General features: G+C 45.6%; 2 protein-coding genes across 3 annotated transcripts; one reads left to right on the top strand and one right to left on the bottom strand.

Moving 5' to 3' along the window:
- The first annotated feature begins 240 nt into the window (after nucleotides 1-240).
- On the top strand, nucleotides 241-37,587 carry C8B (complement C8 beta chain). 2 transcript variants are annotated; one of them, XM_081146096.1, is made up of 12 exons: nucleotides 246-406; nucleotides 8,396-8,552; nucleotides 11,831-11,972; nucleotides 14,024-14,165; nucleotides 15,533-15,665; nucleotides 18,143-18,340; nucleotides 21,583-21,823; nucleotides 24,292-24,420; nucleotides 27,007-27,170; nucleotides 32,488-32,641; nucleotides 34,948-35,016; nucleotides 37,250-37,587. In XM_081146096.1, exons 1-12 carry the CDS (start codon nucleotides 315-317, stop codon nucleotides 37,399-37,401), a joined length of 1,773 nt encoding a protein of 590 aa, XP_081002222.1. In that variant the 5' UTR covers nucleotides 246-314; the 3' UTR covers nucleotides 37,402-37,587. The 2 variants fall into 2 exon arrangements, with proteins under 2 accessions (XP_081002223.1, XP_081002222.1); XM_081146097.1 differs by lacking the exon at nucleotides 8,396-8,552 and having other exon boundaries at nucleotides 241-406.
- Nucleotides 37,588-46,469: 8,882 nt separating this feature from the next.
- On the bottom strand, nucleotides 46,470-101,849 carry C8A (complement C8 alpha chain). Its single transcript, XM_081146107.1, has 11 exons — nucleotides 101,654-101,849; nucleotides 91,968-92,070; nucleotides 86,725-86,869; nucleotides 85,609-85,756; nucleotides 80,293-80,482; nucleotides 77,797-77,997; nucleotides 75,591-75,831; nucleotides 55,511-55,642; nucleotides 54,190-54,347; nucleotides 49,945-50,167; nucleotides 46,470-46,998 (listed from the first exon to the last, which is right to left on the bottom strand). Exons 1-11 carry the CDS (start codon nucleotides 101,728-101,730, stop codon nucleotides 46,847-46,849), a joined length of 1,770 nt encoding a protein of 589 aa, XP_081002233.1. The 5' UTR covers nucleotides 101,731-101,849; the 3' UTR covers nucleotides 46,470-46,846.
- Between the last annotated feature and the right edge of the window lie 20,047 nt (nucleotides 101,850-121,896).

Raw genomic sequence — 121,896 nt, 5'->3', positions numbered from 1 at the left:
ACCCAGGCAGCCTGGACTTAGAGCCCACAGTCCTCACTGCCCCACTAACAGCCTGTCCTCTCGGCTGCTCACATAAAAGTCTGTTATATATGAATAAAAACCAAGCTGCTGCAGAGTTTTTTATCATTGCCATTGCTTTCCAGAGTTAAGGGGAAATGTTCTGTCTGTGCAAAGTCTAAGGGGTTTCCTGTCACTGGTTGTGTTTACTTTGCTGAACTGTTTGCTCTGTGGGGACAGAAGCTGACGGTGGCACTCTCTGGGCAGGCTTTTCATGGATCTAGGTGCCTCAGCCAGACCCCCGTCACAGAGAGAAAATGAAGACATCCTGGGCATGGGCTTGGAGGGCGCCGGCAGAGCTCTTTCTTCTCTGTGCTGCCCTGGGTTGTCTCAGTTTGCCTGGCTCCAGGTAAGTGACAGTTACAAATGATTCCCTGATCGTTAATGTGACAGGGAATGTAAAGCCACATAATGCTGACCGTCTTTGTCGCATACCTATTGAATGAGGAACATCTCTTGGAGCAATTTGCATGCAACTGATAAAATAGTATCAACAACTGTCTTCAAATTATTGTGAAAGCAAGCGGCTGACTTCAACAAAAGTTCCCGTAAGAAACTGACATGTTTAAATGTACTTTGTCATGCTAAGAAGAATAGGGTACTTGTTTTGTATTCTGAACAAAGCCTTGGTGTGATTTGTTATGCAAAAGAAGGTTTGTTATGTATGGGAAAAAAAGAGCCATTTCCTACCAATGACGTTACTGTATGAGAGTGACCTACTCTACCAGCTCATCAACTCAAATTTGGGGTTTTTTCACTCTATTGCTTGCTCCCTCTTTCTTACACGCACATACACACACATTCCAGATGTTCTCAGCAATTAAGTGCTAAATGATTTATTTCATCCCTTTTGTTTCCATTAGTAAGATGCAAAACAGGCTAAAGGAAATATCTGAGAACAAGCTCAAACTTAACCTCAGTCAAAGCTCAAACTTGGGCTCCAGTGAAAAAGTGCCAGTGACTTGGCAGTTTGAGGTCCTCCTGGCGCATTCTGTAAATGCTCTCTGAGCACAGCCTCTCACTTACTGTGAGGAGCCCCTAGGACACATTGAACCCACGCTTGGCCTCGGCTCTGCTGAGCACTCAGCCCCCTTGGGCACCACCCCGAGACCACCATGATGAGTATTTACTACCTGTTGGGCCCTCAGTAGATAGTAGCTCTTGTGATTATCAAGAATTTCAACTTGGCCCTAAGGAAAAAATCAAGCTGCCAAGGCCTGCCTTGTGTGTCCCATGTGTACACAAAGAAGTATCTGGAATCCAAGGAAATGTGTCATAGAATGGAGGGTTTGAGGGGATCACGGCAACCCCACCCACAGCACCAACCCCTGTGCAAGGCCCCCTGTCCGCTCTGAGGACACAGGGACAAATAGGACACAAAGAGCTCGTGCTCTGGCGGGGAAAGCCCACACATGGGTGCACACTGTGTACTGTTGCAAGAGATGGTGCCGTGGCAGGTGGGAAATGAGAGAGGGAGTGATCAGCTCTACGGCGCAAGGGATCTGGAAAAGCTTCTAGAAGGGGGGATGCTGGAGCTGAATCTTTACCTCTGAAAAGGTGTTTGCTGAATGGCCAAGGGAAATAAGGGTGTTCCAGGCACAGGGAGCAGCCCAGATAAAGGCATGGAAATGAGATAGCCTGGCTTGTTCCTGAAGCTGCAAGTGTACCGCAGTAGCCTTGAGCACAGGCCTAGGCGGGGAGTGACCAGAAATGAGATGGAGCGGGAGTCGGGTCGTGGGCGGAGGTGAGGGGGCACGAGAGTGACAGTTAAGAAGCTTGCACCTAATAGAAGAGGGTGTAGGGGCATAAATGGTGACGGAAGGAGACTTGACTTGGGGTGAACACACAATACAATATACAGATGATGTGTTATAGCACTGTACACCTGAAATCTATATAATTTATTAACCAGTGTCACCCCAATAAATTCAATAAATAAAAGAAGCTTGCAACGTATCCTCTAGGCGAGGTGTGGGGGAAAATCCTGCCCGGGGTCCATATACAGCCCACAAAATCATTTGGTCTGGCCCTACTAAGGCAACCACAGGTAGGACTCAAAATTCAATAAATCTAGGAGCTTTTCTCATAGCTAATTTTTAAGTTGATAATTTTGTATGCCCCCTGAATGGTGTTATAAATATCCAAAAGGCCCTTGGCAGAAAAAAGGTTCCCCACCCTGCAAGGTGCTGGGAAACCATTGAAGGGTTGTAAGCAAAGGAGAGGCCCGATCATATTGACATATCTTGGGGCGCTCACTCTGTTCACTCTGCCGTGGGAAGTGGAGGTGCAGGTGGGTGGAGAGAGGGCAGGTCGGGCCACCTTGTCTGGTCTTTGTCGTGAGCTGGGGCTCTCTCCCACTCGCCCTGCCGAAGAGTGGCCTGGGGGTGACAAAGGAGAGAGTCACTCAGGTTTCGTGAGTGTCCAACCCTCACCTGAGTCCAGGTGTAGTGAGTCCAGGTGTAGTGCTCTGGCCGCTACCCCGGTTCCCACGGGCGGCACTGAACACGGCCTGTGTGTATTGGATTTCCACACATGAGGTGGAGGAGTAACCTTCCGTCTGGAGCTGAAAATGCAGCAGAGAGAAAAACCTGAGCCTTGGAGAGAGGCTGTAACTGTCCCCAGGCTACTCACTTACTACTGAGGGAACACAGACTGAAGCAGGTGTTTCCTGGCCCCAGAGCCCGGGCGCAGGCCCGCGTCTCATGCGTGCATTGCCCCTCTCCCACGAGCGTGCGTATCCGACTGGCTGGACTCCTGTGCCAGTTCTCTTTCTCTGGGCCACACGTTTGTGGCCTTGAGATGTTGCTTTAAATTTCATGTCTACAACAGCAAACGACAAAGGGAAGAGAAATTGAAAATCTGCCGCCTCGAAGCTGCCCCTCCCAGCAAAGAGGAGCGATACTATTTGCAAAGAGGGAATGCAGCTGCCTAACCAATTGGGTGTGACAAGTGAGTTGTTGTGTCAGGACATTTCTACAGAATGCCCAAGCACGTCGATGCGCGTCATCTATGTACGCCGATGGCGCGCAATTTACTGCTGAGCTAATCCCGCTGTACCTGGTGGATCCACCTTTGTTTTGATCAGAGACTCCCGATAGAAAGAGTGTAGGAGACGGGGACCCAGTGACATATGTCCTAATGCTGCCACAGCAGTCCACGCACCTCGAGGAGAGGCACATCCACGCCAGTGTTTATGTGGACGGATATGTCCCAAGGACGTGTAGATGGTGTTACTGGAGCATTACTTGCAATTGCAAAACATTGGAAAAATGTAAATGTCCTTATGTATGTCCTCTGATGGAGCATCTAGGTAAGAGGAAGGAACTAGGTTTCTATGAATGAATGTGGATAGGCCTCAGAAACACAATGTTGACCGACCACAGCAAGATGCAGAATAATACGTACAGTATGAATAAAGTACACAAAAGCAAAACTACAGATTGTGTACATATATAAATATGTGTGTGTACATGTATATAAATAATATTTAAAAGACTGGAAAGATACATACCAAGTTCATGACAGTATTTTCCTCTTCAGAGAAGAAGGGGAAATGGAACTGGAGCAGGTGTAAAACCCAGATGTCAGAGTTATAAGGTTATTTTTTATTTTTCAAAAACTTGAAGTATACGCAAATGTTAGCAATGGCTAGTCCTGGCGTGTGAGTACATGAGTGTCTATTACTTTGTTTTCTGTGCTTCTCCGAGCATGTCTAATTTCTCAGCATTAAAAACACCGAGGATTTTGATGGCAGAAGTCAGGGCGGTTGGTCTGAACGTCCATGCGGTTTGTTTCTGTAGAAATGCAGAGGCGTGACAGCCTGTGCTGTAACCATATGCTGAGCCCTCGATTGGCCCTGCCCTTTCTTGGACTCCACGCTATTCCCGGGAATTAAAGATGCCATTTAATGCTAGCCTTTCTTTCCGATTTGCATTCTGTAGCACTCATAAACCGCACACATCTCACCCAGGGTAATTTACAAACTTGCTATCTATTCAGCTGATTACTTCTTAGATTGCCACCTCCATAATGAAAATTGGGTGCAAAAATGAGAGATCTGCTGGCTATAACTACTTTTTACCAAGTTCCTTCTATAAGCGATCATCTTGCCCATTAACAGGCTTTCAAATCTCAGAGGAGGAAATAATTGTGACTCTTAATAGCGTGTGTGCACATTACTTAGCAACTCAGTCTCAACTGTGGTCTGAAATTGGGTTGATGGTTGCTAAAAACACCATGTAACTGTTTCTTAGTTGAAACAGGAAGAGGAGACCCTGCTGCGCTGTCAAATACATGCTTGGGAGCAGCCAAATCACAGACAATATTGTTTTGTCAAACCTGCAAATTAGTAGAAAGAGCACATCGGAAGTGCCCGCCCGCCCCCTCTGGTGTGCAGCATCCCGCTCCAAGTTGCCGTTTTAAAGCACCCACCTGTGGTTTCCAGGAGAGTCTTTGACCTTTCCTTAAAGATCCAACTTTACTAGGCAATTGATTTTTGCTGGTCTCCGGGGTGGTCCTGGAGATGGATTTCGCTGTAGTTAATATTATCCTCTCTTTAGGACTTTTGCCAAGTGAGGATGTATTGGTTAATGACCTTGTCTGGAGTGATATACTGTGTATCTGAGACGGTGGAAACGATGTGAGTCTCTTCCTAATGACTCAATCTTGGACACGGAGGAGAGGCATGGAGACAGGAGGGGCTGGTGGCGTGGAGGCTGGCCCGCTCCCTTCTAGGCCGCGGGGTAATGCGCACGGCGCAGGCTCCAGAGTCAGCAAACCTGGGTGCAGAGCCCACGGCCGCCGCGGACCAGCTGCAGGGCTCTAGGCCGTCTCCTCCCGGCCCCGTGGGCAGTGCCCACAGCTGCCTCATGGCACTGCTGTCAGAACCCAGTGCGACCACATGCCCCGAACACCTCTCACACGCTTTGATGCGCTCTGAGCGCTCATCTTAGTACTCTCCCGCTTCTCTTCACCTTTTTTTTCTTTTTTGCCTTGAAAAGGAACATCGATTAGAAAGAATTTAACAGTGCTATACGCTCTTTCAGATGGAAGAGAAATAAAATTCGTACTATACCCATCATATTACATGGGGAAACGGGAGGCCTCGTCAGATCAAGTCCCATGATCACTCATTCACTCTTCAACTGAATGTCCCACCTTGTGTCAGGAACGTAGCAAAAAGCGTGGCCTTATCTTCTAGGCATATTTCAGGCCTCACACTGCTTGACTGCTCTGTAGATGTGTCTGTCTGTCCCCCTTCACCCCCCAGGCTGCCCCCATCCGCATCAGCTCTGCACACTCTCCACACCTGGACTGGCCGGGCACAGTCGCTTCTGGCCTCCTGGTGGTGCGGACGCTCCCCAAGAGCTTACCCTTGACCGGATCCTCCTCGCAAGGACAGTCACAGCCTCTCTCACAGCTCTCCATGGGCAGATCTGCGCTGTGTCTGCAGCACGTATCTCTCTCCTGAGTTTGAAAACCACGTAGGAGGCATGTGCTGAATGAGTCCACACAGGCGTCCCGTGGGCACCTGGGCCTCAGCGTGCTCCAACATCATCTTCCCCGATCAGCTCCTTTGCTCTGTGTTCCCCACCCACCCGCACACTCAGGTGGAAAACCAGCATCGACCTAAACCCCCTCCTCTCTCCAACCCACAGCCCGTCCGATTACCCAGCACCGCCTGTCCATTCCACCGCGACGTGTCTCACACGCCTGCCCTCCCCTGCTCTCTGCCCTGACGCTCCCATACTTCAGGCTCACGTCACTCCCTGGGTCGACGGCACCAGCCACCCGCCTGCCTTTCCTGCCTCCAGGCTCTCCCCAGCCCTGTGCAGCCTCCACCCTGCGGCACAGTGACGTCCCCAAGCACAGCTCTGGCCGTGGAGCCCGTATGCTTAGAAACCTTGCCTGCTGGGTGAATTCTGGAGGAGCTATGACATAAGACGCATTTCTCTTCCTATCCTAAGACAAGCCATGAGTTCCAGAAGGCAGAACCTGGCGGTAGAGTTCTCTGTATCCCCTATGGCTTTTTCTCAGCAAATTTCATAGACTTTTTTTTTTTTTTTTTTAAATATATCTTTATTGATTTCCGAGAGAGGAAGGGAACAGGAGAGAGAGAGAGAAACATCAATGATGAGAGAGAGTCATTGATCGGCTGCCTCCTGCTCACCCACTGCTGGCTATCGAGCCCGAAACTTGGGCATGTGCCGTGACCAAGGATCGAACCACGACCTCCTGGATCATAGGTTGATGCTCAGCCACTGAGCCACACCAGCCAGGATCATAGACCTTTAAAGTGAGAGGCACCCTAAAGACTATCCAATCTAAGTCTCTCACTTTCTGGTGGTAAAAAACAGATGCTCAGATGTGGGAAAGAATTGCTTAAGATCATATACATCCAGCCATGGTTATACATAGCACTTTGGAGTTGAGACAGTGCTTTCACATACATTTTATTTGAACCTAGAAATAGCCTTGTGAGCTGGGCATGATTATCTCATTACATATGTGAGAAAGGTGAAGCTTACACAGGTTGTAAAACCAGACTAAGATGACCCAGCTGCTGATGAACTCTCTTCTTTCTTTTTTTTTAAGTAGGAACTAGTGAATACTTGAAATTTGTTTTAAATAGACATGGCTTCAGAACTGGAAAAGAGAAAGAGAAGTATTTCATGCATAACTGGCAAACACCTAGTTCCTTAAATCCTACAGTTACTTAGAATGTTTCATCGTAAGGTGATGAGCAAAGCAGCTAAGTTAGCTGAAGCCACTAGTTGTGGAAATGTTTCAAATTTATAGAACTGCCCATAGGTGTTTACTGGTCTGCACTGGAGAGTTCTATTCCATGTACTGACAAAAGCAATGGAAAGCAAATTATTTTGTCCATTGAGCTCTGAGAGAAGTCGTGAGCTTAAACTAAAGTTATCATATGGAAGCTTATATAGCCTAGCAATCTTAAAAAGGTTATTTTTTTTTCTATTTCATACTATAAATGTGTCTTTTTAAAACATTAAGAAGTATATGGTTGTGGTGATACATTAAGAAGGATGAGGGCAGGTTGAAGGAGATAAAATGTTCCTGAAAGTTTAATTCCTAGTATTCCCCTTTTGCCTAAGAAACGGATCTGTAACAGGTTTCTCTGCTTCCTTTATTCGAGAACAATTTCTTCTGAATGGAAAATTAAAAGACAGGATTTTGTCCCTGTCTCAAATGGCTTATCTCACATTTAGTTATACATATTTTATTATGTATTTATTTGACTAAACTTACATTAAATATAAAATAACCTATTTTGATGGAAATACAGGGTGGGGCAAAAGTAGGTTTCCAGTTGTGAGTATGCAAAACAGAGTTTATTCTTGTATTATTATTAATGATTGTATTATTTTCCACAAGAACAACTGGAAACCTACTTTTGCCATACCTTGTATATAAGATCCTAGGTGTTCTTGATGATTAAGGTTAGTTTTTTTAATCATTTTTTTATTTTTAATTACAGTTGGCATACATTATTATATTAGTTTCAGGTGTACACCCCAGTGATAAGACATTATGTAACTTACTGATTGGTCATCCTGAAAAATCTCTCGCCCATCTGACACCATACATAGTTATTAGAATATTATTGACTATATTCCCTGTGCTGTACTTCACATCCCCATGACGATTCTGTAACAACTAATTTGTGCTTCTCAATCCCTTCACCTTTTTTACCCATCCCCCATCCCCATCTGGCAACCAGCAAAATGTTTTCTGAATCTATGGCTCTGTTTCTGCTCTCCTTGTTTATTTATTTTGGGGGTTTTTAGATGCAATTGTTGATAGATATGCATTTATTGCCATTTTATTGTTCATATATTTTTTTTATTGTTCATATTTTTAATCTTTCTTTTTCTTCTTAAAGAAGACCCCTTAACATTTTAATTAATACTGGTCTGGTGGTGATGAACTTCTTTAGCTTTTTCTTATCTGTGAAGCTCTTTATCTGTCCTTTGATTCTAAATGATAGCTTTGCTGGGTAGAGTCATCTTGGTTGTAGGTCCTTGCTTTTTGCATCACTTTGAATATTTCTTGCCAATCCCTTCTGGCCTGCAGTGTTTCTGTTGAGAAATCTGATGGACTGTCTTCTGATCCAAATTCAATACACTTTCAACCACAGCTAGCCATAATGTCAGGCACTCACTGGGCGTTCAATAAATATTAACCTATACTAAATGATAAACCAATAGCTTTGCACAGGGGAGCAAATATGTATTTATTTAACGGGTGGATAGGCAATTGCATATGTACTTAATTCCCTTCTGATACTTGACTTTCTTCTCTCATGACGACCTTTTAGAGGTGAAAAGCCACCCTATCTTGAGTCAAACGCAGTCAATGGGAGCCTGGCCAAGAGTAGGCAGACGAGGAGTGTGGATGTCACTTTGACGCCTATTGACTGTGAACTGTCCAGCTGGTCCTCCTGGACCAGGTGTGATTCCTGTCGGAAGAAAAGGGTAAGTACCTAGGCCTTGAGAGAGCTCTAAGCTTCCAGGAACCCTAATCCTCAGCAAGACTGGCTGAGGCACTACCAGTAGTGCCTGGCACATAGTAGGACCTCGGTAAATGTTGGCTGATTTCACTAATGAATTCCATCCTGTGCTTCTCGGCAGCAATTACACCTTTTCTTCGATCCTTCAGTTTTCCTCTACACATGTGTCCTTCCTTGTTCATATACACCTTTCTAACTGGCTGTTTCGAGCCAGAACTCTCCCATGCAGCCAGCTACTTCCATCGTGACCAATCAGCAAGGTGTTAACAGCTTCCTAATTAGGCTTCCTGCCTCCAACCTTGCCCTTTTAGTCCATCTTTCCTTGTGCAACCAGAGGGAGGCATCAAAAATGCAAGTCTGGCCTGTCTTTCCCTAGCCTGAAATCTTTCAAAGTCTACTTGTGGCCCTTAGGATCAAGTCCATACTTAATGGCATTAAAGGCTCCCCATGACCTAGACCTGGCCTACATCTCCATAAGACATCCCCCGCTCAGCACACTGACCACCTGTATTTCTCTGACCATTTCACCCTCTCTCTGTGCCTTTATTCATGCAGCTTTCTCAGGCAGGATTGACCTTTCCCAATTCCTTTACTGGCTAACACCTACTCATAATTTAAAACTCTCCTTAGGGACCATTTCTTCTGAGGAGCCTTCCCTGATTTCTCAGCCCCACTTACAGTGAGATAGGCACCTTTTTATAAACTGTAATAGCCCCCTCTTCCTTGGGTATCCTTGCATTTATCATTCACTTTTATTATTTAGCTTTCCATTAAACTGTGAGCTGTTAAAGACTTACTCAATTCTTTATCTTCAGTGTGTAGGCCAATTTCCGACACATGATAGGTGTTCCAAAAATATATGTTGTTTGCTCTCATTATATGTTCTGATATCTCTGTAAAGAAGCGAGAATAGTGGTTACACTGTTAGGCAGGTAGGTAAACAGAGATTCAGCGGGTAAGTGCGGCCTTGGGTTCACCTAGTAGCAAACACACGCAGGCATTGAACTCTGGCCAGTGGCCTTTTGTCTAGTGTTCTACCAATCAAAATACACAGTCTCTGCAGTATTTGTCCTTCAGGCTCCCTTATCATAGGAGGGCTGGCCTGTCACTCCAGCTCTGAGAGCAGCTGATGTGTCAGAGAATGGTTGCCATTTACCCAGCTCCTTGGCAAACCAAACCAGCCATGGGCTAGGACCCCAAAGAGGCTGTGAAAGTAGGCCCAGGACAATTACACACCTAATTGGATCAATGTGGAGAGCCAAGCAGGATCATTTGGTTCTCAAAGTAGGCTTTATTGCTGACGTTTTCCACATTGATCAGATTGTATGGATAATTACTTCATCCACACCATAAACCAGGGAGACTCAGCAGGAATCACCCACTCATCCAGCCATCCAGAGCTCTTTACTCGGGTTTGGTGCATACTTCCCTCAGCTGGGCATCATTGTTGTCAGCAGGCTCATTGGCTGGGACTTCAGCCAAACCTTCAAACTGGAATTGGGAGATGTCTTTCCTCCATCATTTCCACACTCCTCAAACCAATTTTGTCTTCCGTGGTTGGGACAACGTGCTAACAGTCTTCTTTGCTGACCTTTTCCCTGTCTTGCCAGCCTCTGCCTTCTAGGAAGGAAGACCCTCCAGAAATGCAAAGGAGCGTGGGTGGATGGTTGTCTACATATATTTTGGATTTACAGATGGTATACAAGTAATAATTATGGCTGGTTAACGTGTCATTCTGCAAAGGGGCTACTAGCCTGGTTTGCCCCCTTTTTAAAAAATGTGGTTTTTTAATTGATTTCAGAGAAAGAGGAAAGGGGAGAGAGAGAGGGAGAGAGAGAGAAACATCAATGTGAGAGAGAAAAGTCAATTGGTTGCCTGCTGCACACACCCCCTACCAGGGATCGAGCCCGCAACCTGAGCATGTGTATTGACCAGGAATCGAACCTGTGACCTCTTGGTGCACCAGACGACGCTCAACCAACTGAACAACGCTGGCCAGGGCTGGTTTGCCCCCTTTTGTTGCACCAAAATCTTGACTGCAACTAGCATTTGGAAGCCACCCACATCTGATCACTTCCTTCCTCTTCAGTGTTTTTTTGTTGCTCCGGAATAAAATACTAAATGCAACCTTACTGAGGCCTGGAAGGCCCTGCGTTACCTTTGGTGGCCCTGTCACCCTCTACCTCTTGCCTCCTCCCTCCTGCACTCTTCACTCCAGCCAGGGTGAATTTTGTTCCCAGGAACAAGGCACATTCTCTCTCATCTCTCAGCTCTGGCACAGCAATCCCCCCCCCCCCCCCGGACTGCTCTTCTCTCCCCTCCTCACACCGGTTCTCCATGCTTGCCCGACATTTCTGTTCTTCCCCTGGGTCTCAGTTTAGATGTCGCGTTCCCATCTCCTGAGTTTGCACCGGGGATGCCCCTGCGAGGTTACAGAGCACTCTGCACTCCCTCGATCTTAGCACAGCCGTCACTGCCTGCTGCCTACCATCACCGCCGCCACCACCTGTGACCTCCGCGAGGGCAGCCCAGAGGGCACGATTAGGGTTAACAACAAACAAAAAAAGCAAGCATAAATAACACCTACTTTTTTTTTTTAACCATTGGGTGGCCGAATCAGTATTTTAGAAATCCAAGCAATATTCCTGGAACAAACAAATTGGAAGGTAGAGACAGAGAAATATTGACTTCTAAAAAGTATTAATAATAAAAAAGAAAAAGAATTTCCAGAAATTGAGTGTCTACTATGTATCATACAACACAATGAGAATTCATATATACATACATGTAATTGAAACTCTATAACTAGACCTTTAGATAATTCATTATCTCCATTGTAAAGATCGGTAAACTGAGATCATAGAGGTTGAGTAACTTGCCCAATATTACATAACTAGAAAGTATCAGAGTCTGTTGTGGCTGCCAAGTGCATGCTTTTGCATGTATAAGATACTGAGTAAATGAGAATACTTGAGTCAGCCCACTCGAGTAATCAAGCTGAGAGACTGGTTTCATGTTATTGAACTGGCCACATCCATCTACTTGCCACCTTTGGATCCAGAGTCCGTGCTTTTCCCACATTCAGCACATACAGAGATCAGACAAGATCCCTGCCCTCAAATTGCTCACAGTATGGTTGGAATAGGCAAGTTACCAATCGCAACATAGATCCTCCAGGTATCCCTGAGCTCCCGAGGTCCCTGAGGCTCTGCCCTGGGCTCACCCTGAATCTCTCCCCTCCAGTACAGACACGCCACCTTGCTCCGACCCTCTCAGTTCCACGGGGATCCGTGCAGATTCTCTGACAAGGAAGCCGAGGACTGTGTCACCAACGCACCCTGCCGAAGTCAAGTGCGATGCGAAGGCTTCGTGTGTGCACAGACAGGTAGAAAGGGGCACTGGAGTGGGAAGCAAGAGCTGGCAAGTCAGGCCATGGCATGGGATGCTGGTGGCACTGGCCATTGCCTCGTGCTCAAGCTCAGGGTCATGTGTCAGGCCAGGAGGCTTCCTTGTCTTCAAATCTCTGCCTCCTTTTACATGTATCACTTCATAAAAACAATCCTATAAAGCGGGTGTTGTTATTACTCTCCCCATTGTACGCATTAAGAAACTGAGACTTGCAGAAGTTCCCTGCCGAAGGTCACGCAGCAGGTAAGTGGAAAAGCCGCAGTTAGAAATTTGGGAATTCAAATCACATTCTCTGACATTATGGACACCAAAAGGATGTGTGCTGGAACCGGAAACCCTGAGTCAAGTCTCACTTTGACTTTGTGACCCAGGAGAAGTCACTTCATGTTGGTGTGCTCAACAAAAAATCAAAAGCGATGTTAACACCTTACAAGTTTTTATAAGGATCACATGGCAGGATGGGTATGAAAGCTCTTTCAGAGGGTGAGCTCTGCTGGCTCTCTCAGAGGCAACATCTGAAATGGCTAAATAAGGCTGCTTAGCACCACTGATCTCTGAAAAACCTTTGGAAAGATAGCTCTTGCCTCTGCATTTCTGTATCACCAAGTCCAGCATGGCCCCTAAAATGCATGATACAGTCAGTAAAACATTCTTGACTAAAGGGAAAGAAGGAAGGGAGGGAGGGAGGGAGGGGGGGAGGGAGGGAGGGAGGGAGGGAGAGGAGGAAGGAAGGAAGGAAGGAAGGAAGGAAGGAAGGAAGGAAGGAAGGAAGGAAGGAAGGAAGGACAAATGGATGGGCGGACAGAAGGATGGAAGAAAAGAGCACACAAATGAATGATCAGCAGCTGTAGGACTAAGTAAACACTTTTCAACACATTTATCTGGCTCATTCAAGCAAACATGTGCCCCTATATTTCTCCAAGTGTCCAGCGAAAATAAGAGAGTTTTGACCCAAATTATCTAGGTAGGAGCTACAACTCTCTACAACTACTGTACCTATGTGGACTGCACTTTGGGATCTTCCAAGAAAGAGTTAGAGATTCGTAGGACAATTCCTAGGGCTTATTGCAAATGCAAAATCCCATCCAATGAATCTGAGTTTTCTACAATGTGTCCATGGCCTCATTGCACCAGTGTTCCACGATTCTGACCAAAGCTTTAATGGTTCTTCAGGAAAGCTTTAATTTAAATGCCTTGTAAGAAACAAGCTGAGGACCAAATTGTCATTCTTCTGCCTTTAACACCCCAAGAGCATTGGTTAAAATGGATCAGACACATCTAAGGAAACAGGGTCACCTATATTATGGGCTTTATGCCCCAAGAATATACAAATAATAAAGGAAGTCAGGTTTGTCAAATGCTGTAAGTAATTTCAAACATATAGTCCAAATATTTTTATAGTAGAAAAATAGTCCAAATAGCTATAGTGTTAAAGGAAGTGTGGTTTAGTGGATAGAACTGTGATTAGACAGTTACAGGTTCTACTCCTGCAAATATTTACTGGCAATGGGCACGTGGCCCACAAAAGCACTAATTATAGTAATAACAACACTTATTGGGCATGTACAGGAGTCAGTACTCTTCCATTTACTCATTCAATTAACCAGCAACCCTAGGGGGTAGGTGCAATGGCTTCCCTATTTTATAGATGGGTAAGTTGAGGCAGGATGTTAAGTAACATATGGAAGGTCCGACAGCTGGTCTGACTTGCAGGGCCCACCAAGCTCACCTCTCTCCCAGCCTCAAGGAGAGAAGTCCAGGCTCCCCTCCTGCCTGGCCACTCAGCCTCCTCCTATCAGGCACTTTCCTTTCCCTCCCTTAATAATCTCCTCTCAAAGTGCTTTCAGGAATATGGTGCTGGTCTCCTCTGGGGAGTAAGATGCAGATGTCATTGCCAACCTACCGGGATACATGTCAAAACAGAGTATTAAAGGCCTGGAAAATGCCTGGTGCACAGTAGGTGCTCTTAGCGTGGCAGTTCCCTTCTGACAGCCACATAACTGCAGGTAACCTCCTCTTTCCACCCAGGGAGGTGTGTAAACCGCAGACTCCTTTGCAATGGGGACAATGACTGTGGCGACGGGTCAGATGAGGCCAACTGTAGGAAGATCTTTAAAAAGTGTCTGCATGAAATGGAGCAGTACTGGGCAATTGGCCATCTGGCCAGTGGGTAAGTTACTGAGTTTCTATTGTATAGATGGGAAGGTGCAGAATTAAATGTAATTCTAGAGAAGAAGCTGATAGGAAAACAGTTGCTTCTTTCCTTCCTGGAAAAAGGCTGCAATGTAAGTGGGTGCCGGTGGCCGCTTTCTGAGGACAGTTCTGAGGGGCTCCGGGAACACTTCCCAGGGACGCACACGGGCCACAAGGAGGGCTAAGTCAGAATCCCCAGGGACAGAGTAGTGAGTGGAGACCACAGAGACCCCAGTGAGGCCTGGGGATACCTGCCACTGAACTCCTGCTGCGTGGCCGTGTGAGGTGCTTTCGAAGCCTTACCCTGGAACCCCATTGCCAAGTTGTGAAGGAGGTTTTATCTGTTCTATAACCCCGGGCCAGCACAGGGGCTGGCCCAGAGGAGAGGCCCTAAGTAGTTAGTGAGGGAATGGATTTTCCGGGTATGTCTGCAATCAATCCGTTTCAAGCTGCTGGGGATCTCTGAGCTGGTTGAATCCTCCAGCGAGGCCAGAGGAGCAAGGTCAGAAGGGACCAAAGTGGCCTGGTGTTTGCCCTACTTGCCTGCCAGGTTCTGCAGCTCCTCAGCCTGCAGGAGGGAAAGTGAAGGCCTCCCCTCATGTGCATTAAAAACTGCCATGTGTGACACAGTGTGGGGACAAGAGCAGTGACCTTGAATGGAATTCACCTTCCTAAACATAAATCAAAGCCCCATCTTTTGATACATGGGCTCCTCCCAATAACCCCATGAGGCAAGTGTTCTCCTTGTTCCCATTTTATAGTTGAGAGACTGAGGCGTAGAGAGGTTAGCAGCTGTGCCCGAGGTCACATAACTTGTAAATGGCAGAACAAGGATTTGACCCCAGGCTTCTGACTCCAGAGTTTGTATTTTGACTTATTACGCTAGATGGTCCTTCTAAGGCAACTGTAATAGTACAGAACAGTAAATGCATGAATGGGCCAAGTGCAAGGTCATATACAGGCCTCTTACCCAGCTTGGTGCAAGTGTCAGTGAGGGCTTCCCACAATAGGCAACGATAGAGCTCAATATCAAAAGATAAGAAAAAACAACAGTGAGTGGCTGGAAGGGCATTCTAGGCATAAGGAACAGCACTTACACCTAAGAGGAGTAAAGCAGATGGGAGGAAGAGGAGGCCTCCCCAAGTGGCTGGGACTAGGGTATGTGGTTGTGGTTGGGAGTGGCCAGAAATGAAGCTGGGAAGCAGCTTTCTACCAGATATCAAGGGCCTTGAATGCCGTGCCAAGGAACTCTGCAGGCCCACCTATGGTTTAGTAGGTCTACCAGTTGAAATTGCACAACCTGCTGCTTACCCCTCCCTCCTCTTCTCCTTGCCTTCCCTGCAGGATTAATTTGTTCACAAACAGTTTCCAGGGCCCAGTTCTCGATCACAGGTATTACGACGGTGGGTGCTCCCCACATTACATACTGAACACGAGGTTTAGGAAGCCATACAACGTGGAAAGCTACACCCCACAGGTATGTGACAGCCAGGAAGCCCCTGCAGGGCAGTGAGCACTCCGGGAGGAGCCCGCTGGCATGGCTTCACCGCCAGGCCTGCAGCTGCTGGGCTAGTTCATCTCTTTGAACGTCAGTTCTTCATGTGTAAAATGGGTGGCTCCTTCCTCGGGACATGTGTTGAGGCTGATATGCTGCATATAGTAACAGCAATAGTTGCAGTAGCAGTAATTGTACTAACAATAATATCCAAAGCTACCATGAAGACAGAAGTATAGCTTAGGATTTGGAGTCTCAAAAACTTGGTGGCTCTGCAGTTTGTCATCTGTGGAATCCTAAATGCTCCCAGCCTCCCTTTTCCTGTCTTTGTTGCTGTTAATCCTCAAAAAAGGATATTTTTTCCATTGGTTTTTGGAGACAGTGAAAGGGAGGGAGGGGAAGAGAGAGAGACAACACATTGATTGGTTGCCTCCTGCACGTGCCCTGGCCGGTGCCAGGGATTAAACCTGCAGCCCAGGTCCGTGCCCTGGAATGGGAAGCGAGCCCGCCACCCTCTGGTGCTCGGGCCGAGGCTCTAACCACAGAGCCACACTGGACAGGGCCCTTTTCCTGTCTTTAAATTGGGAGTTATAAAGGTTCTGCCCTGCAGGGAGAGGACTACTGAGATAACAAGTATAAATGCTCAGCAAACACAGTGTCTGGTTGGACGGCGCGTCCTCGGGAAATGCTAACTCAGGAAATGGGGTGACCAAGTCCTTCCTCGCTTGTTAGAAGCGAGCATCGCGCTAAGCATCTGAAGCTATAAAATGCTCTGCCAAGAGAAGCCGGTTATGATTAACATACAGACCGAGAAGCAATCTCACAGGGAGCGGGTTTAGAACAGACTGGTACTGCGAGTCACGTACACTCAAGACCCAAGGCTGCACTGGGGTTCGCAGCCTGGCTCTGCCACCGGTCCCAGTTTTACTTCAGCCTCAGTTCCTTTTTCACTCCGGGCCTCCATTTCCTCATTTGTAAAGTGAGGGGGCTGGACGAGATAACCTCAATGGTGGCTTCAGCTCCTAAAGATGCAGTCCTGGCGGTCAGGCCACTAAGCCCCTCCTCCTCTCCCCTTCCTTCCCCTTTTGTCCCTGCACATACTTTATTGGCAAAAAAAATGAGCCTGGGACAAACACTCTCTCCTCCATGAGGCCAGTGCCCTCCCCACAGCCTCTACGTTCAAGGGAAGATCTTAGAACAGCCATTTATCATCCAGGCTAAAGTAACTCCTCACCCTGGCAGGATATACAGGGCTCTGAGGCAAAAGTAGGTTTACATTTGTTCATGCAGAAAACAATACAATAATTAAGAAATAACAATACAAGAATAAACTCTGTTTCACATACACCTGTAAGCCTACTTTGGCCCCACCCTGTATATCTCAGCCTCCTCTCTTCAGAGCCAGCCCTTCTGGAGCACGGCACCAGGTGCTATACTGTGTTTTACCCTATAAACTCAACCCTTGGAACGAGCCCAGTGGGAGGAATAAGTATTGTCTCCACTTTACACATGAAAACACTGACGCATGGAGAGGTGAAGTCGTCGGATGCCCAGGGTTACCCTACTTGAAAATGACAGCGGCACATTTCACCTCCGGCAGCCTCATTCAAGGCCACACTCGGGGTCACTTCTGCTTTTCTTTAGTGGCAGCTGAGGTGCTGTGGGGCCACAAGCATCTAGAAGCTGATGGGCTGGGGATGGAAATGATTTGGGACTGGTCACTCCAGGGCCACCAAGGCAGTAACCTTGGCAGTTCCCCTGTGCATGGGATGAGCAGCCCTGGTTTTCAAGCAAATAGCTCTTCTGGGTTCAATCAAAGGCATTTTCCTGCCCCTGTCACTCCATCCCCACTGCATCACCTCTAATCAGACCCTTATTACCTGTCCTGCCATTCCTCTTACAGCCTCCTCATTGGCCTATCTCTCTGACCCTAAATTTGTCCCTACCACTCCAGCCACTATGTTGTCCTATAGTGATCTTCCTGAGGCCCGGCAACTTCTTCTGTTGGCTCCTCTTTGGATTAAGTCCAACTTCAGAGCCAGTCATCTCAGAAGCCCAAGCATTTTTATGCCAGCACATTCTCTCACAACACCTCTCTCTTCTCAGTCTCGTATCTTATGATACAAACACACCAGAACCCCTTGCAGTTTTTAAATACATCCTGCCCTTCCCCACCTTCATGCCTTTGCCTTTGCCAAGTCCACAGCCCAAAATGTTCTCCTGCCTTTCTTCCATTGAAACCCAAACCAAGCACGTGCTTCTGAATATTACCCCACAGCACTGAACACCTCTGTCGGGAGCCCTGTGGGTAGGGACAGAGTTGGCCCTGAGTTTCCCGTAACCAGAGCACCTAGTCCAGTGCCTGGCACATAGTAAGAGTACCGTGGGTGTTTGCTGACTTGTACTGAACTAATGGGAATCAGATGAAATAAGGATCATTTTCTTTTTACTTCCTTTAGACCCAAAGCAAATATGAATTTGCACTGACAGAATATGAATCATACTCAGATTTTGAACATAATGTCACAAAGGCAGAAGCCAGCCAGTTTAGTTTCAGCTTTGGTTTCACGCTACCTGGAATATTTGAACTTGGCCGTGACATGGCAAGTGATAACAACCGACGTTTTGTCAGCAAAACCAAACGATTCTCTCATACTGTAAGTACCCTTTCATTGCTCTTCAATTTCTATATATTCACCGGTGTGTCTATAGTTCACATGACTTACTAGTCCTAGCACCCAATTACATTTCTATTTTCTTGACAATCTTTTCACGCACACACGCACACACAATAACATGGTCTTACGTTAACTTACTTTTTAGAAGGCCAAGCAGCGGTAGCCTTCTCAAACTAATTACTCCAATTTTCTAATAAGCTTTTTCCCTTGGTTTTCATTCATTTAAGATTGTAGCTTTGCCAGACCAGGTCATCTCTGGAGACTTTGAAACCCAGCAGTTTGACTTCCATCTCAAACATTCAGCTGACATTCCTCTCCAGAAAGTCACCCAAGACCTCTTCGCTAACTTCTTGGGGGCAATCTGGTGGTGTTGACCTCACAGCATGCACCTGTTTCTCCTATAGTCTTTCTGCTCCTTGTCAGTTCCCTTCCTGGGTTCTAACATCCCCACCTGTTCTTTATTTAATTAGTCACAGCTTCCCTTCTTACTCTACAGCCAGCCTAGGTGACCCCTTCTACTCAGGTCCCTCCTCTAAAGGACAAGCCATGAGCCTTCATCAACTGCTTCCAGCCTTCCTGTTAAGCTCTGAGCAGTACCACCCACTCTTTGTTGCGTCAGGACCTTGCTGACACTCCAACACAAGTTCTCCCTCCTAAACTTTGTGTGTGACATAGCATTCTTCTTCTACTACTGTTCCAGCCTAAGAATTTCAGAATCATATTTGGTTCTCTCTTCCCTTCATTTCCACAGTTGTTGCCCACCAAATCCTTCCGTATCACTCTTCAATATTTTTAAGTCTCTGATTCTACCTGACCTAGCCCAGGCCCTTTCATCTCTTGCTCTGCCCTCCTGCAGGCTCTCCTGTCTTCCAACTTGCCCTTTCAAATGCCTGGGCTGCCAGAAAAATGTTTCTATGATGCTAACCTAACCATATCATCTGCTCCCTGTCACCCGTAAGGTGAAGGTCAAAGTCCATGACTTGATGGAAGAAGAGTAATCGGAGTGGGAAGTAAGGGGATGTGATGTTGGAGAGCAGATAACAGGCAGATTTGAGGAACCTTGGGTTCCAGAGTGAGAGACACGCATTTTCTTCTCGGAATCTTTTCATCATGGGTGTGACGTGATAGAAAATTAATCTGAGAGGTACTTGGCAGAGAACCAAGACTAAAAGTCAATGACAATTTATACGAGAAGAAAGAAATGGTGAGGGCTCAGAAAGGCCTCTGCTGCTAAAATGCCAACCAGGAGAGAAAGAGTAGTAAACATGAATTGGACTGTAATTGTCTTTGTTTACTGTTCCTCACCTTCTAGGCTGTGAGCTGCTCAGCAGCAGAGGCTAGTTTTAAAAAATTTTTAGATTCAGGATGGCAGGTGCTCAAGACTGAAATATGGTGATGAAGGAGAGAACCAATTAAAAGGAACTTACCTTGTTAAGAGAGAAAACTAAGGGTACCATCCATCTACTCCCTCCCTTTCTTCTCTCCCTCCCTCCCCACCGCTCTGATTCAAGCAGCCACTTCTAGCGTGCTTACATTGTGCTAGGCACTGAACTAGAGACCTGGGACCTAAAGACAAATATAGCATGATTCTTGCCTTCAAACTCAGGGCCTAGTAGGAGAGATAAATGTGAATGTAGGTAACTTATTCTTAATTTTTTAATATCAGTTATAATACAGAATGGTATAAGCTATGAAGGACATATAAGCAAAGTGCAATGCAACCCTGGAAAATAGAGCATTTGTGTAGGAAATTCAGAGTTGGTATCAAATAGGCGGCAACAGCTAAGCAAACATTTAAAATGGAAGTAGGTGTGTGTCAGGCAGAAAACGGAGGGAAGAGCATTTCTGGCAGAAGGAACAGAATGTGCAAAATCATATTATGAAATAGAATGGCAGGTCTGGGGAATCATGAGAAATTAGATGATGCGTGATGTATGGCGTGGGTGATGGAAAATAGTAAGGCAGGGGGAGGAATACTTGAAGGTTGTAGAAGCTGAAGCCAGAGAGGCTCTCCAGGGACAGATTGTGAAGTTCTGGTATTCAAAGCAAGGGAGGTGATTTTATTCTGGAGGCAACAGCCAACCAATGCATGGGTTTGTTTTAAGCCCAGAGGGACATTATAATAGTACTGTCAGAATGTAAGGATGTTGGTTCTAACTGGAGCGTTGAAGGCAGGCTAGAAAAAGAAGAGACACCAGTGGAGAAGCTTTTATAATAACCCAAGCAAGAGATGAAGCCTAAACTAGTTAGAAAAATCATGAGCAAGGCACCTAGTGACTGCTTGGGTTGGAAGGGTAGGGAGAAAGGAAGGGAGTCATGAGTCACTGGGGTAGGACTAGAATGGGTGGGAGCCAGGCAGGCAGCAGGTGAGGGGTCTGGGTGGTGGGCACACCCGGAGCTGGCATGGCTTTATAGAGCTGATCGGTCAAGCTGGCTGAAGTTTTAAGATTTGGGCAGAATGTACTTCACAGACACTTGCCACCTTTTCACCTTTTCCTCTGTGTCCACCACAGGGTAAGAACTGTCACCTTGGGTTGTATCAACACCTCCTGGATGTTCGCACTCCATGTAGCATTGCCGCCTTTCAGACAATCCCCCGCACCCAGCTTTTTCTGTAAAGGGCCAGATAGTAAATATTGTACGTTTTGTGGGGCCCTACGGGCCCTGTGGCCACTGCTCTATTCGGCCACTGCATGTGGCAGCAGCTTTGGACATAAACGCCCGGACATGGCTGCACTCCAATAACCCTTTATTCCCAAAGTCAGGCACGGAGTTGGTGTGCAGGCCGCGGCTTGTCGTCTCTGGCCACACACGACAACGTCTGGCCTTCTTACAGCACTGCTTTTACTCTTTCTTGAGCAGCTTTTCTGCAGAACAACATAAAGAACGTGCGTCCCCAGGTCAGCAAACCCTGCGTCCCATCAGAACTGCCTCCTGTGCCCGGCCGCCCTCTGCCCGGTCATGCCCGGCTACCTCCCCTTCTCATTCCTCATTCGCTCCTTGAAGGAGCTGAGCCAAGAGCCAGCTCTCCCAAGCTGAAAAGGACATCGGAATGTTGAGGAGACACCAGGCCTTGTAGGAGAGGCCGTCACCCCTCCAGTACCCTAAAGGGGTCATAAGAGCGATGGCCTTGGCCCGAGAACATGGGATGGTATTTGTCAGGTCCACCTTCTCGCCCGGATGCCTGACGTCCCAGGTCTGCTTTCCCATGTTTCACGTAGAGCAGCCGGTTTCTGCACGCGCGCGCCGACCTGGAGGTGGCGCGCTACCGGCTGCGCTCCCGAAGGCTCATGATCCACCCCGAGTTCCTGCGGCGCGCCCGGGGGCTGCCCCTGGAGTACGCCTACGGCGAGTACCGGGACCTCTTCCGCGACTTCGGGACCCACTACATCACCGAGGCCGTGCTGGGGGGCGTCTACGAATACACGCTTGTCCTGAACCAGGAGGCCATGGAGAAAGCAGGTGCACGGCCCAGGGGACCAGGGCTTCCCCGGGGGCGCACGTGAGCTCTGCGCGGTGATGGGGGGAGCGGCCGTTAGCTGCCAGGACATGAGCTCTAAGCTGTGCTCCTTGTTCCCCTCCCTGGCTGTACTGTCACAGTTTCATTTGCAGATTCCTCCTCTGTATTTTAACTTGTTAATGTTGGTCCTCCGCCCAGCCCTCTGTCCCTGGCAGTCCAGTTTTCTTTTAAATCTATCTTTATTGATTTCAGAGAAAGGAAGGGAAAGGGAGAGAGAGAAACATCAATGATGAGAGAGTCATTGATCCGCTGCCTCCTGCATGCCCCGGACTGGGGATCGAGCCCGCAACCCAGGCATCTGCCCTGACCGGGAATGGAACTGCCATCTCCTGGATCATAGGTCATGCTCAACCGCTGAGCCACGCCAGCAGGGCAGTCCTCTTTTCTACTACTATTCTCTCTAGACAATAGCATCTAATCTTATGGCTTTAAATGCCTTCAACATGCAGGTAATTCCCAATTTATATATCCATCCTGCATCTCTTCTTTGCAACCAAGAGCTTATATCAAAATGCCTCCTTGAGCCCTCGCCGGTTTGGCTGAGTGGTTAGGGCGTTGGTCTGCAGACTGAAGGGTCCTGGGTTGAATTCTGGCCAAGGGCGCATACGTTGGTTGCAGGCTAGATCCCCAGCCCCAGTCAGGGCACATGCGGGAGGCAACCAATAGATGTGTCTCTCTCACATCAATGTTTCTCTCTCTCTCCCTCCCTCCCTCCCTTCCACTATCTCTGAAAAACAATGGAAAAAATACCCTCGGGTGAGGATTTAAAAAAAAAAATGCCTCCTTGATATCTCCAATGTCTAACAACCATCACAACTTTAACACGCCCCCAAAGAGAACATTTGCTTTCCATAGACATGCACATCTCAGACTGGTTCCATCGTCCAACCCGTGGCTCCAACTAAAGACCTAGGAGTTAACCTCGGTTATTTTACCTTCCTTTCAACCTATTAGCAAGTCCCATCAGCTCTAGCTCCAAATCACATTTTCTCTATCTTTATTGTTACCATCTTATGCTCGCCCCAGGACCAGTACTTCTCAAAATGTGAATGTGAGTTATTTGAGAATCTCGTAAGAGGCACGTTCAGAATGGGTCAGTTTCAGGTGAGACCCAGGGTTCCGCACTTCTGGCAAGCTTTGACGTGATGGCAGTGCTGCTCACCCATAAACCACACTTTAAACATCAAGGTTGCAGATCATCACCACAGCCTCCAAACTAACGTTCAACTCCCGTTCCTGCTCTGCAGCCCATTGTCACACAGATAGTACAGGTCTTTCCAAGTGTAATCAACTGCAAGTCTAAGATGTGATTCCTGCCTCCCAATCTGGTATTGATTCAAACAATGTGGCACTTGTCAGGTTAGGTGACCTGCCCCAGGTCACACAGCTGACAGTGGCAGAGCCAGGTCTTGGTTGTACGTCCAGTGTACTTGCTAGAGGCCACAGGGTACCTAATGTATGTTGTGGAGGCCTCAGTCTTGCCACGATAGAGGGTCCCTTTCTCCAGACCAGCAGTTTCAAAAGTGCTTTTCATACCTCCTCAAATGGACTCTGATCAAATAAGTTGGGGAAGCATAATCGATCCCACTTTAGGAGTTTCTCGAGCATGCCACCATGCGATGACCTCTCCACCTCCTCTGATGCAACACAGGGCCACAGGAGCCCTTTTGCTTGTAAAACTCACCAGCACAAGAATTATAAGAGATATTGTCAAGGGATTCATGTTTCAAGGACCATGCTTGGGGGGATACTGATCTGCACCCACATTACTAGGCAACTCGAGCAGTCAAAATTCCTATTCTTGCTACTGGCCTCAAAGTGCTACAGAAAGGTGCTTACAGGTCACACCTGAGGCTTCAGCAAGCCCGGGGGGGGAGGAGGTCTTGGGAAGAATCAGAGCGGGATGAGTGGGAGATGATCCAAAAATTAAGAAGGAATAAGGAATGGGCCCCTTTGCCAGGTATAGTACCCGGCACTCTAGATGCATTGCCTCAGTCAATTGATGAGCTCTTTCTACTGCCTGGAAGATTAGAGAAGGGAGGGTCAGGGGAAGGGAGGCGTTGCTGCAGCCTGTATTCACTGGGTCAGTCCCTGGATACCTGATAAGGAACCTCGTTTTTAGAAAAGGATTCTGAGCACATCCCCTCTCGGGCTGGCGGCAAACACCCTCAGGGGCCATCAGGAGGCTGAAGGGGCAGCTGACTCTGGTCTCTTATGAGGCCTATATCCTGGCCCAGGAGCTATTTGCATTTCTTGTCATCAGGCTGGCCACCCATTTATTTGAACCCAAGTCCCTGTGTGACAAGTCCCCATGACACCCAGCAAGGGCTGGGCCTCTGGAATCATCCACAGGAAGAGGGACCGGGTGAATTACCTCTCGGTCATGAGCCTCTTTTCTTGCTTCTTTCAGATTATTCTCTGAAGGATGTCCATGCCTGTGCGAAAGCAGGCTTCAGAATCGGCGCTGCCTTCACAGCAGTCTACCTCAAGCTTGGTGTGTCGATGGCCCTGTGCGAGGGAGTCCTGAGGGATATAAAAGGTGAGTGGCAGGGGCACGTGACTTCTATGCCTATCTTCTTTCCCTCTCTAGCTCCTCCAGGGCCTCGTCTTTCTTTAAGTTAAATACTGGCTATTCCAAGGTATTTCAATGAAAATAATAGCGATTCAGCTTGGTTGGTTGGAGTGGCGGTGCCCCGCATACCAAAAGGTTTCGAGTTGGATTCTGATCGACGTTTCTCTCTCTCCTCTCCCTCTCTCTCTCTCTCAAAATCAATAAAACATATCCTTGGGTGAGGATTTAAAATAATAATTCATTCAATTAAAATTTACCTAGCCCCTACTCTGTGCTGGGCATAAAGAATGAATAAGATCGTATGTCTATCCTCATGGTGCCCACATGAAGTAGGCAAACAAAGAACCAATGACAAGACAGCGATAGGCACCAAACCCAATTGGGGGCCTCCGGGCAGCCTTCCTAAGGGAGGGGTCATTTGAATTGCCCCTGGAGGAGTAAAGTATCAAGGTTGTGTTGTAAGCGGGGGGGGGGGGGGGGGGGGGGGGGACGGACTGGATGGGAGTTGACCCCCCACCCCACCCCCCGGGTTGAGCCGGGTTGAGGTAGGATGTTGGGGTTGGGGGAGGCAGCTGAGGGGGCTAGTCCTGCCCTGAGACGATGGACTTTACTGAGACTAGCCAAGCAGGCAAAGCCACAAATCCTGTAGCAGAGCCCACATGGCAGGCAGGAGGTGCATATTGAAGCCAGGATGTAGAGCCAGGTGTCTCAGGAGCAGGCATCTCGAAGGCCGTACAAAGGAGCTGGGGACTCGGCACAGCGAGGGGAGGAGACAGAGAGGCTGATGGGCAGGGCTCCGGTCCCCAGCGCCTTCTGCCCCTCGAGCAGCTCTCCTGTGTCTGCTCTGCTTACTGAGCTCATGTGAAGAAAGACTTCCCCAGCCCAAACAAAATAAAACAACAACAAAAATTAACTGCTGGCCCAGAACAATGTCTCACACTGTGACTGAAGTGTGGTTGATATTGTTGTTTATTTGCCCACTTTGGTGCGGCTGGGTTGGAAGGTGCGTCCTACGGGGGGGGGGGGGCATACATAAAACACAGGTGCTCTTTAGAGACCACCTGTGAAGTGGCCCCATCCAGGTCACTAGACAGAACATCGCTCAGCACCCAGAAACCCTTGCCGGTCACAGCTCCTCCCTTCCTTTTGGAGAGGACACTATCCTGACTTCTGTGCTAAACATGTTCTTCCTTTCTTAACAGTTTCACCACCCACATGTACCGCTGACCGGTATGGCTCAGTGTTGCTTGGTTTTGAGCTGTATGTGGATGGAATGGAATCTTTTCAGTTCTGTGGGTGTTTTCTGTTCATCCAATAGCATGTTTTTGTGTATAACTACAGTTAGTTCATTGCCATTGCTGCATAGTATTTTACTGTGTGTATACAACAGTTAGTCCATTCTGCTGTTGAGTCTGGGTCATTTGCTATTTCATACAGTTAGAATCAATGCTGCTCTGAGCATTCTCACAAGTCATCTGGTCCCCATGTGCAAGTGCCCTTCTAAGGACTACACCTAGGAGTGGGATTTTTGGGTTGTCGAGCATGTACTTTTTCGGGACTAGATTGTGCCAAGCTGTCTTCTAAAATGGTTGTACCAGTTTGCACTCCTACCCACAGTAGCGAGACTGCCTAAGTATGACAAACAGGTGTCACAGGCTCAGAACTGAGCAGTCATCACTTTACACCAGCTCTTTTGGCCTTGGGCACATAAATAAATTAGAATGGGAATGACTCACTGATATGATTGAGAGCTTTCTGGGAAATGCCATGAAAAATCAAAATAATAATTGCTTTACAGTGGATATTCTTTCATAGGTATGTATCCTGTACAGAGCCCAGCCTTTAAAATTTCCCCAGCTTTGCCATCCCACACAAAGAAGCCATATAGCTTAGAACTTGGGCAGGACTATATGCATAAATTCCTTCACACCAGTGCCTGAGATTTTTTATCTGCAAAGTAAGGATTATGTAGTTTCTCTATTGTAGTGAAAATTGAATGACTATATGTACAACATTTGGATTAGTGACTGACACATAATGATCAATAACCTATCTATCTACCAATCTATTTACCTATCTATGATCTATGAATCTATCCCTATGTATGTATGGATTTATGTATCTATCATCTACCAATTTATTTACCTATTCATGATCTATCAACCTACCCATATGAATGTATGTGTGTATATAGGTATGTATCTATCAGCTATCTACTAACCTATTTACATAGCCATGATTTATTAATTTATCCATAACCATCTATCGGATATCTATCTTCCATTGATTCACTTAGTGACTGGCATTTATAGATGCTCAAAATAAATGTCCCTCTTGTTCTGCCCCCAGCTTGCATCCTATATGACGGGGTGAGCTGCCTTTTGCCCCTTGCAATGTGACTCTCTTGCTGGCAGGGATATGCGTCTTGTCTGCCCACTTCTCCTGGGCGAGCTCGGGGGATATCATGGTAACCAGGTTGTTGGTTGGTTTACAGTAAACTCTAAGCTACAAAAGTAGATTGCCTGACATTCCAGGTCTCTGTGTCCATATCAGACAGAAACAAGAGACAAAGCGTAATAGAGGACTTGGTGGTCCGCGTGCGAGGAGGCGCAAGTGAGTATGTCACCGCCCTGGCGTACAAGGACCTGCCGACAGCGGAGCTGATGCAGGAGTGGGGGGACGCAGTGCAGTACAACCCCGACATCATCAAAATTCAGGTACGGCTGGGCAGCGCTCCACCCACCCTTCCCTCTACTACGGGCCCATGAGAGACTCGGGCCCTAACCCTGAGGCGCATACGCTATAGTGGAAAATAATCTGGAGTGAACTGATCACAATATACTGCTGAGCACCAGCTAGACGTCCCTGACTCCCTCTCACTTGGGCCCCACGGAGCTAAAGAAAATTAACCACCAGCTTCTAATTCCAGCCCTCTTACATTAACGTGGTTCCTATTTCATCGGAGAATTACTCATTCAGTTATTTGCTCATTTAAATATTCATTTAGGCAACCAACAAACAGTTGCTGTGTTCCTGAAATGTGATAGGAACTGAGGCACTGGAGGAAAATAGAGGGAGGTGAAAGGAAGAAAACGACAGTCTATGCGGGACAGTAAGACACAGGACAGGATAATACATCGTAGTAATCACTGACATCTTTTGGGCACCTACTGTATCCATGACACTCCGCCAGGGGCTTTAATAGGGTTATTTCATTTAATCCCCACAAGTCTGCAAGTTAATACGCTTATCTTTATTTTGTGGCTGATCAAAATCAAGGTCACAGAGGTTGCACCCACCTGCGGCTGCTTGGAAGTCTCTATCAAGTTCAGACCCGAGACTTGCACCTTTCCTCTCACCTCCAGACTTTCCTGAGGGTGTAGTGAATAAAAAATAATAATCCCAACCACCTGTCACCCAAACAAGAGCAGTTTCGCAAACTTAAACTAAAAAGACGTTTGCTAGAACAGGACTGTCATACACATCAGCAGCGGTAGGTCCTTGCCTGTGGGGCCTTCAGGACGGTGTCCGTGTCACATCTCGCACGCCCTCTTCTTGCCATCACCTGTATAGCCACTGATGGTCCAGCGTCCAGCCCCTGGGGATTTACTGTTGCAGCGGAGGGGAGCTGGGGGGCTGGAGCTTCGACGGGAGGCTCTTGCAATTTCCCACAAGGTCTTTATTTGTATGTCAAATGCATAGTTTCTGCAGAACAAGGAGGCTGCCATTGAAATCCTCTATTCAGTGGTGACAATTAGGCAAGCATCGAGGAGGATAATGGTGCGGGCAGCTCTGGAGAAATCTGGGATTGGCTGACGGCGTGGTGACACTGGTTGGTGTCACATATAGGCATGCGAGGGAACAGAGTTCAGGGAAAACAGACCCGTGGTATTTACATTTTTCTTATCTCTTACCTGAATCTTTTATTTAAAACTTAGAATTAATCGATTCCCCTGATAACCCACCTAAATAGGTTGGGTGCCAGCCTGGGCATTGGGAATCTCAAGTGCCAGGCATAAGAAGGGCTGTTTGGGCTGGAAGAGGGGAAGGCATTAGAGAATCAGAGATGTTTTCAGGAGAAGGGGAGGCAGGATTGTTGGAGGTTTTTACACACTTCCTCTGTGTGTCGCTAACCTGAGTGGGAAACATACATTCTAGGCATCCCACTCCTTCCTGCAGTTTCTGGAAAGAGAATACTGCAGATGGCATTCCATGACCCCTGACTAATTCTTCTCTGCAGAGTCAGACGACCAGGTAGCTGGAGCAGTGGTTGCTTCCAGGAGAGCAGAGCCCACCATGTAAGTGATTCCTAGACCCAAGTGTTGGCCGAGGCTTGTGTACATAACCCGGCGTCGAAGATCACAGTCTGAAACGTGATTTCTGGAGGAGCCAGGTGGGCAGGGCAGCAGCCGCGGGGGGCCCGTCCACACTGTCACCCGGGAGCTTCAGACACAGAGAGACGGCTCTCTGCTCAGAGGAGGGTTAAAAGAAGGCGACAGGTGTAGGAAGGGAATTCTAAACACAGAAGACTGACGTGGCATTCAAGATGCAGAAGACAAGCATATGTCTGAAATATAAAAAAATAGATAAAACACAGAAAAACAGAAGTAAGTTGGGAATGCACCTGCTTTGTGATTATAACAAAATTTAAGAAAATGAGGAACTGGTGAACTTAAAAATAGAGGCTGGGATGTTTAGACACTAATCAGGTGAAAAGGGAAGGAGCTGAATATAGGAAACCAAAGGCACGGTAGCAGAATTAAATCCTACAGTGGAAACTATAAAGAATGGAATCGGCACTGCAGAAAATTGAGGCAGTGATGGGGAAGGTGCTATAAAAATGTTTGTAGAATGTAGGAGCAAAAGATGAGATTAAAACAATGACATAAATATGATGGGCAGAGACTACAGAGTGGAAATCTAAAACTCAGGGACTTCCTCCTGAGTAAGAGACAAAATTACATTAGAAGATGCATTAATCAAACACATAACGAGAGAGATTTCCCTGAGCTGACAGTGCGAAATGAGCCACTCATTGAAAAGTAGGCAAAAGTACTGAACAAAAAGAAAAAGAAGAAGAAGAAAAAACTGTACTGAAACACACCCTGGTGATCTTTTTCTTTATACTTTTAGAAACAAATAGCCTATAAATATAAAAGTCATACTGGTCTTAGAATTCTTTGCAACACTAAATGCCTGAAGATACTGGAGTGACAGCCACGAGTTCTGGAAGGAAAAAGCTGTGGCCCATTGAAATGATCCTTAATGGATAAAACATCCCAAAGACATGTTGAGATAATAGAGGAAGTACGTACAGGGTGGCCAGGTTTATATATATATAGTTAAATTATTTTCCTAAAGGATTGTATGGACACACACACACACACACACACACACACCACTAAAAATGCTTATGGCTTTTGATTCAATAACCCTAAATGCAGAATCAGCTAAACAAATAATTTTAAAAGTTAGTAAAGATGTGCGTATAAAAACATGCTTTGTTTTATGTTATTTTTAATAGCAAAAGAGAAAAGAAAATAGGGAAACAACCTAAAGATTTAATAACAGGGCAAGAGTCTAATATGTTCTAGTTCATCCTACAGCAGGGTGCTATGTAGCCATAAAAAATCATTTTATGCTCATAATATGATGTGAAGTGAAAAGGGTGGAATATAAAACTACACTTGTCTTGAGCCACCTATTTGGTGTAAATATTTTTCCATCTATCTATCTATCCAAAAATATATACTGAAAGGAAATAGACCATGTTGGTAACAGTTCCCACTACTGTATGGCTCTGGTTAATCTATTTAACTTTTCTGTGCCTTAACCTTTTCATCTGTAAAATGGGAATACAGAAGACCGCCTGGCTCATAAGACTGTTGTGAAGATTAAGTTAGATAATGCATGTGAAGTGTTTAGTTCAGCACCTAATATATGCTAGCTGTGGCAATAATTATTTGTTATCATTAAAAATGTCAAACACCAGGGTCCGTTATAGAGAGCTTCATGGCGTTTAATAGGTAGCACCCATCATCTCTTTGCAGCAATACAATAAATAAAAGTTTTATAAGGACAGATGTACTAAGGGCCTAATAATCAATGTGCGTAGTTAGGATTGTGTGTTTTGGGAAGAGAGGGAAAGAAAAAAGGAGGGAAGAAAGGAGGGAGGAAAGGAGGGAGAGAGGGAGGGAGGGATGAAGGAGAAGAGAAAAGAGAAAAAGACAGGAAAAGAGGCCCAGCCAGCCAAAGAACAGACAGATGTGTCATATTAACGTAATTTAAAGAGGGAGCTGTGAGGTTCTGAGAGGCTGCTGCTCAGAACTCCACAAAAGTCTGCAAAATTTGGAGAACACTGAAATAGAGGTTAGAAGTGGAAATAGTCAAAGCATTTGTATCAATAACCATCATGAACTAGTAGGAAGAACAAAGGCTTTGCACTAGAAGACTGGCAGTGCTATTTTGTGAGTTATTTGACTTTGTTCAGTGACTCAACCTCTCCTGAAAACAGGACCAATGGCTACTACCTTATGAAAATAAAGTGGGGCCATATTTGTAAACCACCAGCACAGCTCCCGGCACACAGTAGATGTGGAAGATTCAGTCCAGTTCTGCCTCTGACTTGCTCTGTCTCCTGGAGACAATAGTGCTGGTAGGAAAACGTCTGGATGGTTAAAGGCAGCCTTTCAGGGTCCTCTGTAGGGAAGGCTGCCTGTTGGAAGGGCTCATGGTTTGTGTATAGCAAACCCTCCCCTATGTGTGGGCCAGCAGGCTGGAAGGTTCTGCAAACAGCCCCTGGATCAATTCATTGACCACAAAATGGTGAGACAATGGGACCACCAAGGGGCCTTGCTCTGCCCACCGGGGTGAAGGTCAGCATCAGACGCATTAAGAAATGGAAGCAATTTTCTTCTCACTGGAGGCTTCTATTAGGCATGATTGCCTGCATTTAGACAGACCCTAAACTCTCCAGGGCTGAATTAGGGCAGGATCGTTAACAAAATCTGGAGAGGAACCTGGCCCTGGAGCTGAAACTAGAGCCAAGAGACTGCACATTTCTAACTACCTTTTGGGACTTTGCCCCTGGTTTTTCCTGACCTGTGAGCACCACCACTTCGATCCGTGGCTTCGGGTTCTCAACCCTGCCGTGCCCTCTGAGGGCCCTCGCGGCTCTTCCTGCTTCTGTGGCTCTGCCACCCGCATGCTGTCCTCGGTGCCCGATGCACTGCCCTCATGAGGAGCCTGCAGTACCCCCGGAATTACCCACTTTATCAGCAGCTCTCACTAAGCGCAGGGCCGGAGCCTAGAGACAGAACTGAGCAGTTTGTAGCCCTGATCTCCAGCTTACAATCTAATTAGAGAAGAGGGAGAGGAAGAGAGAGATTTCAACACATAAAACGTGTAATGACCGCAAGGGAGCAAAAAGAATTTGTATCGGACGCATAGGAAAGAGCTTTCTGAGCATTTCGTGGTGGGAAGGTGTTCCGGGAGCTTCGGGGCTTGGGAAAGGCTCCCTGATAGTGGCTCTTGCAGGATGCTTTTGATGGATTTGGAGGGGGAGTGATGTTAGGACCAGGTTGCTTTAATGCTTTCAAAGAGCCGCCCAAAAGTCACCTCCTCCCCGCACTAAAGACAGACAAGCCACCTGCCCTTCTCTAGCCAGTATGTTTCCACTGTTACCTGTCACCACTGTGCTGTAAGAATCTGTTGTAACACGTTTATCTCTATGTCTAGATTCTGAGTATCTTGAGAGTGGGGATTTTATTTTATTCCTTACTTGTGCTGAATTCCTGGCACTTAGGAGGTATGCCGTAAGTACTGGTTGACCTGAACTTGAATGAACTGGTCTGAGGATAGCGGGTGGAGTGGAACAGACGGTGGGGCATCCATCTGCATGCTGTGGCATTTCTCCATAGGAATCCACTTTTGGTCTCCGTGCACTGACCTCCTGCCCGTTCCTGTGGAGCCCTGCTTTCCGCTTCTATTTGATGAATGCCTTCCGTTGACATAATGCCTTCGCTCCTTCCCCAGGCAGAGCCTCTGTATGAGCTGGTGACCGCCACAGACTTCGCCTACTCCAGCACCGTGAAGCAGAACATGAAGCGGGCCCTGGAGGAGTTCCAGAAGGAAGTCAGCTCCTGCCTCTGTGCTCCCTGCCAAGGGAATGGAGTCCCTGTCCTTAAAGGTACCATTTCCAGGCAGCTGGTGTCCCTTGGGGAAGCCATCATCTGGATGGGCTGGTTCTGGGGCCATGTTATCAAAATCACATGTCCTCCAGAGTAGCTCAAGAAGAGTTTCTAGGTTAATGCTTAGGCCTCTGCCTCAGGCCCTGGGGCCTTTCATGAAGCTCTTTTCATTTTTTCAAGGGGAGAAAAGGCCCTCTGGTTGTTTAGAGCCCCTTAAAACTGAGTTTCTTTGGCCTAACTGGGCATTGGAACCATGGGCATACCTAGAGACAAAGCGGGCTTGGTTACCCACCACCATAATAAAGTGGGTATCACAATTAAGCAAGTCTTAACCTTTTTGCTGGTGGAGGGTGTTGCCTCCCATCTGTGAAAAATGCAACACCCGTGACGGGCAATAAAGCAGAATACAATAAAATGAGGTGTGCTTGTACTCGAGACCTGCAGAACTGCTCATGCTTGCGCCCCAACCCGGGCCATGATGTGAGTATCTCTGGAGAAGGGCCCTCATCAGGATGGTGACACTCTCTCCAGGTAGCTCTAACCTGCAGCCGGGGTGTGACTCACAGCTGCTGAAGCCCCCGCCTGTCCTGGACTGGACCTAGGAGACCCTTGCACTCAGGTGCAGCTCAGGGCAGAGCGCATGCCGTTCCTCTGAGGCAGTGGATCCCAGCCCGGGCTGCACGTGGGAATCGCCAGGGAGCTTTCACAAACACAGAGCTGTGGGCCTCTGCCCAAAGTAATTAAAGCGAATCACTGGGACTGGCCTTTGAAAGGGCTTCCCATGTGACTCCACTGTAGAGTTGGGGCTGGGAAGCTGTTCTGTAGCTGAATTCAGGGACAGAAAGGATCGAGGATTTCCCTGAGCTTATAGACTAGTAGGAGAGTCAGGCCTGACCAAAGCGTCACGTTGAAATGTGCCAAGCGGTAGACGTATTAGTCTAGCTCCAAGGAGTCAGGCAGCTAAGCCACGCTGCTCTGGCTGTCAGGACACCTGGGTTCCAGCCACAAGGGATATGGCGGGCCACAGCAGCATGACACTGAAGACAGGAGCAGGTTGAGCTGTGTGATCTGTAACAAGGCGTGGGGATGGACTCAGGAAATCTCTTCTGGCCAAAGAAGGGGCCCTGGGCTGAGCAGAGGAAACCCTGTGTGCATTTCCTGACCAAGACATGATGAGAAGATTGGGGGACTGGGGAGCGGTGGCAAGGGTGGGTCACTAGAACTTGATTCCTAACTTTGCAGATCACATTGGGGTCACTGCAGTGGGCAGGACCAACCTGGGAGAGGCTGGGGCCTGGGATCTTATGCTCTTGTGATGGGCTAGCAAAACTCTGAGGAAACATCCAGCCCAGCCTGATGCCAAAACAGGGCACATAGAGCAACTGGTTCTGGCAGAGCGCAGCCCAGGGAGCCTGTTGGAGTTGGCAGAACAGACCACGTGGATGGAGCAAGCTCAACAGAGGGGTCCAGAAAAGACCTGTTCTCATGGAGGAAGAGCCCAGCTACCGAGCTGAGATTGAGGAACAGGCATCTAACTTGTCCGACAAGATGGATATGAGCACAGGCGACGTAAGCGAGAGCCTGAGGCGGGGAAGTTCTGCCATCAGGACAAGGGCACCTAAGGGAGGGTCCGTTCAGCAGGAAGGAAGTCAGCTCACCGGCTCAAGGTTTGGATCTAGAGTTGCTGATCCCCCTTGCCTTGTGTGAAATATGGACCTGGGAACTGGGACCCACCTGAGGTTCTACACTGGAGGTGAGGGAAAATATGAGACAGGGACTGGGATGCTTGCAGGGCCTGATGTATGAAAGACAGTCCTGTGAAGAGATTCAGTGTGACCCAGATGAGAAAGCTCCAGGGTGATATGTTACAGATTAACATAAGGAATAACTTACAACGTATTAGAGCTGGCTAGAGTAGGATGAGACATCTAAGGGTGGCGAGTTCCTCATCACTAGAGGTGTGCAAGTGGAGGCCAGAAAATTACTGGTGGTGAAAATGACCATTGGCCTCACTGACCACAAGCGTAGCTTCTGACTCTGATCACGTGAGACTAGGTCAAGTTTCTGCTAATGAGTAATATTCCTCAACAAATCCATATAATTCCCCATGATGGCAATAAATGAGCAAAGGATCCTCAAGAAAGGAGCAGGTATTCTTGGCACTGGACCTTCCTAATTCAAAACATTCAACTAAATGTTTGCCCTCTTCTAACCAAATGGAAAAGCAGTGATGTAGAGAACTGAGCTCCAAGAATTCTCTGCATCACGGGGTTGTAGTTCACATTCTCTCTGCATTGTCTTTCAGGATCACGCTGTGACTGCGTCTGTCCTAATGGATTTCAAGGCCAAGGCTGTGAAATCACTTTACGGAAAAGTAAGGAGTCTTTGAGGGTTAGTGGGGAAAGGGAACTCTAGGGAAGTCCAGAGAATAGTATGAAAGAGCAAGAGCAAGGTGGGGGGGTGTGGTAGGGAGGTGGATGCTTTGGAACTTGAGATCCATCCTGGTTCCAGATTGTATATTTCATTATTGTCACAACTGAGAGTGCTTCATGTTGTAGGATGACTGATGGCATTTGCAGGTCATCTCTTTGGGTCATTCTGGAATGCTTACCTTTTTAAATTTATTTAGTGAACTCCTATTCAGCCCTCAAAATCCAGTGCAGATGCCCCTTGTTCTATAGAAAGTCGTCTAACTCCTCCCCCTCTCCAGGTAGAATTAGATAATTCTCCCTTTGGACTCCTGTAGAACTTTGAACATATATTTGTTATAGCTCTCAGCACATTATATTTAGGATTTTGTGTGTCCGTTTCCCCCTGTGTCTGTGAGTAGGGATTATCATGTTAAATTTATCTCCGTGTCCCCATGTCCCAGCACAGTTGCTGCTCAGTGATATGTGTTGAAGTAACAAATGAAAGACTGAACTATTATTAAGATCCCTTCCAGGTCTCAAATTCCTTGGCAACTTTATTATCTGAAAGTTCTCAACCCTCTACTCCTTCCCTTTATTTTTCTTTCTGAGACTTTTTGGTGATACCATTAAAAAAGGAAATGGCACATCAAATAGAAACACTAAACATTTATTAGGTACTTTACTGAGTGTACCAGGCTCCTTGCTGAGTGCTTAACTCAGCTGGGTTCAAATTCCATCTCTTTTATTTAATAACTGTGACCTTGAGCAACTCACTTCACCTCTTTGTGCCTCAGTTTCTTCATCTGTAAAATGGAAATGATGATATTAACTATCTCATAGCTTGTGAGTTTCTCACAAGACATTTAAAGCACATAGAAGATGCTGAACACATTGTAAGGGCCAAATAAATATTGCTTAGTTTGTTTTAGAGCTAAGTAAATAGTGCTATCTGTATTAAATCCTTTTGTGTTTTACATATATCAATTTTACATCTATTCTACATATTTTTAGTTTACATATATTAAGTTTGTATTATACACATATTAAGTCCTTTAATCCTCACAGTGACCTCATAAAGTAGATACTATCAATATCCCCATTTGAAAGAGGAAGAAATTGAGATTTAATGGGTTATGAACTAATTTGCCCAGTGGTCACACACTAGGTACATGTAGGAACCCAGGCTCAGGTTCAGTGGGTCTGACTCTCCAGTCTTTGATCTTGACTCCTGCCTGCACTATTCCCCTCCCCAGCGACATGCTCAGGGTTGTCTTCACTCCCTCTCCTCCCACATTTCAACCACGCCCCGCACAGTGATCTGCCAGGGAGTGTGCAATTGTACAGCCACAGGGTTTCTACTTGTTGGAAGAGACCTTGGAAAACTCCTACCCCAGCCTTCTCATCTTACAAATGGGGAGTCTCAGAGATATTAAGTAGTGTAACCAGAATTACACTGTGAGTTAGAGGCTCAGCCAGACACATGATAGGTATCATGTTGGATATAAGTGATCATTTGCCAACCTCATCAACCGAAAAATCCCCAGGAGAAAGGCAAATGTCAGTGTTATTACCTCATTTAATACACACAAGGCTCACAGTAGATAGCATAGCTCCTATTTTAAACATGAGAAGTAAACTAGCCAGCATCCTATAGCTGAGAACCATCTAAGCTGGAAATCATTTATTTAACAAATATTCACTAAAGGCTTCCAATATGCCAGCCTAGATGCTAGGAGTCTGTGCTGAGCAAATCAGATATAGTGCCCGTCACCATGGAGAACCCCCTTTAGAAAGAAAGGCCAACATTATTTGAATTGTCCCAGACATAGATTTAAAGTTTTAATTGTAACTGCTATAAAATGTTCTGAGAGCTTCAAATATGAAGAATTGATAGGGAGTTGGGGTCAGGGAAGGTTTCCATGTAGGAATAACACTTAACCTGAGATCTGAAGGGTGAATTGACTAGATAAATAGAGGAAGAAGCGTGTTCTGGGCAGGGGGAACTGCATGTGCAAAGGCCCTGCGGTAGAAGGAAGCATGGTGAGAACAATGGCCTAAAAGAAGGATGGCTGACTGAAGGGGGAATATCAGAGATTCAGACTCCCAAAGCCTTTTGGATTATACATCCCACCCCACCTATAGGGCACTGCAGTGTAATAAAGGCAAATTAATGTTCCTTGACCTTCTTTCTTACAGATGTCCCCATTGATGGGCAGTGGAATTGCTGGTCAGACTGGTCTCCATGTTCTGGAGGACATAAAACACGACAAAGGCAGTGCAACAACCCACCTCCTCAAAATGGGGGCAGCCCCTGCTTGGGCCCTGCTTCAGAAACACTTACCTGTTGAAGAAGGGAGGGCTCCTGGCTGATGACACCACTGTGGGCTGCACACAGCAAGCGTTCTGAACCCTAGGAGCTCAGGCAGCTCACCCCACCCCAGCTGCTCACCCCACACTCGCTCCCACCTGGGGCCAGCCCAGGGCTAAAGGGCGGTGCCACACAGGATGTTTACAATAAAGATTTGTAAAAGTCACATTGGTTGGAACACATAGTGAACTAAATAATGACAGGTTCCTGAAGGGCTTAAGCACCTTGGTAATCCTCACTTTGCTCGCCTCTGCAGTTTTCTTGCACTCGCATGTACTACCAGCAGGAACTGTGTTGGCAGTTAGTCACTTTGAAGTCCTACTGTCTAGCAGTGACTGACACAGAGTAGGTGTCCAGTGATGAATCAATGAATAGATAGTAAGTTGCTCCTCCCCTGAGGAATAGTATACTGTCTCTTTCAATGGCAATGGCAGTTCACATTTATTAAATGATTACTTTATACCAAACACAGCGCTTAATTCATCAGTGTGTCAATTCATTGCACCCTCATAATAACCTTATAAGGTGGATGCTATATATTAGCCCTATGAAACAGGTGAGGCTTAAAACAGTTAAGTGACTTGTCCAGAGTTACACATTTAGGAAGTGGCAGAGCTGGGCTGTAAACCTAGGCACTTAGGTTCCAGGGTTTTAAACTTGTAATTATGATGCTCCCTCCTCAGTAAATTTGGGCATTTGATTAACGAAGAATATTTGATGAAATAAAACATGGGGGACAGTGTTCTGTGTGTGTGTGTGTGTGTGTGTGTGTGTGTGTGTGTGAGATTGGCAAATCTTCACCCATGCATCCTGAGTGGCATGGATTCTGGACCCTCAGCTCCCTTGAATGCTGAGCACAGGAAGGGTGTGGTTGTGCACGTTGCAAGCAGGAGTTCTGGGGCAGAGCTGAATTGTGATGACATGAGTGGGTACCCAGAGAAGATCCTGACTTGGCGATAAGAGCCAGGGAAACTGATCACTGAATGAGAGACAGTTAAAAAAAGAATGGAAGAATATAGAGGAGAGGTAGTGTTGGCTGGGAGAGGAAACATGTCAAGGAGAAGTCCAAGTTGATGGCTGTGGGGCAGTGTGCCATGGAAACCTTCCCCTACCTCTGTGCATTCTACTTGGCTCACTCAGGCTTTTGTGCAAATCTCACTTGGGGGAGGGAGGTGCTTGGAGAAGAGAATAAGGCGGCAGTTGATCTTCAGGTTACTAAAAACCAAAATGTGTTTACTAGTAGACTGAGTCAAGTGATCATTCAGTCTTTATTGCACTCATTTGTTCTATGATATTAAAATATCCCTTAATATTTTATTTGCTCTTGAGTACTTTCTATCTGGTTCCAGAATTTCATGTGAATTTACTGAAATCAAATTGGTAGGAAAAAAAAAGTTAGTGGAAGGTGAATTGGCTCATCTTACTCATTTTCAACCAGTTTTGTTGTGGTTGGTTGGTTGGTTGGTTTTTATATCATCTGCTTTGGGTTTGCCATTGGGGCTTAGTGCTGGGGCCTAAGACCTTAACGTGTCCATGACACACCAAAGCATGGTGTGTCCCAAATGGTGTGACCTTAACGTGTCCGTGACACACCAAAGCATGGTGTCACCAGTCTGGCCCCACCAGCCATCGGGAACTGAACAGCCACGGGAAGGAGCTGATGTTTTGTGCTCAGGGGCTGTCACAACACAGTCAGTGTGGCGATCCTGTCTGCACTCCTCAGTCCCTGTGCCCCCTGACATTGAGCTGACGGGCCTGGGCCTTTTTTGTCTTAATATTATTTCTTTGTTGTCTGCTGTTACTTCCACAGGCTAATCCAATAATGTTTTATCTCTTTCATTATACCGAGGGCGTATAATTTTCTTGAGTTATAATCTATCTTCTTTTAAGATTCCCCAGAGACGGGGGAGAGCGGTTCTGTCTTTGGTTGACGGGAGGCTCCCAGGAAGCCGACACCAGTGCGTGGAAGCCGGTGCTGCCAAATTAAATTCTGAATCTCAATCACAGCCACCACTTCTAATGGGAAATTTGAGTTGATTATGGAAATGACAGCCCAGGTTCGTGTTTATTGCATTTAGCAGAAATTGTTTATCCTATTAAATGGGGTCTTGAAGGAGAGAAAATTGAATTGTGGAGCCCCAGCAAATACCCGGGTGACGCCCAGGCGCTGCTAAACTGTGTAATAATTACATTCTTATTTGGGGGCTGAACTTCCCCTCGTGGCTCTTTTTGCAAACAAATGCATTCAGGAGGAGGCTCAAACATAGTGTGAGAATTAAACAAAATAAATACAAACTGTTCTTTTGGAAAGCCTTGGCAACTGTAGTTCACACCAGTGGACCCGAACAGGAGCTGCAAGTCTCCGTGGGGCACAGTCTAGGTGGTGGCTTGGCAGTGGTGCTGGGAGCGCGAACACACCACAGGATACCTGGATGTGGGGGAGTTTTGCGCCCAAAAGCATGAATCTGAAATGCTGTGAGCTCCGCTGCACGCTTGATGGGGGTGGAGGGGGCGGTGCTCCGTGTCTATGCCGCCTCCCTGTATGACCTCAGGCTAATAACATAACTCCCGTGGGAATAATAATTATTATAATTATTATGATAATAGCTGCCAATTATAGAGTGCTTTTCGGTTTATGAAGTCTCTTAGCCTACATTATCTCATTTAATCTTTACCTGAACTTGATGGGGTAGATATTAATGCAATTATCAGATGACTTGTAGAGAAAGTTTCAAAGGGAAGCCTGATCCTTACCGTGAATGAGCTGACGATGGGAATCATGATGGGCTGGTGGCAGGATGTGTGGGGAGGCTGGAAGAAGGAGCGCCTGCTGGCAAAGAATCCAGAGGAAAAGGCCACCTTGGTTGTAAAGAGGACTCTGGCCTGCTCCCAGGCACTTATAGAAAAACAACACAGGGAGAGTGTGCACCTGGGGCAGAAAGCCCTTAGGATGCCGGCCAGGTCTCCCTGAGCGCCTTGGTGGGAAGTATTTTGTTTTACAGATTGAAGCTGCCCTAGTCACAGCGTGTCTATTGCCAGTATTTCCAGGCTGTGCAGACCCTGTATCATAATTCACTCATTTGTCATCTCTTAACCCTTCTCAGATCTAACGTCCGTGAAGGCAGGGATAGGGTCTTCCTGCTGCACCCCTGTCGCCCCAGTACCCAGGCGACAATGAATAACTGTTGCATGAGTTAATGGACTAATGGAAAAAGTGGTGAGTGGAGCCGAGGGCAGAACCTTCCCAGGACAGGGAGAAACTTCAGTGTATTGATGGCACAGGGTGGTGGCATCATGAAGTTTGGGGTACAGAAGCCTGCTACAGGGGCAATCCACACAGCAGAGGCGGGGGAGGTGCCTTCAGCCAGGACCATGCGCAGCACTGCAAACAGTCAAATAGGAGAGGCAGGGAGCTGATGTCAGGTAGGGGCTGATAATATTTGCTCAGGGGAGTTGGGGACCCCCACTGGGGACCACCAGAAAGCTTCCAGGAAACTTTACAGACGAAGAGAGCAGGAAAGCCTGCAGTCGTGGCACTGGAGTCGACCTGAGAAGCACATGTACAGGCTGATGAAGAAACTAAGGCTTAACAGGGTGAAGAATCCCGCCCGGTATGTGGCAGAGGCAGGGGATGAATGAAGGCTCACTGCAGAACAGTGTCTTCCAGCATCCTGCCCCCACTATCATTTCCTCACCACGGAGTCACTGTGAACCTAGAGGCCACCTGAAACCTAACGGGCCGGCGCCCTGCTGGAACGGGGCATGAAGCCTCTGAGGTTCCCTGTTTACTGAATGGGAAATCAGGGTTTTCTATCTTTCTCCCTGAGTTGTTTTCTTTTTCTTTTTTTTTTAATATATTTTATTGATTTCAGAGAGAGGAAGGGAGGGGAGAGAGAGAAACATCAATGATGAGAGAGTCATTGATCGGCTGCCTCCTGAATGCCCCCCACTGGGGATCGAGCCCGCCACCTGGGCATGTGCCCAGACTGGGAATTAACCTCGGTCTCCTGGATCCTAGGTCGACGCTCAACCCCTGAGCCATGCCGGCCAGGCCTGAGTTGTCTTTTTTAAATGTTGGCCAGATTCCAGTACTGAGGTACTTGGGAACTCAGAGGCGGGTTCACTGGGATACCCAGGGGCAGCACAGCCTCTCAGGCAGAACTGGAATCACAGAGGCCAAGGAGTGAGCAAAGCGCTTAGAAGTCTGTGCCCTGGTGCCAGGCTGCTTCATTCGAGACATGGCCCGGCGCTGTGACTAACTGGCTTCGTGGTCTTATGCAAGTTACGCACCCCTCTGTGCCTCTGTTTCCTTAACTGTAAAATGGGGATGGTGACAGTAGCAGCCTCTCGGGCTCTGTGAGCATTCTGTGAACTGGGCAAAGCCAGCCCTCCACAGTTAGCTGAATCCTGGACATCACTGTTTCCAGGGATGCGCAAAAAATCAACAAGAGCTGTGGATGGTTTGTTTGTCTTCTTAAAGTCATTTGGAAAGTGCTTTAAAGACAGGGTTTCAATGTGAAACCCACTACAACACATGAGAACAAGGAAGGCATAGAATAGCTCAGCACCCAGAAGATGTATTAACAAGGGACATAGAGAGCTATTTTATGCCAAGCTCTGGGTTATTAAGGAAAAATGTAGCAGCATAATAACTAATATTTGCAGAGGGCTTTACTAGTGACAAAGAACGTCCACACACCTAATCCAGCGTGAATCGTCCCCATGCGAGCAAGAGCAAGGATTTGTTACCTGCCTCTGACAGGTGATGAGCCGGAGCCTCCGAGACGCTAAGCGACTCGCCCAAGACCACACAGCTTGAAAGGGGCAGGGCTGCCCGCCTCTCCAGCTTCCCGGTACAGCGGGGCGCAGAAGAGGCGCAGAAAGGCCCGGCGTATGGCGTCCGGGAGTGGGGAAGCTCAGCCAGAAGCAAAGGGATTGCTATCGCCCCACAGTGCCTGGCACGCGGTGGATGCGCAGCTGCTTTGCAGTTCCAGGGTGCCGGACATCCAGCCCTGCCTAAGATCTGTCCCCGACCTTTGTTTCCACCCTGCCTTGCATCATAAGATTGCATTTTACAGAAAGAAAAGAAGAAACAGGGGTTGTGTTTGCAGTGGGGAATGCTTGGAGGCTTTCAGGGGCAGTCAGGTGGCTGGCCTGACATTCACCCCTGTGCAGGAGGCTGCTCCAGAGCCTGGGTGCTCCCATTATCCGTGGCTGTGTCCATCGGTTATCTCACGTCTACACCTTGCAACCCCAGGTGTTCCTTCATCCATCACTGACCATTGTCTGGTGCCCCCTCCTCCATCCCCCACCACCTCCTGCCAGACGGGCCTCCTTGTTAATAAGCCAGTTTGTTCATATCCTGAAAACTATCTGATTCCGGCGCCTTTTATCCCAAACACCATCCATCCATCAACTGCTTGCTCCACAGGCTTGGTTAGGAAAATGGGAATGGGGGAGGGAGGCAAATAATAGATAAAACTTCTTAGCTGCTATCTCTAAAGAAATAGAATGGATAAATAGATCCGTCAGACATGTGTCAGGCAGCTGGACAGCAAAGTCTATTTGTTAAAAATAGGTTAGGATGGGAAGATTTGTCTCACATTTTAAGCTGTTAACATAGAAGGGAAACATATTTTCCTTTATCTCTCCCAGGGATTGGTAGGGAAATCCCAAGGCCATGAATGCAGAATTTTTAACGTGAGTCGATGGGCTTTCCTTCACTAAGGCGGGAAAGGCAGGCTCACTCTTTAATGTGTGCAGCCTCTAGGGTGGTGTGGGCTCTCCTCCATGCCCCGGAAGGTGACAGGACGCAGGAGTCCTGGGAAAGCATCTTCCGTGGGGTTCTCTCTGACAAACTCTCGCACATTACATGCGAAGCCTGTTTCAAAGAATTTTTAAAATCTGCAATATCTGACTATTTAGTCAGGAGCACTGATCTCTTTTTCCTTAGATTGTCAAATTAAAAAATGACAACAGTCAATACCACAATAGGTGTCCAGTGTGAGTGAATCAAAATTATACCTTTTTTTGTAAGATCAGCAAAAAATATAATATTTTGTGATGTGCTGCAGATGCAGTAATTAGTTTATATGTGCCAAGCAATGAAAAAGGTAGCAAATCGCTGCTCTAGCATAGAGGGACCAGAGAGAGAACAGCAGCCAACAGGCTTTTAAGGGGAAGCTCCAAACACTATGCTAGGTGCTGGGGCTCCAGAAGTACGTATGGGTCCCCATCCACCCTGTAGGAAGTCCCTGGGTGGGGAGCATACAAGTAGGCTACAGTGGTGGGGTATGTAAAACGCTTGAATACAGAGCCGTGTGAGGGGCAGCACCTGATGCAGTGTGGGAGAATGGAAGGGGTCAGGGTTAGCTTTCTGGGTGAATGAACACTTAACCTGTACCCTGAAGACCCTTGGTGAGAGATGGGAGAAGGTGGGAGCCGGCAGGCAAGGATGCTTCCTGGGTAGCATGTGCAAAGGCCCGGAGGGAACAAGGAAGACATAACCTATTTAGAGAACTAAATTGGAAATAGTTCATTCATTCAACAAATATTTATTGAACCCCTATTAAGACCAAATACTATTCTAGGTACTGGGGATCTAGCCATGAAAAAAATTGTATATTAAAGGGGAGGGATACAGGGGATGGGGGAGATAAACAAAGTTATAATCTCAGACAGTGATAAGTGCCATAAAATAAATGAGGGTAAGGTATTTGGAGGGGTAATATTTGACAGAGACTTGAATGAAACAAGGGAGTGAGTCTTGGGTGAGCTCATTTTGGTGATGAGCATTTTAGTCAGAGGGGACAGCAAGTGCAAAGGTCCTGAGGCATGAGAGAGCTGGGCGTGTGTGAGGAACAGCACAAAGACTTGAGTGGTTGGAGCATGAGTGAGGGAAAAAAACAAAGTCAGAGAGAGTGCCAAGGGCTAGTCATTACGGGACCATGGTTCACAGCCTCTCCCAGACCAAGCGTTCTTCCAGGGCCAGGACCATGTCTGATTCATTTCTGTACCTCTGGCACCCAGCACGGGGCCTGGCACAAGAGCTCACCCATTCCCCAGTGAAGGGGTAGGAGCCTGGATGGCCCTCATGGAAAACAAGTGCCCTTTGCTGAGCTGCAACACAGCCCCTTCCTCGCACAGCCCCATGGCTTCCCGCTGCCATCTCTCATTTCTGCAATGTGGTGTTTGAAGCCTACCCTTTCTCTCTGTCCATTTTCCTCACCCTAAAGGCATGTAGTTCAGAGGAGATTCATTGAGTGCTGAATGCTTTAGATCTTCCTCTATCTCAAAGGGGGAAAATAGAAAAAAGCATCTCCTTATTGCTTTTCATTCTATCATTAATTTACTTTTCAAAAGACGCCGTGTCAAGCTGAAGATTATATCTTTAAACCATGTTTTTACACCCACTACCTATAAAACCTTAGACTATAGATCTCCTGAAAGGACCTGAGGGAGAATACGTTTGACGAGCTTTTTACCTTTTGCTCGGAGAGAGAGGAGCGGGGCATTCCTGAAGAGGGAAAGGGCTGCTGCTGCTGAACTGCAGCTGTATTTTCATTTCTAAAACTGCCAGGGGGTGCAGCATCTGCAGAGGGACAGACACTGGCCTCGGTTCTCTGGCTCAGATGGCAGATAGATTGGCATCGCTCAGCTGGTGGTCTTCGCTCACAGGTGATCCTGGCCAGTCCGGCCTCCCACCACATTCTAGCATGTAACTACCACTCCCCAGTAAATAATTAATGAAAATTAATTAGTAGCGTAAATTAACTTAAAAAGCAAATTAACAACAGGATGAAAAGCAATAAGGGAGTCTTCTTTTTTTCTTCTTTCAGATAGAAGATCTAAAGAGTGTAGGAATAAACTTTTGAACTAAAAGTTTTAATTAAAGTAACAATAATAATACTAAGGGTGATGCCAATAATTTTGTATGTGACATTGTTTTAAGTATTTTATATAACTTATTTATTTACATTCACCATCTTCCCCACTCCCATTCCCAACACCTACGCACACCCCCAACGTCCTTTCTTACCTTTGAACTTTGTCACATGCTGAATTTCTCTCTTAAACGTCTCTTCCCTCTTTGCCTTAAAAAATCCTTCAAGGTCTGGGTCAAGCCCCATCCCATATATAAAATACACATGAAGGGATCAGTCTCTCTCCCACCTGGCCTCCCTTGGCACTTTTTTTGTGTGCCACATATTTGGGCCTTAACTCAGCAATTAATTTCCTGTGTCCCTAAAACCCATTCTAATTGAATCATGTCTATATAAGTCTTATTATTATCCTAAAATGATTGAGGATTCTGGAAAGATAGGGTAGATATATATGTATATCAACAGATGTTTCTTGTACTGACTGGGAATACAAATTCTACCTTTAAGGAGCTCACAATCTATAGGAGAAACTTATAGGTAAACAGAAAGATCAGTACAACACAACACATTCTCTCTTTGAGGCGTGACTGACGGGAGTGCTGAGGGATACTGAGTTTGGCTGGTGGGCTGCCCCGCAGGTATGGCAGGGAAGGTGCACTGGTCGTTATTGGTTGGCCCCTCCAACGGATGCTCTGCTCTGGGAGCCTGACCAATATGGACCCCATCTTTGAACTGTTTCTTGAGCTCAGTCCCTCACTTCATCCATAGACGCTGGTTAGGTCCCTCCCAGCTCAAGGCACAGCCCTGGCCTCTGGAGATACAGTGCTGAACCCAACATAGCTAACCCCTGCCCTCAGGATGGGCAGGTGGGCCATAAATAGTCACCGGAGATATGGGCGACAATACAGAATTACTGATTCTGAAAAACGCAATGAAGGAAGAGAACAGTGTGAGAAAATAATTGGGGAAATGTGATATTGTGGTAAGAACTTAAGCAAACAAGACATTACTTGAAGGAATACAAGAAAATGTTGAGTGGAAATGAAGGAAAATGGAAGGAACTCAAGTCAATCTTTAATTTTTTCTCATTATTTCACTGTCTGCTTATCCTACCAGCTAATAATCATTCCATGAATGAACAAATATTATCAAAGAACCAAGATAATTCTCATCAAACTTGGTTTTATTGGCCTTGATTGTTTCAAGAGCCTGTGCCTGCTTTGTACCCCTAACCTCCAACACCCGAGAAGTTCTTCTAAGACATGGGTTGAGATGTCTCCTTTCTTTGGATGATCCAATGTGCTGTGAGCAGGACCGAGACTCTGGTTAACACTCAGCCCCTAGTTGTTGAATGACTGAGTTTTGTGGGGAACAGAACAGTTCGTTTAGATGGCACAGCCAGGTCTTAAGCCTGAGAGCTGGCAGGACAAAGAAGAAGTCCATGTTGATTGGCGCGTACTCTCAGCTGCAAGAAGTCACTATCCAGTGGCGGATGCAGGTGGTGACATCGGTCGTGTGGCCCCAGCCTGTGCCCGGAGGCCCTCAGCAAGGCTGGGCCTGCACGCTCCGGCCTGGACACGCGGCGCCCCCGTTCCTGGGCGGCGGGTTGTTGCACTCCCTCCTCCTTTCCCGAGCGCCCGCCGAGCAGGCAGACCAGGAGCCCCAGCAGCTCCAGCCGCCGGCCGCCTTGGCCCCTGCAAAGATCATTCCCGGGGGGCAAGGTTAGCACACAAGCAGCAGCTCGCCGCCGCCCAGAGGGCTCCGCAACCTCTCCTCGGGGCAATGCTGAGGTAGCCACCGAGCTCGCCACCTCACACTTAATCTGAAACTCTGGACGGAGTGAGCAGGGGCCCCTGGGAGCCCATCTCATGAAACCGGAGTCTGTGGTTCCATGGAAGGTGGCTAGCAGAGTAAAGCAGGGAGGATGTCCCTCTGGAAGAAAGGCACTCCGACGGATGGTGTGAGGGGCAGGGAGCAGAGCCCAGCTGGGGTTCACGACACCCCTGCGGAAAGCATTGCTGGGCTTCTGAATGAGGGCTGTAAATCAGACCCCCCAAGGCTCTAACAAGGGGGCCAGGGTGGGTGACAGGCTCTCTGCTCAGAGCGTCAGGACACACGCACCGACTGTGCGCCTCTGGAAATCCGGCTCATGCAACCCCCTAGCCTGGGGCTGCTGCCTCCTCCCGGCTCTGTGTCTTCGGGCAAGCTCGTCTCCCCTCTCAGCCTGAGTTTTCACCTCTGCAAAATGAGACGGATGGACTAATCCGGTGGGATTTTTCCATCATTATGCTTTTCATTATTGTGGGGTATTTTCTGAAATGAACCCCAACATGGAAGTCAGATGGGAGTAGAGCTCTTCTGTTTGAAGCTGGGGTGTCTATCAGGTTGGCCCTGCTCCCCTGGGGCAGCCCTTAAGGCCCCAAGTTTCCTCAGATCCCAGTGTGACTATCACTGGATTAGATTATCTTCAAGTTCCTTCCGGCCCTGTAATTATGCTCCCTGGTGAGGCAGGCACAACAGGGTTCTTCCTTGCTATTTCTCCCACCTCTGTGACTCGGTCCCCACAGACAAAGGTTTGCTGGGAAGACCCCCAGGGACCTGCTTCTATGAGTCTCCATGATGGCTGACTCCCCAGCCTTAGGGTTTTTTGCCAGATTGATCTCTATCAGGTTTAAAGTTCAGTCTAATAGCCCCAAGGCCACCTGATGTCCACACCCTGTTTGGAACAAGGTCAAAGGAACACCATGAGCTTCCTGCAACTGATTGAATGTAATTGTGCAGGAGGAATGGGGCTGTGAGGAGGGGACCCAGGCCTTTGCGCCCCACCAGCCCCCTCCATATCTTTGGCATCATGTCCCCCTCCTCCAATGCCCACTGTGTGTACAGATCACTCAGAATGGACCAGCTCTGAGCCCAGCATAGGACCACTGAGAGGCATGTTTAGGTAGTTCTCACTCCCTGTTCTCCCTGTCTCTATGCTGTGTGGACAGGGATCCAAGTAAGTCACTGGTTCTGAGGCCCTTCCTTGATGTGCTATAATTTTACTTACCCAGGCAGGACTCACATTTGTCCATTTAAGCCAGGTCAGGCTGATAACTGCGAACTGGGACATTCCATCCCTCCCCACTCCCCAAAATCATAGTCAATGCAACCATCTAGAATCTCTGCCCTCATTCCCCAAATGTCCTGACTCTTAGGATGTAAATCAATAAAATGCAGCAGTTAAGAGTGTGGGTCCTAGCACCTGACCACTTGGGTCTTAATCCTGGCTAATGACTTTGAGCAAGTTATTGCTTCTTCCTCCTGTTCCAGTTTCCTCATCTGTAAAATGGGGCTAGTAATAGTATTTATCTCATAACATCCTTGGAGGAATAAATAGTTAGTGCACATGGAGGGTTGTAATAGTGCCTGGCACAGACTAGGGTGAGTTGTTCCTCCTACTCGTTGACCTTCGGTTCCTCTGGGAAAGATGCCTGGCCAATGGGCAAGTGGGGGCTGAAGTCCCATCCACACTCTGCTTGAAAAGTCAAGAAATCCTTGGGCCCTGGAGCTGGACAGTATTGGGCCTGAGTGGTTTTCTCTGTTTCTTCCAATTTCCCCACCTGTCAGGCAGCACCTTTGTCCAGTTCACATGAGGAAATTGTACCAGGCTTGACCCTTGTGATTGGTCTGCTTGGGTTTTATTCTTTGCAACCTCCTTCATAAAAACTCTGGAATTTGCCCTGGACAATGTTGCCCAGTGGTTAGAGCATTGGCCCATGCACAGAATGGTCATGGGTTCGATTCCTGGTCAAGGCCATGTGCCTGGGGTGCAGGTTCCATCCCTTGCACCCATGGCAATGCTTGCTGGAGGCAGCCAATCGATGTGTCTCTCTCATATCAATGTTTCTCTCTCTCTTCCTCCCCCTTCTTCCCTCCCTTCCACTCTCTCTAAAAATCAATAGAAAAAACATCCTTGGGTGAGGGTTAACAAAGAAACAAACAACAACAACAACAAGACTCTGGAATTCACTCGCCATTGTGGCTCAGCCCTCTCAGGATTCCTCCTGCAGGATGCCAGGCAGCTTGCTGCGCCTTAATTTGTACTCCCTTCAGCCCCCATGGGAGGGGTTTAGACAAGGTGCCAACCCAGGTCAGATCCTCTACCAATGGAGCTCTCTCTTCCTCTTACTTATTACAGCAGAGCCTGCCACATTGTCAGCTAGAGCTAGTTTAATCCTCAGCACAACCTGTCATGAGCATACTAATATTATCCCCCTTTTACAGGTGGTTCCCAGATGAAAACTGGCAGCAGTGGTTTCAGGGTGGGGGGCAGGGAGGGGAGAGAGAGAGAGAGAAGCATTGATGTTAGAGAGACACATTGATTGGTTGCTTCCTGCATGCACCCCCGACTGGGGCTGGGATGGAACCTGCAACCCAGGTACACGCCCTTGACCATGAATTGAACCCATGATCCTTTGGTATGCCAGGGCCGACACTCTAACTACTGAGCAATACAGGCCAGGGCAGCATGTGCATTTTCAGGGTAATGGGCAAGAGGGCACAGAACCACAGGACGGAGAGACTGGCAACCCCAAAGCCCTCCCTGCACTGGCCTCTCTGAGCTGGACCGGGCTTGAACCTGAGTGAGCCTTACTTACCCTCTTGCTCCATTTGTTCACAGGCAAGGCCCTTACGACCCAGGGGACACTGGCACTCGCAGCTGGTGCCCTGGAGGATGGGCACTCCATTGTTGAAGCAGGGCCCGCAGCGGCAGGGATTGAATTCCATCAGGTACTGATCCAAGGCCCGCTGCAGGTTCTGGCGTTTGGTCTCCATGTGTCCCAGGTTTGTGTGCCGCAGCACCTCGTAGATAGGCTTTGTCTGTGGGCGCAAAAGGAACAGAGGGCCCTCCCTGGGCTCATCCAGGTCCCCAGAGCCCAAGAACTGGCCATCCAGTTCCTGGAGGGCCTGCTCCAGGACAGGCAGAGCCGGGCACCCAGCATCGTCCCACTGCACCAGATGCTGGCAGCCCCTCCGTGAAGCAGGAACTAAACGTCCCGCCCACGGATGAAGAAGTGGTGGCTCAGGAGACTCTGAGTGACCAGCTCAGGATCATGCGAGTAAGTGCAAGAGTCACTCTGAACGTGGACCTGCTTAACTCTGAAATATGTGAAAGATCTTTCCCAGATCTCAGAGGAAGATGAGAGCCCAAAAGCCATTTGTGCCAACTCATCTCCAGCACTTGTAGAAGCCGGGAAGAGTGTAAAGGATGTGTGTGAGTGTGTGTGTTGATTGTCAACCTTCAGTGTAGGAATTAGCAAAGTCCTTGACAGGCAGTTATGCTGTCACTGCTGGTTACGTGTACGGGGAAGGGTGGGCGTCATTTCCGTTTGAGGCACCCCGTCCCAGGCATGACCGCAGCCCAGGGCTTCTCAACTTTGCCACTAGGGAATTTCCAGCTGGGTGATTCTTTGCTGCAATTCCTGTGCACTATAGGATGTTTAGCAGCCTCTCTGGCCTTTACGCACTGGAAGCCAGTATCACCGCCTAGTTGTGCAAACCAAAACTGTCTCCTGACATTGCCAAATGTCCCCTGGGGGATGAAGTTGCCGTCCAGGTTGGGAAGTACTGTCGTAGGTGTAGAGAGCAGGGAAGGTGCAGGCAGGACACCTGGCTTCAAACCCCAGCTGCACTGCTTCCAGTTGTGTGGTCTTGGCCACGTTACAGACGGAGCCTCCCCTCCTCATCTGTAAAGTGAGAACAAATTCCTGCCTCTCAGGTTTATTGTGAGGGTGAAAGTCGATGGATGGGGACAGCCTGTCACATAGTAAAAGCTAAATAAATGCTGCTCACTCCCTAGCTTTGTGGCTCAACTCCTAACAGCCCTTCTCTCAACCTGAGCCTCAGCATCCACAAAATGGAAATTATAGCCTATGTCCTAGATTTCTTATGAGGATCTAAAGAAATAATGAATGTGAGATGCCACTGCAAAAGGGAAGCACAATGTAAAACCACCATTTTTATTAGTTAGAAGTGATGACAGTAAAAAAAAAAAAAAAAGCCTATATTTTTCAAGTTTTATGTACATATGGTTACCTTTAGCACACTTGATGCTCTGTATTTCAACACGCAATCATAAAATGAAAACTCTTTTCCAGATCTCTATACAGGACAGTCACCCAAGGCCCTCAGAAGGAAATCATTTGCCAGGGTCACCAGGAAATTCAGAGAGAGGACAGCCACACTGGAGCGACCTCACTCCTCTAAAACCTGAGTCAATGGAGGGCATTGCCATAGCCTTGAATGGGTTCCTGGAAATGTGTACAGAGAGCCCTGTGGCAAACAGACCTTGGCCTGTGGTTGGGGGCTGTGGCTGAGGTCATCGGGCTGCTCATGTCAGGAGTGGCCAGGCCTCCAGCCAAGGGAAGGACACAACTTATTGGAAGCTCAAGCAAGGTGGCCCCATTGTTAGGAAGTCAGTGCAGCATGGGCTGCCCTGTGGCCCTGGTTAAGGTGACTCTTAGTTCCAGGGAAAGCCTGGGACTACCAGGCAACTTGCCTTTGACCTTCCAGTGGAGCTTAGCACTCCTCCCCCCATCTCTCACCTCCCTCTCCCAGAACCCTCAGTGAGAGAAAAAGAGAACTCCTTGGTGCCCGTGGGGGCTTACGGCAGGGAAGAGAGGTGGAGGAGAAGAATCTTAGAATGTTAGAGCTCGAAAAGACACTGGCAATGGTCTTGTTCCCATTTCGCAGATGAGAAAATGGGTTCAGAGAAGGCAAGTGGTGTGATACAGCAACACAAGATAACCTAACACGTAACTTATAGTGATATATAACACAGCAGCATCACATCATCACATCACACGATTCCTATATTCACTCAGCCTAAGTGTCTACCATGACGAAGTACTGCTAAGCTCTGGGATGTGTGGGTGAGCAACCGTTTCCACTCTGACCCTCAGGTTGCAAATACCCCTAACTGGTCCCGTTGTCCAATCTCTCTCTCTCCTTCGATTCATCCTCCGTGCCACTGTGAGCATTCCCTTTGTAAAGCACAGCTCCAGCTGTGCCATTTCCTTGCTCTATAACCCACCAGCATCTTAATGCATGGAATCCAAGCCATTAAGGGGTCACATGGGTTGTGGTTGTGGGTGTTAGAGTCAGTCAGACATGGCTCAGGTTAGGCTCTGCCATTTACCAGGCACAAGCCTTGGCCAGCTCACTTAATCTCTATGAGCCTGTTTCTTCAACTGACATCTACTAAGTGCCTTCTTCTCTCTCCCTAACCTTGTGACATAACACTCTGTTATCCCCATGTTACAGGGCATGAAAATGGGGCTCAGAAAATGAAGTAACTTGTCAAAGGTTACACATCAAAAAGTTGCTGAGCCATGAGCCAAACTGTATCTGTCTCACCCCAAACCCAGTTCTCTTTCCCAGAAGATGGCATTCTGTCTTTTCCAAATCCTTCTGTCTTCCCCTTGGAAGTTTTGCTCGAGGCAAACAAAAAATTCACCTCTTGTCTGTGAAAGCTTATATAGTACTCCTGATATCAATTTTACAGTTTTTGCCCAAATCACTAATAGCCTGATGACAGCAATTTTCAGGCCTCATGTGAATCACAGGTGTGTGAAAATGGTCCCTTACTTAGTGAAGAGCTAAAATAGGGGTTAATTCATTTTATCTCTTTCTTCATAGACATCAGGGTGTTATAATAGACTTTCAGGTTTAGCTATTGGTACATATGTTAAGAAGAGGAACTTTATATGTAGAAAATTGGCAAGGGTCAGGAGAAAGTAGGCAGGAAAACAATAATATTTTCTTTAAAAGCCCCAAATATAACTTTTTTAATGGATTACCCTTGCATATGAATAGAAGTAGTTTGACAACTGGTAGAACCATTACTTATTTGTAGTTTGAATACAATTTTGCCCCCTTTGTAAGGTTAGGGATTTGGGCAGGGTTTCTCAATGCTGGCACTATTGACACTTAGGGCTAGATATTTCTTTGTGGTGGAGGCTATCCTTTGCACTGAGGGACGTTTAGGGGCATCCCTGGTATCTACACCCTAGATGGCAGCAATAACCCCCTAGTTGTAACAGTCAAAAATGTCTTCAGACATGGCCAAATTTGCCGGTGTGAGCAAAATTGCCCCCAGTGGTTGATAACCATGGCTCTAAGGAAGATACTAGGATAGATGGAAATGAAAGCTGGATGTGAAGTCCAAAGGTCTGAGATCCAGGTACTACTGCATATGAGCTCTGGGACCTTAAACAAATCACTTGAGTCCTTGGGCCTCAGTTTCCAGATCTTTTCAATGGGGAGAATCATGTCCTTGAAGCCATGGTGAAGGGATGAGACCATTTAGAGCAGGGGCAGCAAACTACAATTACAGCTCAGGACCACATTCCACCCACATATGGCCTTTGAACTAAGAATGGCTTTTATATTTTTATAAGATTGTAAAAAAAAAAAAAAGGGAAGTAATACCTGTGTAACAGAAATGGGATGTAGCTCACAAAGCTTAAAATACTCACTATCTGTTCCTTTATAGAAAAAGTCTGCCCACCTCCAATTTAACAGATGTGTGTTTTTTAAGTCTTGTATGTATAAATACAAAGTAGCATTTTTTTAAAATTTCACCCAATCCTAAAGAAATTCTGGGACAACTACTGTAAATCTAGGCCCTGGCCAGATATTATGCTTCTGGTCTCAGTTCTCTTGCGGCCTAGAGAGCTCCCTAGAATCAGGCGTGGGGAGGCCACCAACCAACCAGTCCAGTGTGCTGTTAACATTTAATTTTGTTCTCTGATGGGTTCCTAATAAGAAATATGAAATGATCTGGTCTGTTTCACTTTCATTCCTCATGGACGTAGAGTTTCTTCAACTGCGAAAAGACTTACCTCAAAATCAATAACAGCAGGATTATACTTTAATGACCTCCCCCAGGAACGATACGAAATGATGCTGGAGTTCTCAGCCAAGTGGGCGCTCCGGCCAGAATTGCCGCCTCGCACCCGAGCAACGATGTCCTCCACAGCCATGTTCTTAATTTCGTTATCTATCAAGAGGGTGACTGCATTAGCTCATCTCCTAAAAAGCCTAAGGACAGGTTCGCAAGCGCCACTAATGAGGTTTGGGACGAAGTTTGCGTGCCGTCCTTAGAGCTGTCTTCCATTCTCCTACCTGACTCTGTTAACTAGTTAGCTAATAGGACAAAGCAGAAGGGAAGGAGCAAGACTTAGCAATAGACCCGTCCTCCGGGTTAGAGCAGACAGTGCTCCCACCAGCACCGGGGAGGGAGAGGGTGGGAAATGGATGGTAATCCATTCATTTATTCACTCACACGTCAAATGCTTACTCAGTGCCTGCTATATGCCAAAGAGGTTCAATTAAACAGTGAATGTCTCTGTGGGGCTCAGCAGGGGTGCAGAGAAAGACACGGTCAGATCTACAGTAGGGTAGGGGACTGTTCAGGAAGAAAAGTGAGTTTTCTAGGAAAATAAATGAATCTTTGCAGGGAAATGGAGAGAGGACGAGAGGGCATCAGAAAGAAGTAGCAATTTGAGTTAAGGCCCTGAGGCATGAGTAGCCTAATGCAATGGGAGTAACTTGAACCTATTTCGTATCTAACTCATCCACTGCACTATGAACTCTTTCATCATCCCTGCGCTCTCTCTTGTCTCTCACCTGAAAAAAAATGCTCAATATGTGTTTGATGAATGATGAATGAAAATACATCAACACTCACATTGACCTGTTCAGGAAATGCCACAAAATATTCCAGTATAATCTTCCTCTAATAATTATTCTTTGAGCTTGGACTTGGTAACCAAATTCTCCTCTCTCAGGGAATTCTTTCCTCCGTCTGGACCGTATCCTGAGGGGCCTTTTTCTCAACTGTTGATTTGCCAGGTTCTGTCTACACATTTCTTTCATCCTAGGTTTTCCTTAGATCTTTATCTAGTGTTTGAAATCTAGGAGTGTGTGTTATACAAAGTCAAGTGTTTCTAAGGTGATCTCAATCCATGGTGGATTCAAAAATGGAGCCAGTATGGGTCATTGGCTTGGGGTATTTAGCAACTATGCAGTTTGACCATTGGCTGGAATAGAATCAATCTGGGGAAAGGGAGGGGGAGGCAGGGAATCGTTTCCATGCCTTGATTGTGTGTTCAAGGAAAAGTCTGGCTTTTCTTTCTGGAAGCCTCTTTACCACATACTTACCACTTTTCCCACCTCCAGATTTTTTACAGTCTTTTCCTGATAAACCTCCTCCAATCAGTACGCCACTCGAAAAGGCATAAGAAAGGCCAAAAGACCCTCCGAAGCATGTCTGGACATCTTCATAGGTGACACCTGCAGCAGGGAGACAGAAAAGCAAAATGCTGAGATGCTGAAAGACTGTTATGATGGTACAACCAGCTCACAGTAGTAAAAGCTAGCTTTGGTTTTGGAGTCTAAGACATCTGGGTTGAAATCCACCTCCTTTACCCAAATCTCAGTGTTCTCTTTGGTGTGGTTCCAGCCCAAATAATTCTTGAAATGAGAAGGAATATGTATTGCATGTACTAGTTGCTCCAAAGTGCTAGGTCCCTTTCCTGTGTACATTCTCCCCTGAGCCTCCTTGGGGCAGTGATGCTAACCCATCTCCATATACCTCTGTGCCTTGCACAGTGCTGGACCATTGTCACTCTGCAATTTTGTACATGTTACCCCTTTCTCTCTCCCTTTTGCTATCTTTCCAAAGTCTACTCAAGCTCCAATTCAGATGCCATTTACGCCAGGAAGCATTTTTGGATCAGAATACTTGCATCTTCCTTCAGATCTCCCATTGTGCCTTGTTTGAACCTGAATGATCAGAGTTGTCACGATTCTTTTTGCCCAAGTTCTCTTTGCTCCCCAGAGAGGCCAGAGTGCTGTTAGAAGATGGAGATCTCTCCAAGGGGAGTGTGCTTGCCTTCTCACCCCAGGAGAACTGTGTGTCCCACATCTGCAATCTCTGTATCTGTCTACATCTCTGTATTTGTCCCGCTGAGGAACCTGCATTTTGCAGATGAGGAACATAATATCCAAAACAGTAAAGTCATTTAGTCTTGATCCCACAGCCTGTAAATGAACAGAGCTGGGTTTCCATCCCTTGGTCGGCCTGGCAAGATAAGGCTAGAAAAGCAGATTGGAGCAAGACATGGATCACTGCTGCAGAGCTCGACTCTTTCTGCAGCAAAAGTCTTCTGAAGGTATAAACTGAAGTTTATATTTTTGAAATATCATTGCTTTTAATTAACTGCAAGTGTATAATAATTATTATGTTATTATATTATTCTGGTAACCACAAAGGAAAATTCATTTAGTGCTATAATTCAATTGAGCTGAGGGTTGGATTGAATATTTTCACGGGAGAGTTCAGCAACAAATTTTACCTGCCTGCGTCCACACTAAACTGCAAACTCCGCGAGTTCAAGGGCTTTTATCTTCTCCCCCACTCTCCTGTCAGCACAGCAGAGCAACATCTCCGCGGAGGAGGAGCTCGGGAACTTTTTTCAGAACAGTGATGGGCGAATGAAGAAAACGAGGGAGGAAACCAGGGCTGTGAGTCCTTTGGTAAGGGCTTCTGATGGGAAAGTCTTAGAAGTCAGAAATCCTGCGTTCAAATCTCAGTTGTGCAGGTGAATGGATAAAAAAAATTGTGAATATATACAGGGTGAGGCAAAAGTAGGTTCACAGTCATTTGTATGGAAAATAATACAATAATTAATAGATAATAATACAAGAATAACCTATGTGTTTTGTATACTCACAACTGTAAACTTACTTTTGCCCCACCATACACACACACACACACATATAAAATTAAATATCATTCAGCCTTAAAAAATAAAGAGACCCTGTCATTCGTAGCAACATGGATGAACCTGGAGGGCATTATGCTAAGTGAAATAGGCCAGACACAAAAAGACAAATACTGCATGATCTCACTTATATGTGGAATCTGATGCGGTCACATATGGAGAAGCAGAGGGTAGAACAGTGGCCCCAGGAAGCAGGAAGCCGTGGTCCCCGGGAACACAGCTCAGCCACGTGGGCTGAGGGCGTATAGAGACTCAATGCACAGCCTGACGACCAAGGTACAACATCGTATTGAATTCTGGATATTTGCAAAGGGAGTATACTGTCTTCAGGGGCTCGCTCATACACACAAAAAAGGTAACTATGTGAGAAAATATGTGAATTAGCTCGTCTAGTCATCATTTAACTTTATATCTGCATATCAAATTGTCATGTTGCATACCTTAAATATATACAGATTGTATTTTTTAAAAAAGCAAAACAGAACAAAACAAAATCCCCATCATGACACCCTCTATGAGCTTAGAAAGGGCCCATGATCTCACCGGGCCTCAGTGTCCCATTTACAGAGAGAATTGGTTGGACTGGTTTATCTCCGAGGCCCCCTTCAGCCGCAGCCCTGTGCACCTCCGTGCCTCTGTGCCCGGTGGTTTCTGAATAACCCCGAGTGGAAAGTGCCTGGGAGAAGCGACGTTGCAAGCACCAGCACTCAGAACCAGGCAAAGGGCTGCTTCCACCATTTCCATTCAAGCACTTTTGATTTTTAATGCATTACTAATTGGGGAAGATTTAGCATATTTAATTGTTTTGATTAAAAAGTGCTTCAACAGTGGTAAACAAAAGTGGATGAAAGGAATTCACGGGCAGAAGCCAGATTAATTACTTAGGTGAGTGGTGGAGTGCTGCTGAATTAAAGTGACAGGACTGCTGATTAATGGGGCTGGGGATGCCTGTGGAGTGATTATGCTCAGGAGGACTGCCGACAGCCTGCCACGTGCTGCTGGGAGAAGAGATTCCTGCAGCTTGATTTGAAAAGCACGGCTTGACTGCAAAGAATTACCTTCCGAGGAGCCCTAAGTAGGGAACCAGTGAGAAAGGGCAGGTCCGTGACAATGTGAGAGCTGAAAGTGTCCTCAGACACCCAGCCCACACTTCTCATTTGCGTTGTGATGCCCTACGTTCGTAAAGGTTAATTACCTCGTGTGAGGCCGTACAGCTGAAAAGTGGTGGGACTGAGATTCAAACTCAAGTCGGTCTCGCTTAGAAGCCTGTGGTATTTTCACTACTTCCAGTTATTGCATCAGACTAAAAGTGCTTCAACAGTGGTAAACAAAAGTGGATGAAAGGAATTCATGGGCAGAAGCTGTCAGACAGGAAAATTTAGGAAGCACCTACCATGTACCAACCCCAGGATATTGTGCTCGCGGCAATGTAGACCCTGTGAGAACAAAACTAATCTGAAGATGACGTGAATCTGAATAAGTAAGGTCCTAGCCTTGAGCAGCCACAGGCGTGGACCACGTATTAAATGAAGACTAATTTATACCCAGCAGTGGCTTGTTTCAGTATGGTACCAGGGCTAGAAGAGGAGTCTCTGTGGGAGCCATGGGGGCGAACAAACCAGAGCTGTCTACAGAGCACCCCTGGTGAACTGGGGTCGGGGCACAGGGGTTCAAACATGGTTCCAAAATCCAAGACACAGAGCCAGAGAGAGGGAAGCTGAGAGCAGAGGAGGCAGAGGGAGGAAAGAGCAGAGAAAAGCCTGGAGCAGCTGTGCAGCGCTTGCCCAGGTGGGTGTGCAGCATGGGTGGGCTATGTTCATAGAACCAGGCAGTGCTTGGCTGTAGCTCTGCCCCGCCTCATCAGGCTGGACACCTGAGATGTCAGCTTTGGACCAGATCAACCTGGCATTGGTTGTGGCTTTTGAACTCAGCGAACTCTGGAGTTGATGATTCCCTAGCGTGGCTACACGTTGAGATCACCTGAGAGCTTATTAAAAATACAGGTTCCCAGGCCCCACTTCTTTCAATGCTGATTCTGTATTTCTGAGTCATCAACAATCTGTATTTTAAAGATGATTTATCATAGGTGGTTCCTATGCAGCACAGACAGGACCAGATGTTGAGTCCCGTGGTCCTACAGAGAACCTCTGGTGGCCTGCTGCAGAGCGCTGGCCTCTGCCCTGCCTCGGCCAAAGCCTTCGTCGGTGCCTTGGATATGGGCTTAGGAGTCAGGCTTATTGTATCTTACCCAGAAGGAGAGGCTAGGAAGAGAGAAGGATAACTCAGATAAAGACTCAGGATCCCAAAAGCCCTCAGAAGGCGGAATGGGTAGACAGACCAAGGGTAGCAAAATGAGATTTGGTTGGGAAAGCTGTAACATCCTACCCTGGGGACAAAATACCAGTACAGGAGCTCAGGAAGCAAAGGACACTGCTTAGCAGGAGAACAAGACAAAAGGCCCTAGTTGTAGATAACCCAGCTCAGTGGGGTAACGAAGACAGGTGAAAATTATAATCAGTGAAATAAAGGAAGGGATAATCTTACTCTCTCTCAATGCAGGTTAGAGAAACTCAGAGCCTGGGAACAGTGCTGAGAGCCACACTTTTAAAGGGAAATAAGAAAAAGGATATTTGTTAGACATTATTCAGCCTAAAAAAAAAAAAAAAGAAGGAAATGCTGCCATACACAACAACACGGCGGAACCTTGAGGGCATCATGCTAAGTGAAATAAGCAGTCACAGGACAAATTCCTCCTAGATGAGGTATGTAAAATACTCACACTCATGGAATCGGAGTAGAACGGTGGTTGTCAGGGGTTGGGGGGAGGGAGAATGAGGGGTTGCTAATCAGCAGGCATACAGTTTAAATTATGCAAGATGAGTAAGTTCTAGAGACCTGTGCAACACTGTCCCTGTCAGTAACAAGAATGCAGTGTACATTTAAGATGTTGTTAATCAATAAAAGTAGACAATGATCGGAGGAGAAAAAGCGTAAGGATGAGCATGAAGAAATTCAAAGGCATTCCCTTTTGGGAATGTCTGAGGGGACGGGGCTGTTTACCTGAACAAGGGGAGAAAGATCTCGCTTTCAGAGAGACCAGGACACCTGGATTCAAGTCTCCAGAGAGAGCTGTCTTGAAGAAGAGGAATTAGGCTTGTTTATGTGGTCACAAGGGAAAGAACAGGGACCAAAAGCACAGAAGCTACAGGGAGATGGGTTTAGGCTCAACATAAAGGTCAATTGTCATGACAGTCAGAGGCCAAGGAGGTATGAGTTGTTTCAGAAGGCCGTGAGCTCCCCGCTCCTGGAGGGTATCAAGCAGAGGCTGCTGTTTGCCTTTGAGAGGCACAGTGGAAGGGTTTGGAGAACTGACCAGTGGTCTTTTAAGGTCTCCTCTAAAGCCAAGATTCCGCAAGATTCTTGCTGCGTGCCAGGCATCTGGAAAATAGAAGACTAAGGGGAGTGCTTGTTCTCAGTGAGCTCACAGCCAAGTGTGGAGCAGTAGACAAGTAAACAGTTATTGCACCGTGTGATGAGGACTTTGAATGAAGGCTGCAGAGTCAGGAAAGCCTTCCTTGGGGATCAGAGGAAAGACACCAGAGGCAAGCCTGAAAGGATGAGTAGGGATGGCCCAGACAAAGCGAAGAGTTCATTGAGAGCATAGGGAGATCATGTGAAGGCCTTGCATCCCCAGCAGCGAGAATCTGCTCAGAAAGGCCAATATGATCTAAACTCGAGAGTGAAAAGAAGATGCAGATCAGTCAGGGAGCACTGGGAGACCTGTGGGCCACTTCCCACTTTCATCAGGTCCCAAGAGGAGCTGCTGTTGTGCCCACCTGGCAGCCAGGAGCCCAGAGGACTGTCCCTGGTCACCATGTCTACTGCTTGCCCCCACCTTGCCCTGGCTGTGGTGCAGGTGCGGGAGTTGTCCTCAAGCCTGTGTGGAGATGCTGCATCCATGTGGCTCAGAGGCAGAACCAGGCAGCCTGACTTCTGAGGTGGCAGAACGCAGCAAGTTTCTGTCGTTCCTCAGATTAAAAGCATCGGGTGGAAAACAGCAGGTGTAATGCATTATTTATCTCTTTGCAACAAACAAATGCCATTCTGGATGCTGTGATTTATCTGCTGTGCAGCTTTGCTATATTGGTTGAGCCCAAAGACAGCCTCAGAATGGAAAGGAAGAATCATATGGTCTATTTCATGTCATAACACTGGAAAAGATGACTAGTCTGTGGTTGGATGAGCTGGGAAGTGTTAGCTAATTTACCTGCTCCTTCTGTGCTTCTGTTTATTTCCAACCACCTGGAAATAATAGTATAAGCACCTCTGTGCCTTTGCATATGCTGTTCCCTCTGACTATAGAGTCCCCACACCTCTTTCATTGAGTTGCTCCACTCAGCTCTTGAAAACCTTCCCTGATTCCTGAGCACCCTGTCTGTGTCCCCACAATATCCCTGCATGTTCCCCATGGTATCCAAAGCTTCCCTCCAGTATAGTAGTTAGCATAGCCTAATAATTGTCAGTTTCTTGTCTGTCCCTCCAATTATTCTGCAAACTTATAAAGTCATCTCTTGGGTTTACAAGGATCAGCACAGAGCCTGGTATGTGACAAGCCTTCAGAAGTGCTCAGAGATGGGCTGAGTCCAACCTATCTCGACAACACCTCTAAAATGTTTGGGAGTCACCTGTCTTCTGGTTGACAGTGCAAATCACATCTTTGTTATTGCTCATGCTTGATTAAGAGTTGATATTTTGCCCAGCAGGGTGTGGCTCAGCAGTTGAGCATCGGCCTAGGATCCAGGAGATCGAGGTTCAATTCCAGGTCAGGGCACATGCCTGGGTTGCAGGCTCGATCCCCAGTTGGGGACGGGCAGGAGGCAGCCCATCAATGACAACTCTCTCATCATTGATGTTTCTGTTTCTCTCTCTCTCTCTCTCTCTCTCTCCTCTCCCTTCCTCTCTCTGAAATCAATAAAGATATATTTTTTTAAAAAGAGTTGATATTTCATAAAGCACTTTCATCTGCATTATCTCATTGGAGGCTTGCAACAATCTTACGGGGCTGGATTTACCCATTTTACAGGCCTACGGGTTGCAAAAGGCAGTGACTATGGGGGTTAATAGTGGAGTCAGTTCTGCCATTCACTCACAGCATGCCTTGGGGTAAGTGACTGAACCTCTTTGGGCCTCATTTTCTCCATTTGTAAGATGGAGGCGATGATAGTTTCTACATATAAGTCCCTAAGAACAGTGTCTGGGGCAATGAAGTGTGGACAAAACCTTAGCTATTATTGTTGGGTAACCTGCCCGAAGTTCCATGACTAGAAGTCTGCAGTAGAGGTTTGAAGTCAGGTAGGCTACACCCACACTGAGTGCACGGTCCATCTCATCCCATTGGTGTTACTCTGCAGAGGAATGTTCGCCATGTGGCACTGAATAGCCACGGCCTCACCAAGCCCCTCACTGCATGACCACCTCATTCTACAAAGCAGCTCAGGCAGAGACAGGAACCCATGCTCCCAATGGGCAATGTTGGGGCTGCAGTCTCAGGTCTCCTCCTGCCTGACCAGGGCCATCTTCAGGGACTCTGGCCCTTCTAGATGCTTTTCATCATGACAAGAGGTAGCACAGCTGGAGGCCAGGCTCTCAACTGGAGGCGGCCTGAGCTGGAATTTACCATGCTCGCTTTCTGTCTGGGTAAATTGTTTAACCCCTCTGTGCCACAGTTTTCTCATCTGGAAGATGGGGACTTTAATAGTGTCTACCTCATAGGGTTGTTGCGGGAGTTAAGAATTAAGCCATGCCATGGGCAGTACTGGGGATAGTGCCTGGCTCAGAGCTAGCAAAACAGTCAAACATTACTATTATTACTGTTGCTAGAAATGCTGCAGCACCCATAGATTGAGCTCTTCATTCCTGACTCTGAATCTGGAAAATGAGAGAATAAGGGAGGCTGAGGAGGCTGTAAAAACACATTTTCCTAACATTTCTACCGTATAAGCGCTTAAGCCATGAATGAGTGAAGACGATCCAGGGGACACTCACATTTGGTAAGTATCATTATGTGCTAGGTAAAGTTTTCCCATGTGTTATCTTATTTAACAGTCATGTATCACTCCACAAACAGGTACAATTATCCCTATTTTAGAGATGAGTAAACAGAGGCTTCGATAGTTTGTCACTTGCCCAAAAATCATACAATGAGTAAATAGTAGATCTGTGATTGAACCAAAGTCTGTGTCCAGAGGCATATTGTATCACCTATGGGAGAGAGAGCTAAGAATAGCTCTGGGAGTAATTCTGACATCATCACACCTTTTCTCCTTAAAGGCTGAGGCTGTTTTCAGTGATAGAGGCAGAGATTGAAAATCAAGACAAAATCAGAAGGATGGTACTGAGTATCTCTCAATTCCATGTGTATGCAAATGACTTAAGGGGAGTGGGGACAGAGCCAAGACACCAGGAGCTGTCAGTCAATCAATACCATCCATCACTGGGAAGCCTGGTTGTCATGGTAACTGAGGATAAAGCCTGGAGCCTGTTAGAATCCAGTGCCTATCTGTTCAGGTGGCTGGTTGGTTAGCAGGGACAGCAAAAGGCCTTCTGGGCCAGCTCCAACTTCTTAGCTGTAAATATAAGACCCTTCACCATCAGGTTCCTGCTCACCCCACTGTCCAGTCTAGCTCAGACTTTTTAAGAATCCAACCCTGACTCTGCAGGAAAGCTCCAGAGGATGCCCAGCATACACTGGCTTGGATTCTGAACCATCCTTGCTAGAATGACACTGAGCGTCCACTGGGGGCAGCCTCAGCCTCTGGGCAAAAGTCGGGGGGACATACCATTAACAAGATAAGTGATAGAAATAGGCAGTTGCAATATGTGATACACAGAACTAAATCCCAGTGCACTGGAGCACCTAAGAGTGGCTCCCAACCTAGACCTGGGGAGACATAAAGAATGCCTGGAAGAATCCTATCTATGTAGAGACCAAGGCTAAGTAAAGAAGAGAGGGGAAAGGGAGGGGAACATAGTTTCAGGTAAAAGGAACAAAATGTTCCTTTTTGTAAAGCCCCAAGGAGAAGGTGAGTATGACTGAGTTGAAGAACCAGCAGGTAGCTCAGTATAGGAAGCCCAATGGTGAGCGATGGGGCTGGAGGGCTGAGCAGGGCCAGAGCACGCTCACTTGAATGCTGGCCATCCTGTCCAGTGGCGCGCCCCCCCCCCCATTTGCGTGGTTCCAGCAACTTGTCATTCTGCAACTTGTCATCCTCTCTGTGGCTCCCTGGAGGCCAACACTGACTCCACTCTGGCTTACTGTAACCATCACTCTTCCTGCCATAACCCAGCCACAGGATTGCTCTCACTTAGGCACTGGCCTCAGGGGCAAGCCCTCCACAGCAGAGCCTGACCTTGGGGTGAACCTGGACACTTGTCTCCTACTCCTCACCCTCACCCACTCGCTGCCTCGGCCACTCTCATGAAACTCTCTCTGCTTAGAAAGCCCCAGCTCCCTTCTCCACCAGATAAGCTCCTGCTCCTACTGATTTTGGAAGATCAGGTTTGAATGTCTTTGGAGCCTAGAAAATGGGAAGGGAAGCAAGGCGGTTGATCCCTCCTTTGTTCTTCTACTGTATTGATTTCTATTCAAGCATTTATCACATTGTGTTATTCTTAGCCCCCAACTCACTGCACATTTCCCCAGGGCAGGGATATGTGTGTTTCATCCCTGTGTCCCCAGAAATCATGGGTACTCAGTGAATATTTACTGGATGAGTGGATGGATGCATGAACCAAGGGGTGGATGGATGGAAATTAGATTCTGAGAAGGTTTTTCCTCTGAGATTGAGTGTTTCCTGTCTTCTACTTTTGGAAACAAGAGAACCTTCCTGAAAGGGAATTATAAGCGAGCAACAGCAATTATATATATACAAATGTGATGGAACGTATGAGAAATTTGAAGGATTTAAATTATACATCTGTCCCTCCCCAATTACTCTGCATACACGGCTTAATCATCTGGGCTGCTTTTGTCTCATTCTCATAAAGGAGTAGGAAATACACAGCCCAGAGGCTCTCATTCCCCAATCTCCTGCCTCCGACAGACATCACTAATTGATCATAGCACTTTCTGGCTGAGCCCCTATCTGGTCTCATAATTCTCAACTCAGCAGTCCAGGTAGCATTTGCTATTAAAACCACCTGCTGTCACTGGTTTAGGTACTTTTTCTGGCCTAAAAGTCTCTGAGGTTTGTCTCTTTTAATGTCATGGGCCAGCACACCTTGCTTTTTCCTGAGTCTGTGACCACACCTAAGCTTTAGAACAGACTATCACAAGCTGGTCAGTTTTACCTTTAACCTTTCTCCAATTACAATTCCCAATCAATGGGTCAAATTGACCCAAAACTGTATTTAAGGATGGATATTGAATATAATACTCCTTTGATTATTTTTAAAACCTGATTTAACCATTTTCAAAGCTATCACAAGCAGCTTAATATTTTTTAAAGAGAAGGTAAATGACATTAAATATCCAGATGTACCACAAGAGGCATCAAGCAAGGAATTAGAAGTCCTCATTTCAAATTTCACTCAGCTTCTAACCAATGGTGTCACCTTGGACATGTCATTTCCCCCCTCAGTGCCTGGTTCACCTAATTTAGAAGTGGAGACAGCCATAAATGCAGCTCCAAGCACTGCCAAGAGGCCCAAACAAGAGGATAGCCATGTAGAGACTCAGCATCTGCCTGCCAGAGTCAGAACTCAATGAATGCTGCTCTTTCATTCCATTTGCATGAGACTTCCTCTACCTGTCTTGACAGTTATTACTAACTACTGCCTCTAGCTTTCCCCCTTGCCTGCCTTCCTGTGGTGGTTAATTTTATATATCAGTTTGACTGGGTCATGATTGTGTCCAGCTATTTGGTTGGACATTATCCTGAATGTCTGTGTGAGGGTGTCCTTGGATGAGATCAACATTTAAATCAGTAGACTGATAAAGCAGATTGTTCTCCCTAATACGGGTGGGCCTTGTCCAATCAGGTGAAGGCCAGAATAGAACAAAACGGCTAACCCTTCCCTGAGGAAGAGAGGATTCTTCCTGCCTTCAAATTGGGACTATGGCTTTCTTCCTGCCTTGGAACACAAACTGAAACATAGCTCTTCCCGGGTCTCAAGCCTGCTGATGACAATATTGAGACTTGTCAGACTTCGTAATTGTGTGAGCCAATTTCTTGTAATAAATCTCTTTATGTATATATGTAGCAAATATATATATATATGTAGCAAATATGTATGTGTGTATATATATATATTTTTTCTATTGGTTTTCTGAAACCAATTAATTAGAACTCCATCTAATAATATACTTCCTAATGCCTTCCTTATGGCAAGCAGTGATTTTCCTTTATTTAAAGCAATTCAATTCATATCTACAGTCAGTAAGCACTTTCACAGTCAGTAAGAGGGTTAAGACAGTGTTTTCAATACTTTGACTACTTTCAAGAGTAAGCAATATATTTTACATCATAATCCAGCCCACACTCATCCAACTGAAATAAGTTTCAATACTTGACCATATTGGTGTAATGCAATCATATTTTCCACCCTATTATATTCTGTTTCATTTGTTAAATGCTGGTCATGACCCAGTAAATTTCTTTTACAATCTACTAATGGGCTGTAGCCTGCAGTTTGAAAAATCCTAGGTAAACATCTCTGAGACATTACAGCACGTTGGTTAAAATCATAGATTCTTGAGTTTGACCCCTGTCTCCCCCATTAATAGCAATGTGGCCTTGGGCAAGTTACTTAGCATTGCTCAACTTCATGTCTTCATTTTAAATTGGGGGTCCTAGTATCCTCTTTGCAAGCCTTTCCTGAGGATTAAATGAGATAGTGTGATTAAAGTGCTTGATCCAGTGTCTGCCACACAGTAAAATGCTCAGTAAATGTTGGCTGTCTGATCACTACTGCTGGAGCCTAAGCCTCTGGTGTACAGTATCAGAATGAATGATGCACTGTGCGGGGTAATATGTAGGCTGATAAATACTTGGACAATATACAAACTCCACATCACAAGACCTTGACTCAGTACTAATGAATCATGTTAAGCCATTTACTTAGGCTCTTTGGACCTCAGCTATCTCTATAAAATTGGAGAAAATAATAAAATTCCCCATAAGCTATTATGAAGAGCATCTTGAATACTAGATGTGAATGTATTGCATTTTACCAATGTTAGAAGTTATTATATGTAAATATATTTTATTAAAACCAAATATTTCTGTTAACTCTAAGTCCAATGAATAAAAAAATAAATTGTTAATTCATTTTAGGTGGTAACTAATTTGGCCGTCCATGTAATAAAGCATCCCTGACTCTAATCCAGATGATTATGACTAAGAGAAGACCCATTCCCTTCTATAAACCCTCAATGAGAGGAAGCATGTTGGTATCTAAGACTGTACTTACTTGCCATGTTGTGTGTGCTTAATAAGCATTTCTTGCATGAAAGGCTAAGTGAGTGAATGAATAAAGGAAGGGAAGGGAGAGGAAGAGAATGTAGAACTGTAATTAACGTAAGCTTTAGAGAGGTTTAGTGTCCCTGGGGCCTTTTCTACCCTGTGTGTTAGGAGGTAGACCAGCTGACTCAGGACCCTAGCTGGAAGGTAACAGTCAATGATAGGCTGAATGTACTGTGCCCTCGCTGGAAGGGTCTTTCCCAGGGTCACTGTTATCTGGCATCTATGAAGGGGACGAATGATGGAATGCAGGCACAGGTTTGGGCAGAGTTGTTAACACTTTGAAAGATAGTGATGAGAATTCGTTAAACATGTGGTAATAATAACACCAACATAGCACAGCAATAATAGGTAACTTTTTTGAACTCTTACTACATGCCAGGTGCTGGGCCACATGCTTGCCGAGGTTGATCTATTTCATATTCTCAACAATCCTGTGAGGTATGTATTGTCATTGTCTCACTCAGAAGAACAGGAAACTGAGGTGTAGAGACGTTAACTACCACACCTAAGGGACACATGGCTGATAAATGGTGGTGATGAGGTTTGATCCAGGCAATCTGATTCAGAATCTTTTTCAACACTTGGTCTTTATTGAATGCTTATTAGAGTCTGAGCACTGCCCTCACTTCTGTGGATAAATTCACTTGTTCCCCACAACCACTCTGCAAGGTAAATGTCATTAATATCTCCAGCTTAACGGGTGAGGAAATGGAGACTTGAAATGATTAAATAACGTTGTCCTTGGTCACACAGCTAGTGACAGAAACCATGCTTTTAACCGTTGTTGCTATACTAATATCCTGCACTAAAGGGAAAAAATATCTGTTTAAACATTTTCAAGCAAAATCTACTTGGAATTATTCTCAAACAAACCCTTGTTATCATTCCAGTTAGGTCTTAAAGAAACCGAAGTTCAGAGAAATGAAGTACCCCGATCAAGGTCATGCAGCTACTAAACGGTAGAACCAAGATCCGCACCCAGATGTATCGGATTCCAAAGTCCAGGGCCTTGCTCTCCCATCAGCAGCACATTTCTTCATCCCACAGACCCTGATCACATGACTTTTATACCTGCTGACCACACCTAAAACAGCAATCTATAATAGTAACTACTGTTTAAACGGGGTTTTACTTATCACAGTGCTTTTTAAAAATATCATCTTGGTTAATTCTCATGATAGCCTTTTGAAGTAGCTTATTACCCATACATTAGTTACGGGAAAAATGAGACTCAGAGATGGGAAGTATTAACTTTCAAATGGCAGAGCCTACATGAAAAGCAAAGATATCTCAATAGGAGTTCTTGTCACGCCACACTGCCTGCTGGCTTTTATGGGGCCACTGAATGCTACTGGTTTCCTTCACAAGAAAAGCATCAATAGAAGTCATTTTCTGTAAGATCTTTGCAGAGCCCTTTTAATGTGTCCAAAAACTCTAGACTCATGAACCTTTGGAGTCTTGAGGACTATTACTTTACTTTCTATTCCATGCACGGTTTCCATTACAGCGTTCCTGATAGGAGCATCCTATCAGACTGACTTAGATTCCTTAACTGGTGCGAAGCTCTATTTTATGTTGCATTTTGAGAGACCAAGGGCACAGAAGCTGAAACAAATGTGTCAAGACCTATCTACATTAGCAAAAAGGGGAGCGATGAAGAATAGACCACTACCGTCTTTGTCCCAAAGGCATTTAGAGAATATTCGTCTAACCTCCGAGGCCTTCCTCACTGCCTGTGTCTGCTTGGCTGGGGGAACCTGCAGGGACAGCACGGCACAGCAAGGAGAGCGGTAGTCATGGGGATGGGTCGGAAGGGGTGGGTCGCAGATACTGAGGAGATGACTAACAAGATATGAGGAAAGAGAGGGAGAAAGTCAAAGTCCCAGGTTTTGAGTCCTGACAAAAGCAGCTGGGATAAAAAGGAAAGAAGCTGGGACAATAATTCAGATTATCTCATGTATTTTTCACTCACTAGTGATAGGACTTTTCAGCCTTGGTTCCTTTATCTGTAGAAATAAGGAAACCCATCGCCTTGCACAAAATCATAGGAAATTTAAGTAAGAAGATGTCCAAGTAGCCAACAGGTAAATTAAAATGTGCTCAACATCACAAATCATCAGGGAAAGAGAAATCGAACCCACTATGAAATATCACCTCGCACCTGTTAGGATGTCTATTATCAAAAAGATAAGTGATCACAAATGTTGGCAAGGATGTAGAGAAAAGGGAACCCTTGGGCCCCCTGTTGGTGGGAATATAAACTGGAATAGACACTCTGGGAAACAGTATGGAGGCTGCTCAAGAAATTAAAAATAGAACTACCATGTGATCCAGCAATCCCACTTCTGGGTAGATATGTGAAGGAAACAAAAGCATTATCTCAAAAGGATGCCTGCACTCTCATGTTCATAGCAGCATGATTCACAACAGCCAAGGTACAGAAACAACCTGAGTTGACAGGTAAATGGATAAAGAAAATTTGGCACAGATATACAATGAGATACTATCAGCTTTAAAAAATAAGGGAATCCTGGCATTCGTGACAACATGGATGAACCTGGAGAGCATCATGCTAAGTGAAATAAGCCAGAGAAAGATACTGCCTGGTATCACTTATATGTAGAACCTAAAAAAACAAAAGAGTCCACTCATAGAAACTGAGAGTGGAAAAGTGGTTGCCAGGAGCCAGGGGAGGTGAGAGATACAAGGAGAAATCGGTGAAAGAGTACAAACTTTCAGCTATAAGATGAGTAAGGTCTGAGGATCGAAAGTATAGCATGGCGACTATAGTTATAACACTGTATTGTATAACTGAAATTTGCTAAGAGAATAGAATTTTAATGTTCTCACCAAAAAGAATGTAAACGTGTGTATGTGAAGCGGTGGGTGTGTTATTACACTCGATGGCTCAATGGTGGGAATCCTTTCACAACGTATACATACGTTAAATCATCATGCTGTGCACTTCAATAGCTTACTATTATATTTCTTAGTTATATCTCAGTAAAACTAGGAAAAAAGTTTAAAAAGGATTCAGTGAGAAGACTGATATGAAAGCACTTGGTATGGAGTTTAGCGCACAGTAGATAGCCAATTACTTTCCCACTTCTCTCTGTTCAGGAAACTGGGAGGTTGGTGGTGTCTTTGATGGGGTGAGAAGGTCATGATGTGACTGCTTGGAGGTCCCAGTTTCCTAGTCGAGATGCCCTTGGGCATTTAGAAACATGGGCAGGGATTCAGATGGGAATTTGGGGTCACTCACATGAAGGGGAGAGGCAGAGGAGTGGAGGAGGCAAGGACAATGACATAGCAGGCAGTGAGTGCTGAGCACACTTTCTAGGACCATGCCCACAAGTAAGCATCAGGTGGAGGAGCGGAAAACAGTAAAAATGCTGGAGACTTAGTAGTCTGAGAAGTAGGGCCAGTTAAAATCAGCTCCATAAGCATTTGCGATTTACCCACTATGGGCCCAGTACTGAGCTAGGTACAAAAATACCAGAGTAGGCATAGAATTTGTATGTAAAAGTTCATTGTACAGTAGAAGAGACAAATATATAATTGAAATGGCCATAATGTATATATTTCTAAAATACATATTCTGGAGTCTTCTCTTGGCTGCAAAATCACTGCCATAATTCCAGAGCCTGCTGAGCGTCTCCTACTGGGAAGCTGGCACTCCCCAAGCAAAGTCATCATGTTCTCACCCCAAAATGCATGTGCATCTGTGTGGATGCCTACATGTATGTGTTTGTGTATATGCATGTATGGTGGAAATATAACTCAGAGAAAGGAGTAATTTACACCTCACAATCTGCACCCAAGCCATCTATAAATTATGTAAATTCTCCTTTCAAAATCCACCCTGAATCTATCATGATCTCTCCTCTCCATTGTTCATCCCTTACCTGGACAACAGAGAAGAAGAGGAAGGAAGGGAGGGAGGGGGAGGGAGGGAGGGAGGGAGGGAGGGAGGGAGGGAGGGAGGGAGGGAGGGAAGGAAAGAAGGAAGGAAGGAAGGGAGAAAGGAAGGAAGGAGGAAGAGAGGGAGGAAAGGAAGGAAGGAGGGAGGGAGGAGGAAAGGAAGGAAGGAGGGAGGGAGGGAGGGAGGGAGGGAGGGAAGGAGGGAGGGAGGGAGGGAGGGAAAAAAGGAAGGAGGGAGAGAGGGAGGGGAAGGAGGGAGGGAGGGAGGGAGGGAGGGAGGGAGGGAGGGAGGGAGGGAGGGAAGGAAAGAAGGAAGGGAGGAAGGGAGGGAGAAAGGAAGGAAGGAGGAAGAGAGGGAGGAAAGGAAGGAGGGAGGGAAGGAGGGAGGAAGGAAGGAAGGAGGGAGGGAGGGAGGGAGGGAGGGAGGGAGGGAGGGAGGGAGGGAGGGAGGGAGGGAGGGAAGAACCAAGATGACATCTGGATTTTGGGCCATTTACTTAGTTTCCTGTACTAGGTCACGAGCTTTGCAAGGACAAGGACCATATTGATTTTGTTCACCTGGCACGTAATACAAATGTAATCAACGTGGTTGAAAGAATGAATGTATAAGGCAACAGAGCTATGTGAGAAGGGGCGGGAGGTGTCGGGCGGGTTTCACAGAGGTGGAGATGCGCGTCCAGGCTCAGAGGGGCGAGCTGAATCGTTCAGGTCGGCCACACAGGGAAGAGCCCTGCATGCTGACAGCACAGCGTGTGCCAAGCGAGGCGGGAAACGCACACGACCAGAGCAGCGCCACTGCAGTACCGACCTGCCCAAGGTGAATTAGCAGCTCTGTGACTGGGCCAGGCTCCAGGGGGGCCGGAAGGGTGAGTACCTTATTCCCTTTGTCATACCTTGATACCAAGACAAATAGTAAGATCTCCAAAAAGGAGACAGCGAAGGGAGGGAATCAAAATCCAGAAATCCAAGCCCAGAGCCATCCTGATTCCTGCGGAAGGTAGAAAGCTGTCGGCCACAGCCCTTGAGGGAAGTCTAGGATCCCACGGAAGTCTAACATCACCTCCCCAGCCTCCAAGACTTCACTTGATTTTTGATGCATGGTTTCATGCTGTCTTTGGGGGAGAGGCATTTTATCTGAAGAACACATTAGAGCAAACAGCTTTGTGCCTCCTTGGGGCTGAACCCAGGGAGGATCTGAGGCAAACCCAAGGACAAAAGATCCCCCAGAGCAAACCAGCCAGTGTGTTCACTTAAGCCCTTCCATGCCTCACCCCTCTTTTCGAGGGCATGGATGTATATAGCACATGGGGAGTTTCTTAGAAATAAGCACTCAGTAGAATATAAATATTATTAAAGTTTTAGAGATGAAAGATACACAGAAAGGAAAAGACAGTGACAAAGAGGAAAGACGGAGAAATGAGTTGAGAGAGAGAGTGCAAGGCATCGAGAAAGAAAGAGAGTGTGTGTGGGGGGGTGTTGAAAAAGAGATGAAGAGAAACCAGACAGATGTGAAACATGGAGGGAGGGTGCGTAGGATTCCACTTGTCAAAGGGAAAGAAGGTAGATGTTTTATTCTTTGTAGGTTAATATGTAAATGACATTCTGATTTATTAGCGGGCACCAGCAGATGAGGTGATGATTAGCACATTTCCATATTTATAGAAAAGCAACACTAACTCTCCAGATTTATAGAAAATCAGCTCTTCACAAATAGCCAATTGTGCTATTATCGACATATGGTTTTCTATAAACAGAGCTAGGTAATTATCCCTGGGACAATTTGTCGGTGGGCTCCTTTTGAATATTAACCACATCGGAAGCCCATTTCTGCCTCACAGATTTTAAAGAGGAGGGGCCACATGATACCCCAGGCAATTAATTAGTAATCCCACACCGAAGATGGGAGCCTGAATGAAAGGCTTTACCACGACCACATGGTGGAAAGGCAGTGGGTCCGGGGCTCTGAGGCCAGCTTCCTGCAGCCCTGGGCAAAGTAATTCACCTCCCTGAGGAGCCTCAGCATTTCTGGGCTAAAACTGTCATAATACCAATGTCCACATGTTGTCAAGAAAATTAAATGAGAATATATACAAAAGCACCTAGAACCTAGTAGGTGCTCAACAAATATTAGCTCTTTTCCTTCCTCAAGTGTTCAAAAGAGTCTAAAAAGACCCACTTGAATTAAGTTTTTCAAACTCTTTTTTTTACATACTACATTATTTGTTTCAAATCATTACTCTGTAAATATATATGTGTCTATATTTAACTGGGAAAAGTTTCTTGAGCAACAACTCATCTGTACTGCCTACAATCCACTATATTTTCTATTCTATCCTTTGTTGTTCAAAATGTCATTTGTGATCCATACATTGATTTCAAGACCTACTACAGCGTTGCACCCTGCAGTTTGAAGACTACTATGCTACAAAGGGTAGGAACCATATTTAGATTTGCTCACCATTGTATCCCTAGCACAAATGCATAATAGATATACTCAACAGATATGTGAATTATGAAAGAAGGAATATATGGATATATGGCTGAACTGGTGAATGATCCTAGCCAGGAATCTACATGAATGCCCCTTTCAAACTCCATGTCTTATTTTTCACACACACTACATGCTAAGCCCTGTATTGAGTGCTAAAGAGACAGGTAAGCAGCAGGCATGATACTTGCTTTTAAAGCTCATGTAATCTCCATGAGGAAAAAATATTAACATTTGGAAAATTGTTTTTTAAAGCCTAAACAGTGTAGAATTAATATGAATGTATTGAAGAAAAGAAGTGGCCAGCCTGGGCTGGTGCAGTCAGGGAAACTCCTTGAAACTGGAAATTTGACCTTGGCTTTGAAATATGGATAATCTCTCACCCTTCTACTCATTCATTGATTAGGTCAGTGGTTCTCAAACTCGTGAGCATCAGAATCACCTGGAGGGCTTGTCATAGCACAAACTGCTGGGCCCACTCCCAGAGTTTCTTATTTAGGTTTGGGATAGGAGCCTGAGAATTTGGATTTCTATCGGGTTCCCTGGTAATGCTGATGCTTCCGGTTGGAGTCCACACTTTGAGAACCACTATTCTAGCAGTTAGGAGGGAGACTGTGCAGTGAGACCATGTTGGTGTCATGCTGAGAAGTTTAGACGTTATTCTTAGCCGTTCAGGATATTAGGCAAGAAAGTGATATCATCAGGTCTGTGAAGCAGAAAGATCCTTCTGGTGGCCATAGTTGAGAAAGGCCCAAAAGGAGTGAGCCTTCCCCTAGAAACCACTGGGAGCCGATGCGGTAACGAGGGAAAGATGAGAACCCAGCCTGTCGCTGTAGGAGTGGATGTGGAGAACAGCGGGAGGATGAGAGCCGTTCAGGGGAGAGAACTGAAGGGTCTTAGAGACCCACAGGGGCAAGGAGAGGGAGGAGTCTGGGATGACTTCAGTTTTCTGGCTTCACTGACTGATGGGTATGGTAGCTTCATTAACCAAGAATCTACATTTAAAATAAGTTTTAATCTTTTGAATAACAAAATCCCAGATTATTACTAAAGAGGTAACTGTGGTAAAATAGAAACACATAGTTTTAAGGAGTCAGACAAGTACGAGTTAAAAATCACAGTTTTAGCCTGGCCGGGCGTGGCTCAGCGGTTGAGCATTGACCTAGGATCTAGGTGATCAGGGTTTGATTCCCGGTCAGGGCACATGCCCAGGTTGTGGGCTTGATCAATGGCGCTCTCATCATTGATGTTTCTCTCTCTCTCCCTCTCCTTTTCTCTCTCTGAAATCAACATAAAGATATATTTTAAAAAATAAATAAATAAAATCACAGTTTTAGTGCTTAATTAGCAAGTCCATTTCACCCTCTGGACCCCAATCCCCTGTAAATAATACCAATGACACCTTATCCGCTTGTCATGAGGACTAAATGAGATCGTGTGTGGCTCATAGTCAGTGCTCAGAACACTGCAAACCATGTTCTGGTGTAGGCACTGGCCACTGTGTGCATGAAGCCTCTACTTACCTGTTTTTTTCATTTTTTCTTTGTTAAGTACCAGGAAATACTCATAAATGCCACCCATTGACCCAGACGTTATGTAATGGGTGCCATAGTCATTGATGAACTTGGAGTATGGGCCGTAATTGTACTGCTCCGGAAGCTCCATCAGTGACTGCAGCATCCCCTCATCCAGCATGATGTTGTCCCTCCTCATCTTAAAATGGGCTGTCTGCACCTTCGTGAAAATCCTCATGAAGCTGTATTTCTGCCAACAATAACCGCCATGGGAAAGAACAAGGAGAGTATATGCTTTACCACCTGTGATCACATAAAAAGTCAGCATTTTCTAGCTGTGGAATATATACACACACTTTGAATAATTATAAAGGCAATGCTTATTAAAATACATTTCATTTTCAAAATTAAGCTATCAGCTGTTAAAGTGTATATACATTTTTGGGGACATCCTATATATATATTTACATATACATATATGAGCTTAAAGACATACTGGAGGTTCAATATGTTTTACAAGCACACATCAGACACCAGTGTGTTCCTGGCTTCTTTTCCCATAACTTCATTTCTGTTCCCACTGCCCCTGTCCAGGCCCAGCTCTTATCAACGCTCCCCTGGGTACTTGCTCTAGTGCTTTGCTATGGCCCTCACCTCTAGTCTACCCCCAGCCTCGTCTCATCTTCACGCCTCCCCCTGCTCTAGTTAAAGCATTGCGTTAAGCAACCGCCTACTCAAGTGTTAGGCATCCAATAAAAACGATGCTTAGAAATCTTGCCCAGCCGGGCGTGGCTCAGCTGTTGAGCGTCGACCTAGGATCCAGATGATCGGGGTTCGATTCCTGGTCAGGGCACATGCCTGAGTTGTGGGCTCGATCAATGACTCTCTCATCATTGATGTTTCTCTCTCTCTCTCTCCCTCTCCTTTCCTCTCTCTGAAATCAATAAAGATATATTTAAAAAAAACAAAAATCTTTTCAGTGACATGGCAAAATGCCAGGATTATTTATTTATTGAATTTATTGCACAAATATCTAAAAGTGTCTGTACTCACGTAGGACACTTTGAGTTAGTGTCCTACATGCAGCTTATATTTTAGTTAGTGAAAATTGTGTTCTGTTCAATAATAAAGAAAACTAGGATCCTGATTTAATAAAAATAATAATAATAAAACCAGGACCAGGGTAATGTTGAATTGGTTTAAGAGGAAGAGGGTCATGTATGGGCATTACTTCCAGGTAATGTAAACCTTGATCCAAAGTGATAGTGGAAGTTTGACGAGGTCATCTGCATTTAGAGAAGTCCACATTCACATGTGACAGACAGCCAATAGAACAATACTTCCTCTTCAGATCAATAGCTAATTTGTGGCAAAGCTCCAGAATGTAACTAATATTTGATGAGAAAGTTAGTTTTTATAACTGTATTTTTATCATTTGAGATAATTTTTTGAGCCCCAACTAAATCCACAGTTCTGGAATCTATGTTATTGAGGCATTTTTGGTAGATTTCTAACCTGGTAAATAACTATTCCTCCGGTTCTTCATTACCTCGCCATCCTCACCACTCCCAAGTTTTCCTTCCTACCCAGTGCTTCAGGCAGCTGAAGTACTTTCAGTCTCAAACTTGTGAGGCATTCTCTCACCTCCAGGCCTTGGTACCTGCTGTCTCCCAAGCCTAGAATACCCTCCTGTTAACTTCTGCCTCCCTTCATCTGGAGAACTTGCACTAGTCTTTAGATCTCAGTTTAGGGAGATGTTCTTTCCTCAAGGACACATTGCCTGGCCCCTCAGGACAGCAAACAGTAGTGCATGTCCGATGAAGAAATGAAAACCTGGCTCGCCATGCCAGCCCTCCGGCCTGTTTCCAAAAGGGAGGCTTGCTTTAGACTTCTTCCAAGTCCAGTGTGGAGGGCCTGGCTGTTCCTCTTTAAGACATTACCATTCTAAGGATTTCCCTATATACTCCAGGTAGCCATGGAAAAGATGGGGTGAAGTGATAAGGGGTCCGGTCTCGTCCTTCGATTTTACCCCTTGATGATTCTGTGTGCGACAGTGTAGTAAGAAAAACAAACGTGATTACCACCGATCAGACGCTTCCAATTACACAAGCAAATGAAGGTTCAATTACTACTGTACTTTTTAATGCAATTAAGGTGCTACGTGTTCAGTCTAGACTGTGGGATACCGTGCGACACAGACGTTATAGGTTAATACCTTCTCGTTATACTTTCTTAACTCATTTACGAGTGAAGAGGCGTATGATCCGGACACACCTGCATCCACCGTCACAGGGCTGCCTGCTAGGCCTACACCAAACGTCAACCCCCCTGACACAAACAGGTCTTCTTTTAGTTTAGAAAAAACATCATTTGTATCTTCATACAACTCTGTGGAGAAGCTACTGTCTGCCAGGGCCTGAGAAGAAACAAATGGATGTTAGCTTTGTGCATATAGAGTTATATTCTAATTCATACTTAGCATTTCAATCTTCGTTTTGTAAAATATCAAGTTTCAAGTGATTATAAATAAGTCTTTTAAAAGGCTAATCCAGGCATCAGACTGATAGTAAGATACAGAAAATACAGCAGTGTTTTTAGCTACTCTTTAATGTTACTGCTAAAATATTTATTGACATACACACCCAGAGACATGATTCTGGTAAAATGCTATACTGTTCTGAGCACAGTTTCTTTTTCAGCTGGGTTATCCTTCCTGTGCAGACGCTCGCTTGGCTCTGCGATGAAGAGATGCAGAAAGCCACACCTGGGCGTGGACCAGCGAGGAAAGGGAGCCAAGCAGATGATGATCATTCTAGGCAGAGGCAAACTTGAGTGCTGCCCCCAAATATGCAGTTATTTCATTCCAGGCTCACGGTAGGGTTGCATTTCTCTGCCAACCTGAGCCGAGACATGGTCTTGTGCCTGCCTTGCCTGAACCAAGGAAGCAAGGATTAAAGAGCACGTGAGTGGTTCACTGTGCAGTCATGAGAGCATGTGGCGCAATAGAACCTCCATCAGGTTGGGTCCTGAGTGTCTGTGATGATGCGAGTTTCCCTTCCACCTTTAGATGGACAAGTAGCGTAAGTAGGGCACTGCTGTTTCAAAGTGCTGAGATTTCAGAACCCTTTGTTGCCACAGCACAGCTTAGTCTGTTTTGCCTGATATACAGACCCTAGACCATCCTCAAGGTTAGGAGAATAGTGTTGTCAGTGTCTTCCAGCTTGGCCTGATGGCAGAGGTGGAAGTGGGTGGGGAAAACCAACTCCTTAAACACAGACTCTATAAGTCTGGCTTTACCCTGTGTCAATATTTTTCCCTTGAGAAACTTGGAGGATGGGGGAATATAATTTGATAATTGTTTAGAGTCTAAAGATTCTACCATCTCTCTCTATAGGTGGAATGTGTGTGTGTGTGTATATATATATATGTACGTATATATATATGGTGTGTATGACTATATAGACATAATGTGTATAATTAACCCTTCTTCTAAATGACATATATCCAGGCTTAGTTCAGATAGACCTGGGTTGGAATCTTATCTCTGCCACCTACAGCAGTAACGCTTTGGGCCTGACCTTTAGCCTTCTAAGGCTCTGGGGTTTTAGCATTTAAAACGGGAAAACGATAACATCTGCCCCATTGTGCTGGTATGAGAGGATTTGTGTGAAAGCAGAAGAACTGACACATAGTAAGCATCCAGTGAAGTTTGCCCTGTGGATGTCTCACCCAGAGGGTGAAGGTTGAAGGAATGAATGGTTAGGAGCAGGCTCTGGAGCTGATTGTGAGCTATGTGCTCCGAGTGGCCAGGAGACCACGGAATTTTAGAGATGGAGAGGATTTCAGATCATCAGCAGTTTGCAAGCACTTTTCAACAGCAGAACCCTTTCTTCAAACAAAACCATACGCACAAAACTAAAATATGAAAGAGATCAGTGGGGAGCAGCTCTTGGCGAGGCAGAGGCAGAGGTCTCAGAAGCCAGTCCAGCCACCTCCTGTCCTGCCCCCACCTTACAACATAGGAAACTGGGCCCAAGGAGGGGCGACGAGCTGCTCAAAGTCTTGTATACATACACTCCTCAGTATCTGTGGGGGATGGCTCCAGGATTCCCTGTGCGTGCCCAAATCCACAGACGCTCGAGTCCCGTAAATAATGACGTGATAATTGCATATAAACTACCACGTCCTCCTGTATGCTTTAAACCATCTCTAGACTATTCATACTACCCAGTACAATTTAGATGCCGTGTAAATAGTTGTTATACCGTATCCTTTAGAGAATAATGAATAAACAAGTCTGCACTTCTGTCATAGACGGCCTAACTACCCAGTACGTGGCAACAACAGAGCAACCTGTATTTTTTTCATAGTTTTGATCCACATGTGGGTGAACCCAGGAGGCAGAACCTGCTAATACAGAGGGCTGGCTGTTCCTATATTCTAACAGGCCCACGACCTGGAAATGGGTCTTCTGACTGGCAGCCCACAGAGTACGGATTTCGGAATGGGGCCAAGAGCTAGCAGGTGGGTGGCCGCACTTACCTTCCACCTGTCCCAGCCCTGCCCTCGCCCCTCACTGCCCCCGAGCACTGAGCATGGGGGGCAGGCGTAAAGGAACCTCAGGCGCCTGCAAGCTCTACAAGGCAGAAAATCTCCGAGCGAGGCGCCCGTCTCGGCAGCGGGCCCCTCCTGCGGTGCCCCTGAGGCTTACTTCGAAGCGGTACATGAGGACGTTGTAGGGCCTCCGGAAGTACTTCTCATCGTCGCCATAGTACAGGCGCTCGCAGGCCGCGTCGTAGCGGAGCTCCCTCCACTCCCCGTTGTACACCGTCTCACACTGGCCCCCGTAATACCTGGTGTCGTACACGCTCTGGGCTTCTGTCTGCGTCAGGATATTGAACCTAAATTAGAAAGGCAGGCAGATAGCTTCAAGTAGCCTCCGGAAGATGTTGTCGCTGGTCATCTGAGCAGTGGTTTCTCAAACTTGTGTCCTCTGGAACCCTCAAAGTACCTCGAAGGTCACTTTGGGTAACAATGGGAGACCGAGTGAGTGAGCAGGGCCTGGGCCTTTAGGTTCTCTTTAACAATTCAGCATCTAGAACAGTGCTCCCACATAGGGACAACCCTAAATACTTGTTGAAGAAGTTAAAGAAGAATATGCACAATGATCATGAGTCCAAGCACAGGAACCAGACAGTCTGGACCTGGTTCCCATCTCTGCCACATGGAGCTGTGTGACCTTGCGCAAATCGCTTAACCTCTCTGTGCCTCAGTTTAGTCATTTGGAAAAAGCAGTTAATACTGCTCTCATAGAGTTAAACATTAGCTAAAGCATGTAGAAGAATCATAATAGTTATTAGCATGTATTAAGTACTAAATAAATGTTAGTATTAACATTTATGCTAGTATTATTTCAGAAAAGGGCTTTGCTGATTAAAAAAAATGTAGGTTTGAAATATTGGGGGTAAATCACTGTGATAAGCTGGGAATCTAATCCTCAGAGAGGCCATTGTCTTCCAGGCAGCATGGGATGTCAGAGGGTGCACAGTTTGAAAGTCAGGGAGACTCCCATTTAATTTCCAATTCTGTCATTTACCAGCTGTGTGACTTTAGACACATTCTGGAATCTTCCTGAAGGTCATTTTCCTCACTTGAAGAACAGACATAAATAAAACGACCTCTCATGGTTTTTGTGAAGTCTAAATGGTAGTGTTAAAGTAAAACAGAAGTAAAGTTGACAGCACATATTAGGCACTCAACAATCACACTTCCTTTCCTCTAGCCCAATACTGTTCCAGAAATATTTTCCCATGCTTCCCTCTCTGGGCTATTTCAAATCTATCTGTTCAAGTTCTATATTTTAGGCCATGGATGGTTTAACCATATTTAAAGGCAACAATAGTATTCAACAGATGAAATACAGCTTTAATTTTCTAAAAAGAGAAAGTTAACTGAACAAAAGCATTTAGAGTTGGCTAAGAGTTCTAAGACCTGACAACCAAAGCCTTTTATAGATAATAAAACGACTGCCTGTTTCTGCCTCTCAAACTCCTATTCGGCCTTTAAGACCCAACTCAAGTGTTGCCTCCTCTGTATGGCCTTCTTTGATTATCTTGGACAGGCAGTTGTCCCTCCTCCACAACAGGCAGTTGTGGCCCAATGACATTCAGTGATGATCTTGTGATGTTTGTCTATGGCCTCTGTGGAAAGGCACAAAGGCACTAAGATGGGTAAAAACTGAATAGAACCTGTTTCAAAGGAGCAAGTGGACAACCAGAGAACCCCTGGGATACTGTAGAAATTTTGTGTAAATTAACTTCATTCTTCTCTTCCTTTCTCAATCTCTTTCCTCATATTAGTGGAAGTGATGTAACAGTAGCTCTGATGAATTGAATACACTCCACCAGACATTTAGCACATATTAGCTTTCAACCTCATGACAGCTTTGCAAATGCAGAAACTGAAGCTCAGAAAAATTAAGTAACTTGCCTATAATCACAGCTAGATTTTTTTCCCCCCTAGAGTTTTTTGGACACAAATATGGGTTCTTTTCCTCTATTCCACCTACACTTTCTATCTTTCCTCCCATTGAACATAAATCTGCTATGCAGAAATATTCAGACAAGTGTAAAAAATATGTGTATAAGGGTGTTCACTGCGGTGTTTGCTTGTTAGAGAAACAATCTAATTATCTTTCAATGGGAAGTAGTTAAATAAGTTATCGTATAATTATACTACAGGAGAAGAGTTGACAAACTTTTTAATTTTTTTGCAAAGAGCCAATAGTAAATATTTTAGGCCTTGCAGGCTACAGGTCTCTGTTGCAACTACTCAACTCTGCAAAAGCAGTGTTCTGATAAGACTTCATTTACAAAAGCAGACAGCAGGCTGAATTTGGCCTGCAGGCCATGGTTTGCTGTTATAGAACATAATATGTTACTTAAAAAGAGACAAAAAGAAATATGGATGAAATCTTCAAAATGTATTATTAAGTGAGAAAAGCAACTTGTAGACTATATATAGTATGATCACATTTATGTAAACTATACTTGTGTCTATAATGCACAATACATATTATAGGCATATTTTACAAACAATGTACACGGTCAATGCACTTTTGCATGATCTGAAAGTACCTACACCAAACTGTTGATGGGGTCAGCTCCAGGTAGGGCAGTGGGAGAGGGTGATGAGTGGGTGCAGGTCAGGGAGGGGGGAAAGACTTTTTACCTCAAACATGTGTGACCTCTGTAACAATAAATACAAATTAAAAACTAGGAAAGGCTTCAATTAGGAAAAAAAGTATCAAGAAAGGCGTCTAAGATCTCGGATTAAAAAAAAACATCAGGATGTCAGCTGTCAGGAGTGGAGGAGGAGCCATTCTACTGGTTTCAGTGTCTAGTGTGGGCAAAGCAGTCAGGACGTATATATGAAATGCTCCTGATTGGATCACACGAGACCAGGTCATGCCTCTATGATCTTTTTGCCAATAAGAAGGTAATTATTTTTTAAGTCAAACCTCAGTATTTTATGCTCTACCCTGTTCATCCCACAGTCACTTTCAAAATCGACAACAATCCCCTTTCACTGGTGTAAGGGACTGAATTGCTTTCCCGTCAAGCATTCATATGTTGAAATCCTGACCCCCAAAACCTCAGAATTTGACTGCATTTGGGTGGTAGAGTCATTACAGAGATATTTAAGTTAAAATGAGGTCATTGGGGAGGGTCATAATCCAATTAGAAGAGGAAAGTTGGACCCAGATACATACAGAGAGAGGACCATGTGAAGATGCAGAGAACATGGCCATCCACAAGCCAAGGAAACAGGCCTTAGAGAAAACAACCCTGCCGACACCTGATCTCAGACTTTCAGACTCCCGAACTGTGAGAAAATTTCTGTTGCTTAAGCCACCTAGTATGTGGTACACTATTATGACAACCTGAGCAAATGAATACCATTAGTGTGAAAGAAAGCGGAATTTTAGAATCTCGTCCTAAGTGTGTATCTCCATGCACTTACAGGATTCTATCCTATTTGGTAGGTGGGCTGAGACATTAGGGCAGTTAAGCCATAATGAAGGAGAGCTGCAGGTCACAGCACCCTCCCCTGACCCTGAGTGGGCTGCAGCATGGCTGGGTCACTTTGTGATGGTCACTGCATCCCCCCACTCCCTCCCTTGTCTGTAAAGATCCAGTTCATCATATTGATTAGTTCCAGTTCAGTCAACACGCAGTGAGAGGCTATGATGGGAAAGCTCTGACATCAGGGCTCAGGTGATAAAAGGGATGAATCAGGAGCAGCCTCTCTGCCTTCAAAGAGTTTACATTCAAGTTAAGGGACAAGATCCAAGACAAACACAAAAAGCCAGGGAACTGACAATACTGAGTGTCACTATGAGCTTGGCCCTGTGCTGGGGCCTGGAGAAGCAGAGACGGTGAGGAGTTCTTATCAGAGCAGAAGGACATTGTAACAGATGCCCCAGCCCTGTGGGACAAATGCTGGAAGGGTAGGACACACAAAGGACTCTGAGAGCAAAGCAGGAGGATGAAGCCAGCCTAGGCAGTGATGGGGGGAATGGGGTGTCAAAAAGAGCACGAGGAAGAGGTGCTGTGCAGATAAGTTGGTTAGCTCAGGCTGTCATAAAATACCGCAGAATGGGTGACTCTAAGATTAAACATTTATTTTCTCACAGTTCAGGAGGTTGGAGGTCCAAGGTCAAAGTGTTGTCAGGATTGGTTTCTGCTGAGGCCTCTTCCTGGTTGCAGATATCCCCCTTCTTGCTCTGTCTTCACATGGCATCTTTTCTGCCCATTGTGAGAGAGATCTCTGGGGTCTCTTCTTCTTCTTATAAGGACGTGAGTCCTATTGGATTATGGCCCCACTCTATGGCCTCACTCAGCCTTAATTACTTCTCTTAAATGCGGTATCTCCAAATACAGCCACACAGAGGTTGGGGCTTCATCCTATGAATTTTAGGGGGACAAAATTCAGTTTATAACACTAGGTAAGAAGTTAGGCAGGTAAGAAACATGGAAAAGGACATTTCAGAAAGAAGGAATTAAATTTATTAAGTCTCAGAACAAAAGAGTGTGATACATTCAAGGAATGGAACCTGAGCAGAAAGTAGATGATAAAGTTAGAATCAAGGTTGACTGAATCTCAATCAGGTAAGACACTGTGACCTGGGAGGTGTGAGTAAGCACTGGTTGGGCAGAGTCAAGCCCCTCTTCATGCCATCCCAAATCCATTTTCTTTGCACTGTGTCATTCTGCTAGCCTTGGTTATACCAGCAAGTACAGTCCAAGCAGAATGTGAACAGGGTGCTGGGAAGGGCATCGGGTCAGAGAGGAGCCATTCTCTTGAGACATCAGGGAAGCACTCATGGAAGATGTGGCTTCTTAGAGGGGCCTTGGCAATGAAATTGGGGTGAGAGGAGTAAACAGTGGAGCGAGCAGGGGAGAAAGGAGAGGAGGGCTCTCAGGTAGAGACATAGAGGAGAAAACAAGGGTGTCATGTAGGCAGAGCTTGGAAAGCACCCTGTTATGGACTGAATGTTGTGTCCCCCCAAATTGCATATGTTAAAGTCCTATTCCCTGCTGTGACAGTATTAGGAGGTGGGGCCTTCAGGAGGTGCTTAGATCGTAAGGGTGGTGCTCTCATGAATGGTGTTAGTGCCCTTATAAAGGAGACCCCACAGAGCCCACTAGCCCCTTCTGCCATGTGAGGATGCAACAAGACGTGAAAGAGAGCCCTCACCTGACCTTGATGACACTCTGATCTCAGACTTCCATCCTCCAGAACTGTGAGAAAGACATTTCTGTTGTTTATAAGCCACCTCGGGTGAGGTATTTTGTTATAGCCCAATTGGACTAAGACACCACCTTAGGTGGACAGTGACAGCTGCCTCATAGGAAGCACTCCAGAGGAATCCTCCAAGAAGACCCTCTTCTGTCTCCAAGACTAGCATTCATGATTGAAGAGAAATCATTCCCTGTCCCCGAATGGCCAGAAGGCAGGGACTCACCCAGCGGCTGCCCTCTCTGATCCTGGAATCAGGTCATACAGGCTGCATTTGTCTTCAGGGATCCTGACGTCTTCACAGTTCTCCTCGTCAGAGTTATCAGAGCAGTCCTGGTCTCCGTTACACACAAGGTGACGCTTCAGGCAGCGACCTGAGAGAGGAGGCTGTGGTTGCTTCTAGAGCCTCCTGGACTCCTCCCTCTCCCTCGTGACCCACATCCATTGTCACCAAGTCCCTTCCACCTCTGAATCGCCCCTCAGCCCTCTCCATCCTGTTGCATGCTTTTATTGTCCTCCCTGCCTCTGCCCTCCTTCCAGCCTCACTGTCTCCCACCTGCAGCCCCCAGCTCAGGCCCTGACCCAGGCTCCCTTCTAAAGCCTAGCCTCCACATTACTGCCCCAGTGCTCTTTCTAAAAGGGCCAATCTGGCCCTGTCACCCCCCTGACCTGCATCCTCCAGTGGCTCCCCATTCTTCTTCCAGTTACCTACATGGCCCATCCCCTGCCTCTCTTCCCAAAGGCCTGACCTTCAATTACTCTGAACTGATAGTAGGTCCTTAAAATCCCCATGCTTTGGCATGTTCTTTTTCCTAGAAACTATTTTCTAAGTCTAAGTTCAAGTATCATGTTGAAGCCAGCTCTGACTCCCCAAAGCAGATTTATGTGGCCCCTGCTAGAGAGTCCCATTGCACCATGTACTAATGCCCGATCCCCTGGCTATCACACAGTATTGTCAGCAAGTCCTTGTAGATCTCTGTCCCAAAGAGACTAAGAAGTACCTTGAGGTCAGGCATATTATATTTTCATCTTATATCACCAGCAGGTAGCATACTGCCTGGCACATAATATGTGAACAATCAATATTTATTCAATAAAAGGACGAGCAAGTGAATTATATCTTTCTAAATGAATCAACAGATTTTCCTACAAACTTGCATCGAAATCACTTGGGCTGTTGGCTTGGCTTAAGATACAGATTACTAGGCCTCATCTTAACCCCACAGAATGACAATTTCTAAGGGAGAAGCTCGGGAGCCTGCCTTTTAACAAGCTCCCAGGGAAGTGTTTTACATGTTAAGTTTGACAAGCACATCTGGTATCCCGCTGGAATGCTACTCACCTGACTCTTTACACTGGAAATCCTGCCCGCACTGCGCTTGCCGTACACAAGTTCTGGGTCTTTGACAGCTCATTTCATCCCAGATGTCACCGCTGCAGATGGTTCCCCCAAACCTGTTTGGCTGCAGCAGGCTCCGGTGTCGGTACTAAATCAGATTGTGAACCAGACACGTTCATTGTCTATCAATCAACCAGGAGTTGTGCAGGCAGGTCTCGCTCAACATAAGGAATAAGCTGTCTAATGATTGAGAGCTGTCCTTTGAAGAGATCAATGTTCATAACAAGGGATGCTCAACCAGAGGTGGTACGATCGCCAGCTGGAATATTGAATGAGGCCTCCAAGCACAGATGAAAGGCCTGAACAACATATTTCTAGGGTCTTCCTACTTGCTAGAAAGAACCTCTTCCCCTGCTTCTTTAACCAGTTAGTTCCTATTTGTCTTTCAAGATTTGTGGTTCAGTTCCTCTGAAAGCCTTTCCTAACTAAGTAATATATTCTACAGTCCCCCTTGCATTCCTCTCTCCCTAGATCTGGTCATGAAGTTATGATTGATTGCCCACTTGTTTGTTTACCTTTCTCACTAGTTTGGGAACAATTTGCACATGGGGGCAGGGGTGGGAAAGGAAGGACCATGTCTTAATTGGCTTTGTACACTTGACATACAATAGTCAGGTTCACAGGAGGCACTGTTAGAAGACATTGCTTTTCCTCTGCAGCATTTCTTTTGGTCTTGACATCCTCTCATATAGTTCAGTGGGGGTGAGCTTATCCCCTCAGTCACAGGGAGGTGTGGGTATGAACCAGGCTGGGCAACCAGAGCACCATATCTCCAAGTTGCAATGATTGGCTCAGGGAATAGCTCATGGCTCAACCTTAGCACAGTCAGAGTCCTCTCTGAGGATTTTCTTTCAGATCTATTGGGAAAGACCATTTCTTTTTATTGAAGTTGCTGGGGACTGTGGGCATCAAGTGGTCATCTTGCCTACTCTGTAGAAAGAGCCCATCCAAGAGATAGACAAAGAGAGCTCTAGGACATCATCTGAGGCCCTAGGTCCAGCTTTGGCTGCAGATAAATGAATACTTGTTGAAAGAAAGACAGAAAGGATAAAAATGCACACCAATCTCAGAGCCCTGTGGTTTCATGACACTGTAGGAGGAGAAAGCTGAACATTAGGGTATCTGGAGATATTTAGTTCCTTCCCCTGCCTTCAAGAAGCTAAGAGTCTAGTTGAGGAGATAAACTATATAACAATACAAAACAAGCTGTATGGAGAGCTCCATACAAAATGTTCAATAAGTCAATGTGTTACCCCGTATTTTCTGCTGAGTCTGACCTTGGATCAGATCTTTCGGCCCCTCCTGCAAGAATGTTAATAAGTAAGTACAAAGGCAATGATTTGAGTGGCAAGAGATATGGATTCCTGACTTGAATCTATTTCTTTTTTTTTTTTTTAATATGTTTTTATTGATTTCAAAGAAAGGAAGGGAGAGAGAGGGAGAGATGGAAATATCAATGATGAGAGAGAATCATCAATTAGCAGTCTCATCACACCCCCTACTGGAGATCAAGCCCACAATCAGGGCATGTGCCCTGACCTGGAATTGAACTGTAACCTCTTGGTTCATGGGTCAACACTCAACCACTGAGCAACACCAGCTGGGCGGATCTATTTCTTACTTGCTGTATAAAGTATCAGTGTTTGGTACTCTGTGCCTCAGTTTCCAAATGTGTAAAATGAGGTGGTTGACTTAGTTGACCTCACTAATACCAATTACTAAAGATTCTTTCCTGTGTCCTGCATTTGAAAAAGCCCAGGCATGAGAGTTAGGCCAACTTGGATTCAGATCCCAGATTCACTTACCAGCTGACGCTGAGCAAGTTGCTTACCTTCTCTGAGTTTCTGGTTTCTAATATGTGAAATGAATGTAGTGACACCTTAACTTGAAAGGGTTTTGTGAGAACTAAGTGAGGAAATGTATGAGAAAGCACCTAGACCTGGGCGTGGCACATCATTGGTGCTCAATAAACAGAAGTGGTTTCCAAACCATCATCATCTTTATCAATGCAGCCTTTCCCCCATGACTTGGTGGGTGAGCATGAAGCAGAGCAGCCTTCTTGCCCACTTCTGCCTATTTAAGAGGCAGAGGTACCAAAAGAGACAAAGATCACACCTGTCCATTTGCCTTCCCTGCCTTTGATTAACAACAGCAGTAAGAGATTAGTGAACTCTGTCATTTATAGTTAGTGATCAGTTAGGAAATATGAGGATATTTTCATTTTCTACCTGGCATCTTGCTGCACAGTGCAGTAAATAAAGGAGTGCTCAGCATAGCAACATAGAGCCAATTCTTTTTTTTACTCTTTGAAAAGTTCATCAGAGTTTTGAGACCTGCACTTACCAGCATGCTGGTAATGATGCTGGTAGCTACCATGTATTGAGTGCTTAGCCAAGCACTTCACATCCTTTATCTCATTTAATCCTCACAAGTTTGGGCGGTTATGTACTATTATGAATACCGTTTTAAACTGGGTTGTAAATTCACTTCTACCATTTACCATATATGTGTCACTGGGTAAATTACTAAACCTTTCTGCCCTCAGTCTTCTCATCTGGAAAATGAAAGGTATCCAAGAGTGTTGTCAAGATCAGTGATAATACATGTAAAGAAATGAGCACTTTGCCTGGTTGCTGGCATGCAGTCAGTAATCATAGTTCTCAGCCTCAGCATCATTCTTGTAGCCAACTGTTGGGCTACTCCAGAAGGATTTATGACTGAGCGGGAATTGGATTGGGTGACCCCCCTAATGTTATTATTCTTCATACCGTTCAGGAAGAGGCCATAGAGTGAGGTGGTCAGGCACAAGAGCATTTTAGAGTCACACTGATCAAATTTTAAATGTAGGCTCTGCCACTTTCCTAATGGGTGACCCAAGCAAAGGGGGATGAAGGTACCTATCACGTACAGTTGGCTGTGAAAGTCAAATAAGACAATTTATTTAAAGCATTAGCACAGTGTCTGGCATGTAGAAGTTGTTTAATAAATAGTGACTGTCCTTGCTGTTCTATCCTTCCTGTCGTTCCTACACTGGGAACAATGGTACAAACATGAGGTGTGTTCCCACCGGCTCCCTGTTTTCTGGGTTGTTATCAAATAATGAAGACATTGTGTTGCAGAAAGGTTGGTGCAGGTGTTCCCCAAGGGGTGTCTTCGTGCTATAGCCTGTGGTTTGTGTCATTAAGACATAATTTCCTTTTTCAGCCAGTAGATAGTGTTTCTTCCCAGAAATGCACAGCTTTGTGATTTTGAGAGGAAGAAATATATTAATAAAAAGGAAACTAGAGTGTCTTTCACATCAATAACAGGATTTAATTATTTTAAGGATTACTTAAGGAGATCATTCAATTCTGATTTAACCGGGGAGTTATTCACCTGCGCTATATGCTATCTAAATAGCAACGTACAGGAAAAACGCAGTTTGGGATACATAGTAGGTTGAATAATGGCCATGCAAAGAAATCAAATCCTAACCCTTGAAATCTGTAAATGTTACTTCATTTGGAAAAAGGGTCTTTGCAAACATTATTAAGGGTTTTGAGATGAGATTATTCTGGATTATCTGGGTAGGCCCTAAATGCCATCACAGTGTCTTTATAAGAGGAAGGCAGAGGGAGATGTCACACAGACACACAAAGGAGACACGCAGAGGAAGAGGAGATCATGTGGCCACAGAGGCAGTGATTGCAGTGATGCAGCCACCGGAATCCAGAAGAGGCAGGGAACAGATTCTCCCCTGGAGCCTCCAGAGGGAGTGTGGCCCTGCTGACACGTTTGTTACAGACATCTAGTCTCCAGAATTGTGAGAAATTAATTTCTGTTGTTTGTTGCAATTTGTTACAGGTGACCCAGAGAACTCATACAGGATCTCAAAGCAAAATGAGCATTTGGGGGCCAGCCTAGGATTAAAACAGGGGTCATCTAGGATTCTTTGGCGTATATCGGAGACTGGAGAAGCGGAACAATGAAGTTCAGGCTTTGAAGTTGAATGAACTAGGTCTGAATTGTGTTTCCACCACGCTGTGCTTTTGAACAGCTCATCAGTCATTCATAGGCACTCACATCTAACTAAAGAGCGGGTCTGGAGTAAGGACCATCAGCCGACTCTGCAAAAGCTTGTGGAAGAGACAGGTGGGGCCTGAGTCAAACAGCGGGAGTGGGGTTGGAGAACCCAGGGCCCAGGTCGTAGTTATGAAAATAGCTAACGTGCCAGGTGCCATGGGAAGCACTGTGCATCCACTACTCGTTTAATGCTTATGATAGCTCCGTGGTACAAGCACTGTTACTACTCTCATTTATAGATAGGGAATCAAAGGCAGAGAGAGAATAAAACATATGCCCAAAGTAACACAGCAAATAAGATGCAAAGGCAGACTCTCACTGCAAAATCAGAGCTTGAGCATTTACATTTGACGGTAGTGTGCCAATTACACGAGGCTCAGGCAGTGGCGAGTGAGTGTGTGTGAGGCGGAAGCCTGGGTGCATCCCTCCCTGGGTGCACCCAGCAAAGGCCCGTGTTGTCTGTAGAGAGTTTAAAGCACTAATAAAACAAAATAGAAACTAGCCTGCATTTTATTTATCACCATGAGCCAGGGTTCTGAACAGAGTCAGAATTTTAATATCCCTTCCTGCCAGAATGGTGGTGAGAAGTGCTCCCAATATCCCCTTCCCTTAGTATACCACTGTGTTTACCCACCAGCGTGGACCACTCAAAAACGGGCGTTCAAGATAGACACACATCTATTTATTGGGTGTGTCATCCTTTTCAATCTATGAAAGTGGGATCCTCAGGAACCCCCTCTGCGGCGTGCTTGGTTGACCTCAGCTCTCCATAGCTCATGGACAACTCAGCATTTTGCTACTAAGCCATTAGGCCCTCATTAAAAGGCAATAGATTGGCCATCAGGGATCTGTACCACTGTCCAACTAACTGCTTTTCTTTGTATAGGCCAAAATATCCACATCTTTGGCAGCCTCACCCAATAATGCCTTACAAACAAAATCAGGAGAGGCAAAAAAACAAAAAAGTTCTGCCCTCCATGTGTCTATGGCTTCCAAGCACCTATTTCTAGACTCAGTTTCTCCCCAGGCCTCCAGATTTATAGACCTGGCTGCTTATCTCCATTTGAACACCCAGTACATAATTCAAATATTAAATGCCCCCAAATTGGTCATACATGTCTTACCTTTACGTCCTGGCATGGAACGCACTCTGTCCACTCCGACCAGTCGCCCAGCTGGCAGTTAACTGCTGTGGGGGTGAAACTCTCAGCAGCCCGACCCACTCTCCTAAAGAGAAGAAAGATCCCTGTTTCAATTTAAATATTTTTATTATGATAATTTTTATTTTTTTATTAAAAATTCAAAGAGGTCTTTTAATATAAAGACATGCTAATAATATGAAAACAGGTGCTGATTTTTTCCCAGTTTTACTGAGGTATAATTAACAAAAATGATATATATTTAGGTATGCAATGTAATGGTTTGAGAGAGATATATATATATATATATATATATATACACACACACACACACACACACACACACACATACATACATTGTGAAATAATTCTCACAATGAAGCTAATTAACACATCCATTGCCTCACAGTTACCTTTTTTGGAGGGAGAGTGAACACTTAAAACCTACTCTTTTAGCAAATTTCAAGAATACAATACAGTATATATTTTTTTTTTATTGATTTCAGAGGGAGGAAGGGAGAGGAAGAAAGAGAAACATCAATGATGAGCGTCATTGATTGACTGCTTCCTGCACACCCCCCACTAGGGATCGAGCCCACAGCCTAGGCATGTGCCCTGACTGGGAATCAAACAGTGACCTCCTGGTTCATAGGTTGATACTCAGCCACTGAGCCACACTGGCCAGGCTACAATGCAGTATTATTAACCACTGTCACCACGCTGTACATTGCATCCCCAGAACTTAATCATCCTATAACCAAAAGTTTGTCCTCTTTGACCAATCTCTCCCCTTGTTTCCCCCTCCTCAGCCTTTGTAACCACCTATTATCACCTACTCTCTGGCTCTCTGAGTTCAACTTTTTTAGATGATAGATCATACAGTATTCTCTTTTTCTGTCTGGCTTTTTTCACTTAGTATAATGTCCTCCAGGTTCATCCATGTGGTCACAAATGGCAGGATTTCATTTTTTAAATGGCTGAGCATAGGCTGAATTTTCTAAGTTGTAAAGTTTGCCCATGGATTTGGGCATCTGGGTACCCATAGCAGCAGAACTCTAGGCAATGTCACAAGACAGTCCCTTCACCTTCAAGTCAACCTTCAAGTTATCTGGAGGTGAGAGTGGACACAGAGCAGGGAGAGGAGGGCAACGCCCACTGATGCTCAGTTATTCTTCCTTGGAAGGCTTGGGTCTAAGGGCACTTCCAACATATGAATGATTTTATCTTCTTAAGAATTTATATGCATATATGCACAACCCAAGGACACGGACAATGGTAGGGAGAGTGACTGGGGAGGGGGAAGGAACAGGGGGAAAGGGTCATTGGGGAGAAAAAGGGACATCTGTAATACTTTAAACAAAAATAAAAATTATTAAAAAAAAATAAAAAGAAAACCAAAAAAAAAAAAAAAAAGAATTACATGTGTAAAATAAACTGGTGAACAAAACAGATCCAGAGACACTGAAACATGCAACAGACAGACATATCTCAAAGGGAAGGAGGGGAGGGGCGGAAGAGACTAATCTAAGAACTTATATGCATATATGCGTAGCCCATAGACAAACGATAGTGTGGGGAAGGCCTGGGGTGGGGGTGGGAAAGGGGGTAGCGTGGAGGCCAACGGTGGAGGAAAAATGAGAGACATCTGTAGTACTTTCAACAATAAAAATTAAACCTATTTTTTAAAAGAAGAATTACATGTGCTGTTTTTAAAACAAACTATATGGCCTATTGCCATTTCTTTTTTTGCAATTTATTTTATTGCGGTAAAATACACATAATATAAAATTTACTATCTTAACCATTTTTAAGTGTACAGTTCAGTGCCATTAATTACATTCCCATTTTTCTGCCACCCTCACCACCATCCATCTCCAGAACTCTTTTCATCTCCCTGCATCAATTTTGAGATGAAAAGTCTAAGCAAAGGAAATAGCTGTGCATGTTTTCTTCTAGTCAATCACACTTTTAAGAAATGAAGAATGAAAATTCTATCGTGCTCTATTGCATGTAGTTTGATGCTAGAGGATTTATATAAAATCTCTCTTTTAATTCTATATGAATCTTATTTTTAGAGAGACGAGTACTGAGGGGGGCTAACAATTTTGAAGAGTCAGAGTAGCAAAAGGCCCAGTGGTTAAGAACATGGGATCTGGGGTGAGGAGACTGAGTTTGAATCTTAGCCACCCACTGACTTTGAAAATTTGAGCAAGTTCTTGAACTTCTCTGAGCTACAGCTCTCACAACTGTAGAACTATGTTAAAAATAATATTACCTAATAAGGTTATTGAAAGCACATTAAAATGCTTATGAAGTGTTTATTAAAGGTTGGCTTTTATTATTACACACTAGAACATTACCTGGATTATCTCATTTAATCTCTATAGTGATCCTAGGAGGTAACTATTATCAGCCCTATTTTGCATATAAGAAAGTCAAGATTCCTAAAAGCTAAGTAACCCCTGAGGTCATAGCCCAAGGGTGACAGAGGTAGAATTTGAACTAGTTGGCTTGATGGCAAAACCCATTTTCTGTTCCTCGTGACGCTTGCCTGGCTCCAAGCCTGAGCTTCTTTCGTAGCATCACCACCTCTCCTGTAGCTTCAGAGCCTGGTCATCCCACTGCAAATATCTCTAATGTCTGGTCAGTAGAAAGCAGTTAGATTCTCATTTCTGCTTCTTCATTCAATCTGTTGCTTTATGTTGCTTTGGTTGAATTCTATGAAAAACATCCAGCCTCGTACATTCACGTGACTGAAAAAGTTATGCAGTTGAGGAGTGTTTTAATAAATCTCTTCAGATAACTGTGAATGTTCTTCTTTGATACTACACCAAAACTTGACAAGGGAGTAATTCCTTAAATGTTAGTTGCAATTTGGAATCTGAAAGCATACCAATGAATTTTTTTGTACCCTATTACATTAAAATCCATTGGTATATGTACATTTTTCTTTAAGATATATATATATTTTATTTGTTGATGAGAGAGAGAGAGAGAGAGAGAGAGACCTATTTGACATTCCATGTATTCCTGCATTCATTGGTTGATTCTTGTATGTGCCCCAACAGAGGATGAAACCTGCAACCTTGGTGCAGTGGGATGATGCTCCAACCAACTGAGCTACCCGACCAGGGTGTTCCATGTACACTTTGAATGGATCCGATACCCATACATGATTTTTGTAACATTAGGCATTGGAAATTTGAAAAATAATGGTTCACTGATTATGCACATTTAAAAATATTCACACATGATTATATAATATGAAAAGCCAAATGTATTAAGATTGCTCATATCGAGCTCATAGTAGTAGATATGTTTTTCCAAAATTTTAATTTTTGCTTGAAAGCTCGAATTTTGTCATTGGTAACAATGATGTTGTTTGTTTCCTTGAAGTGATGATAGGCTCTCTTCATTTTTGAGAAAAATCTGTCTGCCAAATATCTAAGCCTGAATAACTAGTTTGACAGTTATCCTGTTGAATAAAAACAATGTTCCAGGAAAAAGGTGGCTACTTTTACTTACAACTCAAATGACTGCTTTTTCACAAGATAACCATCGGACTTCAGTGCAGTGAGAGTTCTTCATGCATTCTTCCCACTTTGGCACATAGGATATTTAAATAGCATGCATTCAAAGATTGAGGCTTAACAAAATTAATAATTTTTACTGTTTCAAAAGGGACTTTCTTAAATAAAACTTAATCTCCTGTGAGTTTGGTCCTACTCCTTTGATTTGTACCAAGGCCCCAGTAATTTTACCTGTCATTACTTTTGCACCACCAGTGCAAATATAAACACAATGAAAAGGGCAAATGTCTTAGTATTACTGTGAAATTATTTTGAACTCACAGGACACCCTCTCCCAAAAAGATCTTAGGGACTCCCTGGGGTCTATAGACCACACTGTGAGAGAAACTTATCTATAAAGTGATGTTAGTATACATACAACACCACCCCTACTAGCCCTTCAAAGAAAACCAGTGCTCAGCTCACAATATTCATCTATATTCCAATATGTTTCATGGCTCTGGAAGACCTCTTCGTCCCGATCAATGAGCCGTCCAACACTCTGCCCTCTCAGTGGCTTCTTTTCCTCATGTCTGAGGAAAAGACCCCCTCCTGTTTTTATTTCCCTCTACAACTAGTTTTGATTCCATGGTTTATAATTTTAAAATCTTAATTATATCCTAAATTCTTGGACCCCACATTTCCCTTGACCACACCTGCCCGTAGAAGCCAATCCTGACTGATTCCAACCATCTATCTCTTTACTTGGTTAACTCTTAGATTTATTTCAATCTCATCATAAACATCGGTTCCTTAGGGAGACCTTGCTCACCACCCAGGATGTTTAGATACCTCCTTTCATATGATTTGGTCAAGCTCTGCTCATCTTCTCCACCCTTAATTGTCACACTTGTAATACTTGTATAATCTCTCTCTTCTCCACCAGATTGTAAGCTTTATGAAGGCAAGTGCTGTTCATATATTTGCTACTAAAGTTCCAGCATCTATCATGGTGCAAGACCCAAGTAAAGTGCTCAGTAAATAAATATTTAGGAAAGGGAGAAAGAAGGAAAGGAAGAAAGGAGGAATAAAAAAGGGAAGGGAAGGGGAGGGGAGAGGAAGGAAATAATTTATGGGAAATAGAGTTGCATTGTTTCGAGATTTATTTGAATCTAATTTTCAGTTAGAATCTAATTAAATAATTCTGGTATCTAGATATTCAAATGGTTCAAGGTTTGGTTCATCTGTCATTTTGCCTATAGATTGTCCTAATAATAAAAGTTTGAAGCATAGAACCATGGAGAAAGACAAGGGTTCTAATCGTCAAGAGATGGGAGAGGAGGTTTGGGAGCAGAATACGTCTCCAGCGTTAGTTTTGCATCTCACTGTAGAATTGTCAAGATAATGTCATTGTAAGCCCACAGAGACTGTATTATGATGTCAAAATGGAAGGAAACAGTATTAATGGATGGAAGCAAAAGCCTAGACAGAGCAGTGCTGTGTTGCTGTAGTTTTAAAAGCTTTGTGACATGATGTCTAGACAGAGGCTCACACAGTAATGCTATCACTGAAGCAAGAGTATGAAAGGTGCACAGGACCACTCGTTAAATCATAACAGGGCTCCAACCTTCCAGCCATTATCAACATTGTGACCAGCATCTTCATGTATCATTCCAATGAATTTTTAAATGTAGTTTGTTTTTTGCTGATTATAAAAGCAATGCATTCTGATTATAGAGAACATAGAAAAGATAATGAAAGAAAAAATTGCCCCAGTTCCTACCAACACTAATATGTTTTCATATTTCCTTTCACTCTTTATTTTCATAACACAGTTGAGGTCTTACTGAGTATTGCATTTTTAGATCCTGCTTTTCCGCTTGATATTGCAGCAGGAATGTAAACTACTTATGGCTATTCCATTCCCCTAACATCAAACAGCTGGACTATCATTGAGCCCCCGGTTTCTCTGTATTCTAAGTTATTTATTGAAGGTACGTAGACTGGGGATGGCTGACTTGCAGGATAGAAGTGATTTTAAAGCTTACGACGCATGGCCCAATAGCTCTCCAAAAGAATTGTATCAATTTTTCAATTACTTAAGGAACCATTAATAAATCTGTGGCGGAGGAAATCTTGGCAAATAGTTTTAAAGCATGTCCCAGGTACTGAAAATCTACTCAAGCAATAAGACATGTACTAGAGGGCACTGGGATTCAGTGTCCTTGATTCTAGTCCCTAGTTTGCCTGTACCTTGCTGTGCTACGATATTCAAGTTGATTTAACCACCTGGCTTTTAGTTTTTTCCTCTGTAGAATCACACAAGTCAATACAGAGCTATTACAGGGTTTCTCAAAGTGTGCTCTGCAGAGTACTAGTTCCAGAGAGATCGCCTGAGATGGAGGAGGCAGAGAGAAGGTCCCTGGTCAAATACATTTGGATAAATTGCACACACCATACTACTTTTGGAGATTGAAAATCCCCAGTGACATATTAAAGGCTCTGAGAAGTTCTGCGTTTTAATTTACTTAACCCAGCATTTACCCAGTTTTTTGAATGCATGTCATTTTTTCAGGTAACATCTGAAAGACTATGTAACACATTTGAAGAAACACTGATATAACATAAAGGGGTTTAGAGTCCAACAAATATTGATTTAAATCCAGTTTCTGCCACTTTCTGAACTTCAATTTTCTTATAGCTGAAAACCAGGGATAACAGAAACTTGTGAAACTGTTTTTGACATGGCGCGAAATCATGTACGTAAAGCCCTAAGCACAAGCTTCACACACACATTAGTTTCTTACCTCTAACCTTCTCTGGCCCACACTTGCTCATCACATCTCTCCATCGCTGTCAAAATGTACTGAGCGCCTGCTCTCATAGGGCTGTGGACTGCTGGGATGCTTCCCACCCACCTCTTTAAATAGGGTGGCGTATTGGGCAAAGGGCATGAAACCTGAAGGGAACCTACAACTTGCAAGTCCAATGCTCGACCCCAGGTTCTGGCCACTTTAGCAGTTTAGACAACAAAATAATTAATTAGCTACCAGTCCTAACTAGCAGGTCAGAAGCCCCAGCCCTGATTATTGCCAGGGAGCCACCTACTACATTGGCTCAGCTTATAGTCAAAGCTGATTGTCACTAAATTATATAATCTTGAGCCAGTCCCATTCAGTTACATGGAATTATATCATGAAACGGAAGTGTTTTAAATTTGCCCTTGAAGGTGCTGATCTCCAGCAACCTCCCACTTGCTAAATCCAGTGGAAGGTTTTCTGGGTTGGTCTTACTTGCCCTCTGTTAACCATTGTTTCCTCCTTGAAATCTCTCCTCTCTTGGACTCCTTTTGCACCGCACTTCCCTGCTCCCTTCCTACCTCAGTGGTCAGTTCTCTTTCACTTCTCTAAAAACTGGAATCCCTCAGGGTACGGTCTTGCCTCTCTTCTTTGCTCCTGCTTGTCTCACTCTTGAGAAAGTGGGATCCATTTCCTGCGCTTCATGTACCATCCGCATTAACGCCTCCTAAATTGAGATCTTCAACTTGGACCACTCCTCCGAAACCCTGTCTTGCTTATCCGACTGCCCATTTTGTATCTCTATTAGGTGTCTGTCGGGCATGGCAGACATACTGGCTCCAAATATAAACTCTAAACATTCTCCTTTTAACCTGCTCCTCCCTCAGTTTTACCTACATCAGTAGGTGGAACCACCATGACACGCAGTTGCTCAAGCCAGTTTCCCGCAGTGGACTTTCATTCTTCCCTTCCTCTAGCCCCCACATCCAGACCTTGGGAAATTTCTGACAACATCACCTTCAAAATGTCCCTCAAATATCTTGCCTCCCACCCATCTGTACTGGCCCTGTCCTAGTTTAAGGCACCATTCTCTCTCACCCAGATCATTGCTGTGGCCTCCAATGAGACCCCGCGCTTCACTTTCCTTCAATCCCTTCTTTGCACAGCCACAAGGACGACTTTTTAAAAATTACAAGTCAGATACTATCCCTCTTTTATAAGGCCACTCAGTACTTTTATCTGTTTGTTTTTTACTACACACAGACTGAAACCCAAATTCCTCATCAGGGTGCCTAGGTCCTCTGTGATCCGGCCTCTGCCCCCCCTCACGCCCCTCCCAGCCCTCAGGTCCACGAACAGGACTAGCCCACCGCAGGGCCTTAGCTGCTGATCCCTCCACCCTGCCCTGTGTAACATGGCTTCTCCTTACCCTCCTCCGCGTCCCAGCTTAAATGCCACCCTGCAGAGAACCACCCCCCTCCTGCCTCTCTTCTGATTGCTCTAATATCCCTAACAAAGGGCCTGGTTGTTTCCTCCACAGTGTTTATCACCCATTCTACTGAAAGGTTTTGTTTACATGTTTATCGACTGGCTATGCTATACTGTAAATTCCTTGAGGGTAGGGACATTACCTGTTCAGTTCACCACGTGGTACCTAGCATACTTGGAATATTTAACAAAATCTTACCTGAACCCTAACATTGAAAACATATGATATACCTAGACATTTTAATGATACATTTACTTTTATGAGCTCATGTTTACCATTTGCTTACTATAAAGTCTTAAGAGAAAAATTGGATTTTTTGAGAAAAACATTTTAAAACAAACGTGATGATGTAAGGTTTTATTTGGTGGGAGGAAAGGAGTGCCACTGTTAAATTCTTTTAAAAGTTTAAAATCACTGACCAACCTCCAAGATCCATGCCAACTGGGACATTATGAATTGGTTCTAATTTTTGTCAACCATCCGAGAGAAGGTGAGTCCCCCAAAATGACAAGAACAATCATACGACACCACTGGCAACAGCTCACCGAGGACGAGGCTCTGTTCTACATACTTTTCATGCATTTAATCCTTCCTCTTACTTTCTTCCCACCTTATAGCTCAGAAGAGTTAAATAACTTGCCTGAGGTCACACATACAAAATGCCGGTGGCAGAATTTGAACCCAGGGTTACTTCCCGGCGTAGTTTCCCGTTTCAGAGCCAGGGGCAGACGCACTGGCGTTAGGCACAGAGGCCTTGTGATTTTCTCCTCCAGTGCTTTGCAAAGTGTTTAATTGGCTCTCTTTCGCTTTGACTTCAAATTTGCCTCCTCACTGGTCTGTCTTATTTGATAAGTTCATCAAACATCAGGACTCTTTGTTCATTTGCAAAAAGTATTACAATGATAAGCTTTTATAATTAAGAGTATCTCAGCAGAGGTTGCCTTTACCATGGTTCCCTCACCTTTATCTTCTAATTATTAGAGATGAATTTTCTGATTTTGTTCAAAATCGTATTTGCTTTAAATACAAGTTGCAAGTTAACCGTTTATAAAAATGCCTTCCTCCCTTCTAAACTGTTACTTAAAGGAAATCTCTCTTCCTTTAACGTTTAAAAGCAATAATGATTTAAAATTGAATCATCCAACAAGAATTTGAGTAAAATAACTCTAATTACAATCTTCAATGTTTGGAAGATAGAGACTGCTTTAAAACTGTCCCAAAGGTGAAATAAAGAGCTGTTTAAGCACCACAAAATATTTAATGTTAAGATATAAAAAGCATGAGACCAGGTTAGAAAATTCAAGGAAATGGACTGGGCAAAATGCAATGTACATATGAAAATATCACTTCCATTCATTATCCCACAGCCAAAGGTAAGCTCGTTTCTCTGAAGTGACCCAGCGTCCCTACAGTCTCTTGCCTTCCCAAATGATTTTATGTACATTATCTAATTTCATTCTTCCTCAAATACTATGAATCAGATGTTCTTATGATTCACAAACAGATAAGCAGAGGTTAACTGTCCAACATTACTCAAGAGAACTGTGATTCATTAAGCTGAGTGTATTGTATATGCAGGATCTTATTTCATGTTCATGAACGCTTACAGAAGAGGCATTATTATTCTCATTTTACAGAGAGGCCAACTGAAGCTCGAAGGAAGGCAGGGAGTCCTCCAGGTTCCCCAGCTCCTGAGTACCAGAGCTGTGACTTGCACACTCTTTTCATTGTCCTCTAGTCCTCCACTGGACTAGTAAGAGCATGAAACGAGGTCACATTCCAACTCAACTAGCCTGTTACAAACATGGAAGTGCCTCAGTCCCCCACCGGGTGATCCCTACATGCAAATTCTGCAGAAGCATGTGGCTGACTCACCGGTTCACCGTCTCCTGTGTGGTTACCCACGGCTGACAAGTCGTTAAAGACAGGATGAAGAGAGCAACAGCGAACATCTCACCCGGAATCCACCAGCCTGGAGCACCTGGAAGGAATTAAAGATCTATCCAGGGGGTTGGAGTAAAAGATGTCTACAGGCCGGGACCCATAAGATCTAAAGTTTGAAACTAACAGAACTCCCTTGATTACCACTCCGATGTCGTTAATTAGTTACTAGGGTATTGATTAGCCAAACACCCTAAAACCCCAGACACCAAAGGCCACTGTCCTTCAGACCTTTTGAAAAAAAAATACCCATAAGATATTTATTTAACCAATACCAGCTTAGCAAAGGGATCTCATTTTCAGAAGGAAGCATAAGTCAATACAGTTCCAGAATTCATGGGTTTTTTTAGTGGTTCTTGGAATTTGTAAAGTCAGATCAATTTGTTTTGCAAGACTGAAATAAGGCTAATACTAGTATATCAGTTCAGCCATAAACAGCTAGCAAAACATAGAAAATGCTAACAATTATGTACCACCAAACATCTGGAGCCTGAGAAATGTAGGGAACTCAATGGACTTCCTACTTTTTATCCACACATTGGATATCATTAAGATCCACCATATTGGTGTCTTGAGGGGACCAGATACCTTATATGGATATCTCCAGAAGCATTCTCTAGAATTCCAGTAACAGCTACACATCTGGACTGATGATACCATACCTACATTCACTCTCTGACTCTTCCAGTCAAAACAGACATTTCATAATGCTTTTACTGAGATGTGGGTGTCATGATGGGTATTATATCTGGATATCCTTAGGGCAGCTCAGGGTGGCACATCAGGAATCCAATTTTTCCACCAACTCCCTAGCTGTCTTCCTCTGTCCCTGTCTCACCCACAGTCCAAGTTCCTGAGACAGGCCCACAGACCAATCCCCCCTCAACCCCCTGAAATATAGCTCAGGTTTTCCTCCACCAGTTCTACTGCTTTTCTATTGTGGAGCAGACCTCTCCATAGAACAGTGGTCTCAACTGGGATGATTTCACCCCTCAGGGGACATTTGGCAATGACCAGACACATTTATGGTTGTCACACCTTTGGAGGTTGTGCTATTGGCATCTAGTAGATAGGATACTGCTAAACATCCTATGACGCACAGAACAGTCCCCTCAACAAAGAATTATTGGGCTCAGAGTGTGAGTAGTGCTGAGGTTGGGAAATGCTGTCTCACAAAAAAGCTGGGTCTCCCTTCCCTTGGCCCTTGTAATTCTGGTGAATTAATTTTCTTTTTCTTTTTTAATTTATCTTTATTGTTGAAAGTATTACAGGTGTCCCATTTTTTCCCCCCAACTGACCCCCTCCACCTCGCTCCCACCCTCTCCCAGGCCTTCACCCCGTTATTGACTGTGTCCATGGGTTATGCTTATATGCATATTTTTTGGTTAATCTCTTCCCACCCTCCACCTTCCTTCTCTCTTTCCTCTGAAATATGATCATCTGTTCCCTACGTGAATGTCTCTGGATCTATTTAGTTCATCAGATTCTTTTGTTCATTAGCTTCTTCTTAAGGAAGACCTTTCAACATTTCCTGTAGTGCTGGTCTGGTGGTGATGAACTCCTTTAGCTTTTTCTTATCTGTGAAGCTCTTTATCTGACCTTCAATTCTAAATGATAGCTTTGCTGGGTAGAGCAATCTTGGTTGTAGTTCCATGTTTTTCATCACTTTGAATATTTCTTGCCACTCTCTTCTGGCCTGCAAGGTTTCTGTTGAGAAATCAGCTGACAGTCATATGGGTGCTTCCTTATAGGTAACTAACTGCTTTTCTCGTGCTGCTTTTAAGATTCTCTTTTTGTCTTTAACCTTTGGCATTTTAATTATGATGTGTCTTGCTGTGGGCCTCTTTGGCTTCCTCTTGTTTGGGTCCCTCTGTGCTTCCTGGACTTGTAAGTCTATTTCTTTCCCCAGGTAGGGGAAGTTTTCTGTAATTATTTTTTCAAATAGGTTTTCAATTTCTTGCTCTCTTTTCTCTCCTCCTGGCGCTCCAATAATACGAATGTTGGGCCTCTCGAAGTTGTCCCAGAAGCTCCTTATACTATCTTCATATTTCTGGATTCTTTTTGCTCTTCTGATTGGGTGTTTTTTGTTTCCTCATGTTCCAAATTGCTGATTTGATTCTCAGCGTCCTCTACTCTACTATTGATTCCCTGTAAATTATTCTTCATTTCAGTTCATGTAGCCTTCATTTCAAATTGGTACTTTATTATGTCATCGATTTTCTCTGTTATTTTTGTAAAACTCTTACTAATATGGTTGAGCATCCTTATATACAAAATTCTGAACTCTGTATCTGTTAGCTTGCTTGGATCTATTTCATTTAGTTCCTCTTCTAGAGATTTCTTTTGTTCTTTCCTTTGTGACATGTTTCTTTGCCTCCACATTTTGACTGCTTCCTGGTGTTTGTTTCTATGCATTAGGTAGAGCTTTTATGTCTCCTAGAATTGGTAGAGTGACTGTGTAGTAGGTGTCCTGTAGGGTCCAGTGGCTCAGCCTCCCCACTCACCTGAGCTGGACCCTCTAGGTGCTCCCCTGTGTGTGCTGTGTGCACTGTCCTGTTGTAGTTGAGCCTTGGTTGCTGCTGGAGTCACTGGGAGGAATTGAACCCCAGACCAATCAGCTGTGAGGACCAGCTGCAACTACAGCCAGAGAGCTGCTGTGCTGGAGACACCCCTATGAAGCAGGATTTACTTCAGTGGAGCTTTGGTGTTCACCAAGTGCTCCCCTTGAGTGTGTCACTCATGGATGTGGTAGGGTTGTAATCCTGGTGGTCGAGTCTGACCACCAGGTGAACTATTTCTGGGCCTCCTGGAAGGTGTAAAGTCAGTTTCTTCCAGTGCCTTGCCCAGGGCCACCCAGCATGAGCTACACAAACCTGGGGCCACTTATCAAGCTGTATGGGGCTGCTTGTTAGAGAGATTTTAGGAAAGTCCTAAGAATAAGGCTCGAGAGGCCACTTGCACAGAAAAGCCCCTAGAAATGGCTGGATCAGCTGCAGGTGGGGAGGGGCGGGGCCTCCGGGAATCACGGGGCGGGGCCAAAAGTGCAAGTCAGGTGCTGGCAACTCAAACATGGCGCCTGCCTGCCGGCTGTGTGCAGGGAGGGCTCGCCAAGGGAGCCATGGCCTCCGCCAGCCCTTCTGCCTGGGAGGAAGCCGCCCCTCCACCTCTTGCCCGGATCTCAGGCAGGTTAGTTCCTCCCCGAGTGTCCCAGGTCCCTTCAGGCTGCTGCCCGGCGCTGGGCTCAGAGGGAGCATCTGAGTGAGTCCGTGCCGGGCCCTTTAGAGGAGCTGCTGGGGCTCCCGCAGCCTCCGCGACCCTCAGGGACAGTCCCCGCGGGTTTCACAGCCGAGAGTTGTGGGGACGTCTCTTCCCGGCCCTGGAGCCCTGGGCTGGGGGCCTGCTGGGGGCTGGGACCCCTCACTCCTCCGGGAAACCTCCGCCCCGAGATTCCCTCCCAGGTTTAAACTGCAGCACCGGGTGTGGGCCCGCGGCGGCGTCTCTGAGATCCAGCCCCATCCCCCCGAGTCTGCGCGCCTCCTACCGCTCTCAGTGCTTCAGCTCCCTGGCTGTGGGGCTTCTGTGCAGCCGGATCTCAGGAGGCTCTGAGGGATGGTGGTTCTGTGTTTTAGTTGTGATTTTGATGTGGTCGCGGGAGGCGGCGGGCGCAGCTGTTTCCTGCGCCGCCATCTTGTTTCCTCTTCGTTTCCTTCTTTGGACGCGGAGCCTGTGTTGCCTTCCTTCCCAGCCCAGCTCCTCCTGGAGATTCCCCTGATGCCCTTTTCCTCAGCCAAGGCCTCAGCAGCACTCAGGACCCGCCTTCACCTCTACTCACTCACCTGCCTCATCCTTCACCCCTCAACATGGTCACTTAAATTCTGTTATTTCCTCTGTAATATTTTCCCTCTGAGCTCCTCTCCTTCATCCCCACTGCCTTTGATCCATTTTGGAGCTCGGCTCTCTCTGAAGCCATCAGAAGAGACCCCTAGCGGGCTTCTGCTTCTCCTCTCTCCAAACCTCCCAGTACCTTGCTGCTGAATTTGTCCTCAAGAAAACTGCCCCTGACAACATCATTCGCCTGCTCAGAAACCTTCAGCGGCTCCCCATTGTCTATAAAATTAGATTCCCAATTCCTCCAAGCCATCTGTGCAACCTTATGAACCGCACCCCTCTAATTATCCCCCACATTGCCTCCCAGGCTCCCCTTGCCGTCCTCACACTTCCTCACTGTGTGGCTGCTCCTCCCGGACCCGCCACCCGAACGCCGTTGCCCTTTATCTCTTGCCCGTCGTGGGTCCTTGGCGGACGGCTCCATCTAGGGGGTGTCTCTTTGTTACTCTGAACCTTATAAACACATATGAGTGCTTTTCATTTTTGCCTCATATGATTTTCTTAGGAAGTGGGCTATATCTTTAGAATAATATCATTTGAAAGTTTCTTTAGGGTAAATTCTGTGTCTGGTTTCTCTTTATATACACCATCTCATTTAATACTGAATGTTTAATAAGAAATATTTGTTGATTGAGTGAATTAGCAAATGAAACAATTAAAAACAGTTTGCTATTTTGTAATACTTTCGGGTATAATTTCTCATTTAATCCTCAAAATAATCTTGTGAGATAAATACCATTATCGTGAAGAGAATCCTGGGAGTCAGAGAGACAGTGACTAAGACGGACAATAGGAGCAAGATACATAGAGTACCTGGCCCTGCACCTGCCATAGTGTATGATTCAAACATTTTTTTTACTCTAACACAGTAATCCTGCCAGGCCCCTAATAATAGTGCTATTTTAAAGATGAGGATGTTGACTTTCAGAGTGGTTAAATAATTTGCCTGCAATTACACAGCTGGTGAGTCTCAGAACCATGGATTTATAATCTGCCTAACTTCAAAACCTGAGATCTTTTTTGGTCTGGTCACATAACCACTGCACTACTAAGTGGTATATCAGGACCAAGGCTTGGGTCTTCTACCTCCAAGTCCAGTTGTCTGTCTGTTACCCCTTAGCTCAGAGAACAACATCATTTCCAGGGAACAAAGAAAGGGCAATAAGGTAAACAGAGAGATAATCACAGGATAGAATCAAAAGGAAAGAAGTGAGGTCAGACGGGATTATCCATGCCTCTACCACTAAGTGTATCTGTTGTGTGTGTGTGTGCGTGCGTGTGTGTGTCCTGGGATGAGGGGGGGCTCTCGTCTGCTATGAGCCAGACTGTTCAAAGATGAATGGGAAATGCCAAAACATTTTTAGGTTTGCATGTGTGCATTTCACCTTAATCGTAGCATTCTGTTATCAAAGATAGTTATAAAATGCCATACAAAATAGACAGCAAGGTGCCAATTCATTTTGAAAATGCACTGCTTGTCTCGGAAAAACACTTTCCACTACCTACATCAGCCCGTGAGTTATGGCCTTGGCGTGGAGCGTGCCCTGCTTTGTCTCAGACTGCCACCCCCGGGACATCCAGGTCTATGCTCTCAGTACTCTATGCCACATTCCCCCTCTGCTGGACCTGCAGCTCGCCCACTGCAGGTGGAAGATCAAAGTTCTTCAAATCTAATGCAAAGGGAGGCAATTGGCTAGAATGGAAAGAACACAGCTGTAGGTCAGAAAACACCATAACCAATTATTGTCTCCTTGCCTCAGTTTCTCTATCTATAAAATGGATAAAACAATACCCGTCGGGATAGAACTGAAGAGCTGAAGACTAAATGAGGAAATCTATCCTTGACTGAGAATTTGGAACAGTTTTTACTCATTTATTTCAGTTTCCCCTTCTGTCTGTTCCTCCTTCCCAGTGTCTACTTGTCTTATTTCATAAGCATGAGAACTTTCATTTAATGCAATGAAGGGGAAAGCAGAAGAAAGAAGGGACCTGGCACAGAGAATGGTTTCAGTGGCAGGGCCCAGGTGACAAAGTGGTACAAGGGCCCACTTCTCCATGTCTGCCCAGGTTCCCGGACCATCCCAGCACCTCAAGGGTTGAAACGGTTGGGAGCCACTCAGTGCAGCAACTTTAGCTTGGACATGGCCAATCTCACGATGGCCAGAAGCAAGCAGAGCTTCTCCAAGCAGCTTAGTGATTGGCAGCATGGATGGCAGAGCACAGTTTTATGAGGGGGGGGGTGTGCGCGCGAGTGTGCACACGTGTGTGTTAGAGCTGCTCCCTCACTGGAAAAACCTGCAAAATATTCAACACAACACCGGGCCCCAAGTCTGCAGACAGTAGGTGAGCACCCCTGCCTACCGCCTTGCCTTCCCCTCCCCACCGCCTCTCTCACTGCATGTCTGTGATATCTGTTTCCTCCTGGTTGCTTTCGTCAGTCCCAGGCTGTGGCCAGCAGACATTCGTGGTGGGTTTTTGGCTGAAAATAAAGTGGGCCTGGTTTAAGGAAGTGGTCTCAAGCCGAGGCTTTATGGAGATGGCTACTGCATGCCTCCTGCATGTCGAAACTCTGTATTTGTACTGAAGAGGTGAGATGAGAGGGGGTCAGTGTCTGGCTCATTTCTACATTAGCGTAGAAATTAAAGACCTTCATGCAAAGAAGGCATTGAGCACTGTAAGCAGCTCTAGCCAAATCTGGGTGGTCCTTGGGGAAATTCCTCTTGGAATTTGGCTGATAACCAGAGTGCATTTTACACCTGAGCAAGTTCTCCGGGCATCATCAATTGATCAGTTGTCTTCTCTGTGATTCCTCCACTCACAGCATGGTGCAGGCACTCCTTCCTCTCTTCCCACCGCACTGCCCACATCCCCCTCCCTGAAAGACCACCAACTTGGTTTGTGATTTGCTCCACCTATGATTTCTGTGAACTCGTGGAAGGCAGGGCTGTGCTGGCCCAGAGTCTGTGTGCGCCAGGTGTGCGAGTCAAATGGAACTGCAGCCCCGCCGACTTCGTGGGCCCCACTGAGCAGTGCACACAGAGACTAAAGACACTACTAAACCCCACTAGAAGTAGGTCAGCAGCTTTGCAGGATCGCCTGTGCAGGGAGGTCTATACAGCAGCCACGGGAACCTCCTCCTCCCACAGCATTGCCTCCTCCGTTCCCCACTGGCATCACGCTGAGAGCTCTGGCCCCTTTCTGTTCCCCACTCCACTAGGACCTTCCTGAGGGCAGGGGCCATGCTTTAAATCACCTTTGTGTCCCAAGTGTTGGCACATAGTAGGTGCTCTACACTTGTGTTTTATGCAGCACAGTAGGAGGATGGTACCTTTTACGTCTAACATTCCTGGATTGTTAACTAACTGTGCAACTTTGGACAAGTTACTTCACCACTTTGCCTTAATTGCCCCTCCTGTATAATGGGTTCGATGGTAATTTCACATATATATGTGTGTGCGTGTGTGTGTGTGTATATATATATACATAAATTTCACATACACATAGACACATGCATACCTAATGACTAATACATGTTTGTTAAATTTACCTGAATTAATAGGCGTTTCCAGCCCAATCATGATGGACGCTGTTTCTCTTTGTAATCCTCTCACTTCCTGCCTTGTCTGTTCCAGAAACACCCTTCTGGGACCAAGCAGGTGGAGGCTCATTCACAGCTGGGGCTCACAGTGCCATTTGAGGGGTCAATAAGAAGGTCAGGGTCACTGAGAAAGTGAGAGTAGGCCTACATGTGTCGTTTTTCTGTGTGTTTTAGGCATTTCTATGTCATCAGGCCCTAGGTATTTACTGTGTCAATGAGGCTTCTGAAAGATATTGTGGCCTTTAAGCCTCAAACCCACAGAGACCCAACAGACAGATCAGTCAAAACATAAGCCCTGGGAGGCTGGCCAAACCCATTCTGTTCACTTTTATGTTGCAAAGTCGCTGCTACGTCAGGGGCTGGGTTAGGTTCTGTGGCGGGCACTGGACTCTTAGAGATGAGAACACAGCCCCAGCCCTCACGATGTCACACCCTGGGTGGGGTGCCATGGGGATCTGCAGGGGCCCAAGCTGGGAGCACGTGGGGTTGGGGCTTTGAAGGAGGCAGGTGGGCAGATAGAAGTTTCTTTAGACAGAGAGAGGAAGAAAAGGCATTCCAGGCAGAGGAAGCAGCACGAACAAAGGCATGAAGACACAAAGAGATGCGGCCAGTTTGGGGATCGACCTGCTACTTGGTGGGAAGGGCAGAAGGACAAGCAAAGGCCACAGCAAAGGGCTTTTTTTTTTTTTTTTTGGCCAAGACTAAGATTTAGATTCTATCTCTAAGCATGTGGAGGGGTTACTGAGCACTGTAAAGCAGCAGAGCCCCTCATCAGACTTGTACTTGGAACTCGGGGGGATACACAGAGGATGGCGGCAGAGAAACCTGCGTAGAGACGGACTCCCAGGGACTGGAACTCCATGCGCCTGATACACCAGGGGAAATGCTTGCAGACAAGAGGGCGTGGTGGGAACTCAGAAGCTCCAGGTCAGACCTCTGGATTCAAATGCCAGCCTCTACAGGATTGCACTGCACGACCTTGGGACAGTCCCTGGGCTTCTCTGGACCTCAGTGTCCCTGCCTGACATCTGGCTCCTTCTCCGCCACCTCCTCCAGTCTGAAATCTTACCCTTCTATAATCCTGATCTAAGGCACCCCCTTAGGACGACAGAACTAGGAAACAAATGTGTATATGTATTTCCAACTGTTCAAGTCTCTCTTAATACTTTTATTCAGGACTTGTACTCCCACGAGGCGCTCCGGGCTGTCAGTCTGTAATTAGGCTGTCTCCCCACTCATAAAGCCAGGCTGTGTGAAGTGAGAGACGGAGCTGGATTAGTCTACTGTAAACAAATTTGGTCAGTCCCCTCTTGCCAGTCTCGGTTCCAGCTGAGTGGATTTCAGCCGCTCCTGGGAGAATGCTAATGCCCCCTACGCACACTGTAGCAAGAAAATAATCATGTGTTCCTCCCTGTCTTGACAGTGCTATGGGTTTCACTTCTCAGGCATCTCTGCAGCAAAGCTTGGGGGGGGGGGGGGGGGGCATCAGGGAGGCAGAGCAAAGAAACTAGAAAGAACCTAAGGCAGGACATAGGGCTCCTGGGTGTCAAGGCAAGGTCAGCCACTCATTTTCTTTGTAACCTTGCAAAAGTCGCTTTGACTCTCTGAGCCTCAGGTAGCTCAACTGTAAAATGAGGCTGAGAACACCTACCTCGCAGGCCTGCTGGAAAGAGTAATTGAGATAATGTACATAAGAGCCTTTGGCAAAGCTCTGTGGGCAAGGGGATGGTGTCAAAGATCACAGGCGTAGCTTTCCTGGGCGACGGGTCAGAGAGTAGGGGCAGGTATAGAGCATGCAGGAGAGCTAGGTTTAAAATTCTCATCAGCATCAGAGTCCTAGAAAACAGAGGGAGACATACCTGACACCCTGAACAGCCCTCTGATTGAAATTGCCCTGAAATTGGATGGAGGTTTTCCATCTATGGGGTAGAAGGAGGAATGCTAACGTTGATGGGCACCTGTGCTCTGCTTGTCATCTTTATGGTCGCTATAGATGAGAATTCTCCTTTTTATCACTTATTTTTAATTATAGATGAGATATCCTATACCCAGTGCAGAGATGAGGAAACTGAGACCAGAAGCAGGGGGTAGGAGGGAGAGGGGATTCAGGCCAAGTTGGTCTGACTTTAAGGTCTGCCTCTGCTACCTGTCTTTGGAATTACAAGCACATTAAAGTCATAGTTAGATGGGGGACAGATATCTAGTAGGCAGGAAGGGAACAAATGATATACTAATCTTTTTATAGGGCATCAGACAGGATGAGTCCATGTCATAAACTGTACGTATCATAAAGGCAGGGCTTGTGCTCACCGCAATGTCCCTGGTGCTCAAAACACTGTCTTTAAATATTTGTCAAATGAATAAATGAACCCTCTGGGGCTCACAGTCATCCCCTTAGCTTTTCTGGCTGATCCCAAATAGTAAGAAAGGAAAAATTAGTTCTTCATGTAAAATGTCCAAGAAATTTGTACATATTTGTTGTACCAAATGTTTCCATTTCTATTGCTGTGTAACAAACTGCCCCAGAACTCAATGGCCGAAGACAACTTTTATTATTTCTCAGGATTCCATAGAAGGTCATGCGTGGGCTGCACTCAGCCAAGGCTCCACCGGGCTGGAGCATGCACAACGGCCTCTCGTCCTTCAGGGTTTCTCTCCACATGGCTTCCTGCCATGCAGGAGTCTAACTAGGCTATGTTCCAGCCCAGCCACTGACTTCCAATAGAATGCTTCTGCTTATGCCACGCTTGCTAATGTCTCATTGGCAAAGCAAGTTGCACGGCCAAGGCCAGGATCAGTGTGGGAGCGGGACCACACAAGGGTGTCAACATCAGGGTGGATGGCTCACTGAGGGCAGTTGGCCACATCGGTCATCATGGGGAACTGTCCATCGATGTCAAGGCAGCCACAGCACCTCAGTGGGTGTGGGTTGAATAATCTCCTGTGAGATGCAGTTTGAAAATAATTTTTTTTAAAAAAGCAGTGGTACAAGAAAAGATAGCTCTCCCCAGAGGCACAGCAGGCTAGAAAGCATTTTCTCCCGTAGAGATGCAATGATGGCTGGTCCACCATAGCATTACCCTCCTCTGAAGGCCAGGAGGCTGTGAGAGAAAGCACAGGCAACCGTGACCTCATATTTCAGCCACCATCTCACAAGACGGCCCTCCTGGCCAGGATCTGAGATCCTTTGTTCAAGTGAGAATGTGAGCGAGGAGTCACTGGATTCACCGCGCTGTCTGGAGAGGGCAGGTTGGTCTCTGAGGCAGAGCCAGGAACTGGAGCTGTCTGGAGAGGGCTGCAGAACCTCAGTTCCCTTTTCTTCAACATGGGAATCCCAAGTCATTGGGAGCCCAATCCTATGGCAAATATTAGAAAACAGGTCAGCAACTCCATCAGTTATTATAATCATAAAAATTACTATCTGTTTTTGAGAACTTAGTCTTCAAGGACTTACCGCTATATCATGTATTTTTGCTTTAGTCCCAAAAAGGTAGATCTGATTGTCTGTACATCCTATTTGCAGAAGCAGGTTCAGGAATCAGTTAACTTGCCCAAGGTCACACTGCAAATATGTGGCAGAATTAGAATCTCAGTTTTGCCCTCACTAGCCCTTGCTGAACTCTCTGAAGGATGTTGTCCTCTGATGGCTGTCCAATTTCAGAGGAACACGCTGCCCAGACCAGCTAAGGGACAGCGCTTGGCTGCCCCGGCCATGCTCAGCCAGAGTCCCCCAGGATCTCCATTCGTAGCTCACCTTCTCCATGTCCTGTGTCAGCTCAGAGCAGGTCAGAGTCTTGCTCCGTCCTCACAAGCATTGGTCTTGAAGCCTTGAGGTCACTCTCTGCTGGACTTGAGAACCAGTTACCTAACCAAACTCAAATCCTGTTGTTTTGGCCCAGGCCGTATTTCCTCTGCTCTCTGGGTCCTGTCTTCAGGGCTTTGAGCCACAGTTTCTACAACTAAAAAGAAGACCCATTACCCCTACAGGTACCTTCCCAATGTACTGTACATCAGCAAAAAAATCCCTTCCAGAACTGAAGCCATGATACAGACTTGCAAGGGCTTCAATGGACCGGACTCCCAGGGCTTTCAATTGACCAAATCATCCACCATCTCCTATGAAGAGCAAGTATGATTTATGGTGTTTGGCTTGTCCACTATCTTCTTCTAAAATAAATTGCCCTTCCCTCACACACCACAGCCCCTGAGCCACCCTGTGCAGCACGGGACTCCTAATAGCCCCAATTGCACTAGGCAAGGACACATGACCAAAGGCCAGCTATGATATGGCCCAACGTGAAATGCTCTGCCAATCAGATGTTCATTCTGGGGATCCTGCATTGAAAAATGTAAGGAAAATGCAGTTATTAGTAGCAGAGACTGAGGCTGTTTGGATGTCCAGAGAAAGTCTATCAGGTAGAACAGAGACACTGAATAAATTGATGTGATATACAAACAGAAGTTAGGACCATGTGGGAACATGAGCAACCAGAAGCTCTGAGGAAGACCAAAGACATGCAAAGAAGACAGTTGTTAGGGGAAAGAGAAGCTGAGAGAATCCAATACTCAGATATAGCTCAGTTGTGTCACTGGCAACACTAGGATGGAAATCCAGCAAACCTTCCGCTGAGGTTTCTGGAGGTGCCCTGGAGCCAGGTGCCTTCCTGGGCCATCACCCACTCCTCGCTTCTGCCACAGCTCCAAAGTTAATCCTCAGGAATCCAGGCCCACGGGCTCACAATATGTGAAAATGCAGAACCAGACTCAGGTCAAATTTATTTCTTGCCATCTTTAAGAAAACAGGAGAACTTACTAAAGAAAGTTAATATTTATTGACCACCCATGATGTGCTAGGTATTCATATAAACCACTTCATTTTATCTTTGTGTTCATTCTGTGAGATGGGTATTGTCGAAACTGAAGACCAGAGAGGTTAATTAAGTAAGTTGTCCAAAGTCTCACTTTCACTGTCTCACAGAGGCAAGGTTCAGGCTCTGTCTCTCTCGAGCCCAAGACCATATTTGTCCCATGACACCAGGCTGCTGATTAGTGAAAGAGTGCTGCTTATTGGACTGGTTGGAGAGGGTAGAAGGGCTCTTTTTAACACAAACACCTGGTTATGAAATCCAGGATCTTCTGAGCTCCACGATATTGTATGTCTTTAGATCCGAAAGAAGTAAAACTATACTTCCTAAAATAATTCTATAATGTTCATTATTCAGTAGCTTGGACAAGATTATTCTGGTTTACCTCCCATGTGCTGGGAAAAAATAAGCAGTCATATTCATTGTGGATGAGTGGACACACACACACACACACCTACAGCTAACTTCCCCAGTTCATCAAATTCCACTGCCTCGGGGCAAGTACCTCATGCCCACCAGGGCCAGGATTCACATCCTCTGATCTGAGTTTTAAAGACAGAGATTTACATAGGATTACAATCTTTTTTCTTTGGTTGTGGTTGCTTCCAATTTCCATTGTCTGAATCATAGCCATGGAATAAATTGAATCTTTTTCTAACATAGAATATATTACTCTTGAAATAGTAGGAAATGTTGATAATTGCCTTTTATTGGACTCACAAATAATTTATAAGCTGGTCCGGTTTGAAATATATATATATATCATAGTCTTTTATATCTTAGGCTTCTTCCTTGAGGCTAGAAGCAGCCTGTAAAAATAGCTGCCTGAGCAGGGATGGGCCGAGCACTCCCCCTGGTGGCCACTGCTCAGGGTTGCAGGCTCAGTAAATGGACCCGAAGCTGCAGACGCAGCATTTGAATAATTCTTTCTCCCCTAAGTACGCAGAGAAATTGGATTTATTCTTCACAGTCATGTCTGCATTACAGAGAACTTCTCCCTATAAAGTCCATCAGCTTCGAGGATAAGTAAATGATCAATCCCTCACATGCATTATTATACAGCGAACACTTCTCGGAGGTAGTAACAGCCTCTGTGGTTAACCAAATGTCAGGGAAGCTGAGGGTTTCTTCTTTCCTTAAGAAAATACTGAGGAAAAAAAAAAATACAAATTGACCTTTACATAAGCAGGGTAACTGATTACTGAGGGGATTAATATGTATAGGGTGGGGGGAGTTGGGGGGTTGGGGGAGAGGAATAGGAGAAATAGAAGGCTGTGAATGCTTAGCTTAGCTTAGCTTAGCTTAGCATCCCGGCTCCACCGACAAGCTCTGGTAGGCAGCATCCTCAGATGGCCCTCCACAGGGTGACAGATAGTAACACTGGGAGACTGTATGTCCCGGCCTCCCTTGAAATTGGGAACCATGTAATGAGTTCTGGCCATGTGAAGTGATACAGCACTCCAGGCCTTAGCCCTAAAGCATCCCTAGTGATTTTCCATACACTCTCTGTCTCTGTGTGCACAACAATGGAAGCAACATAGTCCAAGATGCCAGGGTCACACAGAGGCATTGAGCCAAATCCATAGTCATCACTTAAAGGACACTCACCCAGGAGAGCCTCCTGGTTCTCAACCAACTGTGACATGAGCAAGAAATAAACATAGATGCTAAGCCACTGAGATTTAAGGGCTATTTGTTTTAACAGCCAGCATTAATTACCCTGACTATTAAGGCAAGTCAGTTCACCTCTCTGAGCCACAGTTTCTGCAACTGAAAATAAGGATGATGTATGAAGATCTAATGAAATAATGTATGTGAAAACATTTGGCACAGACTCAGAGCTCAACAAATGCTGGTTAAAAAGCAATTGTGTCTCACATAAGCTATATTTTCATTCTGAAAGGGTATTTTTACTGTTATCACACAGGTTTCTATTGCAAGAAAAAGATCACCCAACTTCAACTAGCAAACCAAATGGGGTTCCCAGAGCTAGAAACTCCAAGTGTAGATAAAGCCTTAGGACTGGTTTAATCCATCCAGAAGCCCAAGCACCCAGGTTCTTTCCATGTCTCTCCACTGTTCTTCTGCCTGGTGAGCTTCATTCTAAGCCTCACTCCCCTAACAATCAAAGATAGCTGACAGCTCCTGCTACTGCATGCTCCTCGTCTGCTTTGAGAGCAAGAGGCTATCTCATCCCAGCCTTCTAATAGGGACCCCTCTGATTCTTCTGATTGGACTGCTTTAGATCACTTGCTCACCCCTGAACCGATCACTTTGTTGAGGTGGGGAGCATATGCTAACGACCTGCCAATCAGGACCCATACCTGGAGCTAGGGGGTGACTCAGGTTCCCTTAATTACATAGGCTTGTGGGGAAAGAATGAGGGCACACGGTTTTGTGTGTTTTTTAAAGAATGTTTTTACGCAGGAGAAGGAGGGAGCAGGAGAAAATGCTCGATAAGCTACTAAAAGTGTGCGCTGCAATTGGCATGTTTATTTTTCCGTGAAGCAAAAAACAAGTTGCAGGGATAGGTGATAAATGTTATTTTGTGATCCCTCAAAGTGACCACCCAACCTTTCAGAAATCTGTACGTTAACTGAACATTATAGTTTTCAATTTCCTAACCCCTGAGTTTCCTAAACTATCCTCAGATATTGACTTCTTAAAATATACTCAGATATTGACTTCCTGTCTCTCTTGACAGTGCAGTGTTAAAAAAAAAAAAAAAAGTCTCTTAAGAATAATTTACTTTCTGGATCTTCTGCTTTCTTTTCCCCTCTTATATCTTTGTACTTCCCTTTGATTTTGTGCAAGTGTTTTAGAAAGCATAAGATGCTACACAAGTGGGGGGGACTGTTCTTTTCATTCGCTCTTCATATGCCTACAGTAAATCATATGATGCTTAATCATAAAATAATGCAACTGATTTTAGATATCTGAATAAGAGCTGCTCTCCTAAACAGTCACCCAGAGAGGTGGTATTCATATTCCAATGATGTAGCTGTAGCTCAAATTGTATCAATTACACCTCAGTTTTAACCGAAAAAGTGCAGTGGTTTGATTGACCACATTAGGCACCTGATTGGATTCCCAATCCCCTGTAAGGTTTTCAGAAACAAACAAACAACAAAAAGTAACTGAATCTATCCTCCAAAATAAAGATTTGTCTTTTCAAGTAACATATCTTGGGATCTGAAGACAACTGTCAACGGAGAATTCCAAAACTATTTTGAACGAATGGTAAAGAGCGAACACTCAGGAAGGCATGTGAGTTTTACGTTTGTGCAGTATAGAGGAAGAGGGGATCCCAGGGAGCGGCACTCTTTCTCTGCAACAAAGACGATCTGAGTACCTCCCTCATGCAATCACCCTGGAGCAGAATCCCCCGGACTCAGCTTGCCCTCCCGGCCCTGAGCTGCCCCTACGTGCTGCTGTGGCCTCTTTGGGGCTGATTTCCTGCCCACAGTCCCTGCACTCCTGCTGGACCAAAGCTCTCTGCTCCCTGGGGATGCCAGGGCCCCTCCAGGAGCTGTGGTTCAGGTCATGCCCTTGCCTCTCCTGACACGCCCTCTCCTGTCCTCATTTCATGCTTGCACACCCTGCTCCTCGTGACCCAGCTCATCTCTCATCTCCTCCAAGTTTTCCTAACCCTTCCCCTCCACAAGAAGGACTTTGTTGCTATTTCTTTTATCTTGGAGCTTTACAAAAAGTTTATTATGGCATTTACTTTTTCTCTTGCAATATTTTTTTTGTTCCTTGTGCTTGGCATAGGAAAGATTGCCCACAGACCCATTCTTCACCCTGGCCCCGCTCTCTCCTGTGTGGGGGGGCGTCAGACCCCTGCAGGCTGCGTGGCTCGGGCTCCTGGGTCAGCGGCTCCGCCTGGGTTTGGCCAGTGGGAGGCACAGAAAGGAGGCTGAAGGGTGGGAGGAGGGGGGAAGACAGGGTAGTTCTTCCTTCCTCTAGAAGCCTCAGGAAGTGTATGTGCCACTGGCCATTTCTCTCTCCCAGTGGTTCCCATTTCCTCTGAGTGATTCCAGCTCTCGGATTCTGATAACGTCACCTCCTCTTTGTCCTTCCAGTCCAGTGGCTCCCAGCTTTGCTAATCTCTGTTTCTCGATGGTCCCCACTTTGGTCCCTTAGCCCTGCCACTCTGGGTCTTACTGGTTCTTTGTATTAAATCCCCTCTGTTTTCAAATGTTTAGAGTTCTTTCCTAATTGGACCCTGACTGATTCATTGGCACATCCCCTCACCCAGCAGTTGAGAATGGTTGGATAAGTAGACAACTGTGTTTACTGCTCATACATAGGTTTTTTTATTTCCACTTTCTAAGACACTTTCATGGCACTTCCTATCAATCTCTATTTCCTTCTATGGCCAAAAATATATCTTCTTTTTTTTTTTTTTAAGCCCTATCTACTTTTCTTAGCTGGATTTCCAGCCCCAAGCCCCTTGTTCAAGCTGACCCACACTCAGGTCCAGCGTGGCATCCATGTCCCTGACAGATGGTGAAGACATTGGGTATGGAGTGAAGTCATCAAGCTTAGAACAGTTACAGAATCCAAAAATCAAGGCTGTTGGCCGGGACCCATAGCACAATGGCGAAGGATTCATTATCTTTCCACCCTTTGGGTCTGATATGTGACTTAAGCCAGAGCCAGGCCAGTTTACAGCTATTCCCGGGGCCCAGTACAATTTGCAGATAAAAAGAAGATGCACATCTGTGGCCAAAGCAGAAGATCTGAGGATTAGCTTGGCTGCTAAAATGCTCCCCTGTGCATGAGGCCAGCACAGGGCCGGATGGTCTCCTCAGTGCTGCGCAGAGTGTTATTTCCATGGCCTGGAGGCCAAATGAATACACTTGGAAGGGATCTGGGAATGACCAGAGGTTAAAGCTTCCGCTACAGTAAAGAGGATGGTGCAGTCCCCCTTTCTGCCCCTTCCAGCCCTTCACATCTCTCAGATCACCTTGGCCCTGCACGGGCTGGGCTGTCAATGAGGCTGGCTAGCTATTGAGAAGGAGCTGAGCATTAAAGTGAGAAAGGGAGAACAGTACAAGTAATGAAGCCTCACCTGGAAGGTAGCACATTTATTGAGGAAACATTTATTGCAGGCCTGGCACTGAGTTAAATATAGAAGATAAGGGTGAGTAAGAACCTCCATATTTTAATAGCTTCATACAACAAAGATGTATTTATATTACGACCTGATGACTATTGGACCGATCTCTTTACTAGCTCCCTTGGAAGCGGGGACTCAGGAACCCAGGCCCCTTCCGCTTTGTCCTTCTGTTATCTTAAGCACGTGGCTTCTGAGGTTGCTGCACCAGGGGCGGGAACGCAGGACTAGGAGCAGCTGTCATTACCTCCGCCCACATCCCACCGGCCAGAACCCAGTCACACGGCCAAGTCTAACTGCAAGGGAGGTTGGGAAATAGGGTCTTCTCATATGCCCAAGAAAAGAAAAGGGACCTGGGATTTGGTGACTAGAAGCATTTTCTCTGTGCATCTCACCTCCCTTTAATAAAAAACCACCATACCCCCCAACATGTGAGGAGAGGTAGGAGTATCGCAGACACCTGAGTGTCCCACGGCCTTTCCTCCAGGCTCCTCGGCCCTGTGGAGTCCTCATTAACCTCCTTCCCACCGGGGAGTGTTCTCCCTTTGATCTCAACAAGGTAAGCAGATCAGAAAACACCTTAACAACTCCCCTGAGCGCTTCATCCGTAACGTAACTGGCGTTACTGGGGGAAGACACTTGCCTTACAAGAACCTAAAGGGAGCTACATCCAAGCACAGCACCTGGCGCAAAGTAGGTCCTCAGATTCTCAGGGACAGGCTGTTGAAGGGAAAGCAACTTGCCTTGGTCATGTTTGCTTAGCTTCCTTCCGGAAAGCTCTTACTAGATTGTGACATACCATTAAGATGATTACTTAGATAAACACAGAATTGAGGTGTGAGCTTCCCTCAAGGCAAAAGATAAACAAGCTGGATTATAGTTTCCACAAACTGCTAAAAAGGAGGCAGACCCTTTCCTGAACCCACATAATTTTATCCTTAAATACGTCTATCCTTAAACAAATTATCTTTAAATAATTGTATACCTTGTAGAAATCATCCCATATTTTTGCTCCGTTGATCCATCCCTTCCTACCTTTCGTCTCCCTGTCCTCTGCGTGTCTATTGTCCTCACTCCTAACCCTCCTATTTCACTTGGCTTTGCACTGTCCACTCGCCAAGTCCTTCTGGGGACAGCAGGAAGAATGGACTGGGGTAGAGCAGAGTCTAAACGGAGAATCAGGCCTATACGCAGCATGGCCAGGGCATTTGCCTTGACCTTCCTGGGCCTCATTTCCTTCAGTTGCCAACTAGGGACAACATCTCTTATCTCACCACATTGTCACAAGGAATCGAAGAAGATATATGCAAACTGTGTAGCTCATGACACAATAGGCTCTCAATAAATTTAAGTTCCTTTCCTCTTTCCTTCTCTCCCTCTTGAAAGTAGCCAGGATGTAAATTATACATACATACATTACATGTTACACTGGAAATCCTCAGAAGTGATTAATGTAACCAATAATAATTTTAGTATTAATAATCGGTTACTCCAGCAGCACCATCCTAATTCTGACAATCAATCTACCCGCTCCGGCTTTGTCATCATATAATATGTAATGTTTAAAGTTTACCCTAGAAAGAGGTGAATGCATATGATTTCCCATTTTCAGATATATTTTTAAAATCCTTTCTTACATCAGAGTAATCTGCTATAAACCATTACTTATGGTGCAAAGCGTAAGCAATATGTTTGCCAAGAAATGAAAGACTGAGACATGAATGGAAACACTAAAAAGCTACAGGCAATATCTGAGGCTGAAAGTAAGGTTTGGAAGCCTTGGGAATATGCTGGAAATACTGGCTGATGCCTACTTCTCAGCATGCCAAAGAATGGATGGGCCCTTCCTGGAGAGTGGGCCGTGTCACCCCCAAGACCAGGAGAAGCAGACTGAAGCTAGGGGCTTGAAGGACAGAAATGTCTAGGAGATTTTGAGCCTAATTTCGGCCCAAGTATCTGTTAAAGTTTCTCACTGACTTCTTTCAAAATTGAGTTTGGGGGAAAAATATCCTTCAAAGAACCCTTCATGCTCTCAGATTCTGTGAGTTTACTCTTCTGCATTTCTCTAAGATTTAAATGGAAGCAACCAGAGGGGTTGTGAGCATTGGCTCTGGAGCCAGACTGCTGGTGTTGGCATGTCTGCTCTTCCCCCTGCCAACTGTGTCACCCTGAATCCGTGACTTAACTTGTATGTACCTCAGTTTCCTCACCTGGAAAATGAAGATCAAAGTAAGGACTAAATAAGAGGATATTTGCAAGGTCTGGGGGCACTGTTCCCAGCAGGCAGTGGACACTCGGTTGGGCATTTCTGTGTCCATGATTCTGTGCAGATCACAGAGGGTCATCCTGGCCTGAACCAGCAGGCCACCGAAGCACCTCGTGGATATATAGGATTCCATGCTTCTTTATCCAACCGAATGACTTGTTCCTAAGTATAACGAGATCTCCCTAAACTTAGGTCAAACCCCAAATTTCACATCCAGAACCCTCCCCACCATGTCCATGCTCTCCACCTGCCCCCTCTGTCTCCACCTTCCCTGGAAGCACACATGAGTTCTCCTTGCATCCAGCCAGATGCAAGGACCTGCTACTCATGGGACCCGGGCTTGCAAGCCAGTGGGGATCATTACAAGGAAGTAAAACACCGCTACTTCATTTGCACACCCAAGTGTGGCATGTGTATTTTGTCTCGGACACAGGCACCGTT

The sequence above is a fragment of the Miniopterus schreibersii genome (assembly GCF_964146895.1).
Source record: "Miniopterus schreibersii genome assembly, chromosome: 8".
NCBI lineage: Eukaryota > Metazoa > Chordata > Mammalia > Chiroptera > Miniopteridae > Miniopterus > Miniopterus schreibersii.
Note: the sequence above shows the minus strand (reverse complement) of the source record. Positions and strands in the feature narration are given on the sequence as shown.

Coding starts and splice junctions, on each gene's coding strand:
- C8A (XM_081146107.1), bottom strand. CDS start 101,730: ATGTTCGCTGTTGCTCTCTTCATCCTGTCTTTAACGACTTGTCAGCCG. Junction 75,832..77,796: donor TAAGAAAGTATAACGAGAAG/GTATTAACCTAT, acceptor TATTGTTGGCAG/AAATACAGCTTCATGAGGAT. Junction 54,348..55,510: donor ATCTGGAGGTGGGAAAAGTG/GTAAGTATGTGG, acceptor CCCTCTTGATAG/ATAACGAAATTAAGAACATG.
- C8B (XM_081146096.1), top strand. CDS start 315: ATGAAGACATCCTGGGCATGGGCTTGGAGGGCGCCGGCAGAGCTCTTT. Junction 21,824..24,291: donor GGAGGCCATGGAGAAAGCAG/GTGCACGGCCCA, acceptor TGCTTCTTTCAG/ATTATTCTCTGAAGGATGTC. Junction 27,171..32,487: donor CCGACATCATCAAAATTCAG/GTACGGCTGGGC, acceptor CTCCTTCCCCAG/GCAGAGCCTCTGTATGAGCT.